Source organism: Aptenodytes patagonicus, chromosome 15 (assembly GCF_965638725.1).
Source record: "Aptenodytes patagonicus chromosome 15, bAptPat1.pri.cur, whole genome shotgun sequence".
NCBI classification, from domain to species: Eukaryota; Metazoa; Chordata; class Aves; order Sphenisciformes; family Spheniscidae; genus Aptenodytes; species Aptenodytes patagonicus.
Genome location: NC_134963.1, coordinates 14,942,726 through 15,086,603, shown reverse-complemented (window position 1 = coordinate 15,086,603; position 143,878 = coordinate 14,942,726). Strand labels below are relative to the sequence as shown.

General features: G+C 42.8%; 4 protein-coding genes and 1 long non-coding RNA gene across 9 annotated transcripts; 2 read left to right on the top strand and 3 right to left on the bottom strand.

The window, feature by feature from the left end:
- Window positions 1-1,178: 1,178 nt before the first annotated feature.
- On the bottom strand, window positions 1,179-53,900 carry FBXW8 (F-box and WD repeat domain containing 8). The gene is made up of 11 exons (XM_076352624.1): window positions 53,595-53,900; window positions 50,539-50,643; window positions 43,578-43,742; window positions 42,890-42,978; window positions 28,949-29,106; window positions 21,007-21,203; window positions 18,723-18,932; window positions 8,398-8,525; window positions 4,580-4,753; window positions 2,751-2,867; window positions 1,179-2,037 (listed from the first exon to the last, which is right to left on the bottom strand). Exons 1-11 carry the CDS (start codon window positions 53,898-53,900, stop codon window positions 1,893-1,895), a joined length of 1,794 nt encoding a protein of 597 aa, XP_076208739.1. The 3' UTR covers window positions 1,179-1,892.
- Window positions 53,901-56,066: 2,166 nt separating this feature from the next.
- On the top strand, window positions 56,067-56,330 carry HRK (harakiri, BCL2 interacting protein). The gene has a single exon (XM_076352832.1). It carries the CDS (start codon window positions 56,067-56,069, stop codon window positions 56,328-56,330), a length of 264 nt encoding a protein of 87 aa, XP_076208947.1.
- A 16,957-nt stretch (window positions 56,331-73,287) lies between these two features.
- Window positions 73,288-104,314, bottom strand: RNFT2 (ring finger protein, transmembrane 2). 4 transcript variants are annotated; one of them, XM_076352995.1, is made up of 11 exons: window positions 104,281-104,314; window positions 103,566-103,746; window positions 100,907-100,965; window positions 97,624-98,102; window positions 96,394-96,470; window positions 94,736-94,836; window positions 91,948-92,101; window positions 81,113-81,262; window positions 76,361-76,426; window positions 75,210-75,311; window positions 73,288-73,482 (listed from the first exon to the last, which is right to left on the bottom strand). In XM_076352995.1, the coding sequence occupies exons 2-11, from the start codon at window positions 103,638-103,640 to the stop codon at window positions 73,348-73,350; spliced, it is 1,398 nt and encodes a 465-aa protein (XP_076209110.1). In that variant the 5' UTR covers window positions 103,641-103,746; window positions 104,281-104,314; the 3' UTR covers window positions 73,288-73,347. The 4 variants fall into 4 exon arrangements, with proteins under 4 accessions (XP_076209110.1, XP_076209109.1, XP_076209111.1 ...); XM_076352994.1 differs by lacking the exon at window positions 104,281-104,314 and adding an exon at window positions 104,110-104,226; XM_076352996.1 differs by lacking the exon at window positions 104,281-104,314 and having other exon boundaries at window positions 100,907-101,399; window positions 103,566-103,612.
- A 307-nt stretch (window positions 104,315-104,621) lies between these two features.
- Window positions 104,622-111,084, top strand: SPRING1 (SREBF pathway regulator in golgi 1). 2 transcript variants are annotated; one of them, XR_012996555.1, is made up of 6 exons: window positions 104,622-104,753; window positions 105,371-105,527; window positions 106,826-106,977; window positions 107,510-107,623; window positions 108,690-108,864; window positions 110,841-111,084. XR_012996555.1 is itself a non-coding variant. In XM_076352992.1 (5 exons), exons 1-5 carry the CDS (start codon window positions 104,643-104,645, stop codon window positions 108,771-108,773), a joined length of 618 nt encoding a protein of 205 aa, XP_076209107.1. In that variant the 5' UTR covers window positions 104,622-104,642; the 3' UTR covers window positions 108,774-111,084. The 2 variants fall into 2 exon arrangements, 1 of the variants encoding a protein (XP_076209107.1); XM_076352992.1 differs by having other exon boundaries at window positions 108,690-111,084.
- Window positions 111,085-112,331: 1,247 nt separating this feature from the next.
- LOC143167511 (uncharacterized) lies at window positions 112,332-114,419 on the bottom strand. Its single transcript, XR_012996556.1, has 3 exons — window positions 114,384-114,419; window positions 113,635-113,784; window positions 112,332-112,422 (listed from the first exon to the last, which is right to left on the bottom strand). It is a non-coding gene; the product is annotated as an uncharacterized LOC143167511 (long non-coding RNA).
- Window positions 114,420-143,878: the final 29,459 nt, after the last annotated feature.

Sequence of the window (143,878 nt, the reverse complement as noted above, 5' to 3'; positions counted from 1 at the left end):
AGTGAGAAGGGGCAGCAGGTCACGCCACAGAGGGGAAGATAACAATGACAGCAGCAGCTCTCTCTTGTTCAGCCACATCAGAAGACACAGGGCTGGAGCAACCCACAAAATCATTTGTGCTACAGAAACTATTATTTATTTGACAGGTTTCAGCTGAGCTATTGTCCGAACTACATATCCGTGACACTTCTTGCTTTTCCAGGAATGAAGGAAGGGAGCTGGCTTCCCAGAAGGGCAGAGGAAGGAGAAGAAAAGGAAAAAAAAAAAAAAAGACCAAGGCTTTATGAAAGAAAATTTATTGGTCAGACAGAATGACTTTGCCCCTTGCACTTCTTCTATCAGTCCATCACGAGGAAAAAGCTAACTGTTAAAAACCAAAAACACATATGTGCAAGTTGGCCTAGGGGTCATGGAAAACCACCCCAAGACAATGAAGAGTTGTGAAATACGTCTGTCTCCAGGCAGGAGGAGGGCAGCACGAAGCTCTCCAGGGGCTGCCTCAGTGACTGGTTAAGGGTTGAGGTGACAGTCCAGCCAGCCCCTCTCCTGCAGGTTCCGGCACATTTCCTGCACCCCTCCCCAGCACTGTACTTTTAAATTGATTCCATTAAGCCAGCAAAAAGGTGTTAAGTTAAAACTTAACCTCAATTTAAACTTAATTTACATGGCTTTGGCTTGCACCAGTAAGTTTACAAGGGCAAGTCACAACCATAAAACAGTTTTAAAACAGTAAAACATACCCATGCAGGACTCTTGTTCACCAAACTGGTTCTACCTATGTCAGTGCAACTTGGGTTTAAGATAAAGCCTTACGCCTCATTTTCACCTGAGGTACCACACCTTACCCTTCAGCCCGGATGCTTCTCCACAGCGTTAGCGCTAATTACCCATGCAGAGGGACTGCGGCCAGTTCACCCCTTCTGTTTCATTACACCAACATGATCAATTCCCAGCTCGGAAGCGAGGACAGTGTCGGAAACCCAAGTCCCAGCCACCTCGGGGAAAACCTGCAGGTGCTGTGGAAGGGCAGGATCCAGCAAAGAACACACCTGACAACTAACCTGAGACATGACAGCCTTTTGTTCCGGTGCATAGGGGTTAGTTCACCCTAAAAGACTTATGAACACAAAACCCACAAACACATGTACATATACAATTAGAAAACATTTAATCCAGAATTTTAGAGACTTAAAAAAATAATTTATTTTAAAATAATTTTGATGCGTGTGGCCTGCTGAGTTTCCAAGCATCCAGCCTGGCCAAGGCCAACCTTCCCCTCCCTCTCTCCATCATACTCCCCTCTCCCAACCACCGTAACCTTTTGTGCATGGTCCTGTTCCTAGACACATTCCGATGCACTCCAAAGAAAAGAAGAATGAGCAGCTCATTACAAGGAAAGACATTTCAAACATGTGGCTCAGCAAGATGCTTTTTCCAAGTCCCTGGTGGTTTTTTTCCCCTCTCAGGATAAGCATAAACTCCTCAACGTGCTCCCAGCCTCCCACCACTTCAGCAGTTTGCCGCTCGGGGCTCTCGCTTCCTGACCATGTCCTCTGCCAAGATGGGATCAGCGGCGTTCTTCCCACAAGCAGCAGGAAGGAACATTTTTGTTTACACTGAAGTGTACTGCTCCCCTTCACTCTTCGGTCTCTCCGTTCCACCACAGTGGACCTTTGAACATTTGCGCAGCAACATATTTTAGTGATACGCTCGAGGGCAGCCATACTCTGTTCCGGTTCATATCCCCAGGTTTTCGGCAAATGCTCAGCCCATTTGATGCGCCTGCAGCCAAGGCCGTCTTTTTGGCGCTTGTCCCATGTGGAGTTCCTTTTTGCCTTTGGCCATGTATTTGGCAGAGGGCAGGGCCACAGACGCCAAGTAAAGTGAGTTACCTAAATGTTATCGTAGGGAACTGCAAGGCCAATGTTGTAGTTGTAACCAGTCACTTCATCGTAGGAAGAGCGGCAAATAGGAAGGACGCTTTCTACAGCCAGCTGGTCCACTGAGAACTCGTAAGCATAAATGATTCCTCGATGCCTGTACAAAACATGACCAGGACACACCACTTTACCTTATTTATATATTTCAACAGGGGAAAACGAAGTTAGAGATTGCCATAAAGGATCAAAATTCGATGCTTCAGAAGCTGAATATAAAACCCCATCCCTTCTGCACTAAGGTTGTCTGTGCAGTTTTAACAGAGAAAACTCCCTCCTGCCTCCTTCCAGGGACCCCACCAAGCCCTGGAAATGAACGGTGAATCATTCACTTTAGCACTGCAGAGACATGACTGTCATCTGCTGAAACACTTCTAATCTGTTCAGGAAGGGGGAAGATAAGTACATTGTAGTTTGATAGTTCAATTAGTCATGCTAACAGCCATCTGAGATGCAAATACCAAAACCTGGAGTTTAAATACCAGTAGTTTTCCTTTAGGAGAAGATATCATTACTAATATTTAGAGCAAGGAAAGGGCTGCATTCCCTGTCCGGCTTCGGTGGCCTTTACATTCCCCTGCTGAAAAAGAAATGTGGGGGTTTTTTTGTGCTCAGAAGTAAATAAAGAGCCAATTCTCAATGGTTTTAAAAGCCTTATCTTTAAACTTTTTCAGTTTTATTTTTTAGATGCTATACCTTCTCTATTACTGCTCTAGATCATGACTCAGGTGCTTAGTGTGCCATTTTAGAATATATAATAAAGCAGATCTTCGCAGTGCCAAAAATCCTACCCTTCAGAGCTGGCTTACTCACTTGCGGTGCGCAGTAAGGTCATCGTCCGTGATGCTGGCGCCTCGGGGAGTTTTCTCATCAGGGATGTTCGCAGTGATGAGGCTATGAGAATTAAACCATACGTGGCGGACTGGATGCCTGAAAAATAACCCACAGCACTGGGTGAGATGCCACCTGCGTTAGACTCCTAAAATCCAAGTGCAGTAAAGAAATCGCTCTGGATTAAACAAGAATTCATTTACATCAGCGCCCTCTGAGCCCCAGAGGCTGGGATTCTGCACCTTTGGCTCTTCTCCTCCTGTCTGGAGCAGATAAACACAGCTTTTATCCCCATCTAGTGGGCTGTTACCAGAACACACGTGGAGGCCAAAAAATATTTTAGACACTTGGCAGCACACAGGCTGCAAGGGATCCGGGCTGCCTGCTTGCTTTGCTGCTTTAAGAACTGCAGCGGCACGCTCCTGGGAAGAGCAGGATGCTTCCCAAAATGAAGGATGGGGACACCCAGGACCCCAACACCCGCAAGCACTGAGCTATGGATGATTTAGAAATGCACTATATGGCACAAGCTAAGAGGTCTGGTCTTCATTCCCTTTCATCTCACTGATGAATAAACTAACCCTGAACCATTGTAACAGCATTTACTGTTCAAGTAGGAGTAACTTATGTTCTCAGATTAAGATGGCTCATCGCCACGACCCTAACGTGTCTCCTGTCATCTCCCTTAGCTTCTGCCCTTGCTTTCCATTCATGACACCGGGCTGTAGGCATGGATAACACCACACACAACTTCTTATCTACGAAGGCCTTTTTGATTGAAGTGATCCCTTCTGATTCCTATATAGATTAAACAATATTTTAAATGTTTAATCTAATGGTTTCACTTTTAGTACACTCCCAAAGCTCAGATCTGCACTGCCTGCCCTCCTTGGCATGCTCATTAGTGCTGCTCCAGGAGACAATCAATGCAATATTGTCGTTAATGCATCAGCCACATCACAATGGGCTTTGTAATTCACAGGGTCAAAAGAGAAGGAGATACCTGCTATTAATCAATGACAACTCCAACTTGAACTTCTCTGACTGTAAATACCTCATCTAGCTCCTCTTTGGGGAAGATGCATTAAAAAAAAAAAAAAAAAAAGAGATCAGGATTTATCTGTTCATTTTAATAAGGGTATCACTCAGACTTACAAGGGGCTAAATCCTTGAGGTCTTCATTCAGACAAAGCTAACTCCCTGGGAATTGTGCCTTGATCAGGAAATCATAATTTGGCTGCCGCAACTAACAGTCTTCTGTCAAGTCCAGGATATTGATCTCTGCTTGTGCTTTCAGTACTGTACTTCTTGTGCTTTCAGCACAAACTGGTATTTTAATATTTAAATGAGTTTAAATACCAGCCTGGCTTTGATCGTTACCGCTAAGGGAATGCATGAATGAGGTGAACAGAAACACAGGTATTGTGTAAGGATACAGCTGATAGAGACAGCCAGAACCAGTCACTCTGAAGACAACAGCTAGGAGTCCAGCATTTTAAATCCAAGGTTCAATAAAGTAAATACTGGTTGGGGATGGGGCAGGGAGAAGACTGGAGCACCGACTGAAGCACTCTTAACTAATGAGTAAAAAAAGCCTATGACTGCTGAAGGGCACACACAGAAACACGCACAAGGCTCCAAGTGAGGAAGCAATCTGTTCCCGAATCACATGAAAACTAAACAGAACTCTCAGAAGCTTTAGACATGGGCATGTTATCATTTTGGTCCTGGATCATCCCATTTGCACATTCCTTCTGTCAGCCAGATCCGATGATCACCCTTGCAATAGGACCCCATGCAGACAAAATTACCTGGCATGCATTTCCCAGAGTTTGGTGCCCATCCGTTGGTCCCACACACAGACCAAGCCCTCTTCTCCTCCACTGACTATCTTCCAGTCATCCATCTGGACCGCAGACACTCCTAACTGGTGGGCATAGAGGGAGCACAAAGATTCGCTTTTGCGGAGATCGAATACCCTGACCCTAAACGAAAGCAAACAAAGAACAGAGATAAAAACAGCTGTGGATCTGCAGCCTGTGGGTTCTGACAGCACAAGTACTTTTGGGGTTATGAAAATATGTCCAGGACAGCCGTAGTCCCACGGCCACTACAGGGCCAGAAATCCAATACGGTTGACACTTTTCACCACTGAATTTTCACTCTGACTTCTATTATCAAAGATTTTTTGAGGCAGGTTTCTCCCACCATACAGGACCTCCCTGTCTCTTTACAAGTCCTAGGTGATATAAAATGTAAGTGAAATTTGGAGAAAGCTCCTCTATCTGTGCCTCCCAAAATGTCAGCAATGCCGTGAGGCATAAAGTACCGTGTTTTGGGCATACTGCTAACACATCCTACCCCTTGGTACCTAACCCACGTCCACTATGGCCGAGGGGTAATATTATTATGAGGATCAAGGAAAGGACTATTATTACAAAGATTTAGGAAGAGACTAAATGCGCGGCAATTCAAAAGACAAGTCAAGGTAATTATAGGTTTATACGCTTGAGTTAATCACCAATATTGAAACAAAGCTATCCACAAGCACCCAGCAATCAGCAACTCTTCTGATTTCAAAAGCACAACTACTGACTGTGGGCAGCTTTTAGGTACATCTGATTTTCAGAAATTATTGGTCACTCAGACAAGGCATTTTGAAGAGAAACGTATCAAAGAGTCAGCTAGAAGCAGAACTGTATAAAAAGACTTTAGGATTTCAACCACTGCAACAAGTCCACAAAACCAGTTAAAGGTAATGGTGTTAAGTTTTAAACCCAGCACATATCACAGACGAGTATGTTTTTTGATCCTTATATGTCAGATTAAGGGATAAAGCAAAGTACATAAGCGAATAAAAAAAAAAACCGCAGCGAGCGAGAACAGAAGTAGAGGGTAAATACTGATCTCAGATTTGAAAAGAAACCAGAGAAAGTTCTTCCCAGCTGATGGCCATCAAGAATGAAACCATCAGGTACACATTAATTCCAGAAAAGGCCAAAACACACTTGTTCCAACACATTAACCGTACTTTATTCCATACTCCTGCTAGGATCCTAATGGTGTTGCAAGTCTTTCCTTTTCCTTTCTCAAATGGGGACTGCATCATACGATTTTACAAATAACACATTTCAGCAACTGAAATAAAAGGCAAGAGAACAGTCCAAAACTCCAGCAGAGCAACATCCATCTGACATGCAGACAAACACGCTGGAACAGAGCGAGGAACACGCTTTGTGTGGCTCTGCAGGCACCCTTAGGAAAACCCCATCACAACAGCTGCTGATGGCGAAAAGGACTTCTTGCTTTCTCCAACTCCAGCAGAGAGAAGCTTTGGCTACATATTAGAGCTATGCTTTGCGTAAGGATGGGGTATTTTGAAAGTGTTCACACCCAGCGCTCTCCTTGTCTTACTGCATGTGTTCCGCATGGCAATCAAAGCTTCTTCTGTTTGGTAAGCACAGTTGGAAACGAAGATCTGATTGTGTCCTGGTTATTTCATTAGCAAGGGCCCAGGTTTCAGGCAGGTGTCCATTCTGGCACACCCTTGGAAGAATTAGAGGCACACTTGAGGTGTTTAGATGTGCTTTAAAAAAAAAAAAAAAAAAAAAAGAAAAGCATTTTGCAAATCCAATGTGATGCTCTAATGCAGAGCTGGCATGGCCCTCCACCTCCTGCCTCAACAGCTGGGCTCAGTGGGAGCACATCAGATTCATCCGAGTTCAACGGAGCTCTAAGGAAGGTGTTCCCGTGACAAGGCTTTGACTCTCCTGTTAGACTCTCTTAGAAGTAAGCTCACTTGCCTTTGGGAGAGCATGGAATGCATGCTTTGATCCACACTTTTCAGCAATGGTATACACTGGACTTGCCATGTATTTGCTTTCCCGATGCTATTCGCCATCTTAGGTTCCACCAAGAAAAAGGCTGCTGGCGTGCAGTGCATCAGCACACGCTCCCTGTTATCAGATCTCTTGCCAGTGTGAGGCGCAGCTAAGTAATCAAATACATCAGCAATGCTTCCGGAGTACTTCTTGATGGAACGAGATTTCATAGGCCCTACCAAAAACATTTCACTTCAACAGGGTGGTCTGTGTTGCTTTTCAAAATCATGGCTCTGAATACAAGCGTAGCATATACTAGTAAAATTGTGAAAGTGCTGTATTTAATTCCAGCGATACACTTCCCCACTGGCCATCAGCAGTTTGAACTCACATGGCAAGGTCCCTATTTAGTACACTTGTTCTGTAACGGGGCTATGGACGTTCAAGCCACATCCCACCTGTGGATGCCCAGCACCTATTAATACCCTTCACGCAGCACCACATGAGGAACTGACCTCTGAGATACACACGGTCTTGTCTCCTGGATGCCAAACTTATTTGCTGAACTATTGATTCTTAACTTCCTGCTATTTTAGCGATGGCCAACCCCTGAACTCAGTCAGTGCTTGAGCTGAAAAACTGAAAAGCTTTCTGGAGGGGAAACGGCACAGACATTTATGCTAGTATAAAGGGAGTAAATTTCAAATCTCACTTAAGGGACATCAACTTTATCTACTCTCCCGTCATCACACAAGAGATCAAAATTGGAGGTAGTTTTACTGGGGTGCTTTGGAAAATCAATTATCTGCTTTTAGAGGAAAAAAACTCCCAAGGATTCAATTACACGTGTCAAACTTCAGATATTTCCTTTATCCTCTTTGCTGAGAAAGTGTGAGGTTTGCTTGCACTGCCTATTCACTGAGAAGGAAAAAAAAAAAAAGCTGTTTGACAAAATAATCATTTTTGCAAGCTGCTACACTGGCGGGACAGAGGTCTGGGATTTGGCAACGGGAAGTATCCGCCTTACAATCTGATACCCACCACCACACCAGACCACCACCTGCAGCCTGATGCCCAGTGCAGAAAGGAGGAGGGAAGGAACAGGGAGCCATTAGAGACTGGCTCCTCGCCATCCCACATCTCCTTTGGTGCACTGGATCAGACCCTGCAAATAACTAGCCAAAAAAAGAAAATCTAAAAATTGGACCCTTCTTTTTAAGCACTTTAATCCTTTCGCACTGACTGTTCCCAGCGCGTCCATTCCTGGCACCAGATATTGTGCTGGGAATATCCTACTCCCCAAGCCAAGGAGTTAAAGAGAAAGCTGCTAATCAGCTAAATAGAAGCTGGAATCTGTTCATATGAAAGTCTCTCTTTTTTTTGTCACCTGAGGGACATCACAGTGTTCCGAAATACACTCTTGACATCATTTGGCAGACGGACCCATGTCATCCTACATGATTCATCCCTTAGGTTATTTTTTTAATATCAGAAAGTGAGCTTTTAAATGCCAAACTAATTTTGCGGGTGGTGGTGGGGAAGTGGAAGATATTCCAAGTGGTCTCGCTGGGCTGTACACCAACTGCGTCCACCAAATGGCTTAAAAAGAAAGTCTTCCCATGGAGCTTTCCGAAACAAAGCAAACTGGCAGCCACATCCAACTATTACCTAATATTTTGTTCCTGAAGTTCATGCAGGCTGCATTTGAAACATTAGAGGAGAAACAAATTCTAGCAGGTCCAGCTGTAGGACAGCAGGACAGGAAGTAAGCTAATTTGAGATGGGTTACAGCTCTCGGTAGTACCTACCTTCTGTCTTTATTGCCTGTAACAACCATGTTTGGAGGACTGCTCTGGAGGTTAACACATGTAAAGTCACCTGTCGAGTTGCCCATCTTCTTCAGACACTGACTTGTTTCCAGATTGTAAAGAAGAATCTGGCAGAAAGAGAACAAACACTGGCTAAACATAGCATGAGCACAGCAACTACCTTTTGCTGCAGCGTAAAGTAGAGCAGAGTTATTGCCATCAGAGATGGTCTGCAGGACTCATTTCTCAATATGCTAATACATAACCAAGATACAGATCTATCCCTATTAAGAAGGGCAACAACACTCTCAGAAATAAGGAAATCAAGTTTCACAATGGAATGCATCAAGAAGCAGGGATGCAAGGCTCTTGCCAACCAGTATCAGACAGGTATAGCTCTCAGGCAGGCAAAGCAAGCCACAGATTTTCTCCAGGTCAAATTTTTAAGGCTTACATGGAAAAGCAAGTAGTTTCTTCATCAATTTTAATATTTGAAGTCAGAGTAGTAAAAGTAAACAGAATCAACATTTAGAAGGTTTAGACAGATGGACTGTGCAAGAAAGATTCAATCAAATACAGCAAAAATTGAAGAGCAGAACGGAACACTGACTCAGCGCTGACAGGCCCTGCCGATAGCTTTTGTACAGATCATGCGGCAGGAACGGATTAAGAGAAATATTACATCTGAAGTGGCAGTTCACATGGGAAAGGAATAAAAAACAACTCTGATTTTAAGCAACATCCAAGATGATTCGACCAGAGACTGGAAGAGAGGTACGAGCTGTTTCCCGTCTGTTCACCCTCCTCTCCTTTGCGCAGCAATCAGTTTAATCACGTTCACCATCTTTCCTGTGGGGCAGGATGAGATTTATCTATTTGGGCCTTTCAATTTAGGAGAGCAAGTATTTTTAGAAACAGAAGAATGTACTGGTCAAAGCCCAGTGGAGCTCAGCACAGTACCTGGTCTTCCATAACTTCATAAACATTATTAAATTTCATGGTGATGCTCCTCTAATTTAAAAGAAGCCTATGACCGTGAAGAGTAACAGTAGTTAAAACATCAGAAAAAACTTACGGCTTCCATGGCAACATCAGCACGGCTATGTCAACGTCACATCAATATTCTTAACTTCTACTTTTCTGATTATATCCACATGCAGCTTAATAAATATTACACTATCTGTACATATTATTTCAACATTTGCCAGAACAGCGAGAGTGATGCTGCCTGGCCTTTTACTTCCTATCTGTGCAATTTTAGTAAGCATCTGAAAGGTCGAATTAAGAGAGCAGGAGGGGATCATTTGGTGATGGATGCCTCTAGGCAACAAAAGTGAAGCTTTAAAAATCTCCAGGGATACTGCAAAGAAAGGCAGAGAATTTGCAGGTTTCCTCCACCTACCATTTCTCCCAACTACAGAGCAGGCATAGTTTTATTCAGACATATTATCAGCTCCCCATTAGAATCAACACATTCATACCCAACTTCCTCAGTTGCTTATAATATTTATAATCTCCCAAGTAGCTCCCTTTCCCAGCCTTGTCTTTGTGAAGCTATCTGCCTCAAATCGCAGCCTTTAGCATGTAATTTTTCATCCTTAAGACCCAAAAAAACCCAAGCTCTGTAAAGCAAGGAAGACTACCTTTGCAGGGAGACTTAGGACATAAAAGTCGCTAAAAAATGAATTTAAACTTCCATACCTACAAAAAAGTTGCTACAAAATGCATGAAAATGTTAGCCTTCTAAGGTAAAGACCAATTTACAGCCTGTTCTCACTTGCAGCACAGCTTCCAACAGCTCACTAACCAAACCCAGAGATAATGGCATTCTGGCAAAGGTACTTTGCACAGTTTTCAGTGCAAAGGAAATTAATATCTGCGCCTGGCAACCAAATTTCTCCTTGGAAAGTTTTGAACAAAAGACAAAGTCAAACTGCTGAATTCAACTTATGAACAATAAACGATCGGGTCAACAGCAACGTATTCCAGCTCCCAGTTGAGCCTCTGAACCAGCCCTTCCCAGCTGTACGTTAAAACTCTGGAGAGGAGAGGGCCAAATGCTGCTTTCTCAAAAGTCCCCTGGGGCTAACACTTAAAGCGAACATCCATAAACTATTAATTTATCTCAACGACCATAGCTCCCATCTATCCTATAAACATATGATACATACTTGAAAATTCAGTTATGGCTATGAAAGACTATAATGAAAAATTGCTTCCACATAGCACTTAAAGATTCCCCTGTTTTACATTGGAGCAAATACTACATATTCTCCTGCTTGCAGTCTAATTTTAGAGCTGTGGCAATCCTCATATGTAGGCAGCACCAGCCAAAAAATTACTTATTTCTCCTCACATAACTTGTAGATGGCCACCAATTTGAAGTGTAATACGGAATCTGTACAAAAATAAAGGTTCAGATCCACAAAACTGGAAGAAAAGCTTTTGCCTTATCATCTTCTCCTAGCCCCTCCAATTCCTTCTCTTCTCACATCAGTCTCAATTCTTTTAAAGATTGTCGGGTTGTTTGTTTGTTTTTTTTAAATTTTATAATGCACATGAGCATTTCTAGCCAATTAGCCCTATCATTGGAAGAAAGATTCTCTTTGTGATTTTCGGTATCCAGGTTTTACCTATCTTTAAATTCAACTTCTGTCTTGAGCAATTTCATGGTCTGCAAATGAAGTTCAAAACCTTATCCTGACAAACTGATAGGTAAAGAAACAAAAAGAACTCAGAATGCTTTTTTAAGTCTGAATAATAATTTCTTGAAGACAGGGGGTTTAAAAGCATACCGATGACAATTTTGAAGTTGCTAGAACACTTCTGATGAGCTCTCCTATAATATCCCAAGGCAACAAGGATTTTCTTTACAAAGGCCAAGGAGAAAGAATGAAAATACCTGGTCAATAGGGACTTGAAATAAGGGTCTGTATGTTAAAGGGCAGATAAAGCATAAGATCTTTAGGAGGTTTATAATCCTATAATGCACACTGCAAAGGGATTACCCTTTTAAAGATATTTATAATCCTATAATGGACACCCAAGACCAGTGACCTAATAGGTACCGAACTGAAGGTAAGTGAACCAAGAGCATTTGGGTGTGAAATGAAGTACCCTGGGATAACACACTAACGAGCATCCCTTCCCCGCAGTGGGACTTGGGGGACACAAGGGAGGAAAAGCATTAAATACCCTGTGCAGATGTATCAGGATCTAACGCACAAAATAAAAAGTGTTACCTATTAACATTGTTCAAATGAAAAAGTCTAAGTTATTGGATAAGAGCCAAGCAATCTCCCAGAATGCTTAATAATTCAAAAAGCCAGAAATAGCCAGAGTACCTTTACCATTATGTTTAGTTAAAGACCACAGAGATTAGAAAACACATTATCCATCTCAGAGGCGATTCTTTCCATGTTACAAGTCCCTTAACGACCTTTACCATCTCTCCCTCTCTCTCTCTCTCTTTTAATAAGGCTGAGCAAATGGGACTTCATTTTATCCGATTGCCACAGACTAGTGGTATTAATTATTCATGCTCGTACTCTCTCTTTTGTTAAGGCAGTGCATTAGACTAATTTCCCTCTTTACTGTGTGAGTTGGGCAAGTCTCAACCTGTGGCCACTGTTCTCAGATAGATGCGCCGAGAAGCTGGCAAATTCATGAGACCAGGCAGAGGAAAAAAGGAAAAGTTACTGTACTTCACAAAACTGCAGAGCAGTGGGTACGGGGAACTCTCTTTAAATGCCGTCCAAGAACTCAAGAAAGAAGACTAAATTAATTCACAAAGAATCAAAGTCTCTGTAGCCAGAATAGCTAAGCTGTGAGCTTTGTTACATCTTGCAGCTAAGTGAGGTCAAGCGTGGTCGATGTACTCTGGTTGAGATACTTCCAAGAAAAACCAAGGAACTGAAGGAAATGCTGTTGATGGAACTCTTCCATGCATGTCCAATACCCCAGCAGGTGTTTTGGGATCCTGTGTTGTTGGAGATGTCTTTTTTGGATGGAACATTAAAACAACAAATCCCCAAGCACTTGTTATCAAAGAGCCTGTGGTACTTTCAACAAGAGCAGGGGTGTTCAACCCACTGTCCTGGCTGAAAGCCAGCAGACAACTGCTTTGTGAAATAGCTAGTTTCCCCTCTGCAATCGCATTTCTGCTTCTTGTCAAAAGTTACCACATCGCGCGGCCAGTAAAAACTGAGCTCTCAGAACTGGGCGAAGCACTCTGTACATACAGTATATTTAGTTCTTATTTAGATGAGGTATTGAACGGAGTATCATGAATATTAGCAAAAAGTATACTGTAAAACCACACTCAAAACCTACATCCTTTTCCTTACTGAATAACACACAGGATACATTAAAGAACCACTTTCTCAGAAAGAACCGTCTAGGATAGAGGTTTCTAACTGTCATTTTAGAGACAGAGGATCAAAATAAAAACAACCGGAGTTGCTCAAAGAGGCAGAGGGACAAGCAGCAAGATTGAGAACAGAATTTGCATTTATTTTCAAATTATGTTTCTCCCCCTTTCCTTCTGCCCATCCCTCTGCCAACCGGAAAAAATGTTGCCTGAATACACACAAATATTGCCAACAAAAGAAAAGCTTGTGAAATTTCAAGTCCACCATGAATAAAAAGGGATCTGGGTTTTGCTCAGGTCAAAACCATACAATTCAAAGGGTATCTACAGAAGCGATAAGGCTATTTCATATGCATTTGCGGCAGAAGTCATCAAATTAAGTACAACATATGGTATACACTGCTGCAAGTTTGAATTTTATTTCTAAAGGGATGTGGAAAAAGAATATTTTCAAAGTTTACAAGCCTCAGGGGCACAGTTTCCCCGTGCAAATGTATTGAATTGCCTACTGTAAATATGGCACATAACACTGCAACAACAACAAAAAAATTTGACTATTAACAAATGCAAGGTCAGCATATTGATACTTGTACACAGAGATAAGTGTTCTGGCTCCATAAATTTAAAGATGAGCTAAGATTTAAAAGGAGCAGCTGAGGGAGATAGGCAGACAATCAGAGAGAAAGAAAAAGAGTAAATCATACACAAAACAGCCAGTAAAAAAAAAAATTTAAAAAGCAGTTAATATACATGAATAATGGATGTTTGATTTAAAAGCAGTTTACTCCAATATGATGTAATTTTTGACAATCAGCCAGAGAGACTATTTTGCAAGCTCTTGCCAGATATAAGTCATTGTGTAAAGCTGGTAACACAACTGTTTCTCCGAGCATGTGGAAAATTGACTTTCATGCCATCCTAAAGGTGACTTTACGCTGGCAAACGAGAACTCTTATTTCGCATGCGCTGAGCTGCACCAAGCAGCCTCAAGCAATGCTTAAAGACCCACACAGAGGACTGCAAAAATAATCGTCTAAGCAGCTTGCATCAAATCCAGCGGCAAAAAAAGCCAGCCATACCACTACCCGGTCCTCCAAATATCTACACCTGCGGTAAAAGTTACACATGAAGCTAAAGACAAGCGTAGTTTGTTTTTTCCCTTTTAAGTTTTCATCTGACTGGAGTTAAAAAGTAAGACTCCAAGCTGGTAGCAAGAAGTAGAGCCAAGCATTGTGCAGGCAGGCAGCACGATTCTGCCAACGCACCTGCAACCCTTGCTGTTCCAGCACTGGACACTACCCGAGCCCGGGCTGCCAGCAGCTGGGACTCTGCCAGCCTTGATGGGCTTGTGATGTGGACAGATGTCTGCTAGGACCTGGAATGAGGTCACCAGCCTCATTTGACTTGTGGCTGAGTACTGATGTAGGAGTTCAGGTACCCAGAGATGAAAGGATATTATGTTTACCCACCGAACCACCCACTCACTGAAAAACAAGCCCTAGCCCAGAAACACATTTTCCCTAACCTAAGGATAGGACGGGGAAAAGGAAGGCAAGGTAGTTCTTAAAAACTGAAAGAATTCTCTTGGTTTCATAGATTATCACCTTGAATACACACGGCACATCCTAGCAGCTATATTTTCCAAACCTGAGTCATTTACCTAAGCAGCTGTGCCAATTTTGAGGTATTCACATTAACGAACAAATAGGAAAAAAAAAGCAGAATGTCATTAACATCAGCCAATACAAAAGGGATTTTTCTCTCTTTTTTTTTTTTTAACTTGCAAAACTATTTCTGGTAATTTACAAATACAGAAAAAACAAGATACATTATTGTTACTTTTCAGCAAGAGAGGGGTTAATTGATACATCGTGCAAAATTTAGGCAAGGAAAACTTCTGGTCTCTCTGCTGGACTGTATTTCTTGCAGTGCGTGACTTATAAAAAGTTACACAGTTCAGACCCTCAGAAAGAGTTCTGTCTCTCCTACATTGTACTAAAGAGCTTATAGAGAAAAAGGTATTTAAAACACCTTTCCTTCAAAGATCTGCTAACGCTCTACAGTCCTACAGCTCCCCAAAGAGAAACGTTTGGGCAAGTCCCATACGTTCAAATTCAGTCACCAGTAAGACCTGCCCTTCTACTGGTATGAAAACAAGAGTTCATAAAGATCAATTTATTGAAAACTGGACTATTTAACAAGGGCCGCGGTGGTTAACGAAACTGAAAAAAGCCCACATTTTTTAAACAAGAAAAATCAAGATAAAAAAATTTGAAGTCTTTGGAACTCCACGAGAACTGGAGACATTACGACACCAGAAAAGACAATGCAAGCTTACCAGTTAACAGAGGAGCATTTTAGTTAAAACAAGGCGCAAGAAAGACGTAACGGCTTATACAAAGCAGCTATGACCTAAATACATCATCCAAGAGAGACTGCAGAGTATGAAATTCAATCTAAAGGATTATTTAAAATTTGTTTTTCACTTTCTATTAGTTCCTAACATCCATTTCAAGTGGTTAATTGTACTGGATACACCCACATTAGCAAGCAGTTGAAGAACTCTGCGGAAACATTAAATACAGGAGCAAAACTAGGCAGTATTTCAATCGCTGATGAGAAGAGTCAGGTGACGTTGAACGCCATTCATCAAGTACAAGCCAATCACTAGCTCAAAACAGATGAAATCGTGACAGCATAACAGACAACTCCCAAGACATCTGTCTCAACATATCTAGCCTTCTGTTTCTAAGTTGGAGGCTGTATCATTACTGTCCTCCCGTCACTCCTCTCTTCCTCATCTACCTGTTCTGAAATAAGGTTCAAGTTCGTGCACAAAGCAACCAAAAACACAGACATACTCTGAACTGCGCCTTACAATGCATGTAACATAAGAAGAGTTCTTCAGCTGCCTGAGTTTAAAAGAAAATTCTCTTGCATGCTATATGAAGTTTCTTTGGTGGAAACCCCCCCCAAATCCTCCCACGTTGATTATCTTCTATCGCCAAGAACTGTTGAATATGTTAAAAAAATTCAACTAAATTTTAAATACAGGAGAAAGTTGGGTGTGTGTCCCCCCCCCCCCAAGAGAATAAAGCACCTATAAATTTCATAGAAATAATCCACAAGCAGGAGAGCGCTCACCTGAAGCTACAGTAGGAGACCAGACTCACTTGACAGCAGACGGTCCATTGAGGGAAGCTTATAAATATACCAACTATGAGAAAAGCTTCAGTCAGATCCTACAATCAGTGAGGTAATTGCATCAGATATCAGATGATGTTAATCCTGGCAGTTATAGTGCTACCTGTTTAAGAGGTTTATATCCTGACATGAAGAGGCCCAAAGCCAGCTGTAGTTTAAATCTGTGGATTTAATTTTACGTACAGTGCTCAAATCCAAAATTCAAACACGTGAATGCCAAGACTTTGTGATGCTGCTGCAGTGTCGAGATCACGGGTCTCCAAACTGCATGACACAAGGTAACGTGTTATTTGCTAGACACCATCCTTCAAGTCTTGTCCACTGGATGTCATGAGCACCACTTGAGTTTAAAAGGGTTAGGGTTTTCTCTGTGGTTCATTATCTGGTCTATATTATTAGCCATGTACGAGCCTAGATGGGAACACAGATCTCAAGGATTTGAAATTTAAGGAAAATAGTACATTCCATGCTGAGTTAATACAGCTGAAATAACCCTTACTAAAGAAACTTCTCTTAGCTTAACATAAAACAAAGAGCTCCAGGAGCACTAAACAGACGAACTTTCAAGAAAGAGCATCATACTTGGGTTGTCTGATGCTTAATGAAGTGAAAGTTGAACTTCTCACAGATGAAGCATTTATATTCTCCCCTCTCCCTTGCACGGATGTCTGTCACCTAACAGTAGGCAAGTCTATGCCACAGATTTGATGTTTTTCTCCTCTCCGACATAAAAGTTCCTACAAAATTTATGCCTCAGATCTCTACTCTGCTGTCAAATTTGGTTAAAATTAGACAAAGATTAAAAAAGAGAGAGGGAAAAAGATGGTTTCCCTAACTATATTTTCATCAGAAAGCAGGTTACTAGGCAGTAGCGTTAGGATTGTGAGCTTACATTAAAGAAAAAAAATATCCCTCAGGAAAAACAAAGAAATCCCCAAACTGAGAAGGTACACAGCTCTCCCACTACAGCAACACAGCCAGCAGCAAACGGGGCTGGAATTCTTCATCATTATGTTTCCGAGACCGAAAGCTCTCCTAAAGACAGATTGTCAACTTGTGACCAGTGTAATCAGCCAATGCGAAGTCCCTTCACGTCCGCGTGAGGCGAATAATTATCATAATAGACATTAGTAATTAATTTCCGGCGTGATGTCAGCTGGTGCGGCAATGCCAAGCGAGCGTCCTTGTCAAACACACCCCAGCCGTCTGGACGACTTCAGTCCCATCTCCCTGATTAGGATGCGCACTGATGCGCTGCTTAATACAATCTGCCATCAAATGCCAAATACTTCAGAACTAAATTAGGAAATATGTCCAGCTTTACAGAGTGACACTCGGGGGCCTAAGTAGATTTCTCTGTTCCTTTACGAGGCACAAAGGTGATCACCGATGTAATGCCCCCGAATGAGGCAATTTTACCTTCTAACCTCCCACCTCTGTAGGGAAAAGAATTGGATTATGACAGCAAAGGAATTAATAAAGACAGCATGGCCTCGCAGCATCTCTCAACCCTAGAGGTATTTATGGTGGCCTCAGCATTTCCCTAGTGAACGTGAATTTTAAGGGGAAATTAGATGCAGCTGGACACATTTATTCCTAACACAGAGGTAGTCCTAAATAAAGCTTTCCTGTTCTAGTCGCTTGCCAAAGAAAACGCTGCATTTGTACACCACAGAGCACAGCTCCTTTCATCTGGTTGCTCACCTCCTGCTTCTTTCTCCACCTGCCTGAAGCACTCTCCTTCCCTCTTTGCTGATAGCCCATCACATGCCTTAAGTATAACCACAAAAAAATGGAATGAAATTAGGGAATGGGAAAGTCAGGCAAGATGCAGGAAAGGGACAGAAACTCTTCTCAAGGCATCTGCAAACAGGTCTTTCCGCAGCCTGGTCCCTGCCCTGGAGTGGGGCCGTGTCCAGGAACAGGCTGCTGCCACTAGCTACCTGGGAATTCAGGTAGGATTCCGAGCCCCGCAAAATACAATTATTTATGCTACCTATTTGGGTCTGCAAGCCCAAGAGAGCCCCTCCTGCAAGCAGAGAAGTTTGAGAATAGCTGCATTAGAAGCATGCCTCAGCCACGAGTCTTCAGCAGGGTTACAAAAACAGTCTGGTTTTGATCTACCCTGCCACTGCTAAGATGTGCTGATAAAAGCAGCAGACTCTGTCACAGGGGGCTTCAAACCTATGATTAGCATTTAGCTTCCTTTAATACAACAGTCACACCATTCTCACCAAATTGGAAGTAACTTAGTTCAAACACTCAAGTGCACAAAAAAAAAAAAAAAAAAAAAGAAAGAAGCATCCTCCTAAGACTGCACATTTGCATGTACAGGCCTTGACACGCTGCTCAGGACGCCCTCATCAGAAAGGCTGAGGGATGTTTTGGCTTTTTGGGGTGAGGTTGTTTACTGGGGTTTTTAGTTTTTTGGGGTTGGGTTTTTTTTTTTTGAGACTAGTTCCCCCTAGAGGACCACTGACGCAGCATACAGCTGAATAAGCTGGGACTCGCTGAGGAGCAGAGATCGCAAAGTCTTTACAGTGAACCCAGTTGGCTGAACAATAATCCCTTACTTCAGCCCACTGGAAGAAAACTAATAGAAGCATCAGATTTTTGCATTAAAAAAATGTCTTCCCTCTATTGTCAAAAGCTGAATAGCAGGGAAGGAAACAGTCAGTAGCATGAACTCTTTTTTCCTTTGTTAATTATGAAGGTATAAAAATCTTACAAATAAAAAAAGCCAATTAAATACCTGGTTGGGCTCATTCAATAACCAGCCAAAGGTTTTGACCCCAAAGGCTGCTTCATGAGCAGACACATCCAGACATGTGACAGGCTGACCATAGACAGAATGGAGAATTTTGCCAGGATCTTCTGCTTTCAGGAGATAGACAATGTCTTCTGCAGCTGCTACTGTGACTGGACTCCCCGTAACATCTGGAACCAGATTAAGGAAGTTGACCTAAAAAGAGCAGACTTTTAATTTTTATTACAGCCACAAATTCTTTTAGATCACTACTGCCACATGCTAAACTGAACAAACTACTGACGTGTCGTTATCGGCTATCTTGAATCATCCCAATTATGGATTAATTTCAGACAAAGTATCAATTTTATTTCTGAACTTTTGCAAGTTTAGCTCCTATGATGAAATCTAGCTCACAGTCTTTAGAATGAGCCCATTTAAAAAACTAATCAGAACACAATACAACAGAACACACCAAAACGTCACATCAAAGAAAGGAGGAAGACTTAATGGACTCGTTGTCCTCGTTTCAGCTGGGATAGAGTTAATTTTCTTCCTAGCAGCTGGTACAGTGCTGTGGTTTGGGTTTAGTATGAGAATAATGTTGATAACACACCGATGGTTTAGTTGTTGCTGGGCAGTGCTTACACTAGTCAAGGACTTTCCAGCTTCCCATGCTCTACCGACTGAGCAGGCTGGAGGTGCACAAGAAGCTGGGAGGGGGCACAGCCAGGACAGCTGACCCCAACTGGCCAAAGGGACATTCCATCCCATGGGACGTCATGCTCAGTACAGAAACTGGGGGAAAGCTGGCCGGGGGGGCCGCTGCTCGGGGCCTGGCTGGGCATCGGTCAGTGCATGGTGAGCAATTGCATCGTGCATCACTTGCTTTGTATATTATTTTATTATTATTATTACTATTTTATTTCAATTATTAAACTGTTCTTATCTCAACCCATGGGTTTTCTCACTTTTACTCTTCCGATTCTCTCCCCCATCCCACCAGGGGGGCTGAAGGGGGGGTGGGGAGTGAGCAAGCGGCTGTGTGGTGCTTAGTTGCCAGCTGGGGTTAAACCACGACACTCGTTCAGATGAAGGACGGAAAGCCGTAAGGTTAAAGCACACAAAGCAAATACCGTGGCTAGAATGTGAATACAGTGCTCCAGAAGAGGCACCACATTCACACAACTAACAGGGAACAGTTGATGCTTACCCTGAAATCATGGCTATATACCCTAAATCAACCGAAAAGTTATCACATGACTCTAGGACAGCCCAAGGATCAGCTCCCCCATCTTCTGTCACAAGACCAGAATGACGTTGCTCTTCCCGTTTCAGTAAATGGTTAAGACATTGCTGAAAAGTCTCACCACGGGAAGGGTTTAAACTCCTTAACAGCACAGCTGATTTCTAACCCAACCGTAGAAGAGAGTGTGGTGTCCTGAGTGTCTTTCACATGTGGCAAACTGACATTTCACAGCAAGCAAGATGCAAGAGTAAAATGGACCCAACTACAATGCAGCGGGTGGTGTTGTTTTAACATTTTTATTGGGAAACCTCTTAAAATAAACAAAATCCCCAAACATTTTAAGTATTGTAAGACTGACTTAGCTTTGAAAGAGGGGATTAGTCAGGAGTGGTTTAAATCACAGCTTCATACCCATTAGCTGCGCAGTAGCTTCTTGCAATAGGAGAGAAGCTGCAAGACTCAATTTATTCCTACGCACTTCCTTCCCCTTTCAAAAAAGTGTTGATAGTCCGAGACATAATAAAACTTCAGAGAATGGGACAGCTTTTGATTTTTAATTAAAATAGTCTCAAAACTTCAGTGACAGAAGGTGCAACCTAAAGAAGCTGCACAACTAGTTACAGCTTCACAAGTGATACTATTAGCTCGGCTGCAATATCCTGCCTCAGAATTAATCAGATAGCGTTGATCTGGAATGAGACCTTGAGTTTTAGCTCCAATTCTACGTGAGAAAACTGATTTACAAAATGAGCCAACTTAGTTTGATGTTGACAAAAAAAAATAATTAAAAACAGCCAACCTCCTGCACCATATGGACTTCTGTTCATTTTCACTTGTAGCTTAAGCCAGCATTTCACCCTCTTCAGTGATGAAAGGCTCGTCCATTAACCTGCTTCAAAATCATAGCCCCTAGCTGATAATGCTGTTATCTACTTCAGGCAACACTCTTGTAAGATTTTTATAAGATCCCTCTTAACCATACCAAAAATAATTAGTGGATCAGGAGCTCCTGGAATGAAGCTGAGTAGCCTGGAGACTCACCAATTTCTGGATTTCAAATGTTTCTGTAGTTTGCCAGAATCCTCTGTCATTAGGGCTTTCCACTTTGACCTCGAAGCCAGATGCCGTCGCTACCGTTGCACCCTCTGAACCAAGAGCTAAAGCCTGTATCCTCTGATTGTGCTGGTAACGATGGATTGGCTCCCGCCCGAACATCAGGCTCCACACACTAACGGTTCCTGTACATGAAAAAAAATAAACACTATGCTTTACCTTAGAACTTAACAAAACTTTAGAAGATCATTAAGATGTAAGCTTATAAGCATTCTATTGGAAAAGGTTAACATACAGAAAAGAGACTACAGGGCAGGAAACCAGAACTCAGGACACTGCATCGCACCACGTAACCGGTTCAGAGGAAACTTTCCAAAATCATGGGCTCTGGCATTAGAGGCTCGTGCTAAGTAATTCCTAATTTTTTTACTTTTAGATAACATTGTTATCTACCTTGAGGAAGACTGCTTGAATTCTCTCACTTTTACACATTTGGAGAAGACGAGACTTAAACAGACACCTACATTTTTATTCTACTATATACTCGCCCTCAATTACCACTAAAAACAGTGAGGAAGAACCCACACTCAAATTTAAGTCACTCTGCTGTACATAGAAAAGTTTTAAAGAAAAGAATCTTAAGCTCTGCACGTAGCAATCAGGCCAGGGATTTTAATACCATTCTTAACAGTTTACAACCAGCAGCAAGGCTCCTAATCCTGATGCTCTGGAAAAACAGAAAATGCAAAAGAGTTCAGTGCTTTCAGAAAGCTAAAGAATACAAACCCCAAAGAACACAGGAGTACAAGTCAAAAGACAATACATTTGCAATCGCATTTTTTCCCGGCATAGATCACCGATACTCTATTTAAAAGCATGGTACATTAAAGCAATAATCTAAATAAGAGCAACCTGAAACAATCGGGAGTGTACTACAGAACAGAAGGGCCAGACGGAATTGGAGACTTCTGGGCCACCTTTGCACTGAATTAATGGAGAAGCAATCTTCAGACGTGATAGACAGGGCTGGAGAAGCCGTCCTTCTACTTGAGCATGGCCATTAATGATGAAATGATTAATGGCAGCTATTCCTTCAAAAGGAGACATAAAAGCTCTGACAGACAGCTGTGGACGGGCACCAATGCCAGTTTGCAAACACTCCTCCCATGTCCCAAAGGAGGTGAAGCAAGAGTGTGGTAATGAAACTGCACATAGTGAAATGGTATCTAAATGAGTTTAAATTGATTTATGTTTGCTTTTGTAAAGATTATTTGGTATCTGGAAAGTGCTACCCATGTGAAATAATGCAGATAATCCTAAAGATCCCTGTCTAATGGCACTCCCACTGAATATTTATATTCCTCGCCATGGGAATGAGTACCATAATGGGGACCATTTTTGTTTTATTAGGGATGCATATTTAAATTAATCTGCTATTTGCCTAAACAATTAGCTGCCTCTGTTTGTTTACACAAAGCCAAAACTGCAATTAGGCTTCCATCAAAAAGATAAGTCCCGACTAAAACTGTCCCGATGGAGTCATAAGGGCTCAGAGCAGAACTTCCCAAAATTACTTCTTAGCATAATGGTAATTATGTTAATTGCTTGAAAGGTAAATAACTGCTGAACTGGTTTTGAAAAACAGAATGCTAGCTCGCATCACACACACTTACGCTTAAAACAAGTTAACAAATACAAATGGACAGCACAGGCTACAATTCCCTCTGCAGCCTGGTCTGCCCCACGCGAAGGCTTCGCAGCGGCACTTTTGTGCCGTCACAGCGAGTCCTCGGCTTGAAACTAAAACAAAGGGAATGGGTGAAGTCTCATCTCCAGGACAGCTGATCTAAACAAGCAAGCAAGCAAACAAACATCAATGATAAAAGACTGTAGTGATACCAGATCACGGATGTTAGAACTGGACTTGTTCATCAGACGATGAGTGTTGCTGCCAAGCTCCTCCGGGTAGGAGTATTTTCAACTTTTTTTTGCAGAACATTTATCCCAATTAAAGACCACTTTTGTGAAGGGGAAAAGGAAGATGATTTGCTTTCAGTGAAGTCTTTTGTTTACACATCTCTGTGATGAGCATGTCATTGTTTTTAAACAGTGTATTAACGTATGAAAAGTCTGCAAAATACAAAAAAATATTCAAGTCAAACAACCCTCTTCTGACAGTGCGAGCAAATTGGGAGACCCAGAATTCAGAGTTCTGCTCTCCAAATTCGGGCAACAAAGCCACTATTATTATTGCACCTCAAACATCACAAAAAGAGAAGACAGCGAAAATGGCTCATGCAACAGTACAATCAGTCCGAGACAGGTACTTTTTTTTTTTTTAACCAGATGTTCAATAGCAAAATCTGTTCAAAATATCTAAAAATTTTATCAGGCAAATACAGTGTGTGCAACACCTGGTGCACAACACAGTGTGAAAACATCCCTGGTAATATCAAGAACACAAGTGACTTGTAAGGTCACAAGTTAACATCTGTTTAATGAAGAAGCACAACATAAGGAGTAAAAAGGAGAGTTGAAAAGGAATGTAAAGAGCAAGAGAAATACTATTTTCTTTCATTAGGATGAACAATTATTTGCTCGCAAAAGGATTGCTTGTCCCCCTTGCTTCTCCCCTCCTCCAAAAGAGTGTACGATTCTGTATGTACATCCTACATCATATCTGTTACTTGCTGCCAAGTCAGAAGCTTCAATCACAGCGTGCAAGGACCGTCTGTGGAAATGCACTGTTGTCAAAACAGGTGTATGCATTCATCCATGACAGCAGAAAAACATTGTCAAGTTTTACACAGAAAAAGCAAACGCTCCACTGTATTTATCAATAGGTAAAGCTATTACTAGGTCTAAAAGTGCTATGCAGAATATTCTGTACTCTGTATTTCACTGCAGAAACAGCAAAAGGTATTTATTAGCATGCAAGCCTTTGCAACAGTCAATCATGTTTGTGTAAGAGCAAAAAAAGCCACTATTACAGTTAAAGTTATTAGTATGGCAACATAAAAAAAATTAGGCATAAGATTTACCAGTGCAGATGAGATCACTACTTTCCATAGTCTATCTTCCTGCCTCCAGCAGTGACCAGTACTTCATTTCCAAAGCAATATCTTTGCTAAGGTGAAGTTAAGGTTGCAAGCATACAGTGTCTTTTTTTTTTTTAATACTGTAATCTTAAAAAGTCATTAAATCAAAATTATAAGCAATACTTTGAGAGCATGCTAAAATCTGCACCACAATTGTGATTATTCCAATTGAACTCTAATAACAACTCCTCAAACTGATTTAGACTTTACAGCTTGCTTACATTTGATCTTAGCTCAAGGAAACGAGTTAAGCGCAAGAAGCTGATGAAGATGGTGTAATTGCTGACACTTGACATTACAATCACTGTACCAGTCTTCTTGTTTATCACTTTGGCCCAGATTGTACAAAGAATTTAGGTTTGTAACTTCTAACCCAATACATTGTTGAAATGTGGCCTGATGAAAGGTCCATTTATTGCAATTCACTCTAGATCGGAAGGTATTTGGAGAAAACATTTAACTATGAGTCTATTGTGCCTTACACAGTACACTGCTGATCCTGACTGTACTCCAATTTTTGTAAGCATCAGCCAGTCTTAACACATCTCTTGCTATGTCAAAGGTGACTGGCTGGAAGCTGTTCTCCATTAACAGTGCCTGTCTCTAGTATATTCCCCTCCTCGCAGCTGAAGCACAAGAGACATCCTCCAAAAGCAGCTGGTTTTACATCTGTTTTCACATAGGCGTCTCTGGTATAAAAGGCAACACTTTCGCCACACACACAAAAAATTACCTGTTTTCATATAAAATACTCTAATCCTGTAACAGGGAAAGGCAGCATAAACACAGAGGCAAAAAATGTTAAATCACATTTGTAAATATTCTACTGGCTGTGTTCGCCAGCGTAATACAGCATGTCACAGCTCTTTCTAAGAGCTAGCCGCAGCAGAGGACAGCTGCCCGCTAGGGCTACCTGCTAACAGCAAACCCCTGGGCTAAGTGGAGGGAGGGCTGTGTTTTGGTGCAGAAGATCTGAGCATAGGCTCAGATCCTAATGACCCATTACATCAGCTCTTCCACGTTAAGACGATAGGGCTAGCAGTTGCTGTCAGCTTTAGAAAAGATGTAGAGCGATCTACATGTGCATTACCTGCAAAAAATAAAAGCAAAGACAGAATTTTGTGTATGCTAGAGCAGGGAATCTGGACATACTCGTGGTCTTCGTGTTCGTTCACTTCAGCTTCTAAACACAGTTGCATGGAAAGGCCAGAAGCTGCTTAATTCACATCAACTACATGACGCTTTTCCTGTTTGTGGGTCGCAGTCTTGCCACTTCCTATCTTGATTTAAACAAAATTCTATTTCACCTTTTGAAAACACTTCTTACATGTAATTTTTTCCTCTAAGCTGGGAACATTAATTTATTTCCTTGTAATTTTCAGATAACATCATGCTCCTATGAAGTACAGACAGTTGACAAAACACACAGGTGGAAATGAGCACCAGGCTGAAGTCTCAAAGCTCTTTATCTTGAATTTTGAGTTTCTCCCAAAAACATTTCTAGTTGGAGGGACCACCAACACACAGCCAACTTGACCCTAGTAGATGCTTGGTGTTTATTAACTAAAATTTTACGTGTTATTTTCACGGCAATGCTGTTTCTCAACTTTCAGCAGGTACAGCAAGCTACTTACCATACTAAACAGCGAGAGACTAGACCTCAGTCATAAGAGTCGTGCCTTTACATTACCATTACCACATCAGTTTCCACCAAATGTTGTCAGGTTTTATCTCCACCGCTCTTCTTACTGAGATTTCCAAGTGACACCATCCCTGTACAGTACTGTCAGAAAAGGCACAGATGAGGAAGTCTGTATTTCGTTCCCAACTTGGGGACTCGAGGGCCAGACTTCCCTGACCGTGATGTGAAATCACACACCATTTACCCAAACCAAGAGTTTCTGCACCCACAGCCACCTGTACGTATCTGATGGGAATAAATATACTACCGCAGACTACATGTGGCTTTCTTCAAAAACTTTTTCCTTTATTCGAGCCAGCCTGTTTCCCTGCTCTTGCCATCTTACAGCATGTCCTGGCGCTTAGGGGAAGACTCCACGCACATTACTCCACTTCTGTCTTTGCAAAGAGGGTATAGAAGGGACAACACCCTCAAGCAGCTTTAAGGGCATCAGAATGGACGAGACAGCAGATTTCCAGTCCCAGAAAGTAGCGCTGCCAAAATTCCCTTCCTGGAGCCTGCCAACAAGCAAGAGAACTTCTGATCCCTGCAGAAACCACCTTCCTTTGCTCCATGTTGCTACTTTGCAACTTGCGAAGTACCACTAACTCCTCCCAACGGGTCTCAAAGCACTACCATCAACAGGGGCAGCGTGGCATCTCCCCACCATGCCTACAGGAGTATGAAGCACAGCATTTAAAAAAAAAAAAAGTACGTTCTCTTGTTGCAGCACATTGTTTTCAAGTCAATCTATGAGACTCCGGAGGGTGGGGGGGGAGGGTGATGGCTAAAGTAGACTGCTGTTTCCCAAAAGCTGTGGCTCACAGCCAAAGTCAGGCAAGCATGGAGCAGATGGAGTCCTGGCAAGGCCTCTACTGTCCCTGCATTAGCAGCATCTGCTCATTACCCAGAACCCTCGCCTGCTTTATCTAATGCTCCAGGAAAAGCATTTTGATTTGATTCATTTCAATTCGGTAACGTGCAACACAATTAGTGGTAAAATCAAACTGGAGGACTGCCAGTGCTGACAATAGGAAACAAGGCAGAAGAAATATGAGGCCAGTGGGTTGGAATTCAAAAATCACAACTGTGGATCAAGTTGCCAAGTCCCGTTGCCCCAGGTGTACATACAGTGCCCCCACTGAGCACTGGCATGGGCGGAGGGAACTTCATTTTCTCCCCATACATTTTTCTCTCATTTACCTCTCCTTGCAGCTTGTTTCTCAGAGGCTGATGCTGTCGGAAACATTCACCAGAAGTCACAATCCAATTTTTCTTTAGTGTCATCACGGAGTTACAATTCACTTTGGATGCAGGCATCCCAGTAAGACAAATCTTTTTCCTTGCTATATTTCATATGCCTTGGGAAGTGTTTGCTACTACCGAACCAGCAAAACAGCGCTGTAAGGCAGGCGCGGCGTGAGCAGAATCTGCCTGTTAGTTCTTCCCTGTGATCGGATGCCAAGGACATCGCTGCGTGAGCTCTGTTGAACTGGGAGAAACTGATGTTATCTGAACGAGTCTGCTAGCCAGGGATTCGACAGAGAAGTCTAGACTCTTTGCCTGACAGCACCACCTCCAACACTAGCAGATGGTTTCTCTGTGTTAGTCAAACTTACAAACAAAGAGAAAAGGGAGCTGGAAAAGTACAACAAAGAACAATCAAACACGTTATCTTCAAAGTCATCCTCCCCAAGCTGAAAATAATTCTCTCCACCAAACTGTAAATACACGTTTTCAGATTCCAGTTAGTAAACATTTCTAAAATCAGTCTTTCTAATTCCCTATTCACATAGAAACTAATCTATTCTGACCAGGCTTCTCAAATCAGAGTAACTGCCATATCACAGAGCCCATTAAAATTTCTACCCAAAAGAATAAAAGATGCCGAGCTTTATGCAAACTAGTTTAGTCACAGCACACACAGGACTGACGACAAGGAATATGACAGAAAAAAAAACCCTAGACAAATTATTAGATTAGTCAGTGGGAGACTAGAAAACAAACAAAAGACCCTCTGCTAGTCATTGTTTGGCACACTGGACAGAGAGCCAACACTTAAAACTATCACTGTGTTATAATTTCCTATGACTCCAGTAAATAATATTAATGAGTATTCTGTAATACCAGACTTGCTGTTGTCAGAAAATGTTGCCCATCAACAATTTTTAGCCACAGAAAACTGTTCTAGCATAAGCCATGCTAGGAAAACAGTTGTTTTCACATATAAAGCATTTAATTTACTTCTAAAATAAAATATATGGATTAGAGATTTTGTTTGGATTACCCATCTTCGGTTTTGTTTCCACATGCAGAAATGCCAGGATCAAAGACAGTATGTGTACAAAGCTCCCTAACTTTAAAAATACTCTTTATTCATACCTGAGGAGAAGTTTTCAAGTGTCAAATCATACGTTTTAAAGAAAGATGATAGGAGTTGAGTTCTGCCTGAGCAACTCAGCCTAGGTTCCCAATCGGCCAGCACTGTCCAAACCTGACTTTTTTAATTGCTGTTCCCACGTCCAGTAGATGTACAGTTGGTCTCTGGCTCTTGTTGCCCATTATATAAACATCTAAGTATATTTAAAACAATGCATATAACCAGGATTTTATTATGGTTTCCATAAATATTAGGTCACAGTTTTTATTTCTCTGTATTAAAGTACATAATAACCCACCGTTGCAAACCAATACTTCAGTTAAGAAAATGTGCATCCATACACTATGCCAAGAGCAAGAGAGGACGCAGATTAATCAGACATGCAAGTTTACCAGTATTCCCATAACAAAGCCTCACAGCACCCCATGGGAGTTTTGGACAGAGGAGAAGGCTGGTGGAAGAATATTTAATATTTTTATAGCAAAACAAGTTATTTGCTTAAGATAGTTTGGCTGGACTACAGCCTGGCACTCAAGCTTTGTGTAGCAGTTCCAGTAGGAATTAAACATCAGTTTTAATGGGTGCTATGTTCCAATGCCTCCTAATGCATTTAGGGTTATTGGCCAACTTTCTCACATAAAAGCAAGTGTGTGCGTGTGTGTGTATATACAGGATTACAGACACACAAAAAGCTGAGCGCAGCTGCTTCATTTTTGTAAAGCCTTTTTTTTTTTTTTTTTTTAAATAGGGAGGAGAGTTGTGGTTACTTACCGTCCTCGTAAGCTGCTACAGCCAGAGAGCTGTTTATCCTCACAAAGGAGACATGTGGCTGAGGGCCAGCATCACCAGGACCGTGCATTGGTTCCAGGATGGGGGCTGTGTAGTCCCAGGTGCGAGTGTCCCACAACCTCACTGCTCCTGATGTATACCTGGAAAAGAAGGCTATTGTTCATCCCAAAACATCTGAAAAGAGGTAGCTGCAGGAGAAGGGAGGAAGAAACAAGAAGTGTCTTAAAGCCCAACACCCTTTACAGCTCCTAGACCGATTCTCCTATTTACACACTCTGTGTACAAGCCCATCAACTTTGCTAATTTTATTCCCATTTACCGAAAGCAGCATCAAGTCTACTAAGGCAGGCAGGTATACTGGAGCTACAAGAACGACATGACCGAGCTACCACAGGTTACCAACTATCGATATTAGCTTTACATATAGAATGCAAGGAGAGCTGGGATCAAGGGAAAAAAGGTAATCAGTAACGAGTCTAAATTACATCATGGCAAAACTTCAAACTGTTTCCTTTCGGTCTTTAAAAATTTGTGATTGTGGTTGTGCCAAGGAAAGGCTGTTTAATCAGAGCATTACGTACATACATACAAGCACGCACATGCATAGACCCATCCAGCTTACTGCTCTTTATAGAAAGAAACTTCCTAATGCCTCATCAACTGATCAGATTTGCCTACATCTCTGAAGACTAATTAATTTATTAAGTGTTGTCTTTAGAATTAAGGCAGTGCTGCCTTCTTTGCAGAAGGCGCTCTTGCTGAAACATCAGAAAAACTATAGTTTAACATCAAACTATAGTTTGCCAATGAGAAAATAAAAAAAAATAGAACTAAACTTCTCGGATAATACTGAATATATCTGAATGAACAAAGGTTGTAACACAGCAAGCAACAGAGAAACCGTTCTGTGCCATCTATGCTGCGGAACACACTATTAAAGAAAAAAAACACTGCAGGCAAAGTAGAGGAGAAGCTCCCTCTATGACTGGTCAAAGAACACAGTTAAGTAGTTATTTGGAACAGTTCAATAATTATTTAAGACAACTTTTGACAGAACTGTGACAATTAACACTGTCAAACAGTCTCAGATGTCTTTCTCTGCCATACCCAAGACTTGGATTCTGTTGGGATAATGAAGGGTGCTTCCTGCTCTGTCAGCTTTGTTGTTATATCCTGACTTTTTGGGGAAAAAATACTTCAAAAGAATGATTCTTATAAGCCTCAAAGGTCTACTGGTTAGAAATCTGGCTGTCCTATGTTTATGAGGAAAATAAGAAAATAGTTATTTACAAAGGAGGTGAAGGAAGGCGCTTAATAAAGGTTTAGAAGATGTTGGGACTTCAACTCAGGTCACCCAGGTCTTTGGGGAGTACCATGCAACGGAACTACAGGTGCTCTGCAGCAGATTACTTCCAACATCTCTGAGTGAAAATGCTCCACTTTATACAACTAATTAAAGTGCCCGAGGGGACGGTGAAATCTGTCAAGCAGAAAGAGATGCACATTAATTCTCTGCACTGAATCGGGAAGAGAGGAGAACTGTGTCCTTGTCACCTGGCTTCCTCTTCAGTGCCTTACACAGCAAGACAGAAGAAAATGAGAGAACAGGGTGGTGGGATAGCACTTCTCCCTTTTCCTCCTTCTGCAAACGAGGCCTAAATCCGTCTTTGAATCTTGCTTTCATTTCCAGTTTACAGCAGCGCTATTTCAAAAGAAGAGCTCAAGAAAGCAGCTTCCCCAAAGCAAAGCTAAACGTTTCATGTTGGACTGAACAAGCAGCCCAGATTAGTCCACAACAAACACCTTCAGTTTACAAAACTGAAAAGCGCTTCTTTCAGGTACATTTTAAAATTTGGAGATAAAACACAATGGGACAGGTAATTGCACAGATCTGTTGCAGTCCCATTCAACAAGACACACACATAACATTTTGGAAGCATTTTAATTTTGACCTGCTTTTTGTTTCCCCTTTATGTCCGGGTTGGTTGGTGTCATGTTTTCAAAACTCTCCTAACTGCAAAGAGTAGCAGATTATTCTCAAGGGGGAAGCTAAAATTCTCTTGTCACTATGTGACCCTGAAAAGTGAGTTTCAAGGGAGACACAAAATACTGGTAAAATTGACAGAACTAAGTGACAGAATATTAATTTTCATTCCCAAATAAGTAAGGAAGAACAGCACCTCCTCCTAGTGCATATGCATCCTCGCTCTCACAGAGTCCAGTCTAGGAATGTAAAAAGAAAGACTAATAGATGGAGAAAAGAGAATGACAGGAACAGAGAAGAGACACAGGGCTGGCTAATTCTGTGAGCACGCTGCTTCTGGTTTTTCTACATAGCACGCAACACAAGTGATCCAGGGCTCAAGACACGCTACCATAAAAAATAACATGGACCACAATCTTGGAATTAAAGATCCAACATCACAGTACCACAATAGGTGCTTTAATTTTTTCTGAGAATTCAGCCAAGTCAAAATTTAGTTTGAACCATTCTTTGTTCTTGAAGATGAACCTGAACCACCTCTACAGCTGAGCTCAAACTGGAACGGAACCACCAAACGTTTCTCACTATCAGTTTGAAACAAATTTGACTCAAATTCCAGTATGTTTGTGCTAGGACCTGTTAAATGCAGGAACTGTCTCTGCTTGGTAGGCTCTGCATCAGACCACCCTGCAGCCTCCTCATCCTCACCCCTCCAGTGACGGATAGGTACATGCTGAAGAGCTTTCACTTCTATACCATGAAGACGTGCTGCTCTCCCACCCCTAGCAAGGACCTGTTGCGCCTCAGGTATGCTCTAGTGGGTTCAGACAGATATGACGGAACAATCCATAAGAGGACCCTGGCCATAGTGCTCATTCCAGTTCTGTCACGACAGAGAACGGGGAGCACTAGATGTGCCAGGAGAACGCTGCAAGCGCCCACCAAACCCTACCTTCACGTGTGTCTGTCCAGAAATCCCACCACTGCACTGCAAGATAGGACAAATGCTTTACGTTCATCAGGAAGAGGAGGGCAGTAAGGCATCTTTGCCCCCATCCCTTCCGTATCCCTCCTACCCCCATTTCTCACTCAGCAACACCACTCGCATCCTTCCCAGTGCGGCGTGACAGCAAATCAGTCCCATGCAGCAAACCTAAAGGATTTGGAGAGATGTTTCAAGACCATGCTGGAAACATTAAGTGGAGGTCTAGGTTTGGGCAGGGAACCAGCATGGGGAAATGGGAGATATAAACCACCTCCTCAGCTGACAACACGCTCCGCTGGCCATCACCACCACATGCCCATTTCCAGCAGACACTGGGCCTGTACCAGAACTGAACTGGAAGAATTTCAAACACAGATGAATCCAATTCTGAACTAAAAAATTTAATGGTTCAACTCCCCGCTTTTAATGCTGTTGTAAAGAGCAACACACTTTCAATTTGTAACCACAACAAAAGGCTTTTAAACTATTAAAGCATTGCGTTGCTATAAAAAAATAAAAAGGCTGCTTTATTGCAGATAATTGGCAAATCTGCTCTATTAATATAGATGGCTGAAGAGAAGAACATGCTGCACTTTACAGAACCTACTTCTAGATAATTTCAATATTTCTATTAATTTCCTACCACAACAACTTTTACACTTCGCCACAAAAATTTCGTTTGGATTACCAGCTACTGAATGAAAGAAACCTAAGTTTAAGTCTTCTGCCCCAGAACAGGCACAGTCCTCCAAACCCATTCAGTTACTGATTCTTCTATCAAGATGGCTACGAAAGGCCCACATAGCTTCTGCTGGAGTGAAAAAAAAAAACCCCACCCAACAAACAAAAACCTTTCTGTTTAATATAACAACTAATACATTCTGTTTGCTATAATACCAACAGCATTCAGCTGCTGCTTTTTTCCCCTGGTGGGTGTAATGAGATGATTATTGCAGTGTCAGGTAAATACTCCAACATCTAATATAAGCCACTTGCGCAAAGAGAAAAAAAAAAAGCCCCAAACCTACAAATTCTGAGTTCTCAAGTTCAAAGAAAAAAAACCCAACACATTAGAGACCATACCTGATTTACTTTATTTAGAAAGGCTGTTCAAAGTCTTGCTGTCCCAAGCACAAGAGTGAACAACAACAAAAAGACTGTCGCTTACAACCCCAAGTTTCCCCCTCTCCAGCCAGCCCCTGCCCTGATGCCTTCCAAGGTGTTTCATCCAGTGCCTGGCTTTCAGCTCTGGGTCTGCGTGCTTCCCTCCCTGTTCACCAGACACAGTCATCCTTCTCTTAGTGTTCAACAGAGACTCTCCACCAAGGTAACTCAGCTTCTTTGATGGACTTACATTTCACTTTGCTCTTGTTCTTCTGAACATTTCAGTGCATACACATGAGAAGTAGCAGCAGGAGAAAGACAAGAGCTGTATTTTTCTAACTACGCTTCTCCCTGACAAGCCAGTTCTGTAATTCTGGACAGATATGTATACCTCTGTAAAAATTAGCCTGCAAATTCAGCTTAAGCTTTACAGATACGCATAAAAAACTTGCTGAAATGGAGCAACAATAGGTGGAATGCATATGGTATACAGAAACTGAAAAAAATTAAATTCATACGGTATCTACAAACATACTATAATAAAAATACCTACTCGCTAATCAAAAGCATTTCAACTACTTTTTATCGGCAGTAATGTCATAAGGAGATGAACAATTTCCTCGTGCCCTCTCACATGAGTGAAAGCAGAAGACTGAAGGATAAGGAGCTGGTGCTTAAAAGCTGCTGATGTCCCACGATGGCTGGGAAGCAGGTGGTGAAGTGCAGAGCACATGTGGGAGGAAGCAGAGATGGAGGCTGGGCACCGCTCTAATGAAGTGGTGCTGAAGAGGCAGATGATTTCATAAGGAGAAAAACATCAGGAAACTGGTCAAAACACAGAATCTCATCTGAAAAAGCTCAACTGTGTTGGATAGCAATAGCCAGAACAAATTTGGGGAAGAGGAGGAGGGGGAGGCTGATCTCTCTCCAGAGCCCCAGATGTCTTTATCGTTGCCTAATGACAATTATACTCAACCAATTAAGACACTGCTATCACAGTTGCATTGTTAGTAAGCCTTTGGCCCTGAGTGTTGATGGCTGTCTAATTAGTGTTTGTGCAAAGTACAACTGCAACTAATATATAAACTGACAAATACACAAAAGAAAAACTGTCAACAGGAACATTTTCAAAACAGTTGAGACTCTACCCATTCAGTCCATGGCAGCAGCAAAGACAAACTGCTTTCCTTCATGGCTTGCTTACTGCTGGCACTGCAGAATTTCACTTCAAACAAGCAGGTCAACTAGACTGTCGCTGGGTTTCTGTTGAAACAGGATGCTGGTGTCAGTCCATTTGGTAGGCTGCCTCAAGTGCACCACTCCAGGGCAAGTCTTACTACACTAAGTTGGTCTGAACACCAAAGACTTTTGATAAGACGCTTCAGAAATCAGTTTACATTTTCCGTATTTTCCCCTAAAGAATTTGTAGCAAGAAAATAAAAAGGAAGGAGAAAGAAAAACCTTTGTTTCACGGTCAGGTTTGATTTCCAGAAGGCAAAGTCTGTTCAGTTTCCAGATACCTGTGGTGATCAACAAAACAAAAAAACCCCAACAACTTTGTTTCAGGCAGTCAGTGACCATCTGTTAATACTCAAAAGATCTTATTATGAAGTCCTTACAATGTCAATGCATTTTATTGAAGTCAGTAGGAATTTTGCTCAAGCAACAATCTCTAGCTATAGCTCTGTTTAAATGGATGCCTGTTGATAAGCAAGTAAAATAATGAGTATTTTGCATTGTCTTGCTGCAACAGGCATCTCAGACCTTTCATCCTTATTCCACCAAAAGCAACTAACCAGTCCTTCATGTGGTTAATTAAGATATCTAGACAGAGACCCCCTCAGTAGGCTTAAGAATGAGGTCCAATTAAACATGCAAACCCAAGTCCAAATGCCTTTGTAAGTTGGTTCACGTTGCTTCTAAGCTTCATCTTCTCTATAAGGCTCAAGTAAGACAGTGGTAATTCATAACGTTCAGCTTCAAAAAACCTCTTCATCAAAACCACCGCAAGTTGGAAGATACCTCAATTGCAACACACAACACTGAAATTCAATGGATTCTATTACCGTCTTTATACTCAACGTGAAGACCCCCAACTTTTCTCTTAAGTGAGGGATAACGGAGAGCTTAGATACATTTACCACAGTGTTAGATGCCTCACAGAGGAAGGCTGGATGAAAGAGGTAAAGGTTCCCAAGCCTTCCTGTGTTCTCATTTACAGTTATTTAGAGACATTGATTTTGCCACTACATATATAACCGACACGTAGCTTGGCTAAGGGATTCCTTAAGCGAAGGAAATGGGAAAAAACAGTCTAGTAGCAATGATGGAGTAAAGAACTACTTTACTTGGCAGAAAGGAATATAAATAGAACACAATGACAAAAAAAAGAAACACAAATGGAACAGAAAAGAGAAAATTTTCTGCTATTACATAGCATGGCAGAAAGCTACACCATCAGATACAAGAAAAAAACAGATGGGGGTAAACCAAAACCAGCATTTGAAACGATCCTAACACTGACAGAAGAATGTGAAGTAGAAAAGTAATGTCCCTGATACCATCCAAACATTATTTTGGGTTGCTTGATATATGAGTGCAGCTATTAAAAAAAGTGACTAACTTGTACCAAAACAGATCTGGAACCACTTTAACATGTAGGAAATACATTCTGAACATCCCTACAGTCAGTTCCCAAATTCTTCTGCCAGGAACTTGACTTTCCAATTCATCGACCCACGTCCATCTATGGACCACACTCACAGAAACTGAGCTGCGGAAAGCTTATACCTTCATTCTTAAGGCTTCATTTAGGAAATTGTAGCTCTAGAAAGCGGGTTAAGCTGCTGGAGATAGCATGCAGTTCTTCTGCAGCTTACCATTGTTATCTGTAACAATTAACATTTCGCGATCCTAAGTATTTCTGCGTGCCTCACTTTCTTATTAATTTTAAGTGCATGCAAATGTCATACCAAGGGAACAGAAACAAGCCAAAGGGTTATATGGTAGGCAAAACATTTTAATGAACACTTACAAAAGTAGAAGTTAGAGAAAGCCAAACTGCCTCTAGTAATTCCTTTTTTAAGGCCAAGAATCTCCCATCATTTACATCAATGTTCCAGTGGTTTGCATCAGCCCAGGTCGATTAATTAAACCAGCTGCTCTGACCAAGGAAACATATTACTGTGGGTACTGCCTAAGGCTACTAACATGGCAGGAGAAAAAAATATTATCTTTTTCAAGAGAATTCAAGAGGAATCATGATGCAATTTGGGAAGGATCTGGTCCATCAGCCCTATTATTTCACGAAGGACAAACACGAGATGCAACAAATAAAACAATGGCTCCAGTTTCAGATACAGGTGAGAAAACACCATTTGAAAATGATGTCAATCGATATGTTTACATGTTGGAAGGAACACAAACTGCAACACACTGCAAACAGCAGAGGGGAAAAGTATCACCTGAACTCTAGGCACTGATGGAAACAGCCCAGAGGCTGGGAGGTTGTGAAAACAGTAAAAATGAAATGTTCAAGAAGTTTACTAGAAAAAGGATGGGTTTGTCTGGCCTCAGTAGAAAACCAGGCTTTACAAGCTCAAAATTAACTACCATGACTTCAGAATACTGAGCATCACTACGCACACTGCACATCTCACTGCAGGAACGTGTTCCTCTGCATCCAGCAAAACCTACAGGTAAACCAATAGCTTAATGGTCAGGCAGGCTGGAAAGCAGCTTTCACAAAGAGTCAGTATCAAGCTTCTACTATTGGTTTCACCTGAAAGGCTCTTTTTCACAAGATGACAGAGAAGCCAACGTGTTTGTCACTTAACACAACCTTACCTAACTCCCGTAGTTTGTCATCCGACCCCTCTGAACTCATGATGTCATCCTGTTTTCAACCCTCCTAAAGGTGACTCACTAGAAAAAAAATAAGGTCTGACACTTATTACTTCTTAATGATGAGAATGAGTGAAGAGAACACAAAGGGTTTGGGGAAGGTTGAAGGAAAAAGGCAAGTATTTTTACCTTCTGCCTTACTGCTTTGTTTTACATCCAGGCTCTCAGTCACTGGGAGGGGAGGGAGAAACCTATCAAAGTTGTGCCATTATACAAGTGAAATTTAAGCAATTAAATAAGGCAGGGGTTTATTCAGGCTGTTTCAGACTTCGGTTTGTTAACTTTTATTCATTTTCATTACTAATTAATATTTTGGTTTCCTCAGGTCTGCACACTGAATTAAGATGCAAGAGCTAATAATAAATACCTTGAGAATAGTCCACAAGCCCTATAGCAAAAAACCCGAAATTAGATGAGAGTTGACATGAAGTTTTAAGAAGTGCAGAAAAGTGTTTTCAAGCCTTTCGGGCTAGTTTCACACATCATTATGAAGCTAAAAAGAGTGGCAAGCCCATTTTTTTAAAAAGTCATTTGCAGGTCACCTTTGAGCATGAGGAAAGCAGAGTGGGAGGTGATCGTAGAGAACAAAGAAATCTACCATATAGTAGCAGCTACTTATATGTCTGTATGTTGCTCACAATGACTTAAACTGAAAGGCCCAAATTGTTTGAAAGTGCTGCAGTGTTTAAACTGTAACTCCCGTAAGACTCCTTCAGAATGAAGACAACTGTATGAAAATTATTTCCGTGCATTTAGTTTCTCAGTATGAGAGAATCAAAACGTATCACTACCTCTAAAACAGATGATTCCTCTGACCACACAGGATATTTAGAAAGTTCTTCTTTTGCTTCTCATTGCCTTTATCAAGCATCACTTGGAGAAATACCATCTGTGCCAGGTATGCTCCACCCTGAAAGGGAAGTGTTAATCTGCAAATTTATTGAGGCACTCAGAGCATATGAATCTCACTAGCCCTAACTCAAGAAAATAAGATCTCTAGGAAAGAAGACAGTACTTACTGAGGGAAGGAGGAAAACCTCTGAAGTTAAAATGTAAAGAGAAGAACCAAGGGCTGATTCCCAGCCGAGCCTGTAAGGGGTGCAGGACTCCACGCAGCATCTGCTAGACTGGTCTCCGTGGCACAGCAGAGGCATGCCCTTAAACCTCCACTTATGCAAGCTCTTAACTAACAGTCTACCACTCCTCCTTCAGTCAAAGAAAACTGAAGAAGGAAAAAGCGTCAGATACCTTTATATTTCTGGGTCTTTGGAAGGGTGGCCTGACTCTGGAGCTCTTGTTTATTTTCATTTGGGAAGCTTTCAGAGCTACAAACAGCAGCAGTAAAGCCACAGTGCCCTTTCCACAAGCATAAAAAAGTTAACACAATGGACAATAAAAGATCACCCTGACTCACAGCAGACTTGGTGTGGTTTTACGGGGCGAGTTGTGAGGTGAGATGATCACCACCAACACAAGGCAAGTTCACCGCACAGTTTCAAGGACAGCCACACGTTAAGTATTTCACACAGAGCCGGTCAGACAGCAGAACAGTCTCACAACATGTTACAGACATGTTACACCACAGGATCCACTGTGTAATGACAACACAGTTCAAACAAGGACCAGATGCGTGCTCCGAGATCGGTATCTCCAGCAGGACCTAACCTCCGACTACAAATGCCCATCAGTGTGGCTGTCAACACTGCCAAGAAAGAAGTAGTACCAACTTTACTGTCTGAGCATGCGCTTGCTTAAAAAAAAAAATGGGAGGGAGAGAGATATTTGTTTAAGATTTTATTAACAGAAGGTGAAGAAATCCAGGCATTCTGTATTAAAACCAAACATACAACTGTATTAGGTACAGTGAACCTAATCATCAGTAGTAATTTATAAAAGCCAAGCGAGCAGACGTATAATCGCTTGAAGTAAACTCTGACTTAAAGAAGAAACTACATTTGAATTGAATATGGAGAGGAGGGAGGACAACACCCCTTTAATGAAGATCCTTCCAGACATGTAACTGTAGAAAGGCTGGTGAATACAACATTGATTGGGAGTGAGGTAACCACAAACACCGCTGTCTCAAATGAAAAGGGATTCAAGGTCTGACCCAAAAAACAAGCATCGTAACCGCTGGGATGAAATTTTAATGATAAACACAAGATGCTCTGCATGCAGGCCAGATTGAATTATCTGATGTCAGCCCGTAAATGCAAGGCGCTCGGAGAAAGAGGAGCTGCTAGCAGCCACCTTCAACTCACAGCTCAGGTTGCACTTAATCAATCCTTGATATTCTGCCATCTTCTGGCTTGAGCTTTGGCAGCAGCGTGGAGAAAATAGAGGATGTACCTGTTTCATGTGCTATTTCTCTAAGGGAGAGCTAACCCTGTGTAGTTTATCTTTGCTTCCTTACACGAAGTTAACAAAGAGATCTGCTCCTGAACCAGTTCAGGCAAACTATGCCTCTATGTATTATACTTGTAGCTGCTGTTTAAGTCACTCTGCCCACAACCTGTACAAATTCCTTTTCAGAAAAATTAAAAAAAAAGCTCTACAGCAACTAAAATAAAAGTTATTCCACTTTCCAGCAGAGTTTGAAGCAGTATAAGGAAGCACGCTAGATCAGGTCTATCACAGCACAGGTTCAAATCAAGTAAGATTTTTCCCGGGCTTGCTCCAAGACCCCAAATACACAACAGCTCCAGCATTTCTGCTGGAGAACCTCTCTCTCCACCCCTTTTTTAATTTTTATAACCATTCTCTGATCTCCCAAGAACCTGAGTTGAACCTCCTGAAACCAGGGAGCAGCTGCTATACACTGCCGCAGTTTCCAGCTATAAAGACGGAGCGTAATGCCTGGCTGGCCTGACCGAGCCGAGCCAGAGCGTTGCAGCTGCTCCCCAAAGTCAGACATCAAAAAACCTGCTAAAAACTGAGTGGCCCTATTTTTCTCCAGTGCAGCAACCTGACTACAGAAGAAAGGTAAATAATGCCACAAGCCACTGCTTAGAAAACCCCAGGAAATGCCACAGCAAAATTAGCTTTAAGATCATCACCAACTTCTCAAGTCTTGCAGAGTCACACATCTGTTGAGCTTTATGTACACGGCAAGTCTAGCTGTAATCTATGATTATTCACATGTAAAGCTAAGCACATAAGTGTTTGCGAAACTGGAGATATAATCATTAAATGTAACAGATAATTGATATTTATACTGAGAAGAAAATTGACTTCTGTTAACCTCAGCTATTAAATTACTTCTTCAGTACTGAAAGAACGCAACAGCTAGCTATTGATCACCAGATTCATTACACTTTTATGACAAATTTGAAAGCACAATGCCATTAAGTACAATACTATAAGCTGGGAAAGAAAAGGGAGGGTTATGTTCAGATTTAAAAAAAACAAAACAAAAAAAACCCCAAAAAACAAACCCAACAAATTCCTCAATCTACCTATCCTAAATACTTTTCAAATGCATATAATGAACAAAGTCTTTCCCTGCACAATCTCCTAATGTCCTTGGAAGTTTTAGTTATAACTTTAAGTCTGTCTTGTTTAATATTTACCATGACATACCATGAGATATTACTGGGGGGCTGTGACAGTGTGCTACTGTCTTGCAGACTTTGATCATCACTGGCAGAACAACAAATTCATCTTCTTTCGGGTAAGAAGATTCACAGAACAGTTTTCTGCTTGCGGCAATTTAAGAGATGCTTTCAGAGAGCTCAAGCTACCAAACCAGAGTGAAGGGCAAGTAGTAAACAACAAAAGAAGTAATATAATTTTTGTGTTCTAATATTGTAAACATTTCATTTACTAACCAGGTAAAGCCCGATTTCCCCATGTTGTTTTATCAAACGTATGCTCACAGCTTCATAAAAAGATACTTCATTACTAAAATTTGTTTTCTTAGTGAAGGGAAATTACTGACAAGTAGTTTGAGTGAAACCCGTAACATCACTTTTCCTAGTGGATGTGCACGTGCAGCTTTTCCCTCAGTGGTCTCTTACCTGCTCACCTATTACCATGAACCTTACAGGAACCTAAATTCTTTAAGAGCACCACCTGCCTTCACCATGCCAATTGAGGCAAACTCACCAAAGGAATCGAGATATTGGAGGAACTGAGGAACCAATATGAAAAGACAGCGTGAAACTGCATAAACCCAACTTCCGTAATACATCAAGCTAAAATATGGACTATTTGAGTTTAATATACGGGATTAATCTCCTTTGTTCATTAATTCTTTAGAAATTAAATTTATTCCGCCTACCTTCTATACACTGCATGTTTGGATATAAACACAACGGAGAAAATGAAGAAAAAGAAGAGCTAGAGGTTTTGGCAGCAGCGTGGAGACAACTGGGGTTTCTGGCTCCCAAAAAAGTACAGGAGGTTTCATTAGATACAGTGGAACAGATACAGTAGTGCAGATCCCTAGCCAAGGCCAGGAAACACACTGCCCAAGCTCAAGGGCACAAAAGAAGTCAGGTTGCTATCCGCAGAGCTGGATGCCAGCTGCAGACCACAGCAGGCTGGGAGCTGCGGTGTCTTATCGGTGGCCCGAGGAAGTCTCAACATCAGGCACGAGTCAACGTTAAGATCTGCGGTACTCCAGCCACACATATTCTTCAAGCCTCTTCCCACGGCCACTGTTGAGGTTAACCGCTGTGTGGCACTGCCCCTCTAGAGGTACACAGCTCTTCAGCAGAAGCATTTTCATTGCTACAACACAACCAATTACAGCAGCAAAAACATCGCGTGAAAAGCGGAGAAAGAGAAGCAAGTCAATGAATGGGATGGCAGAGAGAATAGAAAGGGAGACCACCAAATGCAGAAGCAAAACAAGTGGTAGAGCATCTAGTAAAAAAACCAAAAACAAACCAACAAACCCATCAAAGATTAAAATTCCCCTTTCACTCCTGCCGTCTGCTGGATTAGATTTCTGCTCTCAGTTGTCCAACAGCATTCAAACGCATTTCAACGTACATAGGAGTTATCTACATGCAATGTATTTCAAGGCACCTTTCTTACAACCAATGAGTGAATTTTATAGGGTTGGGTTTTTTTTTTTTATAAATAGCTTTCTCTAATCTCACAATGCATAACCATACCATTAACGTGAAGTGCTACCATAAAACATGGAACTCTGGTATGTTAAGGATAATGTCCTCTGACTGCCCCCAGGATGACATAATTTTTATTTATTCATGTGACTTCTTCTGGAGGGCTACTAATTACTGAACCTGTAAAATTCAAGCAGAATATAGTAAAGCCTTACATCTACTCCCTTTGCAGTCCCTTTTGGAACTGGCAGTCATGGTAACCTCTTCCAAGAGTTTGGGAGGTTGTCAAAATTGTATTTAAGAGTGTAACCCAAATGAATAGCTAACATTAAATCAGGGTCCCGACAAAGCTTTACATTAGGAAAAGAGAAGTTTGAGTTTCTCTGGGTGGTGGGTTTTTTCCCCCCAGATTTTCTTTTAAAAAACAATGGAAAAAAGTAACAGTCCTTCTGAAGTTATCTTGCCACAGCACACAAAAATATCCTTGTGACTAACAGATTTTTATGGAAAAAAAAATAATAATAAAAAGAGCATTTTTCAGTAGATGTGTACAATATTTATTACATTCTGAGTGCTTCCACAGCTAAACAATAGATACAGTTCATCAGAAAGTACTAGTGTCTTTACAGGGACCATATGCACGTGAGATAGCTTTTTGAACAGTATAATAAAAAATTGCACTGCTGAAATGACTCGTAGATAACCATCATTATCAGTCACTTTAAGGACAATCTACCTCACTCACAAAGGAACTGCAGTCAGAAAAATTCATTCTTGTCGCCTCAAACAGATGCTTCTTTTGAATTTGTTAAAAAGCAGTACATGAGAATTCGAACAGTGAAGATTAAATGAGCGTTACACAACCTCATACTCACCCAGCAATAACAACTCCATCGCAAGAATGTACATCACAAAGAATTTTTCCCAGCTCGTATCGCAGCTGGCTCACAGCACCGATGCGGTTCTGCACAGAAAGACAAGACATGGTGTTGGGATTGCAATACATTCGTCGACCAAGTTAATTTGCTGCTTTGTGGAAAACTCCGAGCTTTGCTATTGCTAGTGACAAGTCGCAGTGCGGCTGAGAGAGAAGACCCATCTATTTTATGCTTGCCTCCTGGAATTTTTACAGACAGAAATGAAGGAGAAGAAAGTTATCACTCTTCATTATCATTCATAATATTTAGGTAGAGAAACGACTATCACAACAACAACAAGGTAGCTTTCTTTTAGCCAGGACAGGTAATGAGCAGGGGAAGGAGCCTTCACCTTAAAGGCTGATTCTCACTATCAAGGGATGGTTGAAGTATAAACATCCCTCTCTCACCAAAGTCAACGGAGTAGCACAGCAAGCACAAGGACTCACTCCCAAAAGTAATCGGTCATTGGAATAAAAGGTATTACAGCTAGGGCTAAGTCTCATAAATCCTTCAGCAGCTTTCCCCTTTTAACTGGCAAAAAGAAGCTGCAACACAAAAGACCCAACTTTTCACTACCACTTGCTTGAACCAGGTTCCCATTTTTCTACAGCATCTGGATCCCATTAAAGAAATTCCCTTTTACCTTCCAGTTGGTTTTCAAAGTGCGCTCTCTGGCACGGCAGTCCTTGAGGGCGAGCTTCCAGCAGGAATGATCAGAGATGCTTGTATCTAATAGATATCCTTCCTGTTGGCACAACCGGTACCACAACACTTCATCTTCTGCAAGTACTTTCCATGTCCTGCTGACCTAGAAATCAAATTTTTTTTTATATATATATAGTATAAAGTTATAAGTAAAAATTAGATTTCATATAAAGTTATTTAAATAACATCTGAAATATACACGTATAAAACAATATAGGCCTGCACTGAGACTAAATTCTTATCTAAACAAATGTACTACTGACAGTATGGAAGAAAAACCCACAACCTTTAAGAAAATGTTTGTTTTCTGTGGATTCTTTTGAAAATAACTGAGTTTCTACTCCACTAAAACTCCATGCAACACGGATACCACATTTAGTGGCCACACTGCCAACCTGAAATGTCAGTGTATTAGAAAATTTTGAAGGAAAAAGAAGCACAAAAACAATTAAGACAGCGTTGTAAGTTTAGAGCAAAAATATGAATTTATTTTCATATTTGTAGCTAAGAAAAACCTCTCAGATCACACCACCATATCTCTAAAGTCCCACTGACAATGCCTGATTAGGTGTATGACATTAGTGATTTATAACCTATTGTATTACAGTATGCATAAACAGGAATGAATTATTAAGTTTTTCAAGCAGCCTCAAGTTGCTGTCCATTTCAGAGAGAACAGCTTCATCATAATCAATTGTGGGCTCAGAATTAAAGATTCAAGAGGTAAGAGTCAACGTAAGTAGCATTTGTTCTCTGTAATTCTTAATTTAAAAAAAACCCAGATGTAACCAATGAAAACTGCTACTGGTGAAAGCAGCAATCAATTGTACGCTGTTTCCAAAAGATTAAAAAAAACCCTTCTCAGACTGACATCATTTTTAGCAACTTACAATTAAGCATCTAATGTCTGTTTCAGTCCCAAGGTTACATCAAGAATCTAGGTCTCCCATTGACACAAACTCTCACAGGACCGCATCTTCGTGTTTACTTGCCATTCGTTCCACGTTTACACACAGATACAACATGGCACAGTGGGGAGAAAGACGAACTATTACTTGTTCTCTATTTTATACGATTAATCTCCTTTGTATTTTATCATTATCATGCGCACCTTGCTTCAGACTTCTTAAAACCACAGCTTTCAAATACAACGTATAGCTTCACAAAATTATGTGGCATGAGGAATACTGAAAGCATGAGATCCTTTTGGCTGGTACAGATTTGCAAGAAGTCCCTGCAGAACACAAGCCGTTGGAGCAACAAAGTGGGCAGTGAGGCTTACAGAGAGGTTAGGAAAACAACACCCCCCACCTTAAATAAATCAAGCGATCTCCGAGTTTGTAACGGGCTCTGTAAAATTTTACATGTGATGACTTGGAAGAGCGTGCCTTGGTCTGGCCAAGACTGACTAGTCAGCCCAACCAAAACACCCACAACATCGCAGGGAGAGAGCAGCTAAGGTCCAGAAAGCACCCATTAACATGATCCTGTGTCTTACGGGTCTCCTTGGGTCACAGTAAGTGCAAAAACATCTTACGCACATGGTCCCAAACCTCCTTGCATACTACATAGTCCCCAAACAGCGGGACAGTATGCTCTGCAGTGAACAGCACAGATCTCCCCGTGAAAACTTGATGAAGCTTCTAGCCATCTTGTTTACGTTGTGTTGCCTGTTGGTTTTGCTGTAAAGACACACATACACTACTCTCAAAAACCAACATCCCACTAGGAATCAAGAATTGCATCACAAGACGTCTCTCATGACCCGTTTCTTCCAAGGGGGGGGAAAAAAAAAAATATTTAATATGAGAGAAAAAAGGGGGGTGGACTGAATAACCTGCATATGTTTTTAAGATTTGATACCTACATACAAGAGCAGCTCTCAAAGAGGAATATCCAAGTTCAGCAAAGCTAATATTCTGGTTATTCACCAAAAGACCTCAATTCAAACTAGCAGACATACAGTCCTCTTCCATCATCAGACAAAGAAAACAACCTGGATAGGGCAATCATAACTGCCTTACAAATGACAGAAACAGCACCGAGTCTTCTCTAGCATCATACATCATCCTGTAATAAAAAAGCAGTGCTTAACGCTCCTGTCCCTATAGGGACACACTCAGGAAGTTCAAAAGCAAAAAAAAAAGCAATCCAAATTTCAAACCATTACAGTTTAGAGGGGAATTTGCTCTCAATTTGATTTTAAAGTGATATAAATCCATATATAACTGCTTAAAAAAAAAAAAAAGAGAGAGAGAGAGAGAGAGAGAAAACCACCCAGCTTTTTGCTGACACACACACAAAAAAAGCAGCTGTTCCGTGGGAGTTGAGCATGCCGGCCGAGCCCGGTCGACAGTAACGGCACCTCTGCCCCCCTCCCATAACAGCAGCACGTTTCTGCTGACATTGATGGGACAGGCTAACGCACAAGCAGAAGTAAACAAAGCCAAACTACACCAACTTTTGCCTTGCTTTTAAATAAAAAAAAAAAAAAAAAAGAACACACACACACCCCTTTGGACTTTGCCAAAATAGACAATGTTGCACAGACTTTTCTAGTTTCAAGGTCTTAAAAGCATTTTATAAAGACAGTAAAAAAAAAAAGGGGGGGGGAGGAATACATAAAATTTAGACTGCCTTTTCAACTTTCAGGAGTAAACATTCAAGGGGAATAAAGAGCCTATCCTCTTATGATTTTTTTTTTTTTAATCAAATTACATCGAATCCTGCTGCTTTACAAGCATGAATTTCCAAAGGGTCCCTAACGCAGCCTCTTCTTAATGCACCAAAACTGGCATGACAATCCCTTGTAAAAGCCCCACTGAGCGAGCCTCAGCTGCAAGAAATCTCTAATAAAAGTGTCTCAAGCATTTCACTTTACAGCACCACTGTGAGCTGCCGCATTAAAACCAGCCATTGGCTTGAAGTCAGCTTTATTAGATCTGCTTGACTTAGAGTTTCAGGTGAGGCCCCGAAAGCCAGAGCGTTACAGCTTTATTTATACGCACCCATACATTCTGCTTGTTGGAGAGTAGCTCAGACATGCAAAGCTCTCATTAAACTACGAACATAATTATTTCCAAATCTACGCTACGTAGAAACTCCAACAATGATCCATGACAACATCTTACAGAGTTCTTTATAGATTTAGAGTCCCCAATTTAATTTTGTCTTCAGTGTTCCTATTATCTTTTTACTACGGTTCTCAACTGTTCTCAGCAAAGAAACTTTGGTTTCCCCTGAGCTCCACACAAGAACAGTTTTATACCTTATAGTTCAGCAAGTAATAATGTTCTGAAGGACTTCAAAGGCTTTCGCTGACATAGGTTTTGCTATTTGGTTTTGCCTTTGGGGGATTTATTCTCCCCCCAAAAAAACCCAAACCCAAACCTAAAAAACCCCAACTCTTCCATCAAATCCTAAGTTTCTTCTAATCCTATCTAAATCAACTGGCTCAAATCCTAATGAAGGTTTATTCATCCCTCTCCATCTGATAACTGTCTTTGTTTCATTAGGTTTATTTTCTTCCCTAGACACACACAGACATAGTCAAGGTTCGTTCGCTGAAGCCAGGGGCCTCAATTAGAAATATCTGGACTTTCAATTTAGTACAATACGTAGCGCCAAATAGTATTTAATCCAAAGCCATTCAGATGGAAGCCATACCAGGTGGAAGCTGTTCATCTTACCAATTCGCAGCCATAATGTTATTTTAAGTCTCATCCTGAGCCCAGGATATCCTTACCCATCTGTTTCTCTGCTCTCCCTCTAAACTATGAGGAGGATGGATGATTACTTTTACCCATATACAACCTTGATGCAAAAGTATGCTCAAAAAATACATGAGATTTTCTTTTTTTAAATGTATAACCACTAAAAGCCTAACAGTTTGACAATTCCAGAAGCTCTAGAGACAAGCACCTGAAATTCTTGATTTATGCAAGTCAATTCATTCTTAAATTCCTAGAAACAGTCTCCCTTGTCCTAGATACATACACAATTGTTGCATTGGTAAACATTTCTAAACCATCTCTCAGATGAAAACGCTAACAGTTCAAGGCAATTTCCCAGTGAGCCGTTCAGAAATAAAACTGCCTTCGCATTGCCAAAATTCAGTACATACTGTCGAAAAGTTATTTCACACCACAAAACACAATTTATGCAGTCTCTGGTATTTACTAGAAAGCAGTAACAACTGTAAGTATACGGAGCAGTTCATAGATGAGACACATCACCTTATCACAAAGCTGACAGTTTAAAGGCCAGGTCCTCAGGCCACGAGTGAAGTTAATTGCAGGTATCTGCAGTATCAGCCCCAAATAACACAAGAACTTCAGATGCATTTCAATTTGTCATACTTATGGAGCCCCAAGTGATTGTTCTTCTTTTCCTTCTACACCACGACCAGGAGGAAGGACTGACTGTTCTCAAACCCGCTCATCACAGAAGTCACAAGAGAGTCGCTCATAGCACAGATATTTCTTTCAATGGTCAGAACTGAATCAAAAGGTGCTTATAGGGCTGGCACAAAGCGGAGAGAAAATTTTGCCATTACTCTGGACTGTTCTGCTGACACATTAAGTCCTGGATACCTCTCTCCTTGAATTATAAACATGGGCTATCAACAGGGACTGGTCTGCTGGATGCTACTGAATATTGCACAACTACTGTGAACCCACCAGAGCTCAGGAACTGATGACACCATTAATTTACATGCTGCACATGGCTTTCGTATTTCAAGTGCCATACGGATAGTTTGTGTTTTATAGTACTAATTCCAAAAACCAAAGAAGAGCTGTGGGGAAGAGGGGGAGGGGGAAATATCAGGGTGAAATTAAAGTTCTCCAGAGCAGTCTGTGGTGTGATTAAATCTCAAAGAGGCTCCGCAGTCAGGCTACTTTACTGTTAGTCGGTTACCAATTTGGCATAAAGAACTAAGCAAACAGGTTTTCTCCAAAGGCACTCACATAGTTCACGATGCCAATTCCACTAACTGGCCCAATTTCACTAAAATCCCAAGGCGCCTTAATAAAAAAACCTTTCTATGATAACACCGTAAAGCAGCAGGGCTTTCCATTAACAGAGGAGGGCTTCCCCCCCAAAAAAAACCCAAAATCATCAAGAGAAAAATGAAAATGGTATTCATTTTTATTGCTTTGCTTTTTATTTGAACACTGAAAAAGAAGCCAGTTCTGCACTAAAAGCATTGGATATTCAATTCATTCGGAAAGCCTTGTAAAACACTGGGCATTTGCTCAGCTACCTGTCAGCTGCCACACAGGATCAACTGACTCGGTCTTAGAAGGCGAATGAGAAATGTGGAAAATTTTCTCAGTGTTAAACACATCTTACGAGAACAGGTTCAAGTTAAAAACCAAAGTGAGCGAGAGAGAAATCACATGCAGCCCAAGCGCACAGAAAAGGAGCGGCCCTTCATCAGCCAATCTTTTTACTATGCCAGGAGGTAAACTGATCATGCCTAAGGAAAAAAAAAAGACAGAGAAAGAATAAGCTTAAAGTAATCCACTTCAAAAATGCAATCCTGTTCCATTTCATGGGATGCGGCCTTTACTGATAGTGTATCTCTACCTCAAATGACAGAAACTCGAGCATATCTGAAAGCTTCAGTCTTCTGGACAGCACCAAAAAATAAACCTGAAGAATTTTTTTCCTCTGCAACAGAAGCCCTGCAAGAGGAATTATTTTTCTTCTAACAGTCCTTGTTCCTAAAAGGCATTAGCAAGTCAAAGATTTGCTAACAACCACCTGTAGCTATTTAACACCATGACTTGCTCATACTGAACATTAAAAGCCCAAATTCATTTCAATTCATGTGCCATTTGGATAATACTTGTGTCTTAGTTTACCATCCACAACAAAGCTATACCCTGTCTGTCACTTTTCAATTTTTACATGTTAACATTTCTCTCTCTGACAAACAGTCCACAGCATAGTTCAAGTGTAACACAAAGAATGGTTTTGGTTGGATTTTTGTGAAGTTGCAAGATGTGCTTTGTACGTAAGGGTTCAGTGAACACCAGCCTGAAACACTAAGTAGTGGCCATGGGAGAAGCTGGCAATGAATATCCACAATATTCTGCTCTGCCTCACAGGGTAATCAGCACTTGCCAGTTAAGTTTGCTTTGGAGACTCATTCAGAGAGGAGGTTCATCATTCAATGTGTGAAGAAAGGAGATAAAGAGGCTCAATAGTGTGGGCTGAACAGTCCTAAGTACAGTCAAGCGTGTGTGTGTGTGTGTGTGTGTAAGTCAGTAAAGCTACTTGAAGAGACAGGCAGTTTACAACTACACATAAATTATGGACCACGTCTGAGTACCAACTGGAGAAAGCATTATCTTAAAGCATCACCAAAGAAAAATAAAACCCCTTGGGGGCGGGGGGACGACACACGCGGGAAATCAGTGTTGTTTAAGAATTTGGCTTCACATGAAATCACTACAGACAAAAAGTTACTACTCCAATTTCTATGGTTCAAGTCACACGCTGAAAAGTGGGGGGGAACAGCTTTGTTGCCATGCCCTTAGCGCTGTAAAATGCTGAGTTCTAAACACTGCAGCAAGACACTCACTTGTTTCTAAATACATTCACTTGAATCAAAAGATCTTTGCAAGCATTTATTTTAAATTTGAAGGCTTCACTTATGTCCAAGCCACAAATGTTTTATTTAACTCTACTCAACTGCAAACTATAAATCCAGCTCATTTACTATTACTTTTTCAATATTCAGCTTTGGAAGTGTTTCCAATAAGTAAAAGCACAGTCAGCTGAGCTACGAGGGCTACCACACATCTTCCCTGCATCAAGGTGCCCGACTGTTTCTTGAATACTTCTGCCAATTTTATGTGGTATCAGAGAAGCAAACCGTCAGCAGCACTTACCTGAGCACACCTTCCCAATTCAGTCTTGCCCAGGTACTGAAATATCTTCAATGCCAGTTCATAAGGCAGCTGGATGTCAAAGAAAGGAACCTCATTTATTTCATTCTGAAAAGAAAAAAAAGAAAATAGTTTGTTAGGCTTCTTTAATGCACAGCTAGATAGTAGCAAAAGTTACCATGGTACGAAGAAAGGACGTTGTATCCTCAGTGCCATCACAGTTCCATAAAAAAGGCAGAAGTAATTCTGCCCCTCCGTCCTGTAACGGCACATCAGACAGACCACGCGGGCACAAAGGTACCTGAGCTACTCTTTGTTCTCTCTGGGTTCTATCAGGTAAGGAATATTACATGGCTAAGTGGAGCTAAAAAGCAAATCGAGGAGAACTGTAAGGCTTATCTATAGTCAGATGGCACAGAAAGGCAAGACAAAAGTTCTAGTAAAAAAGTTTCTCTAAGGTTTCAGCATCAAAAAGACCAAACAAGTAAGCACTTGGAAGACATATGCCCACTATTAATTTCACTTACAAGATTTCAAACACAGATGATGGAATAATATTTTGATGTAAAACTGAACAGAGAATACGTTACAGTTTGGTTTTGTCTTTCATCAGTAACATCAATTTCTTTTTAACAGAAAGTGTGTTGAAAGAGTTGCTGCTTCAACTGATTATCACAAAAACATTTCAAAACCAAAGAATCCATCACTTTTCCAAAGAATCCATCACTTTTATCTAACAGCTAAATGCAGCACGTATGTTTTTCCTAGAAGGTTTTTTTGTTTGTTTGTTTGTTTTAACTACACGATTACTAAATCTTCTTCCTGAAGTTACTGCACCAAGATTTGTCCTCTCTCTCATTTGTGCCTGGAGATTCCAATTTTTTTATACTATATAACGTAGAGAGAACAAAGTCAGCCCATTCTGACCATTTCTCTACCACCCATTCTGAAGTTCTGCTCTCTAGTGTTTTTTCCTGGTTTCTGTACCCCCTTCCCAGGTGCTCCCGAACATCTGACCACTCTCCAGCAAACCCCATGCACAAAATCAGCTGCTCAGTATCCCTGCACTGAAACCTATCTCCATTGTTTGCTATCAGAGGGTCAGGCAGACCCCAAATCAGGGTCATCCCCTGCCTCTTACAGCACTTCTCTAGCCCCGACCACTTTTGTTTCTTAGTAGGTCTCTTCTACAACTACTCTGTGCTCATTTAAACCTGGACCCTTTGCAGTACCAATGAAGTAGCAAAAATAGGCAATGCTGGGTTTATTTAAAGTACAGGTACACGGGAAAACCATTGTATAATATGGCTGCGTGGAAGTTTTTAATGCAAATGGTATTCCACATGAGATAAAAGTGTTTAGACAGCACAAAGATGGGCAGTGTTCCCATTAGGCCTTTTCAGCAAGACAGCACCAGTCTATAAACACCGGAACCTCACACTTACTCTAAAGTTACTTAAACTAGACCTGCGGCCAACCTTCCTGCTCCCCTCCCTCCTTGTCCACAATTTTCCTGCACAAACAGCTCCTTTTCCTTTCCTTTCCCCCTCCATGCCGTCTGTATGAGGACCACCGGCTCCACTCCCTGCTGCGGATTTGCAAGAAGTTCGTTTGCTTTCATGTGATTTAAACTGCATCTATTTCCAAAAGGGACGGCAAAAAAAGATACAAAAGGAACTCGGAGAGCACATCTCCGTGGCCACATGCAGACAGACCCCAAGCTGGCCAGATGCGAACCAGCTCAGATCCAGGAGCCGCATAACCACTTTAGAGCAACACGCTGCCCAAACAAATAAGATGAGCCATTCGGCAAGGCTTATTAGCTCTAGGCTTACGAGCTCAGGCACAGCACCACTACGAATATATTGCTTCCAAATTGGAGTTGACTCACATCCAACCAGCAGAACCTGGTCTGTCTGCATGTACCCAAAGATATCATCAGAAGGACAGGCTGCCTGCAGACAAGACCGGTACAGACACAACAGTCAAGACCGACAGCTCTCAAAAAAAAGGGGGGAAAAAAGAAAGAAAAAACAGCTACACTGATTTTTTTTTTTTTTTAAACTAACGTACAAGAGTATTTATAGTCAAACTGTAAGTGCAAGCTCATGAGGAAGCACAAGCAACGGCTCAGACTAATTCCATTCTAATGCAATCTTAACATTAGAGACAGATCCAGGTCTTCCCTTCCTATATCCCAAAAATTCACGCAGCTTGTCTTTAGCACAGCGCTCAGCGCTGCAAACGGAGCGGTAATGTGAAGTCAGCACCAGCCTGTCTAAAAGTCTACTGGAATGAATCCAAAACTCAAATACTACCATCATCCCCTCTGAGACAGATTTGGGCTCCTGTGTGCTAATGGAGCACTAATTCTGTAAATGGATTAATTTGTGCCTTGCAGACAGAAATTTAATCTGTTCCTTTTAATTTTTTTAAGCAAAGAGTAATTAGTCATAGTTAGGTTAGCGAGAAGCAAGAAAATGGGTTTCCCCCCTAGTTTTTCTACGCTGTAAATAAAGTCTCTATTGCATTTAGAGGACTTACCAAAATAACTTTTATCTGCTTCAGAACTGTATTTAAAACTATTTCCAAATTAACTCCTTTATTTAAAGAATTAATACTTGTTTTGTTACTACACTGCTGTGTCACAAGGCAGGATATCCTTAATTACCGCACCTGCATCAAATCGCCTGAATAAGCAACAAAATCTTTTTTAAGAGGATAAAAAATACCATCTCAGAGGAAGAAAAGTGGATTCTGGAGCGTTAAAACCTTGCAAGACAAAACAGATCCAGCAGCCGAGGTTAGAAACAAGCTCACAGGAACCCAAAACTCGGCATCCCCCCTTCTCACCCCACCCCAGCGGCGAGGCGCAGGCGGGCCCCGCTCTCTGCTCCCGCCAGGGCGGCCCCGCCGCGACCCCAGCTACAAACCTCCGCAGCTCCCGCCCGCGCGGACCCCTCCGCGCCTCGCCCCCGGGCTCTACCCCGAGGCAAAGCGCCAGGGCCGCCAGAGGCGGGGCGCCAGCCGAGCGCAGCCCCGGGTCCGCGCAGCCCTACCAGGTCCCGGATGAGCTGCCCCAGCAGGTCGTCGCCGCCGCCTCCGTCGCCTCCGTCCCCCGCGGGCTCCTCGGCGGGGCGGGCGGGCGACGGGCTGTGGCAGGCCAGGGCGGGCGGGGCGCCGCCGTCCAGCAGGCCGCGGGCCAGCGCCAGGTAGCCCGGCTCGCTCGGCTCCGCGCTGCGGTGGCTCTCGGGATCCGCCGCGGGCTCCGCTGCCGCCTCCCGCCGCCGCCGCTTCGCGCCCCCCGCCAGCTCCTCCCGCCAGCGGCGGCGGAACAGCTCCAGCTCCGCCGAACCCTCGGCCATGGCGGCGGGGCCGGGCCCGGCCCGGCCCAGCCTCCCGCCGGCCCTTCCCGGAAACCGCCCCCCGCGCCCGCGCGTTCCGCCGCGCGAAGGTTCCTACTGCCGCCGGGGCGGGCCGCGGCCCGGCTGACGGGGGCCGCCGGCCGCCATTTTGTGGGCCCGAGGTGGCTGCGAGTGCTGGGGCTGCCCGCGCCCGTCGAGCACGCCAGGGGCGAGCTGGAGGCCTAGGGAGGGGCTGGAGGCCTAGGGGCCTGCTGGTCCCACGGCCACGGCCCGGCCTTGGAAAGCTGCTGGCGGCTGAGCAAGGGCCGTGTCCTGTGTGATGCCCTGGGCCCGGGCCCTGCTGGGAAGCCCTCAGCTGCCTCCCTGCCAGGGCCACCCGTGTGGGTGAAGAGCCGCTCTCAGAAAAGCAGAAGAGACACCACTGAGTGGGCCATTGCCTACGGGGGAGGCGCAGAGGGGTGTTGCTCCGCCAGCGGGTGACGGGCCCAGGTCGGCCCATTTCTTCCACCCATTTTGTTGGCCAAGTCTGAACTGGAGCCTGTGGGCAGGGGTGGTCCTGCCTCACACCATGTCCATTACACCTCCTGGGGAAGATGTGCTGCGCTCCTTAGTGCGCCCCGAATCACGCCCGCCTCCTGCAGCTGCCGCAGCCCGAGAGCTGCCGCTTTCGTGGTACTTTGGGGAGGAGATGATGTTCACTCCGCGCCTCTTCAGTATCAACCCACCTTGTTGCTTAAAGGCTGCGTTTCAAACGATGGCTAAACCCAACCGCTGAAACACGGCCACGGAGCTACTGTTGCTTCAGCCAGTCCGGCTGCCCAGAGGAGTGGAAAGGCCACAAGTATTCAAGTCTTCAGCATAACTTCTGTGGAGCGCTCGGGAAAATAAAACAGGTAAGCGATACTTGTCCACTTTTAAGTCAAACAGCTGGTCCCCACTGGGCACTGGTGACCATGCTAATATGCGCGGTCCTTGCTCTCGGCAGCAGCTTGTGCCAATGTACCTCCACCCTCGCGTCCACCTCTGGCTGCTGCCGTTCAGCATCCTCAGCGGACACTTGTTGGTTTTTCTCCTTTGCAGCTTGTTGCTGCCCGTGCGGTTTACAAAACCCAACTTAATGAACATGAACAGGCATTTTGGATTCTAGGAAAAACCTGAACTACCTCACTTTGAGGAGGAATTCCTGTGTGTAGAAACCCCACAAAAGATCTGTTTTCCCTACAAAACAATCATTTCAACTTGGAAGAGGATGTCCCTGGGGTGTGTACGCTGACTGCGGTGAGCCCTGCAAACAGAGGGGCTGCAGAGCAGGAGCTTCCCCTGTAGCGGGATGCAGGGCTGCTCCAGGGAGGGTAGAGGGGTTGGGAGGAAGGCGAGTCCCAGGAGGGTCTCCTTAGATGCCTTTGCAATACCAGGGTGATCTGCTAAGGAGGTTGCAGCAGCCTCCCTGCCAGGCGGAAAAGAAATGGGCCAGTTTGGGGTGATTCCTGGCCCACAGGGAGCTGCAGGGAACCCCCGCTGCCATCCCAGGGCTGAGTCTCCCATCGGGGGGGTCCCAGCCCTATTCCTGCGCACTGACGGCTGGGGGGGCTCCGCATCCCCCTGCGTCAGTGCCTGGGGGCTGTGCATGCCTGCCTCGGCCACCCGAGATGTGATCAGAATCAGTAACGCTTTGGGTGATGAAATCCCCTCCAGCTCTATGTAATCCCCTCACTGCCCCCCTCCATCCCCACACTGTCCCCTCCATCCCCACGCTGCCACTTGCACCCCCACACTGTCCCTCCATCCCACGCTGCCATCTGCACCCCCGCACTGTCACCTGCACCCCCACACTGCCCCTCCACCCCTGCGCTGTCCCATCAAACTCCCACACCATCCCAGATAGCAAAATGTCCCACCACGCAAACGCTGTTCCCTCCATTCCCCCAAGTCCCCCCACCGCCCCTCAATTCCCCCACGGACCCCTCCAGCCCCACGCCGCCCCCCCCACCTCAAACTGCCGCCCCGCTCCCCGCCGTCCCCGTCCCCCCCGCCCGCTCCCCGCGGCCGAGCGCCGCCCCGCGGGGGATGATGTAACCCCCCCGGCCCCCGCCCGCCGCCGCCCCGGCCCGCCCGCCCGCCCGCCCGCACACGCCGCGGCACTCGGCGGCGAGCGGCGGCGCAGCCATGTGCCCCTGCGCGCTGCACGGCGGCCCCCCCGCGCCCTGCCCCTGCAGCCCCGGCCGCGCCGCCCGGCCCTCGGCCGCCGCCCGCCTGGTCGCCGCCCGCCTGCGCCGCCTGGGCGATGAGCTGGAGCAGCGGGCGGCGCGGCGCAAGGCGCGGGGCCGCGGCCCCTCGGCCGGCCGCCGCCTGGCCGCCGTGGTGTGCCTGCTGTGCGCCCTCACGCCCGCGGCCGCGCTGGCCTGGCTGATCCGCAGGAGGAGCCTCTAGGCGAGAAGGGCGCTGGCCGGAGCGGGGAGCAGGCGGGACGCGCAACAGGTCTGCACCGCGCCGGGGGCCGGGGAGGGGGCGAGGCGGTGGCGGGGCCGGGGGCGGCTGGGCGGCCGTCGGGGCTCGGGACGGGACGGGACGGCACTGCGTGGCCCGGCGCGGCAGGGCACGGTACCTCCCGGTGCGGCACGACGGGGCAGGGGTCGGTACAGCACGGTACGCCGCGGCTCGGTGTGCTATGGCCCGGCCCGGCGTGGGGTGGTCCGGCGCGGCAGGGTCCGTCCCGGGGGCCCGGCTCGGTACGGCCCGGGTCCGGCGGGGGGCCCGGCCCGGCGGAGCGCGCTGTCCGCGGTACCCGCCGGCTCGCCGGGCTGCGGCGGCTGATCGCGGCAGCGCACGGAGCCCCGGGCTGCCGGTACCGGCCCTGCCAGGTCGCACCGAGCTGGTCTCTCCCCTCCTTCCCTCTCCCCTCTCCCTTCTCTCCTCTCTCCTCTTCTCCCCCTTTCCCAGGACTCCCCAAACTCCCCCTTTCCCCTTCCCCAAACTTTCACGGCTTCCAGCCATGTGCCTCCCCTCCACCCGGGTCATCCGTGCTCTCGTGGGGCAGTTTCAGCTCCGTGCCTGCACTAAGTGAGCCTGTGGCCCCTCTGGGCCAGCGACAGCAGCAGCAGCACAGGGCGGCTCGGAGCAGGTCCCGCATCACCCCAGCTGCTGGCCCTGGGAGGTGGAGGATGCTTGCCCCGCACACCCGTGCCTGCCAAGCCTCCTGCCCTCTTGTGAGTGGAGGAACTTCCTCTGTGTCCTGCCATCCCCTGGTGGGCTTTAGACCCATGGGTGCGGTGGGGCACCCATCGCTAAGGTCCTTGGGTGGTGAGATGTCCCCGCAGGACTGTCCAGCAGGGCAGCCTGGGACTTTGGCTGGCTGTGCCTGGCTCTGTGTTTTGGATAATGCCTTGCCCAGTGCCGGAGGCTTTCCCCAAGGAGGGTCCCAAGCCACCAGCCAGGAAAAAGCGTCCAAGCCCAGTTACTGCTGGTTCCTAGAGCCCCCACTGTGCTCCAGAGCCACCGAGCAAACCAGCAGCAGGGAAATGGGACATACCTGGTCCTGTAACCCTCGTTGTCATCCTGGTGACACATCCTGGGCTGGTGGGGACAGCTCTGCACCCTCAGCCCTGGGAGCACGCTGGGATACTGAGTGTACATGGGGTCACCTCAGGGGTTTTGGGTGCTCTGAAGTGCTCTTTGGGACATGGATTTCTCCCCACAGACATGAGGAGCAAGGGCTCCTATTTTGGGTGCTTTAAATTAGATCTGTGAATGTCCCCCAATATCTGTCCATGTTCAGGAAAGTCCTTAAGTGCATGTCTAACTTTCAGTATGCACTCATACCCCACCAGCTCGGATAGGGTTTAGACAAGAGCTTAAAGTCAGTTGAAAAATGCCACCAATACTGGGCTGACTTTGTACAATTTCAGCTTAACTGGGCTGTTTGCAACTCTTGGGCCAGACCTTGGCTGTCGGGAATCAGGTCTTACATTGCAAAATGTCTTGCATGCTTTTTAGGTGCATGAAATACCATTAAATACATACGTATAGTGTGGTGAAAACGTATGGTCATCGAGAGAGTTTAAAAATAAGGTTTTCGAGCAGGTATGTGTGTTTGCACTGCGCGCGGGCGCGCGGGTGTGTGTATGCACTGGTGTATGGGGGGGCATTGTTGTCATCTGTCTGAGCCACAACTGCTGCCTCTGTCAGGAGGTTCAGCTGGTTACCTTTGGAAAGCTTTCTTTGAAAACAAAACCAGAACAAAACTGGGTTTTTTGATGAATCAAAGCCTCAATTTCTATAGAATCATCCGGGATGGTGTCTGCAGAGCTGTGCCCAGCAAAGCCCTCGGAGAGCGTCAGTGGTGTGGGGCAGGGGTTACAGATGTGGGACTGTGGTCAGGAGCAGAGCTTAGAGATCTTCTTTCCCTTCCCGTCAGTTTGTGGCAAGTTTGATTCTAGTGTCTGGAAGCAAACCCACCCGTCTGACTTGCTTGCCTCTCTGAGCTCAAAAAAAGTTGAAATCCAAGGGGGACTGCAGTGATTTCCCTTATCTAGTGTCTCAGGTGTCCTTTTCTTTCTAACAAGCCTGGGGAAATTCCTCCCTGCTCGGTCTGGGACTTCATCCCATGTAGAGAAGGTGGCAGGTGAGAAGGGCTGTCAGAGCCTGCTCGCTGGCCCCGTGGATCCATGCACACACTCAGCCCAGACTTCCTGGCAATCCCACGAGGCCAAAGCTGTTTGGATTTTTAATTTCTGTGAAGGTTTGCATAGCTTTGGTTAGGCAGATACTATTTTTTTTCCCCAATCTCTTCTGCTGTTGACTCTGTGGAGCCCTCACCCCCATCTGGCTTTCTGCACTTCAGGTCCAACAATAACCAGTTGCTTATAAATTGCTTTGATAAAGACACTATGGAAAAGCAAAGCATTATCCTCAACACGGCCGAGGCGAGCTCCTTTAGCATGCACAGACCTTCCTCGCAGCTTCAAAGGCTGCTGCAGACAGGATGTGCTGAGCTGCCTCCAAATGCTCTGGGGCTTCGTGGACACAAATACAAATGTAAGTCTCTGCAAAGAAGATCCTTGTGTGTGATGTGAAGCAGTTTCAGGGATGAAGAGGCCAGATGTGGGAGAATAACAAGCTAGTAACAGTCTCCTGGTTGCCCCTGTGCACAGCGGAATGACCTGTCTGACTCCTGGCAAGCTTCGAAGGCACAAGTGACCAAGCTGCTGATGAAAACACAATGCAACCCCAGAATAATTAAATCTATCATCTGCACCTCAGTTTCTGGGTTATTTTTGCCATTAAGAATCTTTTCTATTCTTCCTGAATAGTAATTTGCTTACACCACTGGAGGTATCTGATTATCTGCACTATCTCAGAGCCCAAGTGATAGTGCAGTGAGCTGGGTTAGACTTAGAGATGTGGTAAGACAGTAGTGTTTATTAACTCAGCAGAGTATTTCTGAACAAAAAATGTATTTTTCTGCCATCCTCAGAGACACTCTGCACTGATAATATTGTTCTGCAATGACATGGAAAGTCCAGGCTCTGAGCACTTGTGATCTTGGGATTTCATGGAACAGCTGAGGAGAGTAACCTGTACACTTAATAAATGCGCTGCAAAGTCAGCATTTGTCTTGTGATCTAGTGGTCGCAGAAGGGAGACGGAAGTTAGAGGAAAAGGCCAGTTTCAGCTTGGCTTACTCCTTGAGTTCCTTTCCTGCTTTTTCAAGTGGTAATAGCGTTTTGCATTGGCTGCCGTGAGTGTACGTACTGTTTCCGAGGAAGGAGGTTGGTAGTTGTTCCCTCGGGTCCTTGTGGCTTTACACAACCGTGCAGCTCCGGGAATAACCCTGTGTACCGGGGAACTTCTCCTGCTCTCGCAGCCCCCGGGTGATGCTAGTGAAAGCAGGATTAGGGCCACCGCATGTGACCAACTTCTTGTATCTGTGGACCATGCTTGGGATTTGCGGATGAATACTTTGCAAATGGCAGTTTTATAATATATAATCTGACATCACCTTGAAATATCCAGCCAGGGCATGAAGTATAGTTGTCATGTGCCAGTTTGGCATACAATGTCACTTGTATTTTGCTCTATTAGTTCAGAAGTGGCAGTGTATTAAAATCAAACCCTACTTGTGCCTGCCAGCTTCACCAGCCTGGTTCTGTGCCCACTGTGTTGCCAGTAATTCCCCCCACTGTTTGCTGCGAGGTTCACACAGAGCCACTCTGTCCAAAGTCTCAGTACAGTTAATTATCTGTATTAAAATTGGGTTGATAAGATTTCTGGAGATGTCACACTGAGCTGTGCAGGAGTGCAAAGAAAATTAAGGACCAGAGGCAGTACAGCTAGCGCAGGACTAAGCCGACTAGCTCAGCAGTGAGCTGCAGTTTTGCACGAGGACAAACATTCTGCTTGTTGCACCCCGTATGCATCCCTGACACAAAGAGGCAAGCGCTGTTGTTTATCCTCCTGGATAACTAAGGAAGAAGGAGCCTGCTCTTCCTAGCAGCAAGCATCGTGCTCAAAAATGCCAAAGGTCCCCGCCACCCTTGCCCCAACTTCACAGTTGAATTGCACAAGGAAAGCCTTCAACATTAACTTTCATGATAAACAAGCAGCAGTTTTCAAAAATAAACAGCGGTCCAGAAATGCCTCTCCGCAGGTGGACTATGGCCAAGCAGGCCACTTCTGTGCGGAAAGACTGGAGCCCCAACATGTCTCGTTACCCTGTCTGGATTCCTTGATCTTCCTGTGCTAAGATCTCCCTGACACACCGTTCTTCCAAGTTCTTCCCTAGTAGTTCTACTCTTCTTTCGTCTTACCTCTCAAACCCCCTCCTAATTGTTTTTTGGTCTTCCAAGTTACCCTTCCGTCCCCCACAGAGATGATAATGAAGTGTGAGTATACGTGGATGCAGGCTGCTTGGGAATTTGACAGGGCTCTTGCCCAGCCCTTGTTTTCTCGTTAACCTGCTGCTGCGTGAGGAAGGAAGCGAGAGCGCCTCGTTTTGTCCCTGCCTCAAGCTTTCCCTTTGCAATCCAAGCCCTTGAATATTTTTTTTCCTTTAAATATATCAATAACTGTTATTTTGTTTATTAGGAGTGGAACATGTGCCAACTGAATTGCCTGTGTAATCCATTTAAATCAAGAAGTTACATGCTGACACCTTAGCTGTGAGCAGAACTCCTTTTGCCAACTGCTTTAGGGGACATGATTCTCCTATGGCTTTATGCAGGTGGTACCCAAGCATGGCTTTGCATCCCGTCTCTGAATAAAGATTAGTCAAAGAAATGCTGCGATGAGGCTCAGGACCCCCTACCCAAGTCATTTCATGCCCATCCGACTCGGCATCCCAGAGAAGAGTAGCTTTCTTTTTTTGGTAAACACCAGCTTAGCAAGCTGTGTGAATAAACTGTAGGATTTAAGGCTGGAGAGCTCAAAGTAATTGAGGAGTCGAGATGCCTGTATCTATTAAAAGCAATGGGACATGCCGAGGCTGGCTGAGATGGTCTTGCAAATATCAGCCAAGATGATTTGTCGTCTCACAACCTTATTGCTTAATAGGTGCGATGAATAAGAGCAACTTTCTGAGCAGAATCTGCGTCTCCCTAAATGACCAGGAAGAGAGGGATACGTCACCAAAGGGAATGTTGGTTCCCATGAAAAATTTCAAAGCAAGTCATTTTTTTCTTTATCACTTCAATCCATATTTTCAATAGACACCACATTTTTCATATAGGAAGTCAGCTATAATTCCTTTTCTTTATAAGTAAATGCAAAATTTTGATAGTAGTGGACAATCCCCCCCCCCAAGTTTCAACACTATACGAATGACATGTAAAATAAACAATTTTTCAGCAGCTCTGCAGAGGGGATACGCTGGCACTCTTTCCGACTTACTATCCACCCCAGTATTACAAATGGGATGTAGTTTGGCTTTCCTCAGCCTTTTTCAAGCCTGAAGTACCAAATTTTGATCTATCTGCTGAGTGCCTATTGTGGGAAATTTGGAGTAACTCCACTGAAGTCAATTGGGTTGCCCTGGATTTACAGTGCTGTAAATGAGATCAGAATTTGGCTCAAAGTATATTCCATTAATGAGTCAGATACTGGCAATGCAGCCAATATGCACCCAGAAATGGCTTTAACACAGCCTAGGATATTCAAAATTGTTTTATTGAAAGATGGGCTGAACGCCAGGATTCTGGGGTTCTCTTTTATTCTTTCCATGAAATTCACCTTTATGCAGAAGGCCAGCACGAGGCTGATGCAAAACTTAAGAGCCATTTAAGCTCTTACAATAGGGCTTGTGAGCTGCATGAGTGTTGTGCTGAGTTCTTTGCCTGCCCCAGAGCAGATTTATCACTCGGAGTTCAAGACGCTCTAGGATTTATCAACTTTTACAGGTTTTTATAGATTTTCTATATGTTAAGTGACACAGAGAGACAGTTTGTAAAATATAATGACACCAAGGATGATCTGTTGCAGGCCGTAGATGGCACAGTAGGACAAGGGTTCATAGCTGGCAATTGGAAGTGCTACTACAGGAGAAATAATAAATAAGGATTAAATGGTTTTGCTTTGGAGGAAATCCTTTAATCAACTCCTGAAGTCTTTATTCCAGTGTAACTTGAGTAAATATCTCACCTCTTTGAGTGTGAGCAACCGCATCACAGGCTCTTCCTCCGTATCGCCAGCCCCGTTTCTCAGTAGTACCCTCCAGTCAGCTCAGGCTGTGCCCTGCTTTCCCACCCCGACGGTGCTGATGGGGTTAATTCTGAAGACCTCTCCATAAAGACATCTTGTGTGAGAAGCGCAGGTGCCCAGAATCTCCTCCTTGTGACCTTTCACAAGTCTAGAGCAAGCCGTGGTGCCTGTCTGTGCTCAGCGTTGGCCTAGACCTGTGGGTGCAGTCGTGCAAGCGCAGGCTGAGATCCCAGGCGGCCTGTGTGGGAGCGCAGGGCTGCAGGAGGGGCCGTCTCCCATGCATGCAGGCCGGGAGGCTGAACGGGGGACGCATTTCAACCTCTGGGCTGTTTATTGACGGTCTGTGCTCTGTTGGCTGTTTTTGTGTAGCCAGTATTATCATGTTCATACTTTCTCAAGTAGTGAACACCTTTCCTATTTACCTTCTGCCAAAAAAGCTAAGTAGCTTTGCAAAAAACCCCTTAAAATACCTCCAGGACTTCCAGAGAGCGGGTGTGTATGTGGAAGTCTGTGTGCATGCAGATACAGGAGCCATAGAAACTGTGTGGCTAGCTGGTAGCCTTGATCACAGCAAGACAAATGAAAACGTGCTTCAGGTCTAGATGATTCATTCTGGCTTTAGTCCTTCAAGCTATTTTCACTGTTGCTTCAGATTTCTCGAAACTGGAAAGCGAGACTGTAAACTGAGGGAGGGAGAGGTTGTAATTGCCACATCCTGTGCGCAGCAGCAGCTGGAGCAGCTGACAGTAACTGGGATAAAGCAGATACGCTTAAATCTTATGAGGCTGAACTGGAGACTAGTTCTAGGTTACTCAGTCCATCGCAGCGCCAGAATTTGCCCGCTTCCCTCACAGTGGAGGTTTCAGTTCATCTCAGAGGCAGCGCCACTGAATCGTGATAACCTTCCTGCTGGCATAAACAGGGTAGTACTACAGAAGGAAAGGAGTGATTGTGGGTTTACATCAGATCAGAATCTGCCCCAAAGCTGTTTGCCAGCCCTAATTACACTCTGACTTCATAGCCGATGCAGTTGCATAGTCAGCTACTCCCCCCCTCCTTTCTCCCACCCGGGTGAAATCACCTCATCCAGAGGGCCAGCAGAGATTTCTCCACTGAGGTTTTTATAAGATCACTCATTGTCACAGTCTCTGCGAGCTAGACAACACAGTCTGAAAGATGGGATCTGCCCCAGCCAACGCTGGTATCAACAAGCCTAGGTATAAATGCGGGAAATGGGAATTTCAGAGTAGATGCCCCTTGGGCACCTCTCCTGCTAATTTGCACTTAGATAGGTGCCTTTCTCTGAGCACTTTATTAATTAAGGCTTGCAGCCCGCCTATGAGGCAAATAAGTTATTACTGCCCTCATTTTACAGCAGCAACTGAAAGAAGTGGTTTGCCCAAGGCCACAAATCTAATCAGTGGCAGAACCAGGAATGAGTGAGTTCTTCCAGTCTCCTGTGATACTCCTGCACCCCATTGCCTACCTGTAACAAAATTAATGGCTTCCCTAAAAGTTAGCGTTTTTGTTAACGTGATGTAAATGAAGATGGAGCACCCGAAAGAACGAGCCTTGCAAAATGAGAGCTCACCAGAAATCCTGCAGTAGCACAGGGATAAAGGCGTAATCTCTTGTGTTGAACCACAAAACCAGCATCCCCATAAATTATATACCTCTTCTTGTCAGTAAATTTAGCAGGAGGGTTCAAGCATAAATTTAAAAGAAGCTTTTATTGTAACCGATGCATCAATATAATTAAACCCAAACACAATTCTTTTGCTTTCTTAGGCTGGAGAAAACCCTGTGCCCTTGGAGAAAATTGTTTCCCCTTTTCCTACAGGGAATCCAGAGCCTGAGCAGCAGCTGTGAAGAGTGGAGATAAAGAAAGAAGTGGAAGATGTTGGAAGTGCTTTGGGCAACGTGAAGAAGGATTTGCACGGAAGGAGCTGTTCAAGGGCCCAGCAGCAAAACAGAGACACATACATGCTTATATATAGAAGAATGTAAACCCTCCTGTATGCATACGTTAAAACGTGCATGCCTTGTTGAGAACGTAAGCAACGTTCCTTGTAGATGATGGTGGTCTGAGCATTCATGCTCCTGCAGTCTGAGTCAAAAGATTAGTGATGTCCTTGCTGTAATGCTAGCATTTTCTCCACTGCACCTCGTTTATGGCAACGTAAACGTTCCTTTCAGTGCAGCAGGATGAAAAATAATCTCTACATCCAGAGTTAAGTAATATCTTGAGAGACCAAACTTGCTGCAAAATGGGCATGTCCTAGCCGTGGTGGTGGGGAACAGGTGCTTAGCAGCTTGGACAACAGACAGTTTGTGTGTGTATATATTAAGCGCTATAGCACCAGGTGAGATAAGCTTTTCTTATGACTTTAGTTTCTCTGGTGCTACATTTAATATTTGTCTGGGGCTAAACTGCCTCTTTGTGGTGCTACAGTTTCCCCAAGAGGATGTTCTGAAACATGGGACAAGGAGAAATCTATTTTGGTTATTAATATTTATACACAAGATAGCAAAAAAAAATACTTGTTGAGAAGGTGCTATTTTTTTCTTTCTTTCAATCTCTGCATAAATTAAGACAAAACAAATAATCTAGCCCAGAACTTTATAAAACTAATTTTCCTTGGGGCAGTTCTTTTTCTTTTGGCGGTTCGGAGCTTGGGAAGCAGCATTCACCGAGGTGGCAAAGACACACCAGCTCTTTTCACTGCAGTGTGCATGTCAAAGCCTGCTAGTGCAGAGTCTCCTGCAGTCCCGGAGCTGGGTGTTCTCATGGATGGTGATTTAAGCAGTCTCAAATCCTGTGAACCAGGGAAGAGCTGGTTGGTTTCTAGACCAATCAATAGGCTAGGGGATACCAGGAGAACTTCTCCTTGGAAGTCAAAGGGCTTTTTTCAGTCTAGTACTGAGTGCTTTTTTTCTTGCAGCCAAAACTACCTGTCACATTCAGGATACCTTCCAGATGCTATTTACAGTAATTGTTATGCACAGTTTTTTAGAAACGTTTTTCCCAGCTTCAGATATTTGCACCAGAAAATTGTTCCTCTCATGGCAGGGGGGGATTTTCAAAGGCATAAAGGAACGTTAAGAGCCCGATTTCCAAAGGAAGTTTGGCTCCTTGTCTTTTAAATACTTCCTAACCCTCGCCCAGTCAAGGAACAAGCTGGGTGGTCACTGTGTCCCAGTCAGACCTTGCATTTTTCACTACTGCAGGAGAAATGTTTCTAAGCAATCTAAAAGCTGAATTCTCCCTTTATCAAATATTCACCAATGTGTTTTGGGCCCCTGCACACATATCCATGGGTGTTATTGATCCAAGTCAATTCACAAACAGCAGAAAGGGCTATGCTGAAAGAGCAAATTGTTCCTAATGAGTAACCTTGCCCTACTTTATATTATGTGCGGTGTTGGGAGGGATCGTGTAGCTAAGTGTAGTTTGTCTGTGGATAGAGTTTGGATGGCCTCAGAACCACAGGGACCGATAAAACATTTTCCTACCATTTTTGGCCTGATGTTTAGTAACACTCGGCATCCTGTACTCCTTCCCGACTCAGTCTCCTACTGAGATAAGTAAGAATTCTTCTAGCAAAAGGAGGAGCCTCAGCTGATTTCAGCAGTGTTGCAAGTGCTGGATTAGTGACTGCTGGATCGGACATAGTCCTAAAAATACAACTGTCTGCAAATTACTCAAACGAGGAAGTGAAATTGTGCGTACGGTATTGCACGAGTCAAATTTGAACAGAAAATAATTGATCGGGAAGACTGGATGCGTCACTTTGCTATACAGGCCACGCAGCCCGCAGGAGGTCTTCCCTCCACCCCTACACAATCTGCCCTCACCCTGTGTGTGTACCCCACGTACACGGAGGCAGCCTTGTGACAACCCATCCGGCGTAGGAGCTGGCTTACATTTCTCAGTGCAAGAGAGAGGGCTCTCCCACATATTCCTCGCCTGTAACAATTATTAGCTCCCGAGTTCTGAATGTTTAAGAAACTTCTCACCCAGAATATGCATTATTCCGTTTTCCCTTCCATCTTCTGTGCGTACGGTTTGCACTGCCATTGGTTTTCCTGCCGCACTGGCTATTTGGGTCTGCAGCCTTGAGACTTCTTGTAGCATTTTTCCCAAAGAGGCAATTCCCCTGAAACAGCACAGCAAAGGAAAACGAAAGAAAGTTCTGTCCTTACCATAGCGTCCTCACCTTGGGAAAGCCTCTTGAATCAGTGATCAACCTCAGTAGCAAAGTGATTGGCTAATCTCCCTCAGTCCTACCCCGCCGTGGACAGGCTTTTCTGTAAAAAACCCAAAACCCCAGAAGTCCCAGGGGAGCGGTATCCTCCTTGGTGGTTCCTAATAGTCAGCAAAAATGTCAGAAGACACGTGCTGCCCGTTGTTACTCTCATGAAACAGCAACCAAATGCTATGGTGCTTCCCAGGTGTAAACGAGAGCAGGTCCGGTACCCAAATCCTGCTTTAATCCTGATTTGCTTCACTTTTGTAGTTCTAAATTGGACGTTTAGTGTGAACCGAGGGTTAAGTTTTAGAGACTTTCATCTACTAGTTGCTGGGTCAAGCAAGCTTTGCTAGAGAAACAGCTTACCAGCACTTTATAGCCAGCATTCCCTGTACATAAATCGAATCATTTACTAGAGGGTATGTATTTGTCAAAGCCTTACATTTTCTGGTATAATTGCTATTCTTGAATGCCTCCATTTTTTGACAAGGGGTGTTTTTATCCTTTTTAAAATACCTGATTTAACCCTGGTTGATGTTTGTATTGGAAAAGAAAGCATGCTGTATACTCCCCTAGTGCTGTTCTTACTGTATTGCAACAGCTGTGTGAGATGGTGGGGGGTTTCTGTACCGTACTAACGGGTGGGAAACCAGCACAGTTCCTCTCTCTTGCTCCTTTTTTTTTTTTCTTTTTTCTTTTTTTTTTTTACAGCAGCCAAGAAGTCATTGATTTTGATTAGCTTCGCAGTTGCGCCTCCATGAAGACCGGGGAGTGCTCTCTAAATGAAAAAAAAAAGACCTCATCTTAGGTTTCAGCAGACGGTGCGTGTGCAAGCCAGAGGAGGAGGTTATGAGATCATAGTCTATATAGAACGCCGCATAATGTGGCTGTGAGGAAAGTCTTTATTAATTTTTAAAGCAGCACTCCACCAAGATAGCTCCCATCACATATTGGAACTTCACATTTCAAGTTAAAAAAGCAGTCTAGTGTGGACTACTAATCAGCTTCTCTCCCCCTGCCTGTTAAAATAAGTCCTTTGGCCAAATTAATTCTAGGATAGCACCGCTGTCTGGTTGCAGATGGCTGGGTTACACCCAAGACAGAATTTAGCCCATTAATTCCAGATTCCTTCCTCTTCTCTCTTAGAATTATTTTCAGTAGGTAAAAAAATATGGAATGGGACCAGTGCTACCTCCTATATTGTACAGGAACAGCAATGCCTCCTGTGTCACACACTTTCATGTGCCCAGGAGAGGCATCACCCAATAAAAACATACAGCAAACCACCAAAATCAATGAGTTGTCAGTGATGAGGAGTGAGAAACCCATCATACCTCTGCTTTAGAGCATGTAGGCATGCAGAAATCACCCTAATTTAGCTAAGCCCATTACTAAAGCAATTTACTTAAATCAGAAACACTTGTTAAATCAGTTTAATCTGATTTGTGAGTTTGCTTTGTTTCCACATCATACTAAGATTACAAGGGCCTTACCTCCACTGCAAACGCAGAAGCAGTACCTTCTAATGACACTGATTACAAACGGATTTGGTTAAACCGGTGCAGTTTCTATGTCCACGTGCACCTTGGAAGTGGGTGCTTTTCCCTGCTGCCTCGTAAGACGAAACAGTTTTGTTCAATACTGCTCTCACTGTAGTCCTCACAGGTTCAGCAGGCAGAGGAGAGTCTCACTTTGGCGGGGGGCAATGGAGGATGGGGAAGCAAAACTGAAGGAGATCTTTCCCTTCTAAAAACTGCACTACCATGTACAAAATGGTTCGTGATGAGGACAGAATAGTACTTCTACCTCAATATTTAATTTCCTACAAATGGTTTTAAAACATATGTCCATGATCTTGACAGAAGTCTTGAGAGATATATATATATATAACAAACTACCTGTGGCCCCAAATTAAATCCTGGACCCACATTTTTTGTCCGTGTCAAAACCTCCTGGCTATATTCTACCTCCATGACAGGTGAACAGTATCTTCACAACTTTTCTAGGGGCAAATTTGCTTAAAGCAAATTTGATTTTGAATCCAAGCTTCAAAATTAGCCGCATTCTTGTAGAACAATTTGCAAGGCACAGCTTGCTGTATGCTGAGCTGAACTTGTTCATCTCTCTTAGTACAAGAGGTTAGGAGACACAGTCACGTTAATTCGAAATCCAAAAGCCTGGGGAAGTCTAAATAAGATGGGACTTGATCTTCCTTAGGAAAACACTAGTGTATCAGCTAGGCTGAAGGGAGGAGAGGAACCCTCGCATGCTGCTCCGACCTTGGTCTTCTAATTCTGTCCCGGTCCGACTGTGCAAGCCCTTTCTGTTCGGAAGGCTGTCTTTGCTCATATGTCCCTGTCCCCAGCGTAAGACACTTCTGTGCTTCTTCCCTCTGCCAATCCTACTGGCTTGAATCACGCGCCAGCTGTGTAACGAGAACCTCTATCAGCATACACCCCAAACGCACTCCCAAACGCAGGTCTTCCAAACAGCTCTGCCCGTAGCAGTTGTGGGAAAAAGCTGTCTCTTCCAGTCAAAGCTGCAGCATTTCCATTCCCCATCTGCAAGAGAAATTTAAAACTACAAAACAAGTGAATATTTTTTTCTGACAATATTTATTTGAATACAAGGGTGAATTTTCATGTAACTCCGATCAGACTTCTTCAGTGTTCACTCTGCATGAATACTTGAGTACTTGTTCACAAGTTTTTTAGTATTTACAGAAAGTGACTTTGGAGCTTGACAAATATTCACTGAAAGCATCTGGGTACTGAACTGCCATTATTAGTTACATCCATTATTAGTTACAGATGCCACCTAAGGAGAGAGCAAAACCAACTACTATGGGATTTAGTTTTCACGGGTATTCACAGCATAACCTTTCCAATCAATTTGAAGACCACAGTTTATCACAAGAAAAAATCTTCCCGTCATCTTTAGTCCTTAGGACATTGGCAAATTTTCCAGTCTGCTCCCTGATGCATTGCTAACAGAATAAACCAGATGAAATGCAGTGAATACACAATTCCTTGCACATTACTGATTTAGTACTATTTGGATGCAAACTCTTGCAGAGTCACTGTGCAAGTTTCCACCCTCACCAAAGCAAGAGCGAAGCATATGCTCACTGCTGATACGAGTTCCTGAAGGCTCCTGTTTATGGTTGGATGTGGCTTCTCTCTTTTGTAAAAGGAATTTCATATGCTGAGACTCTTTGTACATATTTATAATGACTTTATTAAAAAAAAGAAAAACAACTGTTCAATGGCGAAAAAAGGCTCCGGCTTTTATTTCCTCTCTGAAATTTGAGCGGATAATTTCTTTCCACATCCCTAACTGTTTTCCCATGGAAATCAACAGAAGTTTCTCATCAGTTGTCACTAGAACTGAAGTTTCCCCAGTATGTCTTCTGGTCCAAATGTCACGTTCTAGGAGAGGGTGCCTCACAAAACCACCACCCTAACTTACCCGCGGAGGGAGGGTTTGACAGACTGCTAACGGCACAGGGCTGTTTCTTCCACAGCATCCAGGCCAGAAGAATAGGGACTGAAGGATGTTGTTTTAATTTAACAGCTATGTAACAGTGGCCTGTAGTAAATTCTTTAACCTCGCAGGAATTAAGCCGATCTTTGTTATGCTTCCAGTAGAATAAATATCCACAGCATAAAATTTCACCTTCTATTCAGCACTAATTAATTTTAGCAGAGAAGTGGAGCACTGGATGGCCCACCGAATCTCGGGCACCCATGCCCTCTCAGGTGCAGGCTCTTCCCATAATGAAGCCCTGGCACCCAGATCTCAGTGCTGCATTTTGTCACTGAGGTATCCATTTGAACAGCAACAGAAGCCTTCTGTCTCAAAGGCTACCCAAACAGCAACTCGCCTGGATTTCTGTTGAGACAAAGGAGAATTGCAATGGGTTACCTGCACACAGGTGTCGGATACCTCTGAGCACACCACCAGAGGAGCCAGGCTTCTGTACCGGGACCAGAATGCTGCCTTATAGTGAGGGAAAGCAAAAATCCAGAAGGGATCACTGAGATGAAGCAAAAGAAAAACGAATCATTAGAAGTCCTTTAGAAAATCTTGGTGCTGGTGCAGGGGTTCTTACATGGGTACCAAAACCATCCGAGGTACGTGGCAATTCTTCCGCTGTGTGCTGGTATGAAGTCTTAACTGTGTGATCTTCTTGAGCCCTTGGGCTGTAGCAGTGGTTCAAGTATATGATGATGATGATAGTCCCCTCTCTTACACTGACAACTGGGAAAGGTCATTCAATAAAGCAAAAAAAAAGTAAAGAAAAAGGACGATAAGAATGGCAAAAAATGTTCCCTGTTCTTTCCCCTTGATTACCTTCCTTCCTTATCACCAAATAAAAAATAGTAATTCTGAAACAGCGTATCAAGTGCTATCTGTAGTTTTAGGCTCAGATTGACCTTTTCATACACTTCTCCAAATACATTTTCCAGGAGCATTTAGGAAAAAAAATCAGAATTAGAAATGGCTTTTCAAACATTTTGAAAGCAGATACCACCAACCCTTTAATTAATTGGCATTGCACTGAAAACAGACGCTGAAACCTTTCATAAATGGCCTGCCCACAGAATTGGTAATTTTCCCTGTTCCTGGTGAATATACCAGACTATTGTACATAACAACATTTTTATGCCCACTGAAAACCTTGCTTCCTTCCTTACTGAACTCTCTTCCCCCATCCCAAAACGGCTATTCCCACTGGAGATAGCCACTGGATTCCTTGGCTTAGCTCTCCACTTTCATGGGATCCATTTGACAAGAATCAAATCACTTTGTTTTGGAAAGTAAAGCTTTTCCTCCTCTACTTCCCTGTATCTCTCAAGCCAGATTTGGACTATCTTCCCTGCTCAGGCTCTGCTTCTCATCATTTCTCCTCTAGCCATACCGAATTATTATTTCCAAAGAAATGTTGAGCCTTAATCCTGTTACCATTAGCTCCTGTTTGCTTTAATTCTTCTCCCTGTGGAGTTTCACAGCAGGAGGGGAAGGCGGCAGTCAGTACATACACACAGGCTCATTTCCCCCAGGTACAGTTCTTCCTGATTATCCACTCAAGTGGGATTGTAACCTTACGGCCATTTCCATAGTAATGAGCATGGAAGATGCCACAATTGCCTAATGAGGCACTTTCTCTGGGTGTGCAGTGAAAAGCAGAGGTTGTTCAGGGAAAGAGAAAGCTCCAGCAAACAAACAGCAACTCCATTTGCATGCAAGTGCCACTGCAGCACCCTCAGCAGAGATGGAAATTGCAGCAATATAAAGTATGTTAATTCTCCTGTTAACAATACAAGGTATCTCCTCGAAGAGCTTTTTCTGAAGCGGAGGTGTTACAAGCCACCATCACAGGTGGATTATCCAGCTTGCATATAAACCAGGCTGGCTCCTGAAGCAATGCAGCTGCTTCTGTATAATTCTGCCTTCAAGCTAGTAAGTCTCACTAAATCCCGTCTCTCCAGGGGGCCCCGCATCCTGATGCCCCAGCATTTCTGGTATCAACAGCAGCACATGGGCTCAGTGCTGCGGGAGCATGTTTTTTCTGGTTTTGGACCCAGGCAGGTTCTGGATGCTCAGTGGCGCTGGTTTTTAAAGGCAGTAAGCCTTGCCTCAAGTGGCTCCACTGAGGGGCATATTGCAAAGACACCTGAATTTGTGAGATGCTCCTGGTTAGGACCTTAACTTTTCACCTAGACAAATCAAACCTGACTTTAATCTCTCCCTGCCTCCCACTGTTCTCCCCATATACTAGGAAATCAGAAAGCCTGATCATGAAAATTTAGAGGAAAAACATTCCCAAGAAAAGCAAGTGTCATTTCCAGCTTCACTAGCATAGTCTTTCCCAAGTTCCTTGAGATTTCATTAAGATGACAACACGTGCAATTTGTGGAATCAGTTGCAAAAACACAGCTGCTGGGAAATGACGTTTCTCCAACCCCAAATAAACTTTGGGCACGTGGTTCTGAAGCACCGTTTTGGAAGAGTTCTCAAAGGTAATACAACAGCAACAGCGTAATTCTATGAAGTTACGGATTCAGGGAAGCTAAGGCCATTTAATGTGAAAAATCCCACCAGTGGTTTGAGCCAGAGGAGGACAGCTTGTTTCCAGTATACCAGGTTATACACATGCAATTCACAGTACGCTTGTCTTATACACGCAATATTTATCTATACTAAAAGGACAGAAAAAAAGGAAACATCCCAGGCAGTTTATAACCATGTAAATTCAAGAAAAAATCTCGGCTGTAGCTTAGCCATGGAGTTTGCCATAACATAAAACACATCTTTCTTGCCTTTGAGGACAAAGTTTCTGGCTAGTAACAATTGTTGTTCTGTTGGCTCCTGGAGAAACAGAGCTGGAAGAAAGACGAAGACAACAAATCCACAGGCAACTAAATAGGGGCACGGGATCACCAGGTTTTCCAGCTTTTTCTTCTCTCTGCACATGTTATTCCATTTGTCAGTACGTATTGGTTTTAATACACCTGGAAATGAGCAGAGGTGGTGCCATCTTTCCAGCAACGCAGAGTTTCTACTGTGACAGAACGACAAAGAGGACAGGTTTTCTCCCTGTCAAACCAGAGGCAGAGGCATTCTTCACAAAACACATGCTGTGGAGACAAAAGGGCATCATCACAATGAGAGCAGGAGGTCCAGTCTTGTCACTAAGTGTGCACACTCAATAGGACAGTGATGGGAGCAAGTAACGATTCAAGTTCAGGTGGACAGTGCAGCTGAGTAGCAGTGCTCACATGACATGAAAAATAAATCCCAGCATTACTGGTACACCAGTTTGCCAAAGCTCTGTTTCTTAATATAGCAATAGAAAGAAACATTAAAAAGGCCTACGACATTTGGGCTAACAAAGTTGAGAGGGTTTCCTGTACCCTGTTTCCATCCTCAATTCCCTGGGCTATTTTACAAGTCTTTACTTTGCTCAAACAACCCTCTTTCTTCCCCCTAGTCCTTATTGCATTTGTTTTTCTTCTGCTTACACCACCCAGTCCCAGCCAGTAGCTCCGCGGTCCCCATTTCCCTTTCTCTATAAATGGCAGTTTTCACCCCTTATCTTCTTCTCTCATTTCTACACTGAGTCACAACAGGATTCTCCCTCCAGACTGCCTTGGGTACTAACAGAGATCAGGAGGGACGGCTGTCCAGCACACAACCCCATCTACCCCAGACTGGAAGAGCAGGAATAGGGCAAGAAGGGAGTATTAGAAGCTGTAAGAAGCTGAGACCTCCTCAACACGTGTGGAGTCAGCAGAAATGTTACTCGTCAAAATCTCCACTCTGATAAGCATATACAAAGATGGCTTCTCTGGGGCTTACAGCTTGATAACATCTGCACAGATGTTCACAGGAATAGTAAGAGGCACTTTTGATGCACAGGTGACCTGCTTGCTTTAATCTGATAACCCTGTTACGAAGCATGGGAATGTTAAAGCTCTTCAGGAAAAGGCTCTTGAGCTTCATTTTGATATCACGAGAGAGCGTATTTCCCACCAATTCCATTCCCAGAAATGGCTGAATCATTCTGCCTAAGGTTTTCCTGCATGCACCCACACATCAGCCAGAGACAGCCTCCAGGATGCAGAATTTCAACTCCAACAGACAAAGCTTGACTGAGTTATATGCAACTGAAGAGAAAATCTTGGGGAAGCATCACCAGTCTTGCCACGAGGCAATGCCTTCAGCTGGCCTCTGATATATTAACAGAACCCATGGCAGCGTGGTGTGTTCGAAGGGTTTTACCAGCACCAGATTAGGACTACTGCATTACTCAGAGCATGCCGTTCTTAAGCTCTAGGTTTTGCCAGTGTTTATCAAATGAGAAACAAAACAATTCCCAGGTGCTGGCAGCGGTGACCAACTTCTATATGCAGAACTACTTTTATTCCTGGCCAGGTGTTCAGAGGCCAGACCATGATTACCTGGTGCTGCACCAGTCTTCATGCATCCTATCAGGCTCATTCTGGATCTGTGCCCCTCTCATAGCACTTGCTTGTAATTCAGTTGGCGTATTGACTAGCCAGTCTCCCCAAGGGTCAGATAAAAATGTCTTGCATTCTAGATCCAAGGTTTGCACTGCCAACTGGCAGTCCCTGGACTACAAGGCTGGTCTTTTCCATCTCAATGATCAGCCCCTAAAGAGTGGCTCAGCTATCATGAATCACTGGCTATCCGGAAGAGGGCAATAAATATCCACTAGGACCTAGATCAAGACCCAGCAAATGATGTTAGAAGTACTCAGGCTAACTGTGCCTCTCCCCAGCTGAAGAAGTTAACCAAATGAATGCCAATGGGGGAACCTGATGTGGGAAGCTTGGGGTCTTACCTGGCACATAAGGATCAAAGGTTCCCTGAATTCTGCTTGGCAAATGGCACAGATGTCACCTGCCTCACTGCACTGCTGGCTGGTAGCACGAACTCCATAGGTCTGTTAGGGAGAGATGGAAAAAATCCGAATGTCAAAGGGTTTGAAGATAATCTGGTTTGTGGCTAAGCATATATATAAGACACTGTTTTTCACCCCCAGATTCCCTGCATGACCTGGGAAGGACACCAGTGTTGTGTCACTGTGTATAGGGAAGAGAGATTTGGGCACCAGCACACAGAACACAGGGAGTCTGGAGCTCTGTGTTCTCTGTTTTGTTTTCCCCTCAAGCTGACTCCATCTTTTAGTGCCTCCACTTGTGGAGCAATGATAATGAAATTTAATGAGCTCAACAGGGAGCTGAAAGGATTAATTCAGCATCATTTGCAGAGGTGTTTAGATAGCGGGAGGTATTATTATTAGCAAGTTAGACAATAGAAGAAAGAATAACAGCAGCAGCACCCACAGGCTTCCCACTTTTCTTTTTAAATATGTGGAAGGTAAATGTTGCTTCTCCTGTTGTAACAGTAATAGGGGAAATGGAAACATGCTGAGGAAAAATGACCGGCCCAAGCCCACAGAATAAGCAAGGCAAGCTCTAACAAACTTCCATGATGTTATGTTCCTTTCCTCTACAGTCTTTGATTTTACCATTTTAAAATATAAGTCACAGTATTTCACTGCAACAGATCTAAATATCAGTACTGCATAATGCTATGCCTGGGATAATTTCTGTGCACTGTAGGATCTCTTTTAATGTCACTGCACATCAGGCGCTACATACTTCTATTTAAAGTCTTTCTCACACTCTGCACTAACAAAATTTTGTCAGCTTCTTGCAGTTTTGGCCTCAATGGATTAATCCATATTACACAGGGCTTCCAATCAGACAAAACAGGCCAGACTAGCAACAATGTCTTACCACAGCTGGGACAGGGCAGGTATCAGAAAAGGTTCCTAACATCCCTGACAAGAGATACCAACTTATCCAGCCGTGGGACAACAAATTATTTTATTCTATGATCCTGATACACTGAGCAATTTTCAACTTCATCATTCAATGGTAACAAGGTTCCACCTATGAAACTGGTCTAATGCATATGACTACTTACCTGTGGGGTGCAAAGGACCTTCAGTGCCTTCCGGACACTTCCCACACGACCACAGATGTCAAAAGACTGCAATAAAGACATTCCATTTTAGACACTTTTCACAAAATGTGTGTGCGTGCGTGCGCATGTGTGTGTACAGTCCAGAAGCTCAGGAAACAGTTTCTCCAAAGGGATACTTGGAGGGAACAAAGATCCTAAGTAACAATGGTGCCAAAAAAGATTTCATGGTGATCATGAAATATGTAATAAATGTGAATTGACAGTGGAGAAGAGTAGCCAAAAAAGCTCTGGTAACAATGGACTGCAAATCAGGGGCTTTACAGGACAGAAAGAGGAGCAGACAGCAGGGAGTTGTGGTAGGGTAAATTGCCCAGCCCCACTAAGTAGGAAAGGGCTAAAATGGACCCATTTCCACCCTGAGAACTGAGTACCTGAGAAGCCCAGAAGTGAGGTTAGAAAACACTGCGGCTAGCTTGCGAGAGAGGGAAGGAAGGGCAGCCTTTTCACATGGAAGAGGCAGAAAACGGCTTTCCTCAGTCTCTGGGGAAAAGGGGGATTTCCAGGGCTGTGCGGCTCTGCCACACAGCTTGACACTTCAGGGCCCAGATGATATTATGAAAGAAGGAGTGGGAATTGCCTGTCCTGCTGCAGAGAGTGATTTAGCGGAGTGCAGTGATTAAATGCTACCAAGAGAAGAACGGCCTGAGGAATGAGAAGCAGGACTGAGGCTGAGTTGCTCCCATCCGCCTAAAGAGTGAGAAACTTCAAATGCCAGGAAGGGAGTGGGTTTCCAGCACCTCAGTGCTTTGCAGACACCCAAAGATGGCCAACAGCAGGGGCAACGCTAGGTCCTTTTCTTCCCCCCTCCCTCCATTGCCCAGCAAACATGATGTAACTGCATCTGGAGAGCAGCGCTCGTTCTGGGCTCCTCATTAAAGACTAAAAGCAGTTCAGAGAAGGGCAGAAAATGAGCCTGCAGAAAATGATTTCTGAAAAGAGACTAAAAGACATAAATATTTACAGCTTGGCTGAGCAGTACAAAAGTGTGGGGAAAAGATGATAAACTGCCTACAAATATCAAGGGGCTGAGCAAAAAAGGAGACACTCAGCATTCTTAAAGTGAAAACACGGTACTACTAATAAAAGGGAAAACAGCTTGAAAACCTAATCTGGTATGCCAGCTTCATCTTCCCTATCTGCTGGCAGAACACAGGGAAAAAGACACTATGAACTAGACAAGATATGAAGAAATGACAGTGCAAAGAACAGCCCTACATTAGTTGGGAGAAGGGCCAGATGACCTAACAGGACCTTTCCATTTCTAACCTGTCTGAGTGAGAAGCGGCTAGGAGGGCAGGGGAAGATGTGATGCAGAATATGTAGAGCTGTAGTGGACTAGTGGTACAAAGGCACCAGAATGCCTGGAGTTGGCTATTTTTTTTTTGGGTTAGCATGATTAAGTGGGCTCACTGCAGGGAATGCCAATGAGATCATCGTGCAATAGATGTGGAATCAAATGAAGGCACCAATAATGCTTCCAGTCAGCACGTAAAAAGGCTCCCAGGGTCCTTCCAGTAATGCTTCCAGTCAGCAACTAGCACTTGAGGCTGCCGAGTACTACAGACTTTTTCTCTTCTAACAAGGATAGGGATCAGCTCTTTTCCACAGTCCAATTCACAGCTTTTTCTGGTTGCTTTGCTTGTAGCGTGACTTCTAATGCCTTTGCTCTGGCATGTGTCCTCTTCTCCCAGTCCATTTCCCCCCTTCAATTTTTTTTCCTCTGGAGTTTCCTGTACCCCCAAAAGACGCATGTTTCAGTAGTCTAACATCCATTTATCACCCCATGCACTGAAATCTACGTTGCATCAGTCATCTTTCTAGCAATATGATTGCAACAACTGGGTTCACAGACAGTGAGTGCTTCTGTTCAGGATAGGGAAAAAATAAGACCTGGATGCCCTTACTGATGAACATCTGGAATTTCTTTGCCAAAATCAGAGGTTCATGTTTACACAGTCCAGACAGAGACACCAAGACAGCTCCCATCAGCTGCACTATATATAACCTTCTGAAGGTCGAGCCTGCCCTTTGTGTAGGGAAAGGGGATGCGGCCCTAGCTGAGCCCTGGATTTTTGCCAGGAGCACAGAAGGTCTGAGTGCCAAATTGGCTTCTGTGGTTTTTCTAATGTGGTTTGTGGCTTTGCTAATGTGGACTCCTTTGGGTATATTTTCAGTGTCTCAGGCAAGGAATTAGACCTGCAACTCTTGTGATTGTAAATGGGATGCACACACCTAGTATTTCATGATCTGTATTGGAAGTGTGCTCCCACTTTTCTTTCACTTCCAAGCAAAGTCTCTAGCGTGCAGAGGTCTAATCCTAACCTGGACAGATCTGTGGTACTAAGTTGTTGCCACACAATGACCTGGGACATGTTCCTGGACCTATCACCCTTCAGCTGGCCTATCCATCCGTTTACACCTCTAATGAACTATATGAATTAAAGGAAGAAACATGCATGTTAAAGGCATAGGCTGTAGCCAAGGCACTTTCACACAAGCGTGCCCCACAGTCCTCATCCTAAGTTACAGTCAAGGCCAGTAAATAGCAGTCCTTCTCTCCTCATGGAGCTTCTAAATAACAGATCGGCAGAACTTTTCAAAATGAGGTTGCCTTTCCAATCTAGATTATCACAACACCACCTATAAAGGCTTCATAGTAGAGAAACATCAAGCTAGCCCATAAAGAACTGCTTGCACCTATATGTTAGGGCCCTGAGTGCATTAATAGGCCCTCATGGCCCTGAGGAGCCTCACCTGGGGTCTCCACCCACAATCCCTGCCCATGGGCCCAGGAGCTCTATTTAAGCTCAGCCCTGGAGGCCCCAGTTCATGTTTGAGCTGTGCTGTGCAAATGCTAGTTTCTAGCTCAGCTGTAGCCATGCCTGTGCTTAGCTATAGATCCTGCTGATCTGGGCACCCCAGCACATGGAGTGACTTCCCACCCTGACCTTGAGCCTGTCTCATCACTATGACTATGCCCTGCAATTGTTGGACTGTGTCTGACCCTGGCTGCCTTCACCAGACCTGATCCTGACCTGTGGATTTATACTCTGGCTTTATCTTGGACCTGCCTCACCACCTGAAGATCTTGACTCTTTGAACCTGGCTATCATCTCCAGGCCTGCCCTGCTTGTCTTGTTTGGGTGCCATGGGGCTGGGCCCTGGCTGGTGAGGCCCTTGCCCTGCCAGCTGTGTTTTTATGCTTGGCTCCCCTTTCTCCAAGGAGTAGGTGGCTCCCACTGCTTCTTCACGCTATAATGACTTCTCCAGATGTAAGAAATGGCATGTAGAACTGCAGGTAAGCATCCCTTCTCCAGGTGTTGAGTAACTTTTGCAAGAAGGGACACCACAAAGGTCATGTGAAATCTGTCCTTGTAATTGTGATCTGACCTCACAAGCCAGAAGGGCATGGAAGGGTTGGATACTGTTGTCTAGAGTGGATCCAGACAATGATATCTTTGAAAGGGACAACAATCCTTTCCCACAGCACAGAGTCAAGAGCAGGAAACATAGAGCTGGGAAAATGGATGGGTGTGCAGGGAACTACACTAGTCTCATGTGTCTTCTATTCTGGCACTGTTTGCTCTGTTTCTGGCTTGATCACAGACCTGCCGTGACCAAGTCACTTCACTTCCTGTGACTTCCTCTGCCTATCTTGCCTACAAAAACTGTAAATCCCTTGACAGCAGGGGTTGAATTGCCCCATTCCTATACAACATATAGCTGCAACTGCAGCCACATCTCATGTAAGAGCTATAGTATGCTTTCATATTGCTCAGCAATCCATTAGCCCATTTGAGCTGTGTTCGGCTCAGATATATTCTGTCTTCTCTGTTCTTCAGCCTGCTTCTGCAAAGCTGTAGCCCCTTTCTCCTAGGCAGAGACAAGCATCAGGGCTGCAGCAAGCTTGACTCACTTGACCTTTCTTAGAGGGATGGATAACAGGGGTGTATCATTGTTTGCTTCAGCTACTGCTCTGTCCCTAGGCAGGGTTCAATACAAACAATTAGAAATACAACTATTTCTAGACCTCAGACTTGGGACTCTTCTAAATAAGTTGCACCTATTCATTTACAATTGTACAGGCAGACTTTGTGCTCTTAACATTCTTATTTTTGAGGAAGCATTAATTACTCTTGTCTATCACTGAGATCCTGGACTTGTATCAGCCAGACTAGGACCTAGAATGGGGCCAGAACTACCTGTTTTATCTAGGCAGGACTTGGGTGACCCTCCTCCTCCCTGCTGCATTCAGTACTATGAGTGACAGAGTACCTGCCCTGAAAGACAGAGGAAGGCTTAGAGAGAAACCTTTAACTGTAACCTTCCTTTCAGTGTTGCATTTAGAAGCCTGGAGACGGCTAACTTCTCTTCCAGTACTAGTTCTCCAAGATTCCCCTCCCATTCTCCTCTAGCCTTTATAGAAAGGTATTAGAAAGCAGCAATGACTTCATCAGCCTGATGCAACACTACACGAGCAGTCACAGATCTTCCTCGAGCTCACCAATGCCCACATACTGGTGAAGCAAAATGCTTTTGGCAACTAAAGCACATGGTGTCCCCAGCTGCTGCAGCTTCCCTTCCTGGGTAGTGATAGCAACAATCAAAAGGTGTATTTGTTCCCCTCAGCTGTGCTTCTTTCTCTGCTCTTGTTACAGCTCCCAGAGTGGTTATTAATGTGGTGGTACTTGCCTTGCAGAGGCTATACAGGATGATCAGGATCCCACCTAGGAAGTAGCTGCTGGATGGATCATCTCCCATGATGTATTTATACCATAGCTGGATGGGGACAAGAGAGCGGAACAGCTGGCTCAGCTCCTCAATAACCAGATAAAACTTTCCCTGTAAAAACAAACAAGTGATACATGATTACTATCAGGAAGTCAAAAGAAGAGCACTTAACAGGTCCAGGGCTTGAAGCTTATAGGACTTGTGTTTGCCTTCTACCTAGGCACTCTGTTAAATGGTACAAAGACCAGTAATCGTGAGATGCAGCTTTCTTTGCAGCCATTTAACTCGGTGCCTAGAAAGGATAACTATCACTTCATTGTTTCTTAGTGTTCCTCTTGCTCTGTCATTTATCTAGCTATTCTACACTTTTGAATCTTAAACTTTTAGCGCAGGTTATGGATATACACCTTGTTGCATATCTGTGCAATGCTACAGAACGCTAGCAGCAGAGGTTAAGACTTACAGGGATGAATATGATGTAAATTGTAGATACTATTAATAATGAGAAAAGGAATGCAAGGCAAGTCTCTTTGATCCTATACTCCCTTCTGAAGGTACAGAGATTTAAATGTAAGGTGACATCGGTCTTCCTGACAACTTTCTAGATCACCCCAAAGAATCAAATTAATTAACTTATTTGCTAGCATCCTTCCCCTTCCACCCAGGTGTGTGTTGGATCTTGTACAGTACACAGATAAAAAGACTGGCTCTGAAAAAAAACCTGAAGGCATTTTAAACTCAGATACCAAATCTTCCTGAGACCCTTAAGGAAGAAAAGGAGGGGAGGGCGGAAGCATGCTGGTTGAAACACTTCCCTCACAAAAGAGGTTTAAAGAATGGGCAACATCCTTTGTAAACCTTCACCAAAGCTGTCCTTGCCATTCTGGTGTATAGTCCAATTAGAAAGCTTTCCTTCCTTGAAGGACACCTGCAAGGTAACATAAACTCCCTCCTGGCTTACTACAACCATGAGGTGCAACAACTGAAATGGATTTTTCTTACCACATAATTTCTATTTTAAAGCACCTAAGACTAGGGCTAAGAAGCTGGCTAAATAAGGCTATCTAATTTAAGGCCCCCCAGTCTTAATGAGGACCTGTTTATGTTCTGCCCCACGCTGTTTAAAAGGGAGAACTGGTGACAGGGCAGTAGGTCAGGGCAAGCTGTGAGCCCAGAACTATGCTTAATCTGCAATGACATTATCTGGACTGAAAGATTTGTTTTTGACATGTCAAAATTCTTTTATTCGATAAGATCACGGAGAAGGGGAAATTCCCCTGGAGTCTTGCTGTGTTGTCCCAGTTAGCTTTGTCATCAGTGATGTCATCACAGGTCAATCATTAATTGGTGAGATTTGGAGTGGGGATTAAGTTCTCCGCAGTCCACGAGGCTAGCAGCAGCTAGCGCCCTTCCCTAGAGTCTCGGAGATGAGATCACTCGGCAGGCCATCCTGCTGTACCGAACAAATCGAATCCTTCAGAGAGCTCTGGCATTCTCATGATCTCATATCCCCCCTGGGACAAGGAGTGAGGTCACACCAGCGGTTGCTAACGGACCTGGGCTGCTTTCTTCCTCTCCCCCCATCCCCTCCTCCTTGTTAATCCCAGGTGGCATCACATAGCAAAAATGTAACAGCAACAATCTGGGGTCCTAAATGCAAGCAATTTATTAAATTAGCACAGAGGTCTCTATCCAGCCTCATGCTTCAATACAATCATCGTTTATTTCAGGAGCCCCTGTGACAGAGGGTCGCAGTCTGCTAATGACTACGCTGTCACTTCCTTCTCTTCACAGAGGCAGTTCTCCACCTCCCCCTCCTCAGCCAGCTCTGATGAAAGCTACCAGCAAGCTAAAGGCAGCAAACTGTTTGCTTTCTCTGACTTGTTCCTCCCACCAGGCTCTCACTCATCATTTTTTATTTAGCCTTGCTTCCCTAGCAGGCTGGGCTGGGACAGGTCACTGCTTACTTTCTCATTGCATCAGATGGAACTTCTGGATTCAGCATTTGGGGCATCAAAGCTGAAGTTCTTCTACAACAGAAGTTTTTGAGGCACTAAACACTAGAGCCCGCAGCAAGACGTAAGGAAAGATGGGTCACAGGCAGCCCTAGAGGTCCAGACAAGCTGCAGAATTGGAAGTGGCAGAGCGTGCTCTAAAGCGAACATGCAGCAAGCAACAAATTTCAATTTTCTAACCACAAAACCTCCACCCTTTACAAAGCTTTCATAATGCCTTTAATGCAGATCTTCAGTTTTAACGGTAACTGCAGGGTATTAGGGTTTCTTAACTGCACTCTTGTGAGGGTGTTAACAAGTATCTAGCTGCTAAGTTTTAAATGGATGCATCTCTCCATTCAGCCTATGAACACCACCCATTTGACCATTTGAGAGGCCTGTTGATAAGCTTAGAGTGATTACAGCTAGGAGGAGAGAAGCAATACAAGGACAGTTGAGCATCATTTAGAAGAGAACTAGTGCTACAGTAAATGCTTACAGAAATGTAAGTCTTGTCAGGCATCTCAGTCCAACACACGAGCCCTTTTTTAAACTAGGAAAAGTGCCTAGAAAATCAGAATTAATTCTACAAAGGGCTGCAGCAGAAGTGGAGTCTTCCTTCTGAGCCAGAAGCTTAGAAAACAAGGGTTGTTCCCTATAATTTCAGCAGCAAAATTCTGATAGCAGTAACTCATTGCAGGTGGCACCCATCACTTGTAAGCACACTCAGTATACCTTTCTGTCTCCTGCTTTTCAGTTTTGTTATATCTTGGCTATCTAGGTTGAAGTTTTCAAGGCCAAATCTTTGTCTCCAGCTGGATTTTTGTCTGAAAACTTCAGCTAAAGTATTTCAGCTACTTCTCATCAAGATTAGGAAGAACTGTTATGTTAAGCACGAATACAATTATTTCTCCTGTGCATCTGACTTGGCACAACAGCTTGAAATAAGGCAAGGCCTGCCTGTGTTAGGTGACTTTTCCTATTTCATAAAAATCTTTGTAAGTCTGGGAATCTTCTCTTGAACACACTCTATAGAGATTGAACAGCTCTCTGAGATCAGCAAAAGCTATTTTTGGTGATGCTGTGGGCCAGCCCCAATGCATGACTGGACTGTGCAGGAGCCAGCCCTCCAGAGCAAGCATATCACCTTGCTGGGCTGCGAGATTAAATAAGATACTACCTGAAATTACAGCTCCTGGTTAGGGTAGAGTCAGATACCAGAAAAGAGTCTCTGCTCTGCTCTCATCAAGCCCTCGCAACAGTTGCAGTTAAGCCTGACTAAAACGTAAGTAGTACAGTGCTTACCCTGCTTCCTCCGTAGGGTCAGTTACTGTAAAAGCTGACTGTGTACTACTACTGTTACCAAACACTTCATTAGCACAAGTGGCAGAGGACTGTGCTGTGGATCTAATTATAGCAACTCTGCTGATGAGCCTTGTGATACCACATGGTGAAATTTGGATTCCTTTTTTTTTTTTTCCAGAATGCTTTGTTAAAAACTAAGTCAATGACTCAAGTATAACCCTCTGTTTTCCTCTACCTCCTTCACCACATAAAGACCATTTTTATACTTTAAATCAAGCACTTATTTTGGAAGAACAGATTTCAGGATTTTCATACAATTGCAATTTTCTTTCTGTACATGCAGTATTATACAGTCTGTAACAATGTGAACACATACTATTTTTTCACAGAGGGTTAGCGGTACTCATTAAGCATGTGACTTTAGTATTTTGTTATACCCTCATTACTCGATGGCAGATCTGCATCCTATCACTTCATGCTATTTGAGCTTTGCTCAGAGGAGAAAATTACTAAAATTTATTCAGTTGTTTTATGACATCACCACTACAGTAAAAGACTTAAAAAAAAAAAAAAAAAAAAAACACCAAACCAACCAACAAACCAAACAAAAAAAAAAACCCAACCAAAACAAAACCCAAAAACCCCAAAAACCAAACTCAACTTATTTTCACATTGCTGGCTGACGTAAGGGACAGCTATTCTCTGCATTTTCTAAATGAAAACTTGAGACACAAAGACTAAGGTTAAGGTAAGGTTGTTTTGGTGTCCAAGCTGAGATGTCTGGGATTAGACTTTTTATAAAGCACTTAATTTTATAGATCACATTACCATTAAAAGCTAAACCACTGACTTCAGTTTGCAGCTGTACATGGCTTTTCTAGAATCACATAGGAATTATTTGGCAAAGAAAAGGATGGAATTTAATTCTCCAGTGTAGCATTCAACTTTAGCTTGTAGACCATTCTTCTTCCAATGGTGTCTTTGTTCTCTATGCACCTTCCAGTTTCTACAACAGCTTCTTTCAATACCTCACCTTGCTTCATCCGTGGGGCACAGTATACACTGGTGATGGATGGAAGAAGTCTTACAGAAAAATAACATGGAATCACATAATTAAAAATTGAACCACAATGTAGACACACCAAGGGGGGCAAATTACAGCTGCAGAAGCAATGCTAATTCCCACATAGCCTAACTGAGCATTAACTTTGTAGTCTCTTTTGACATAAGGCTTTGCATAAGTGTGCATGTGTGCCTCCACAGAAGGAAACAGAAAGGCATGCTAAGGTTTTACACAGCGGAATTAAAATGGGATGTCAGAGAAGTGAGAGAAGTTGCAATGAGGCAACTGTAAGTTGTGATTAGCACTCAAGGGAAGTTCCAAGTCTCACTTGTTCTGTTGCCAGCAGCATTAGGACATATTCTGAAACAGGAAGATGCTAGAAAAAACTTTTGAGACCTGCTGGCAATTTGGATCAGGGGAGAGCAGGCTCTGCTGAGATTTCAGGTTGTATTGCCAATATAAGAAAGTGTTGGGTGGGAGCAGTAAACAGGATTGTGGCACAGAAGATGCTGGTGAAAATCCATGCAAGACTAATGAGGAGTAATTCCAAGGTGGGACTAGAGGGGAAAATGAGATTTTTTAGTTAGTGCACAGCACTTCTGAAAGTCACATCTTGGATATCTTAAGCTGGAAAGTTAAACTTGGAAGGCACCTAAGAGCCATGATTCCTTTAAAAAATTTAGTAGCAGTGACTTTCAAAGTGTGTTAAGGAGAGGGACAGAAAAGAGTCCCAGTTCCTCAGTACCTAGTCTTACGCTTTAGCGAGTCTTTTTCTTTCATAAGTAATAAATCCCACACTTCTGGCTCTGGGACACCACATCTGTCCCAGGCTGCAATAGCAGCAAAAACCTTTGCAGAACCATCACGTAGTTCCTGTGGCTCCAGAGGATCAAAGCTCAGACTGTTGTCCAGGAAGAGTGAATCTATTTCTGAGTGAGTTCCCCAAATAGCATCCAAGATCATCAAGGAGAGGGTAATGAGGGGATAGGCTGTCACCTATCTGGAAACACCACTTTAGCCACACTATTAGAGGAGACTAGGATTAACTTGCATATTGCACAATACAAGAGAGCACAGACAAGGAACAGGAAGATCTTTACCCAGATATTTTTTTGTAATACATCATCTATGTGCCTGCTCCCAGTGCTTGTTTTAATGCTTCCATATTTTTTTGATCAGCATCTAGGAGACTCAAATGCTCCAAGAGACCCTGTTTTTCTCAGGACGAAAAAAAATGTACACAAACTTCATGTTAAATGATTGATAAATATCTGGTCCCATGATGAAAGAGAGGCTGCAGGGACATTAGAAGGCCTGCTGCCATCACAATTAATACAAGTTCCCTCTGGCACCTTCTCTCCTAGTGTGAGCCTTCTGGAAGAGGCTGTGGCCTAGAGAAAGTGCTTTGGCAGCAGCAAACTGCTCCAGCTTGCCTTCTTTCCCTGATGCAGAAGGATGGACTTCGTTCTATGTCATGGGTTGTTCTACATGAATGCCTCGTGCAAGAAGAGCTTGCTGCTCAAGGAGCATAAAACTTCTGCACGTGCAAGTAATTTGTGCAACTAGTCATGTGATGGAGGAAGGGTCAGTCTGCCCAGTGAGAAAGGCTGGGCACCGGGATTTTGGACCATGGCATCCCATGGAGCTGAGCTCTGACACAGGAGGGAGGCAGGTTGCAGAACAATTCTAATCATTATAAGGTAAGTGCTCATTTTCCTTACAATAAGTGTTTAATTATACATGGCTGTGCACAGAGACACAAACAGGTGGTGAGGTGATAACCAAAGCAACTGTGGACATGCTTGTGCTCCATTAGAACACAGAAGAGCACTGGGGCTACTCAAAATCAAGTCTTCCTAGCTTCAGACTCACAGAATACACAGTTGTCACAGATCAGCTGACACTGTAATACATTGCCTTAAGATAGTTTGCTTCAGCTGAATGATCCAAATCATACTCCTTCATGCAAAAGACATTCTGATATTTCTTTCGTGTCCAAGGGGCAGCTTCAGAAGGAATATGGAAAGCTTCATGTGCCAGTTTACATGGCAGAGCTGTAACCAACTATGCTAGGAAACACGGTATGCACCTGAAAAAGGTATCTGGTCCAAAGTCCAAGTGCAAAACTGTGTAAAGAACGGCGGCCACATACAGGCCAAGTTTTCTCCAACCAGATTTGATGAGATGGTGATTTAAAAAGAAAAAAAAAAAGGGGGCACTAAAAATACCAACCAACCAAAAAACCCCACATGCAAATATTTTCAAAGATACAGTGAGGAGTCCACAGTGCTAGTGTGGACTAGTATTTGTACACTTGCCCCTGACACGGTTTGAACAGCATAAAGAAAAACTTCACATGAGTAATGCCAGTCTTGCCACAAAAAACTAATTTGCAATGTCTAGATCCAGCTTTCAAACAAAACTGACAAGTATTTATTCAACAGTAATTTCATACTATGTTTTCAACAAACAAATGTTAATGTTTTCCTTTTGAATTTTCAGTCTTCTGGAAATGCAGCCCCTTGTAACTTGGCTGCACATCTGTACTGAGCATGAAAAGAAAATTCTTACTTAGGGCCTTTCTTATATACCAGCCATTAAGACCATTGGAAAAAACTGTGTCCTTGGTATCTTTCTCCCCTACAGAGATGGGGGATATATATAAAAAAGAACCTGGGATACCAGTTTCTTACAGTTCTTTTGGTTTGGTTTTCTTTCTCCCCCCTCCCCCCCAAGCTTCACTCCATTCTCCAGGATATCAGCTTAGATTGCTGACAACAGCATGAGGAGGGGATGGAAGACTTGCAGGCACCTGGGATTTCCTAAACGAAATCTTTGGCAACTGTGTCTTTTTATTATTTATTTCCTTATTTTTAATTCCACCCCCCTCAAGCTGTCATTCCTTAGCAGTGAAAATGAAAAGCTGCCATTTATGTGTGTACAACAATGGAGGCCTCTGCAGGCCACATGGCTCCTGCGGTTTAATTTACTTTAATTCATTTTACATTGAACCAAATGATCTTATTTGCCTTTTTTAATGGAGAGCCTTCAGCATGCAGGGTGGGAGCCAAGCCCCCCTTCCAAAGAAATTATGAGCCCAGCTGCTATTAAAACTTGTACTCAGCTTGATGTGCCCATCACAGCTCATAGGGGAGGAAGGGACATCTTTAGCCACAGGTATGCTCCTTCTCCCACAAACTCCCGCTGATTGCAGAGGTGCAAGATTGGAGTCTGATCTTGGGGTTACCTTCCATTTTCTGCTTTTCTCCCCTATTCGCAAGCTCTTCATTCCCTGCCTTCCAGCCTGATTGTAGTCTCACAGCCTCTCTTGGCACCTCTGTTTTGCAGGCTGGTTTGGAACCTGCGAAAGTCTGGGATTATTTTGTCAAATTTTCAATCTTCCCTCATTCTTTGGAGGGGTTGCTTGCAGAGATATTCAATTTCTGAGGTATTCAAGCTTGGAGAACTCTTGCTAGTTGTATCTCCATAATATAGCAGTCCTCATGCTTCACGCTTCAAGCACTCATCATGTTTACTGTTCTCTGTATTCAGATTGCAAAGACAAACCTCTTTTTCTGCCTTTCAATTTTAGTTTGGCTTTTCTCAGTTATTAAAGCATGAATTGATACTATAAATCCAAGATGGTTCTTGATGTCATCTTAAACCAAATGCTGCCCTTCCTGTGATGGGGCCATACTAGGAATATATGACCCAGGTACCTTAGACTGGGAGAACTGAGTGCTCTAGCCCAAATTTTTCATGTGTTCACTGTCAAAATGAAAAGATGCATCTGAGGTAAGCAGAGTGTAGTACTAGTCACTATTTTCATTAGTGATCTTGATGGAACAAAGTAGGCTTATCAAATGTGCTGTTGACACTAAACTGGGAAAGGCTGTAAACACACTGGAAAGAAGGATTATAATTCAAACTCATCTTGACAGACTGGAGAAATGGTCTGGAAAACAGGGGGGACTGAAGACAGTCCAGAAGAGAATAATAAGAGCTGGAATGAATGACCTCTGAGAAAAGACTCAAAAAATTGGTGGTGTTCAGTCTACAGAGAAGACTGAGGGGAGATATAAAGAATTTGATGTGTAAAAGAAAAAGAAAAGAATCTGATCTTGCTCCAATCACAATGGATATGGAGAGGTAAGCGACTTAAGAGAAGGACGTTCAGAAGAGATGCCTCATACTAGAAAGGCTATGCAAGCATCAGTGAAAACCACATAGTACTCAGAGAAGACTAGAATCTCAAGGAACAGCATGAAAAGCCAGACTAGCTTTGCAAGTGCCTTTGAACTTCCAAAATGAGGAAAATCTGAAGGGCCTGCTCAGAGGTTGAGCACAGAATGATCAAAGTCCCTAATATGCCATCCATGGGCAAGTTTTATCATCTACTACTGACCGCCAGCAAGAAGGTACTGCAAGGAAGCTCAAGATTATATACCTCTGTCCCATTCACAGCTGTGCTGAACTCTATCCCTGGCAGTGCAGCAATCTCCACTTCAGGCCCTGTATTATGGGGAGCTAGAGGCTGCTGTTCTGCCTAGTTTTATTGGCAGAAGAATTCTCAGTATATATATATCTTGAAAAAATGTTCTAGCTCTACTCTGTGAATTTAATTTATATTTCTCCAGCAGCTTGCTACCTGCTACCATTACGTGACAGCCATCCAGAAGCTCATAAACTACAAGCTAGGCTTCAAGCAGAAACACTACTACAAGCATATGGGGAGGAAGAGAATAACTTTATTTCTGGCAAGTATTAAGATAGCAAATAACCTGATAAGAATTTGGTCAAAGTTCATGTGCCTAAAGTGCAATAGAACCGTTCTAACTCAGAAAAAGCTTACATTTAAAAAAACTCATCTGAAAAATAAGATGTGTAGCATTGAGCTGGCCTGTAGAAGAAAGCTGGGTCATCAGGCTCAGGGAAAGAGCTCAGCTATGTGGTTACCAATTACAATTTCTATGGCATCCTGGGGTTCTCTTGGAGCTCTCCCATCCCAGTTTGATCTTGCTTAATTTGTTACACCAGATCTCATCCCTGGTTGGCTTAATGGATGCAGTGTAGAGAGGGGGATAAAAATACATCCAGATCCATAGTGGTAGGTAACAGCAGTCTCAGATGTCAAGGGACAGTGAGACCATCAACAACATCCTAAGACAAAAAGGGACTTAAAAAAAGTGAGAAATATTGCTATCCAGAAAAAGGTATTAAAAATGAAGCATCTGTGCTCTGAGTCATTATAGGCCCTTGACAGATGTGATCTTACCAGCCTCCCACTGTAGCTGCAAATAAAGACCCCTTCTCTTTCTTCTCTCCCGACAAGGATTAATGAGTACTTGGGATAGCTCTCAGACAAGCAAGCAAAGGCTGTGAACCTTTTCCAACACTGCAATTTATCTTGGGAAGACTATTCACATCACTTTTCCCTCCCTCCCCAGGCTGGATTATGCTCTGACCTAACACATTAATCTCCCAAAATAAAATAATAATAATAGAAGAAGGAAAAAAAGAGCTGGACAATTGCCAGAAATAAATTAATAACCATCTCGAATAGCCCTGCTGTGCAGGAACAAACTGCTCAACTCCCCTGCCACCCATGCCATTTGTAAGCAAAACTATTCCCAGTTTAGATATCCTCTTAAGTGCCCTGCCTGAGACTTTCAGCGATTAATGATAATATCGTACATCTATATAGTGCCTTTCACCCCAACAGCTGCCAGAAAGTTTCTTTACCAAATGCAAATAATACACATTGCTACATGTGCCACTGAAATGTAGACACTACTAAGTGGAGGAAGGGGCAGCATGACAGATCTGTAAGAGTAAAAAAATTCTGAAAAGGTATTTCAAGAGAGAGAATGTAGTGAGAAAGTTTCAAAAGTTAGGCCTTGTGTACATATGATTTTATAAACATTTAAGTATGTTAACCATTTAGTTAAAATATTTCTTTGCCCATGGTTAGAACTGGCGCTGTCTTTTGTGGCATCAGTAGCTTCAATTTAATACTGTTACTTCTTTGACCCAAGTGGAAAGCCAAAGAGACAAGTACTTGCAATTTCTTTCCATTAAATGAAGAGATTTGTGCTTCAGAAATATCTATTTACAGAGATTACTCTGAAAACAAGACTTAGAACAAAGTCAACCAGAAAATCAGTTATGTTGCTGCTAGTACCTCTTCCTTCTCAAGCAATGCTTACCTCTCTCCCTCTCTGGACTTTAATTACTTGCTGGCATTACCAAACCCTTGCTCAGGTCTGCAGTGGCTCAAAACCCAAAACTCACTACCCAGGTGACTTTCTGCCAAAGTTTTATCAGAGATTTTATTATTTTTATTCTTCCACACATTTCATGCTGCAAACATGTTGTAAAGGTATCAGATTATCAAAGACAAACATCCATATATCAAGAAGAAAAGAGACTCTAACCTTTGACTTGACAGCTAGGATGATCTTAGGCAGGGCAACAATTAGGCATTTCAATGCAATGGTGAGGTACTTCAGTACGAAGTCTGCTATCCCCACAATCCACATCAGGTCGAAGAAGTCCAGCCTCTCAAGGTTGGGTTTCAGAAATATAAGGCTGAAAGGCATGACAACAAGGCTCAAATACCAATGAGGAGAACCTCACTTAAGCTTCTTGATACCAGCTGTATCCACTGCTGGCCAGAGAAAGCCTAGAAATTCCACTGAACTTCAGTGAAGTTCTCAAGGGCAATAGGAATAAGACATGCAAATTAGTCCCATGGTTCCTCTGGGCTTCTTGACTTTGTCCATTCTTGCCCATTTCTACTGAGGTCAGCAGGTTTGCCCACTATCAGAAAACAGGACCCAAATATGTACAAAATCTGTTCTGGAAGATTGCAATCTCCATAACCTGCAATCCACACTGTAAAAGAGCCTTTGGTCTAAGGACAGTGCCTTTAGTACACAGGCTTGCTCTGTCAGATCTGATTGTAAAAGCTTATCCTTTGAAGTGCAAGTCATCAGTAGTCATGATTCTTTGGGGAAGTCATGGCCAAGTCAAGACCACTGTGTCTTGCTCCTCTGAGGCTGGCTTGCCACAGGTAGAACTACTGCAGGGGCAGCAGTCTCTAAAGCTACTTGTGCATGTGAAACAAACTAGTGACAAAGGAAGCACTGTATTAGACATGGCAGAAAGGTCAGAACTTCAGGTGTGTCATGCTCTGACAGTGGCTTGCCACTGTTTGAAGCAGACCAAGAGCTGGGCTGTGTTAATCAGCAACTCTTACCTGAACCAAAGATCCAAAAAGGATCTTTGTTATTGACTGGGCTGAACATTTGCTCTTTAAAGAAGGGGAGTCCAGGACAGCAGAACTTCACATAGCAATGGGCAGGAGCTACTGACCTGAGCAGCAATGAGGACTGGACCCTACTCACACTGAAAAAAACAGGATTCCTCTTCAGGATATTTACCTACTAAAGCCTCATGGTAGAAAGCAAAAACTTAACATAAAAAAACCGCAAAAGTAAAATAACCAACCCAGAATGAAAAGCCTGAACGTGAATTTAAAATACTCACAACATTGGCACAGCACAACAGGTAAAAATACACCCTAAAAACAGAAACAGAATCAGAGACTTTACTACTATTCATGCACTAGAAACAAGCAAAAAGTAAATAAATCAGGAAATGAAAATAAGCCAGAAAGGAACAAAACAGAAACAGCTATTTCTAATTTCACAGGCCTGCCTCGTGAATAGTCACAGGTCCCCACACAGCAAGCAATAGGTACACTAGCCCAAGCATGACGCAGCAAGCACCACCACAACACTCGCAGGAATAGGGCTTTTCAGTGAAGCTGTTGCCCAGTCTGTTCACTGTTAATAAATCACACCCTGAACAGTTGTAGGATGGCCCCAATTTGCTGAAACCCTTTTATTTTAGATGATCTACCCTTTATTTTAAACTGGTCCCATTCATGCTTTTAACCTTAACTTTCTTCTTAGAGACGCACTGTTTCCCTGTGGTGCAAACAAATTTCTTCTTAATGCTTCACACCTTTATGCCATACCTGTTTCTTTTCTTCCACTCCCTCCCACAAGCCCTATATAGAGTATCCCATGGCTTGCCATCTCTCATTTGGACACCCCCCCACAAGTCTTCTCATCTCTCCGCCTTTCTAGAAGCATTTACATACACAGCTTTCCAATGATCAAACCCAAATACATTAGGGGCAATTCCAAAGGATAGCAGGGTTGCGGGCAGACCTTGACTCTTCCACTGCATAGACAGTATTGGTGGGAAGAAGCAGGGAAGCAATGAAATAAATGACAGAAAAAACATACCCAAGAGCTATCTAGCCATTACCCAACTGATGCATGTTACACACATTGTATTTTCAGTCTGAAGTTCTAAGTCCCCTTCAGTGGGACAAATAAAATTTTCATTGGGAAGATAATTCATACGGTTTTAGCTACTAATATCAAAACTACTTTCTTAAGTAACTAGGTTCCATATTGCTCCCTTTCTTCCTACTTACTCTACTAGGACCCCCTTGCTTAAGTTCTTTATTAAGTATCTTTGCTTCCTGTCATTTAATCCCTGCTTTACAATAAGCAGGGGTAGTACTGAGCCAAATCCATGGGTACTAACTGTTCTGTATTTGAGAACCACTTTAGTCAGAATTTGAAAGTGGAGGCTATCTTGATTACCCCAGACCCAAATGCCTCCAAGCCCCGAGGACACTGAAGTAAAACACTACTATTTCATCTCCAGTTTATCTCCTGTAATAGACTCAAAGCTTGATAGACTGAAGAGAACAGAAAACATTACAGGAAGAGGAAAATCAGTGGGTCAATTTCTTATCTGCTTCCAACACCTGCTCTTTATGTTCAGTCACAGTGGTCAAAATGGAAATTCGCAAGTCCCACTATAAAAAAGTATCCACCCTGCTTTGATACCTAAGAAAATTGCAAGTGTGTGTGTTTCAAGCAGCAACACTGTAGTCTATCATCACACCCTGGCCCATTTAGACCCTGGTTATGTCATTTATTGGTAGGAGCATAGTCCACTGGCAGAAACGACGCACACGTTCTTTTCCTCCATTGAAAGGTATTACAAAGATGTAACAAAGACAGCAGATACCTTAAGTATGCACACTTCCTCCCAAAGTGTGGGGAAAAGTGGGCTTCCCTCTTTCCTCCCTGGCAATTATCACCTGCTTCCATCATGTACAATGTAAATTTTGCCCACCTGTTGTACAGCTGCTGAGAGCTGAATGTGTAAAGCAAGTACAAGGTGTTTCCAGTGAGAAAGGCCAGGATCCAGAAGACAACCAACACTGATCTCTTCTCCTGAGCAAGAAAAAGAAGCAGAGAAGATAAATTCAAAGTCTCAAGGGTTGCGCTGAGCCTTCAACTGCTGAGAAATGCAAGACTAACCCAGGGGACACAATATGCAACTAAGTGTTCAGTAATTAGTTTATTTACATAGTACTAAGGCTCAGAAATAGGCTGCTAGGTAAAGACATATATAAACACAAGCAGAAATGGCTCTCACTCACTTAACCTTTTCAAATAAAGCAACTTCAGAGAAATTAATGGAAATACACTGGTGAAAATGACAGCCTTAGTTGCAGAACACAATTTTCAAAGTTGGGATCTTGGGACATCTAAATTCTCCCGATATATAAAATGCCCTTCGACAAGCAGGTTAAAAAAAACAGTCAGTTCCATATATTGTACTATAATTCTGAGCTGCCACCTGTCTGGAATGACACTTCATGAAAAGGGTGTTTTACAAATAGATCCAGTCACAAGAAGGCTTAGCTAAATCAAATACAACATAACCCATCACTACATGCAGCAGATATGAATGTTATCTGAATGCATGGAGGTTCTAGAACACGCATTTTTGATTGAAGACATAATTAAAGGTCAAAAGAAGTACAAATTTTGCATTTCAAAAGACAAGGAACGTTATAGACAGAAGCTGGATGGCAGAAGACCTTGTCCTGGGTCTTGGCCCAGTGTAATTTTGGAGAGTAAATTTTACTCCTGGGAGGAAAAAAAACCCCAGCATTTTTCTTGTGAGCTGATTTATTAAAAAAATAGCTCTTTACAGCTATTCAACAGCCAGGGATGTTAGGTTGAGATTTAAAGCAGGCGGATTAATGGGCACACTGCTGGAAAGACAGAGGTGCAAAGTGCAAGGCAACAGCAATCTATTACATGATTGTGCAATTTATCTGTTCGTTCAGCATTGTATCACATTTATTCCACTGCTGCTGGTAGATCTAAGTATACACTTGTGCCACCCATGTCATTTTTACAAAAAAGCAATTCTAGTCTTGTGCTTTTAGTGCTGTTGAAGAATTCTGCTGACACTGAAGATCATAAGACCTAAAAAGATCTGCTGGTTTCTTTATATTCTAAGCATATTATCAACAGAGCATTATAAAGATACCAACAAGCAATACATCTACAAAATCCTTCAGCTGAACATCTCAAAACATTATCTAAACGCTAATAAATTAAATCTCATCATTAACTAGTGAAATAGGTTTCAGCACCTCTGCTGTACATAATGGGGAAAGGCGCAGAGAAGCGCTTGAAGATGCACTGCCAGTCAGTGGCAGAACCAGAAGCAGATTACAATATCCCTGACTTCTCCTCTCTTCGTTTTACTATGCCACACTTTCACAAAAAAGCAGGATGGGAACTGTGGGAGAGCATCAATGGGAAGAAGTAGGAAGAGGAAGTGAGGATTACAGCACGATACTCTTATTCTGACAGATCTGTATCCATATAACGGCATTCACCCCTACGTTGCAAAAGAAGGTTCAACACAGACATTGTTTTGTATACAAAGAGCAATGTTGCTTGGAAACATGAGTAAGATCCTGTACTCACCTTCAGAGCAACCTGTTCTCGGAGTGTTGAGTTGGCATATGCGAATGTGCTGGCCATACCAATGCACACAGCAATCCCTGCAGGGAAAGACACTGTCAAAGTATGTAAGGCTGGGCAGGAGGATCTTCAGTCCTAAGCCATTTGATGTCAGCATCTCAAGCTTAGAAAAAAATTTACTGGGTGATATTCTGGATGCACTGGGAATTAAAATATATAGGTGACTAAAACAGGGCAGTCTGGACTTGTATAAAGTTCAAATTCAAGCTAAATGAAAATGAAGCTACTGCAGTGAGCACTTGCCACCCAGCCCAATACAATGTCCTTGCCAGCCAGCCCTGTCTTAACGTCAGGTTCTGTGCTGAAGGAGAACAGAAGTGCTGCAAGTTGTGGCTGCATTGTGCAAACAGAACTCAGATAGGTGACAGTATTACAATAGCAGTTCAGCAGCTCATGGAGGACAGGGCACACTATCAAAACCATACAGGATACCAGCTCCAAAAAGCAAGATGTTGCCGACATGAATCAATACCTGTTTTGGGGAATACTGCCAGAGCTGTAAGTGGACTAAACTCAAGCATTATTGGCTTCCCTGGGATAATAATCTCAGCATACTAGTCCCAGAATGAGTAAGGATCCACATACAATTTTATAGTAAGAGGAGGATTAGATGAATAGATTTTACATGACCACTGAGGGGCTGAAAAACTCAGGTACCATTAAAGAAACCTGGATAGACATATTTTTTAGGGAACTCTGAAGATAGGACTGCAATGTGTAACTGCTGATGCTGTTTGGCTTGATTTCACAGCTACCATCCTCCTAGCTATACAACTGTCTCATCCCTCTGAGCCCCTCTGTGCTACACAGAGGCCTTTGCTAATCACGAATGTAAGCTCTCCCCATCTCTCCTAGAGAGAGGTCTGAGGGAGAAGCCTTGGAAACATCCTTAGCCCCTACAGGAATGTCAAGGAGAGATTAGGAAAAGGTACAGAACTGATCTCCCACAGGTCAGGACAGGAAACAGATGGGACTGACACAGATGAAAACAGCTTGGACTGAAAGTAGGATGAATTTATCAAATGCATTATCCCATGCATTTGAATACGTCCCCTTCGTGCTAGACTACCTCTGGACACCGTCATGTGGATAAATGTATCAGACACCACAGCATGATAAAGCTTCCTAACCGCCCTCTAATACACTTACAATCCAAAAAGGATAGATGCTTACCAAGCTTATGCTGGAAACAAACTTTAGCCAGAAGGATCAAGATGAAGGGAAGTCCCTTCTGCAGCCAACTGATCACAGCTTTTAACTCTGAAAGAGCTGGGGCTGGAGTTCCAGCTTGTTCGTCACTGCCTTCCTCAGCATGCCCGTGGCGGTCCCCTCCTGCCATGTGCAGTAGAGATGAACCCCGGTGATGGCCATGGTGGAAATGATGGGACGATTGCCGGTGGTGAAATGGGGCTCCTTCCGTACGACTGGTCCCTTCCTCCCTTGGGGCTGGCATCTGAATGAATACTTCCCCACCTCCTGCTGAAGAGCCCAGAACCAAACCTGACTGGAACGGCGTGGCTGTGATGGTGCCCGATGGGATACCTGCCAGGCCTGAGAACAGCTGTTGTGGTGAGGAAGCTTCAGCCTTCAGACTTTCAAAAACTCCACTTTCATCCACGCTGGTTTCGGAACTGACTGTTTGGCTCCGGTTTCTGCAGTGGACAGAGATTAGAGAAAAGTGATTAAACAAAAACGAGTGCCACAGAACTTCTCAGTCCTTTAGCCCAATCCTGACTGTAGTCATTTAAGAGTTCCTCACACACTATCAGAATACGTAGGTCTCCAGATGACAGATGTTTTTCACTCTATTTGCTGTTGGAAAGTCACAGTTGCAGAACTAGAGGCCAATAATCAGACTCCTAAGATAAGATCAGAGTAATTCTAAAGAACTGATCAAAATGCACCAGTTCCTTCATCTAAGGAACAGAGTTCCCAAACAGCCCCTTCACTTTTGGAGAAACCAAAGAAATAACCCATCCAATACCAAATTCAACATCTTCTATAATGATTTTAATATTTAAAGAAAAACATACAAAAAACCATGTAACTTTACACAGTGCAACCAAGACAGGTCATATTATATACAACCAAATTAATCAAGCTAACTCAAAGAAATCACCTACCCCCAAAATCTTCTGTCTTTATTTAGGGATGATTGCTACTTGCCTACTGATGAATAACACAAAGAGACAGAGTCAACAGGGGAAGAGAAGCGTTGAGAGCTTCTTGTGTGTCCCTGACCCAACAAATATTATAAGTGAAGGATGTGCTCATGGGTCAAGAGAAATTGTTTTATTTTTATATTCTTGGCAAATTGGACATGGGTGTACCCAAATTACTGGGCACTGGGCATAATTACATCTGGCACTGATTCTTTCCTGAGCTTGTTGGATTATAGCCAGATTCCAAAAAGAAAGTCTTAAATATCTTCATCCTAATACCAAAAGAAAATATGCTTTCTTTGCCTGAACTCAGTACTGTGGTACTGAAATGAATACATGTAAAGTTTAGATGACAGGGAACAATACAGGTAACAACTAGAACAATCATGAGGCAGTAAATGCTTGGCAGACAGCAAATACCTCTCTAACTTGCAAAAGGAGAGTAAAGAATAAATAAAGCTCAGCAAGAGGCAAAGCCCACAAATAAGGCATGTTACAGAGTCTCTCTCCATTTTAATCCTTGGAGATCTCTAACTTTAGAAATAGTGGTCACAAGCTGAGACAGCACATGCAGGCACATACAGGGCCCTTAACCCTCTCTCTCCCATGGGTTCAAAAGCCTCCCCAGGCATCTTACAAGGCACAGAACACTGCCTTTCATCTCACTCTGGAGATAGCTTCAAACCTCTCAGGGCATACCTTCCCACTAAGTAAACTCCTAATAAGGCTTTTTATAGCTACGCCCCATTCCCAATGTCTCTCCACAGGCTCCAGCAAGGAATCAAGTCAACAAGATATTGCACACCTCTTCTTGGTTCAAAATATTCATCAACCAGATCCTGGATTTTACACCTAACATTACAATTCAGGGATGTATACACAAGACAGGGACATAATGTGACAGTACTTATGTCTGGAACATAACAAACAAATTGGGTGGAACCCAGTGTTACAGATAAAGACACAAGTATTGTTTGGAACAATACTACCAGGACACATGACTGCTTTCAGCAGGAAGGAGTTAATCAGGGACATATTTAAAAACATATAAACAAGGATGGAATTGTGAGTCTGCTGAAGTTAACAGAAGTGAAGACCAGCAGCAACAGCATTTCATTCTACAGCTAGAAAACCTTCAGCCTATGTTACTGACAACATGTATTACCCTGTTAAAAAACAGAAGCATTTATAAAAACCAATTGACATTACTCTGTTTATCTTTTGCACTCAATAATAGACACCTATTCTGAATACATTTTAACCACTCAAACAGATCCCAAAGTGCCTTACAAGTTTGTACAGACTCAAGAGAGCTCTACATTGCAGATGAGAGGATCCATACGGCACCCTACGTGCCTCTCAAGCCCCAGGCTTGCCTACTGATATAAAACGCACAGACTGCACTGAGGCTTGGGCAGCATCACGCAGAAAAAGTTGAAGATGGCTTTCTTTTCCCCTGAAATTAAGAATGGTACCATGCTAGTAGTGGTCATGACATCAAGCTTCACCTCTATCTGCAAATCCACTAAGAAATACTTAGTGACTGCTTGTGATCACAATCTTTCACTTACAATCTCAGCTCAGCCAGAGCAATGAAATTTGTTAGTTCCATCTTTGTCTTAGAGTAATTAGATTAGTTTCTTCTTTAGAAAAAAAAAAGAGTCAAGCTCTAACCCTGGGAAAGCACAAGGGAATATTTAGTACCAGAACAACAACAGTGGCAAGCATCCCTTGCTGATGTTATAATTACAGAAGTGAATTAGAGGTATTCTACTTCTAAATATCCACATACATGAAGCTAGATACAGATTCTGGGATGATGTGAAGGATCATCCAAAATCTTTATAAAATACTAAGTCATAGTAGTTGGGAGCTTCAGACCAGCAGACTTTAAAACATCTTAATAACAAGTATAAATAGCCTCTGTTCATACAGATTGATCCTTTCAGATTGATAGCACTTGGGATCCCCACAGGACTGTGCCATGAGTCGCTCTTCTAGAGCTCCAAAACGTCCTGCCTGTGCTAAGCCAACTGTCTCCATATGTGCCATACTGGATCATGAAACCTGAAACACTGTAGTTGGTAGCAGTCAATAACTGACATGAAAGAGAAAAGTAAATCTGTCTCTAAACTCTCTGAACTCAAGCAGAAAGCCTGGCCACACTACAGGCACAGGAAGTATATGCCTTTCTCACTTTTGACCTTTCATCTTCTAAAACACACCATACACTTAAATCAGAACATTCCCCTCTGGAGAGGAAAATGGAGGAAAAAAGAAGGAAAAAGATTTACCTTTCAGGAGGAACGTTGTCAGTGTTGCTGCTATGCCGTCTCTGCATTTTCCTCAAAACCTTAAAACACAACACGCTCAACATTAACGTTGCAGGTCAACAATTCCCAGTGTGACTACTAACAAAGGCCCACAGACTCAGAGGGTTGTGAAACCCGTTCAGCTAGTGACATGGCTGGCATAAATCATTTGCTTCTCTGAAAGAGCACCTCAAGCTTGCATTTGTTTCTTCGTACACTTGCAAAGAAACAACTTTCAACTGGCAAATGGAAGCACACATACACAGGTCTCCAAGCAGGGCAGGAACTAGTCAGATCCCCTTTTGCAGCATGTGGCAGTCACAAGGAGTGTACAGCTGTGTGAAGACATGTTCTGATAAAGAACTTGAGGACAACTAACAGAGTAGCTCTCGATGTGACATGTGAATCAACATACACTTTCTGGAAATGAAATCCCTTCTTCTTCTTCTGAAGAAACTTGCTTTGTAAAGCAAAACTGAGAGGGAGGAAAAAAAGAAAATGTATAAACATTTTTTATTAAAAAATACGATCAGGTCATCACAGTATTCTTTTAAATATGCAACCCATTCCTTTTAAACCACAAAAATGCCATTAGCAAACTCTGCACAATGGTCATAAATAATATGCACATATGCAAAAGATCACGTGTTCCTGCTCCACTCATTCTGGAATTGTCAGCATAAATAAAGTAAGGTCTGGAGGGGAAAATGAAAAGGCACTGAAATTGTATAAACTTCAGGAACTTTTTCTAGAACAAGGAGAGAAGTTCTTTATTTAGTTATTTAAATCTCTGCTTTCAAGTGTCTAATTTTAAGGGAACAACCTCAAACACACTACAATTTTTAAAAATAAAGTTAATTCAAAAGCAAAGAAGAACACAGAATCATCATCATCATCATCATCATCATCATCAAGGCACAGCAGAGTACCTGGCAAACAGTCTTACACTGCTTAATGTTATATTAGTTGTATAAAACCTGGGGAATGGGCTATTTTTGCAAGTGATTTGCAAGTGATTTAGAGAGACATCCTTTAAATATTGAAGTCTGATCCTACTCAGCCCTAGACTATGATAGCTACTGAATAAAATGTAAAAGGCTCTAAATACTTTTGAATATCAAAAGTTGTAACATTATTTATAACATTTCATACTGCATGAATATATGTAAATAAATGTGTAGCCCCATATCTGTATTCTTAAAGGCACAATGGCTCTGAGAACGTTTCCTAGCTGTCTGTAAGCAGAGGTATGGAAGCTGAGAAGTAGAAAATATGGAATATTTATTTTTTCCCCTATATTTTCACCTTTTCATTCATATTCTTTACTTTCAGTGACCCACTAGCCCAGGGCAAAATTGCATCAAATTCAAATTTTATCCCTTAATAAAGCCCAAATCATGCAGTTCACAGTGCAGAAACAGACAGTTGTGTTTACCACATACACCTGCAGTAAAAGCACATGTAGTTTGCCCAGCCCTGAAGATAAGTTACAAAACAGTGAAAGAAGAAAGGGTAGAAAAAAAAATGTTAACATTTACAAAAAAGAGAAAGGCTCTTGGTTTGTAACATCCAGTCTTGAAGAACCCCATCAAGTGGGTTGAACTGAGACAACACTGGATTTGAGTCATCACTGACAGAGAACACGGACGTTTTAATATGAGATGCCAACTTTGGACATCCCTTTGACAGTTTATATAAATAAAATTTGGCATAATCATATACGGCAGGAAAAACACAGCTTTTAACACATTTTATGGAGAGGATGCAGGAAGCCATCATGAGTACCAGAAATCTAATTCTAACCAAAGTTTTCTGATACCCTAAGTTACCAACACTCTCTTAATTACAAATTTTGATCTTGTAACTCCTAGCAGTTTTTTAATCTCTAGCTATACGTTTCAATTTTTGTTGTGTTTTCCGGGCCAAAATTCATTTTATAAGGATCTGTAAGTTTTATACAGTAAAAAATACATATTAAAGTGGTGTTTTTTTCAGATTTTTTAAAGCTGCATTTGTAGAAACAACACTCAGTACTCCAGGAATCTTTTATGCTTTCCCTGCAGTAAATGTTATTTAATCCTAACCTGACAGTCTCTCTGTCAACTTAATATGTAATATTATCCGCTTTTTAACCAAAACAGTAATTCAGGTATGATGAAAAGGCCAAGACAGGCTGAGCCATGCAGGCAGAGCTGTCCTACCTGTGAACAACTTTGGGGTCACTGCTTATAAAGAAATCCGTCCATCTTCCCATGCTACAAGCTGAGAGCTAGAGTCAGTGTGGAGATAACTCTGAAACTTGGAAGATCCTTCACTCTCTTCTACACCATGACAAGTCTACTAGATTGTAATGTGAGGTGAAATCACGTTCCAAAATGACATGCAGCTCTATGGGGGGGACACTTTTTCTTTTGGCATCAGCCATGAAGGGCACAGTGACATGAATGCTAAGTACTGAAGATGCAGGACTTCATGAGATGTAATCATTTGTTCTGCCCAGAGTCCTAGAGATTTAAGATCATTCTATCTGAATTTAAATGGACTTTGTTCCAAAAGGCACTCCGTTTCAATACTGATTGGTCCTGCCTTTTCCGGATTAGGGGTTTTCATCTTGCAACACTTGGACATCTTTTAACAGTACCTGAACAACAGGTTTAACCAGAGGTGCAAGGTGCCACGGTGGAAGAGAGGGAAGCTCAAGAGGGTGCAGACACATGGAGTCCTTCAGATAATCCAAGATGGTCCAAATTTCAAACTCATCACAGGTCCTCCAAGCTGGATGATTGTAAGGCACCTGGATCACAGTGCTCAAGCAGGCGCATCTGTAAGAAGCACATGCATAGAGTCATTTTCACCATAGCACAGCGAGTTTGACCTCTCGATCTCCTTGGGAAAGACAGAGAGGAGCAGGAACCCTTGCTGCTTCAACCCCTGCATGCGTGCATGGTCCAACAGGGCCGTTTTCCTCTGGGATTGGCACCTGCAGCCCTGCTCACTGCACAGGCACTCCCTGGGCGCCTGCTGGGCTGTACTCTGCCTTCGTTGTGTATACACACACACACACGTGTGTTTGTGTGTAATAAATAAATATATACATAAATGTATTTATATATACACGCACATATATACAACTATATATCTATAAATACAGTTATATACATACACACATATATATGTATACACACAGAGACATAGGTGAGGCCTTTTTTTTCCAGTTAGGTCGGGGAAGGAGATTCCCGCTGGAGTACGTGGCTAGATGCCCCAGCGGGGGCGGGAGCAAGCTGGGTAGAGGGAACAGCAAGCCCGGCCCGGCCCGGCCCAGCCCAGCCCAGGAGGCCGCGGCCCCCCGTACCTACCCGTGCGGGCCGCGGTGACGGGCACCGCCCTCGCCCTGCGCGGCCGCACCCCCTCAGCGCACGCACATCCGCGGCTTCCGCCTCCTCCGCCCCGCGGCCGGCGGAAGCGCTTGGGCCGCGCTCCCGGGGAGGGAGGCAGGCCGGGCGCGGTGGCAGCGCCTGGGGCAGCCGCGCCGAGGCTCTCCGCCGGGCGCAGCCCGCGCTCGCTCTCTCCGCCCCTCTCTCCGCCGGAGCCGGTGATGCCGGTCCCGGATCAGCCCTGCCCCCACCGTTCCTCTCCCTCCCTGCGGCGGGCGAGCGCGGCGGCGGGGGGCTGAGGGCCCAGCCCGCGGCCCCGGGGCCGGGCCGCCCGCCGCGCCGCCATGGTGCCCTGGGGAGCGGTGCTGTGGCGGCGGCTGCTGAGGAAGCGCTGGGTCCTCGGTGTCGTCTTCGGGCTCTCCCTCGTCTACTTCCTCACCAGCACCTTCAAGCAGGTCAGTGCCCGCCCCGGAGCCCCCGTCCCGCTGGCGGGACATGCGGTCCCGGTCCCAGCACACTGGGAGGCGGACTAAAAAAAAAAATCCCTCATCCCGGGGTAACTTTTGTTCGTCAAGTGCTGTTGCTGAGCTCCTGGGACATGCTGCCGTAAGAATTACATCATAATTATTAAATAAAGGCAGGAGTTAAAAAAAGTCATGTCTGATACTGTATTTGACAGCAATAGTGTTTTGAACCAAAACTGGAAAAAAAAAAATCTCGAAGACACGTGATTATTCTGTTGTAATATCTCTTGTGAACTGTAATTCCACTAGTAAAGAACTTATAAAAGAGAAGTATGTGTACCTATGGCTATTTAATATGATATATGCTACTTTTGTGGTTGTAAGTAACTGAGTTCGGCTGTGTTAGCTGATCCTGTGGTGAACTTGCATAGCCCCATTTCACTGGATTACGCTGCTTTCACGCGGCGTATAGCAAAAAGTAAGCTACTGCAGGTAGTATGTTGCTTACTCCATTGACGCTTAGGCATTTTTAATAGTGGGAAAAGCATGTGGATGGGAATGGCAGAAGGAACTTTTATGTTTGGTTGCATTGCTGTCTTTCCTTGCAGGAAGAAAGGACAGTAAGAGATCGGAATCTCCTCCAAGTGCAAGAGCATGAGCAGCCGATCATGTGGAAGGTGAAGTTCAGTTCGGGAAACAGCAGTCAGCTGAGTAACCAGTGCAGGAATTCTGTGCAGGGGAAGCTCCTCATTACAGATGAACTGGGTATACTTGATACTAAGAATTTATTCTGCGTATTGCAGTGTTGAATGCTGCTTTGCCTGTCTGATTGTTGATGGCGCTTCCAAGTAACAACTGCTCCCTAGTGAGGCATTCTTACTGCAGAACCTCAGCTGTTGGCATTTTATCCTCAGACTGGATTGATTTTGCTGTGGCTGCAGACACTGCTGATCTGGTTCTGTGCACAGCAGGCTTGGGTGCAGCTGGACTCGGCTCAGGCACGGTACCTTATGAGTGTGGCTGTACTGTTTCCAGGACCACCTTAGATTCAAAGAACTCTAGTTACCTTTGCACAGAACTCAAACGTTGAGTCCTGCTCAATTTTAGTGTGGTTGCTTGCAGAGCTCTTTGTATCTCCCTGCAGTGTATTCCTGCTGTCGGGTATGTTAGGGAGAGTAATCAGGGAAACCTGATTGGCCTTGTATAGAGGCAGCTCAGGACTGGTATAATTAGTGCTTGGTCACAGTTAACAAGCTCATCTGACCCTTGTAAACCCAAGGATATCTCTTGCAGGTTCTCAAATTAACCACTTGTTTTAAGTGTATGGAGCCTTTCCTGCCATGCACACATGCTTCCCCAGCGTGCTTGTTGCTCAGGCACTGGACCTTTCTTGACCAGAAATCAAGGCTGTAGAAAAACCACCACATCTTCTGTGATTTGCATCAATATTAAATGTAGCACTGCCTGAATTATGCTTGCTGCTGATTCACTAAGGTCTCTAAAATCACGGATATCTTTCACAGTCTAACACTGTGGTAGTACAGTTTCCGTAAGGACAAACCCTGTGGTTCTATACCATTAAGGATTCCTCTCAACAGTGAATATTATAGCTATCCTGTGTGGATAAATCTAAGTCTCTTCATGTTGATCTATAAAGAGAGTTATCCAGACATAGACCAGTTGAAAGAACGTATGTCATAGTTTTCTCCGGTACAGTCATCACCAATCACTTTTCCCCTTCCAATCACAACAATGAATTATGCCAAAAAGAAATCATAACTTAAATATTCTGCATTTAAAGACTCGTACTGTATATACAGCATATTAGAGTAGGTACATAATAGTTGTACAGATAACACCAGGTTGTAGTAAAACTCAGCTCTGTGTCCAAGTGTAATTTCAAAGAATTGGTAGTTAGGACTTCAGGCAAATTGAGGGGGATCATAATGCACTAAACGATAAATAAGCCTGTTCTTAAGTAATGTGATTCTTACTATAGCTTTTCTATAGAACGTACAAAAGAGTACATCTTGCCAGTTGTTCCTACTGTTTTTGTTTTTCAGGCTACATCTGTGAGAGGAAGGACCTACTGGTAAATGGCTGTTGTAATGTCAACGTGCCCAGTACAAAGCTGTACAGCTGTGACAGCTGCCTTCCCAATGGCTGCTGCAGTGTGTACGAGTACTGTGTTTCCTGTTGCCTGCAGCCCAGCAAGGTGCATAGACTTTCTCCTGCTTTTCAGGTGTTCTCAGCTGCTCAGGTTCCTCTGTGGCTTAAAGTGCTTGTTTGTGAGGAGCTTTTCCCTTAGAGGGGACAGTTCCTTTTCTTGGAAGGATGAGGAAAGCCTGCAAGGATTGTATGGCAAGCTATAAATAAAACTTTAAAAAAATTCATCCTTCCCACCTTTGAGAGGAAATACTGGGAGCCTTGCAAAATGTTTCAGCTTCAGGGGAATTACATTTGCTGAAGGGAAATGATTGCAGAAAAGCTACTCCAGCCCGTATCAGTTTTGCAATTAGCACTTCGCTGTATTCTGTTAGCTTCTCTAGATTCTCCTCCTACTGCTGGGGTTCTGTGATGTGTTAACCTTTCAGTGCTTGCTAGAAATTCTAAGTGGAGTTGCTTACTATTCCTCTGATACTTGAGCTGTGTAGGTTAAGGTGGGCTTTGATTACTCCTTGTTGAAGTACGGTGTTTGTGTTTGTTTTTTTTTTTTGTTTTGTCGTCTCTTTTGCTAACCACTTTAGCAACATCTTCTGGAACGTTTCTTGAACCGGGCAGCTATTGCTTTCCAAAACCTCTTCATGGCAGTGGAAGATCGCTTTGAGTTGTGTCTGGCAAAATGTAGGACTTCATCACAGGTAAGACACAAGTACATGTCCAGGGCTCAAAAATGGAAAAATACCCAAAAAGTGCCCTTGGAAAATGGGGCTTGGTCCTATGAATGGCTGATCTTTTGTGCTTGCATGCACGCAGGCATTTTCATAAATGCTGAAGCTATGGCTGAGAGCTAATCTGAAAGCAATCCTCCGATTTGTAAGGTGAAATAGTAACATCGGCAGTAAATGAAGGGCAAAGTGCATATTTAGAGCAGGATGAGTTGTACACTCTCTTTAGAAAAGAGGTACGTAACTAAAAAGAGACTAGCTGAGTTCAATGACCGGTGAAGATCTCTGATGAGCTCTGGGGAAGATCTCGTAAGGATGAGAACAGTGAGAGTTGTTCCCGGTAGCTTCAGAATGCTATTTACTTTACGGTACATTTTTATACTTACCATATGCTGACAATCATCTGCATAGTAACTCAAAAAGTATGTTGTAATTTTTTTTCACCTTGGAACAGAGGTGAACTTCTGTTACCCATGTGATTTTATTGTAAGTTTTGGTCTAAGCAAGCATTGGCCCTCTTAGAAAATGCTGTTGGGAGATGTCATGCAGCTTGAGTATTTAATATAGCAATAGGGATGGACTGCAAACAAAGGACATAGTTCCAAATGTCTCCAAAGTTGTTGTTTGTTTTCCCCCCCCCCCATAGTATCTGAACTCTAGCTTTATCAAGAAAAATGCACATATCTCAAGTAGCAACTTTATTATGCCTTGCTTGCTTAGGACATTTGACGATATTCCCGAAGCATATATAATGTTTTGGGGTGTTTTTTTTTTTTTTTGAATATTGAATCTGTTCCCACCTACTTGGGTAGTCTCCTGAAAAGGAGGGTCTGGGTATGGTTTGACATTAAAGTGCTATAATATAGCAACTGTCTTTTATATGTTGGGAGTGCAGTGTTGTTTGACTCCAGATGATATTCTAATGTGTAGAAGAATTTGGGAATTTTTTGCATACGTATAAATGTTCTGGGTTTTGGCCCTCAGTGAAGGGATGTATTGTTTCAATATGTGTTAAAGCTTCTCCTCCTCTTCCTGACAGAGTGTACAGCATGAAAACACCTATAGAGATCCAATTGCAAAATACTGCTATGGTGAATATCCCCCAGAGCTTCTGCCTGTTTGAAAGCTGCATGATCTAAGCAACAAAGGGAAGGAACTGGAGACTAGAATCCAAAAGAGCAAGACAACAGCTGCTGCTTTACAGGACCCTCAGTGTAAATGGCTTATGTTGTTTCTGGGGACAAACCCAGAGGTGTACAGTGTAAGCAAGGGACTTAAGTTCTCCGGGATTGAATCTTGCTTTCTTCAGTTTGTTATGCACCTGCTTTAGAGTACGAGGTACTAGTACTGTACTAGAGTACTAGTACATTCTTTGAATACTTCCTCTAAATTTTAGGATGCACGGAGTCGATCTAGGCTGTAAAACATCATAGGAAAAATACCTAATGTAGCTTTGGAGCTGCACGTGGAGGTTCAATTGTGTCTCTGCAGTCCAGAGACTTTCCAGAGTGACAGTAATAATTGGAGGACTTTTGCTTTTTAGAGGGTAAAGCATGCCTGGTTGTGCTTCTCTCTCTGGAGCACTTCTTGACATGCATGGTGTACACTACATATGTAATTATGAATTATTTATTCATTTTATATGGATTACTAGCTGAAAGTACTGATGCTTTGCATAGGTAGTTGTTGATGCCTTTCAGTCACTGTTTTGTTACGTCAGGTAGAAAGGATATTTTAGATCCTGACTAAAATTGGTTGGTTTTTTTTCCTCCTTAGTCTAAAGGAATTGTATTGGGATTTGTCACTATAGTGCTTACGTTCCTCTTAGTGAGTTTAAAGCATTTAGAACTCCAATGGAGTTGTTATTCTGTCAAAGTCCCATAGCATGAGAGAAGAGCAGGGATCTGCCTAGGATGGGATGTTTATTGTCTGTAAACACTTTCCTTGTTACTCTGCAACAGTTTCCTCGAAGAGGAGTCTTAGTCTTTTAAACAGCTCTCTGCTAGTCCACTTTCTGACAGGGAGCACTGAAGATTTGTTTGCTTGAACTTGTTCAGGCCTTGGTAATTCAAATGTACTTCACTCCTGGTTGTGCAGGAGGCAAAAGGGTGGAGTTGTTCTAGGATTTCAGTTTAATGATGTCCTTGTGCATGAAGTAATTAGAATGTCAGAACATAGTGCAGGGCCTCCTCTGAGGACAACTGTGTTGCATGAGTTCAGTTAAACGGTCATGATGTTTTTGATTTGCTGTTTGACCTACTTGCTACTCTGGAATTTTAGTCTGATCAGAATGGCACTAGAACAGGGTTGGTTCTCCCACAATTTCTCCTAACTCTCTAAAGTTGCAATTTAAACTGTCTCCCTCTTAAGGCCACTCAACACAGAAAAGATGGATAGAGAACCTGTAAAATGCTGACTAAATTTGTGCTCCCCTTGCAAGTCACTGGGCAAAGTCCAAGCGCTAGATGAAATTGGGCTGTTCTTTTCTATATGCAGCGCCTCATTTCTCTTGTTTTTACACCATCCATCTCCTCCATGATTTTGACTTTGTGTATGCTTATTTAAACTGATACTTCCTATTCCCTGACTGAAATAAAACAATCTACAGAGGCTTTAAAAAAAACCCAACAAACAAACAACCCAAGCACAGTGGTGGAGTATCCTGGTGCAAAAGATCTGTAGAATGCTATTGCAATTACATATGATATAAACAAGTAGTGTTATCAGCCATCTGATAAAATCCACTTGCATTGTTTTCATTGTTCTTTCCCAGAAGTCATCAAGTGAGATAATGGTTCTGTCAGCAGATTCTCTTGAAAATCTTGTTTCTCCAAAAGCTTAAAAGCTTTAGCGATAGCAGTTTATCCAGCGGAAAATCTGTCTCCCCTTTGCTGCCATCCTATGGCAACTTGCTGCAGCAGATGTGATACAGTGTGAAGATGCAGTGTGAAAGGCTGTCTTCAGAGGGTAGCAGAGGTTACTTCTCTTTTCAGTGTTAAACAGATTCTTCACCCCTGTTCCAGCACTTCATAACGGTTTTCCCCAGGGAAGGCCATCAGGTTGGTCTGTTACACCATTCCTGCTGAGATGTATTCTAGCACTTCATGTTTTTGCACCACGACTGCTGATATCAAGACACTGATGGCTTACTCTTGCTTTCTTTTTCAACTTGGTATTAATTCTTTATCAGGTGATACCACCGCTTGAAGCAGTAATTGTAAGAAATCATAAGAACAAACCTAATTCAGACAACGTTAGTGGGAATTCCTGGCCCCCTTCTCTTCTAGAAAAACAGGATGTGATCAGAAGTGCATTGTGACCATTGTCCATTCAATGGGACAGAAATGGCATCCTCCCTCCCTGGTTGTTGAGCTGTTCAACTAGTGTCTATACTATATGTTAAATCATTAAAAACTTATCTGTGTTCCAAAATACTGCCTGTTGTCATGTCTTTCCTTGAACTACAAGGCAACTGTACCAAAATGTAAACTTGAAGAATGCAGCGGAGCAGAGAGGGATACTAACTTGAATATGTGTAATAAAGGCAAGCGAGTAGAGGCAGACAGGAAATCTATTTCGTTTCAATCCAAGAAAAGAGCATGCTTCTCTCAGTGGTGCACAGAAAGATCTGGTCCTTGGCAAAAGTGGATTGAGCAGGGAAAGGAATGCAAATAATTGCTTCATGTTGTGAAGATATGATGAGAAATGTCAAATCTGTGCTTCCTGGTAACACTTCTGTGTGGTTTAAGTGATGTTCATCCCTCTTGCAAAAAAGCTTGGTGACTCTGTGGTTGTCAGTGGCTGTCTGACATCTCCTTTCTGTTTGTCAGCTAAGAGACTCAGGTTGTTGACTTGTGTTTGGCAGCAGATTTAGTGAGAGCCCTTGATGGAACGACTAGCTCTGCTTATCTGCACTGAGGTCAATGCTGGGGATAATTGAATGGGTTGTGTACTCCTTGATTTCTGTAGTTTACAGGAATATTAATGCTAGTGAAAAATGGTACCAGCTGACATCTAATGAGGAACCAGGTATAGTATTTGGCTGTACCAATTTGGAAAGAGTAATCTGTGGCAGAAGGGCAAAGCAGTAACTGCCATCTTAGCTGAATTTAAACTTGAGCCATTGGCCTTGAAAGAACCTGCTGTACTGCTCCCTTGGGATGGTACATGGAGAATTGGATAAAAATTCTTATTGTGATGGGCTGGAGTTCTGAAAAGGCAAAAGCAAACTTCAGGCTTGAGGCCAGCAGTTGATGAGTTGGGATCATGGTTTCTGCATTCTCAGAATCTCACTCACTGCAGTGGCAATTCTCTCTATATCCTGTAAGTGTTCAGGCTTTAATCACTTGGAGAACTTTCTAACAAACCATGTTAGTAGTCAATTTTGGAATATAAAGCACTAAGCACAGCAAATTCTAAGCATGAGTCTTTGTTCTGATATGCGCTTTTAAAAAGCAAACACTGTATTGACTTCCCTCGTCATGTAGCTGCACAGGCTCGAGCTTTAGGATTTGTTCTGTCTTGTTCTAGTCACTTAAACTGCAAACACACTAGTTCTTTAACCTAGCACCATAATGTGATATTTGTTCTTCAGTTCTTCTAGTCAAGGAGAGGTGGGGGAGGAGGTGAAAAGGAATTTGCTAACTCAGCAAGTTCCACAAAAGATGGAGTTCAGCAAATTATTGGTGCTTTAATAAGTCCTCTGCATTTCTTCACAACCAGAGGCAAACAACTAACTATAGGCAGACGGGGAAAAATGCCAACTTCAAAACCTGCAGGGAAGATGGGAAAGTACTTAGTTCTTCATTTTTGAGCCATATCTAATTAAACAGGCAGTCCTATCTAATATTTTTGTCAAATAAGGTCTGACTTGTAGCAACGTGCATATTGTCTACATGTTTTCCATTTTTGAGGCAGTCATATGGCCACAGATTTTTCTTAGAAATCACGGTTCTTAGTAGATTAGAAGTATAGGTCTTAAGCAAGAATTCTCAGGATGCTTTCAGATTGAAGCATGTTTGTTGCTGTGGTCTGCTGTTTCGCCTGTGGTGAAATAAGACAAAGTTGCAGAGTAGAGAAAAGAAAGAAATTAATTCTGGCTGAAAAGCTTGCCTTGTAGAAGCTTTTCTAGTATGTATTTCAATTAAGGGGATAGAAGACCACAAGCTATAGTTGCAAATGGAATGGGAGGCAGGTGTTAGTTCACCTCTGAGATTACAATTAATTTGTTTCTACTATTAATGGTTGAAATGAGGATTAGCACCTGATTTCTTGCCAGTTTAATGGAAGCTTCCAATAAAATCCAGCTCTCACTTATCCAGTGTATTTTCTGTCTCTCTGCATGCACCTACAGAGTAAGGCACGCTAATAAGAATCATATGTCAATTGTCTGCATTCTGTTCCTGTCCTGCACAAAATTTGTTTAGATTTTAAACTCCTCAGAGCAAAAAGACAACTCTACATTTGTAGTTCCTATGACTTCTGACCATGGCCTCACCTGGAGCCTTTAATGTACCTATTCATATGAATAATACCTGTCTTACACACACGCACACAAAAATAAATCACTATTTGAAGAAGTTGGTTAAGGTTGAGTGTAAGTCACAGGTGCCCAGCCACACCAGCATCCTAAGCTACTGACATTGTCATATGCATAAAAATGCTTCTATCAGCTCTGTAAGATGACACTGGGTATGCTGTATCCACATCTTCAAACTGAAGAATGTAGACTATTTGCAAACTACAGTTGCAGAGCTGCTTAATGATAAAAGTTGTGCTATGTGAGGAAATAAACATGTTCATGCATGGATGAACAGGGTCCTAATTTATCTAAATCGCTGATGCCTTAAAAGTACACATTAAATTAAAAAATCCCCATCCTCTGTAGTAGCAAATGCATACAAAAGTATGAGTGAGCAAATGTAATGTACCTCTTCTGATGTCTTTTAATCTGCTCAACTTCTTGTGTCAGCCTACAAGCTTACTTGTAGTAGCATGTCTCAACCGGTGTAACAGCGAGGATCAGCCAGCAGAGGTTACCACAGCATTTGGATAAAAGCTGGTCTCCTCCCCGTGGAGTCAGGCTGGCAGATGGCCCTTAGACCTGAATTTCACTGAGCAAAAGGCAGGCAAACCTACAAGTACAGAACACGAATCATTACATTGCTCCAGGAAAACGTGTGGAGCGTCTGTCTGGAATTACTCCTGTACCTTTGGCTTGGCCACCCAAACCCACAAAATAAACTTACCTGTGAGGGCTGCCTGGGTTTTCAACCTGTTGGGCAGTCATGGGTGCTAATGTGGGAAAATAGCCACGGTACCGGGGCAACCTGATAGACAACTGTTGTACTAAAACAATAATTATAAAAAAAACCCTGACCCTCACGGCAGGGGGAGAAATTGGAGAGATTTGCCCAACTGCTGCTGCGTGCTGGTCTGTCATGGTGGTTCTCCTCACGCCGCAGGGGAGCTGCGCTCTGACAACGCAGTGAAAAAGGCTCCTCCCTCCGAGTCAGGGCCCGGAGGTGTGAAGGGAAGGCTTTGCGGTCGAGGCCGGGGCTTCTGCAGGGTTGAGGAGGGCTGGCGCCAGGGCGCAGGGTGACCCCCCCCCCCCGCTGCCTCCCCGTTCGGCCCCGTTTCCCGCTTTTTTCCTCTCACACTACCACCCCCCCATTAGCTGCCCGGCCTGGGGCGAGGGGAACCCTGAGCTGAGGCCGCCGCTGTGGTAACGAACCGGGCCCCGGGACGAGGCTCTCGGACAGGACGGGGCGTCGTGGCTCTCAGACCGGTCTCCTGCCGTTCACGGGGCTCCATAACCGTGTTCGGACCGCGACCTTCGGCTGGAGCGTCCTCTCCCGCGCTGCGCGGCGGTGCCGCCCGGTGGCTCCTCGGCGGCGGCTCCGACAGAGAAAGAGGAGGTGAGGCAGCGTCTCGGCAGTTGAGGTCTCACGGCGAGGCGCGTCGGCGCTGCCCTAACGCGTGTCGACGCCGAGATGCTGCTTTGTTTCAGCAGTAGTTTTGTTTACATTCGCTTAGAAGCTTCCCCTGACTGACTACGGCTGAACGAGCCTGCTGTGGGGTTGCTTTTTTTTTTTTTTTTTTGTTGAAACAAACATGCACAAGGCCGGATTTTAACGTGTCAATAAGCCTTAACCTCGCTGCTGCCCTGTTGTGTTCCTTGTACTTGGGGGACTGTGGCCGCTTGCTGTGTGGGGCAGCGGTCACAGCCGCCTCCGCGCCCTGTGGGACAGCAGAGCGGTTCAGCCCCTCAGAGCCCTGTTTTCCTCCTCCTTTTCCCCAGCCTCTCACCGCAGAGCGCTGTGGTTCTGCCTTTTAACCTCCTGCCACCCCTAAACCTGCTTTCATTTTTCTTCTCTCAGCTCACTGACTGGTCTGGTTTCTCTTTTTTTTTCTCCTTTTTCTCCTTTCCTCTCCTCAGGCCCCTGTATCTTTTTTCCCTTCCCCTGCTTTGCCTTGGATCTGTCTCAGCTGTAGTTACTGAAGGTTGAAATAGGGTAGTGGAAATTCTCCCTCCTAGAGGAAATGTTGCTTTTCGAAGTAGGGAGAGGTAGTGTAGCAATCCCCCGTGCTTTTGAGATAAGAGGGCATCTCTCTACTCTTTTTTCCCCTTCTCAATTTCTCTTCACCCCCACTTTAATCTGGTGCTAGCTGTAGCTTTCCAGTGTCTCAGTCCACCTTTGCTTTGAGTATTTATGCAAAATTTCATACTGTCATGGTTGCAGTGTGTGTTAAAAGGCATACCCATCCAAAGTTTCAGGAGAGAAAACTAGTGTTTCTCGGCACCTGTGCTGTCAGCTGGGCTGGGAAGCAGAGTATGAGTTTTCCCACTTACATTGTGTTTGTCCCTAAGAACTCAGATCTTGGACCTGGATCCTACTAGGCAAATGCATCTCAAATAGATGGGTTTTGCTTTGATAAACATACATTTACTTTTTCAGCAACAAGAGTTCTAAATCTATTTGAAAGTTACTGAAAACCTCTAGCTTGCCGAAGAAAGCATTTGTCCGAATTACGATATCCTAGCTTGCTGCCAACAGCAGATGAGGCTTGCTTGCAGGAGAAATATGACTTATGAAAAAGAAAGGTGTGCATGCTATCTGATGTCAATCTTTCATTGTGAAAAGCTTATATTTAGAATTTGTTGTAATGCTAAAATAGCACCAGCATCAGTTAAACTATTTTTTTTTTGAGTGGTTACTTAAAATTTTGTTATTATCTCAAAATGAGCTCAGATGAGTTGCGCTTATGAACCTTCATCTCACTGTATGGAAGCCCGGCCCTATGCTGAAAAGTAATTCTAAAAAAATATATAAACAATGATGTCCTCCTTTGCTTAGTGACGCCTGGGAAGACTAGCTCTCAGTGTTCTACGTGCTTTTATGCTGTCCTGCTAGTTTATAAATTCAGGCTGGGTTCTGTCTGTATCGTGCATATTCCTATTTATAAAAGCTTTGCAGTTGGAAGTGAGATGATTTACTGGTGATACATGAACCCAAACAGTGGTGTTGAATGCTGAGAGTTCTAATTCTTAAGTGGTCAGCAATCACAAGCCAGGTCCACTCCTAACACCATAATAAATTTAAAAATAGGTGAGAGCAGTGCTTGTTTACCATCTGAAGATGGCCTAATGAAGTTTCAGTTTTGAGTTCCTCTCTGCAACTGTAGAGGTTTCATTTTTCTTTCTTGTGTAAAAACTGAGGTTTCTATGTGGCCACCTTACTCCAGCAGCTGCAACTGGGAAAAAAGCAACAAATACTATGAGACCCATGAAAACATTGTGGGAGCTGGCGACTGGCAGCTGTTACTTCTGCAAAATGAGTGAAATAAAAATCAGACTTCACCCTATATGGACTTAGTTGCTTCTGCATGTAAAATGGAAACTCATTCAGAGTTTTTTTAGTACACAAGTAATACTCAGCTACAGAAGACCTGTTAAGGAGCTGTAATTTTTATAAAGTCATTTTTTCTGATCCTGAGTCCTACAACTAAAAAAATGGTGGTGTGGTGGAATTCCTTTGGAATTTATTAAGTGCTGTAAGTTGGGTAAAGACTGAGAGCTTTGGACCTCATCAGGATTCTCCCTGGCTTCCTACCAGCTGGCTTTCAGGTAGGTTCCATATAAAGAGCTGATATATTCTGTCCTCAAAACCAGAGTTTGCAGTGGAAATGCTGTAAGGGACCAGGCTATGAAAACAAATTAAGCTATCTATTTGTGAGTATCAGTGAAACATTTTGTGATGTTACACTATATGCACTTGTCACAGTCCTGCCACATCAAGGTTAGAGTGAGAAGGTGACTAGCTGGCAGTCACTTAATCAAACGGAGATGTTGATTTCTCAGGTAACCCAGGCAGGGTGAGGCTTGCATGCTCCGTTGCTTTTAACAGCCAGATAATGAATATGCTTTCCAGAATTCGTGTTTCTCATAGTGGAAGCAGCAGCTGCATGTGATCTGTGTTGCTGTCAAAGGAAAGTGAGATGTAGTTAATTCAGGTCTACACAACAAAGACATATTGATCAGGGCTCTTCTTGCTATGGTTGGATATCTACAATAACAATGACTAGGACAATGCAGCAAGCCAGGATGGCAAAACCAAATATGCTTTGTCTTAATTCGAAAAGTGAGAGGGCTTACCACCTAGCTTCGCTGCTAAGCATCAGCAGTTTCAGAGCAATTCTGCTCCAGTCTTCAAAGGGTCAGTAAGATACTGAAATCAAGTGAAAAGGGCACATCTTGTTCATGTCATTATAAATACACTTCATTTGTAGCTATAAGGTTAAAATCATGGATTCAGTACAAACAGCTTGCAATGGATCAGTTCCATGTGATTTTAAAAAACCCTATGTTTATGGAATCTGGACAAAGTTATACTGAGCTGCTTACGGAGGTACTGAATGTTGCAGGAATTGTATGGAGTGGATGTATACATTATGTTTCCTCTGTTCCTTCTCTACTAGTAGTACTTGGATGTGGATGATTATGAGCTATATTTTTAGTAGAGTATTGCAGTGTATTTTTTTAGTGCAAAGCTAAAAATCCTTGTATACTGGTTTTGTAATAAAAAATGTAATTATTATTTTTATTTCTTGCAGAGGTACCCAACTCATTGTCTGTCTTCCCACTTTCTCTTCCTGTCAGTTTCCCTTAATAGCTGTGTCTGCTTTTCTTTTGTTCATGTGTTGTGCAGAAGAAAAATGGGCACTAACAGGTTTGCTAATTACTATAAAATTCTTCCCAGCCTTCTTCTGTTCAGATCATTCTATTAGCTAAAGTAATGGAGTGCAATGGCATGATGGCTCTCACACTTTTCATTATATAAGGTCTTTCTGGTGCAATATATTACAGGGATTGTCTTCAGGGGCAGGCTATTGTCACCAATAGCTTTTGATTTTCTACATCTGCTGTTTTCTTTTATCTCTTTTTTCCTACTGTGTTGATCCTCCTTATCTTTCCTAAATGACTTTTAAGGGCACAGGACTGTTAGCCTCCTGCTTCCTCAGTTTTTGCTAGGAAGTAGCAAAGCTGAGTATTGGCGTGCTCAGTATCTTGCCACACAGTCCTCTGACCAGTGTCAGTACATCCACATCAGTTCAACAGTTCCTGTCAGTTTTAAGCTTTACTACTATACCTAAAGGCAAGGTCTTTACCCTTACTGCATCATTTTGCTACTGACACTTATTTTTCCTTACTTATCAGTATTGTCAATGTCATCTTCTTCAGCAGTATTTACGGCAGCAGACTTTTGTCTCATCACTCTAATTATATTAGCTCCAGTGATTGTACTTTCACCTCATTACTGAAATAAAGTTAACATTAATGAGAGTCATGCAGCTAAACCTCTGCTCACCTCTCTGGAAACTTATTCTAATGATGAAAAGGAGATGCATGTGGATCTATTTAAAAGCAAGCTAGCTTTTTTCCCCACCCCCACCTAGCTACCTACCAAATTCAGTGTTAAATAAAGTCTTTTGTTATTAAGAGCTGATGATGCAAAAGAATCCAAATACATTACACAGCATTAACAAGGACAAATGATGCTGGTTAAACACTGATCTATGTACTGGTCTGCTACAGAGTTCCTTTATGACCCAAATTTCTGTGTTGCTGCTGCTTCTGGAAAGGGTTTCTCATATCTGACTCTCACAATAAGTTAGCCATAAGGCACTTGGAGATCCTAGGGGGTATACTAGGAAAGTTCAAGATACTATCAAGTGTAACAGTAATTGCACCTATAAATGAGATGAAGCATTGAGAGAGAGGTGGAAATTGTTTATAGAAGACACAGCAAGGCTTTGAGCTGAAAGAAGAAATATAATTTAGATAAGCAAAGTTAATGAGATAAAACAAATGTACATGATGCATGCACCGAGCAAAGGGGCTCACGAGATCTTTCACTGATCAGAATTTGGATTTACAGTAAAAGCAGTCATTTTGCTACTGGTCACTGCTAGGGAAGCCATATCAGTAGAGGTGGTTTGTTTGTGGGCTTTTGTTTGTTTGTTAGTGAAAGGTGAGAGAATAAGAATTCTCTTTTTATTAAATCTTTTTACAAGTAGCTACCATGACGTCGCCTCAGTCCTGTCCAAGGCCACTGTCTGCTGTAGCAGCACAGGTTAACTAGAAAGACAGTAATATTGACCAAAAGGAATACATCCTCTGAACAACCTTATTGTTTGATGTTTTCCTTAGGTGTTACCTCTTCATGTATGAAACTAGACTGAGCGTGGTGTAGTTTAAGAGGTCCAAAATGATTCTTGCTAAAAACTTGCATATATTTTAAAGAGCTTTTATATAAAAAAAATGTTCACCCCACACAATGTTGTGAGCAAACCAACCTCCTTTGTGTTCAAAAATACAAAGATATGGCTTACTAAAAAATACCACCGGCCTGTACAGTGTAAGTGGAATGTTTTAGACCGTAAGTGTTCTAAAATGCTTGCTTTAGGCTTTCAAAGAAAAAAGTAATCCAAGAATTGCCAAAGCATGGTTGACTCAGAATAGGGAGTGAAATATTACTGTAATGATAATCATGTTTTGACCTATTTCAGATTACCGGGTGGAGAAGTATTTTCTCCCTTGTGCAGGTTTGTGATTTTGACCACAAAGTTCACAAGGAAGAATATGTAGACTTGTCACCAAAAGAGAAGCTTTCTAATAGGAAGACTGTTTAAGTTAGCCTTTTCAAATGTCAAAATCCTAAACTAAATAGATAAAGTTGGATAAAGGTAACCCTTTACAAAGGTTGGTGAAATAACATTATCGCCCTTTGGCAGAGGGAGAAATTGAAACACAGTGTTTAGGAGACATCAGTCTTGTCAGATGATGCAGCAGGAGCGGGCTGGGGCATAGCGTCTAAAACTGGCCCCTGGATTGCTGTCCTGCTCTGCCTTCTGGAGATTTCTGCCTTCTCTTTCTGAGATTGCTGCTGTTGTGCCTGAAGATAGCACTGACTCATGTCTATAGTCACAAACTGAGTATGTCGCGTTGAAATGTGCCTTATGAAATAATTCCTATTGAGAGATTTTTACAAGACTTTATTCTAAAGCAGCTTTTGTTATAGATGCAGACAAAATGAAATATTCTCTATATGAGCAACGTGAATGAAATAATTTTCAGCTCATGTTTCGTGGTCATTCCTACTGCTCCTGCAAGCACTCTGTTTCAAAAATAGTCTCCATCAGCTGCAGTTTGTTCTTTTCCCTTTATGTGCACATCCCCCTCTTCCCCCACCTGCTTCCCAGCTTGGCTTTTCCTCATCTTGGTGCCCAGGAAATGCCAGTGTCTAGTTGAATGAGCTCTGCTATAAATCAAAGTGTCATCACTTAGCTGGTAGAAGTGATTTAATTAATGCGTCACGCCATCCCCAGAGCCTCTCCCCACCTGACTGCTAATCAACCTTCATCAGCAGGAGGAAAATGTAGCCCTTCTTAGAACTATACAGGAGAGACTGAAGGAAAGACAGTTAATTGCAGCTGCAGAGATCAGCCTTGTCACTTGTCTCTAATCTGTTGTCTGCTTCTTGAAATACTGCTGTCCTGGTCTCTTACAAGCCATGCTTACCTCTGTTCATACAGAAATTATCTAGTATCGTATCACCTTCTGTCAGAAAATGTATTTGGCGGATGACATATTTAAAAGCATCCTATTGTGCATATGAGTACTGTAGCAACTTCTACAGCCTGAGTACTCTTTTAGCTGGAATGAACAGTTTATACATAAACACTTTCTGTGCGCTGTGGATGCACTTCATAGGTGGTACTGTGCAGTTAACACTGCAGATCACTGAGCCAAAAATGGTCGTGCCAGCATGGAATTACAGGGCAGATGTTGTTAGCAAGTGGTACCCTTTGTCAGCTGCTGAATAAATAGTTGATGATTATATCTTGGGTATATATGTGTCAAAATGCTAATTTCTGCGTAAGCCAGAGCACTTGTCCATTTCAGTTTGGTGGCTTCCACCACTTAGGGCAGGATCTGTGGTAATGGGAGTCTCAGCCTCCATCTATTGGATAACATGAGCATAAGAAAAGTTTAGGGAGTGTCATACTTGTGACTATTCATAGTTATATAGGCAATCAAGATAAATATGGAAATTAGCACTTGTGGGAAGCAGTGTTTTTTCTGGTAGCTAGAGTAGAAAACTGGGAGTCAGGATTCCTGCTTTCTAGGTTCGACCACTCCCAAGTTGCCAGATGACCATGAGAAAGACACTCAGCTAGTTTTTTTTCTGTGTTTGCCCCAACTATAATGTCTGCTAGAGAAGGACATGTACTTATGATAGGACACACTCTGCTCTCTTTGTATAACCAGTTCTACTGAAGCAGATGGGCCTGCACTGCCTTCTGTGGAGGTCAATGAGACTCATCAGTAAGATGAACAGCAGTGCACCCAGAGCTGCTTTAAGGTCCACAGGCCATTGGGATGGCAGAAGTGCAATAATGATAATTTCAGCCTTAATACTGAAAGTATTAGGGAGTACCTCTCTGCTTTTGGAGCCTAAGATGGTGTCTCAGTGTGGCTTTTGGGTGAGCTTCAGAGGGCAGTGGGAGAAGAACTTGGCTTCTTCTAACTTGGTTTCTTCTAACCCTACTAATTCTCAGTGTGGGCTAAAACCTGCCACAATCTGCAGGATGTGTGAGCTGGGCCACAACGGGTCACTTCCAATATCCCACACCACCTTATGATGGTGCCACATGGCCTGTATCAAGCACACTCAGCCTTTAATCCTTCCTGGGAGGCCCTGCCACACAGTCAGCCAAACACACTGCTTCATCCTGTTCCTCAACCTGTCTTGTGACAAACGATACAGATGAGTCAGCTACAAGCTCTGTGCAATGACACTAATTTAGTTCTATCTCTGTCGTCGTGTGTTGCACGAGACGGGTGCCCTGAGCCACAGCCTCAAGGTTGGGTGCTCTGCAATCTGACCAGGGTAATTACCATTATGGTTAAGCAGCTGTTTCCTTTGTAAGTCCATAATTTTGAGGGTTCATTACATGGATATAAAAGTCCTCTCCAGGCAGAGATTTGGCAGACAAAGCCCAGCCAGGGAGCTGTTTAATCATTTGTTAGTTTGTTTATTTTTGCATCTGTTGGGCAATTCTTTTGGTATTTTGTATACAAGGCAGTAAAAGATACAACTGCAGTCATTTTCAGTTGCTTACCATTAAGGTATTAATTGATCTTTATTTTGCTATTCGTCACTTATGATTTATTTGAAGAAATAAATGTATATTACTATATTAAAAGTGTTTACTATGCCGTATTGAAATAGCAGCTTTTTCTGACACTTCACTGATTTCCTTGTTTAATCAGTGTGCTTCGTTTTACTTAATTCCTACAAACTCTGCTGCTCTGCGATTGCTTATTGCTGGTTCTGTTTTACACTAGGGTACTCTGTAGAGTAGTAGACAAAGACGGTGTTCACTGCACAGCTTTGCTGCTATTTTTATTCTTTCCTCAGCTTTTTTTGACAGAACTGAAAATCTGGAACCAAGCTGCGTAAATCTCTATCTTTTTGGTGATTTAAATTGAGAAGAACTTTTAAGGTAGTGGAATTACAGTAATTCCATCCCAGTGCAACTAGTAACAGAGTTTGTGCCTATTGAGGAATTATTTTTTAGGAAATGCTGTTGAATATAACATCTGTAAATTTGATCTCTGAAGGGAACTGTGTCCTCAGGCTTTCTAAAATTCCACAACATCCCTTATTTCTACTGTTTAAATCACACCTGAGCTAATTTAAAAGCAAGATGCGCTGATACCCATAGCAACCAATGCCAAATAAAACTGTCTTCCTTTGTAGGATTTTGCTTAGGGCACAAGACTGAATAGCTGGCCTTGTTGTAAGGATTATGCTGCAGGTGACTGAATGGAGCCATTCTTCAGCGGATAGTTGGGTACTAGTGAATCTTGGTGCTGGCAAGATGTTGAGCTTATAAATGCTACACCTGTGTTTTTTTCCTCTTAAGAAGCCTTGACAGTATCTGATGACTTAAATCTGAGTTGTCATCTGGCCAGTTTTCATCTTGCATTGAAAAATATTTTAATGAACTCCTTCACAGAGGGGAAAGGACCTGTGAGTATGTTTTCGTCTCACACTTCTAGTTCATTTTAGCACTCTAACAGTTCTGTCTGTGCACTGAGCAGGTCACAGAATCAGGAGATATATATTGCATTAACTGTGCCACCCTCTAACTAGGAGTGTCATCTTTTGTGAGCCTGGACAACGTCATAAGGAAAGATTGTACTTTCTGTCCAAGTGCTAGGTGCTGAGAAGAGGAAAAGTTAGTAATTCTTGTACATCGTTGCCCTCACTGCCTTTAGAGGGGAACAGTGTGACCAGACTTGTGTGACCAGAAGATAGCGTGCGAAGGAGTGCAGAGCTGTGGGTATGCGTGCCTCAGCCTTCTGTGTGCCGTCAGACCTCTTCAGCTGTGTCTGGTCCTCCTCTGCTAACACCTCGTGAAAATTGGCTGTTACATGGGAGAGCAAAGCTTGTGTTTTTAGAACAGACAGACCAAAATTCTGTTATTGCTATCATGACAAATACAGTGTTAACCAGGAAGTTCGTAAGGACTTACCAATCCATTTGTTTTATGTAAAAATGTCTCATCAAAAGCTTTCTATCCTTTTCTTCCCAAGAAAATTGCTTTTTGCTGAAATGAAAATGCTAAAAGAAAAAGTCAGTTTTGGTTTTAAGAATATTAATTTCTGGGGGAAAAAATGGTAGCCAGACGTTTCCATTTTGATTTAACTAGAAACGTAAACCTTTAGAATATTTGGGGTTTTTTTTCTTAAAATTTTTACATGATACAATTTTTTTTTAACTTACTCTGAATAAAAAACAAACAGAAAAGAATAAGTCCTTGTAAAAGAAAAAACCTCAGATGAATGGATAATGTGCAGTTGACAGAGGATTGAATTGGGAGCCTGGTGAGAAAGCTACCTTTTCTGTGGGGAATGGAGGAGAAGAGGACTGTCATTTCTGAAGGTATCAGAAATGCAGGTTTTTATTCTCTTCTGTGTTCTGCCTCTCATTCTCATTTTTGTGTGTGTATTAAGTGGCTCTTGCTGAGCTCTGCATTGAGATGTGTCATTGTGATAAATCACTTTTACTGGAGATTATATTTTTCCTCCAAATGAAGCTGCCAGCAAGACACATTTTAACAGTTGCAAGTGACTGCAACATTTTCTGTCACCTTTTCTTCCCCTCCCCCCTCCCCCCCCCCCCAATACTATTCAATAAATTCTGACTAAATTCTGTTGAGGACCATGTTTTCTAATGGGAGGGAAAAAATAACAGAGGTGGCAATTAACAGCTGTCAGCACTAGTCAAGGATTTTTATACATGTAAGTAAATCTATTTTTCTCCTGCCTTGCTTATACTTGAGGAGTCCTAGCCTGCTTATAGTATTATCCAATGAAGCTCTCCAAGATCTCTGTGAAACAGGGAACCATACAAAAGTTAAATGAGATGCCCAGGATCAAATATCAGATCCGTAGCATGGCTGTAAAGAATCATCATCAGGCGTTTGCTCTCACTGTGTGAACCCACATCATCAAGTTCAAGCACCTGATGTCAAGGTCATACAGTGTCTTCAGTAAATTTACTAACTTCTTTTAGCAAACAGTTGTGCCATTTTGTCATCATTCCAGAATTGGAAAGCTGTTAGAGAACCTTATCTGTCTGATGGTTAGGGAACCTTTTCCTAATTTCTCTCTAAATCTATTCCTGACTGGTTCCCACTTATCTGTTGTTATGCTGATGTTGTCACTGTTCTTACCCCCTAAAAAAAAATCAAAATTAATATAGGAAATAGCATATCATATTTGTAGGAAGAAAGGAGTAAAATAACTTCACTACAATAAAAATCAATTCTAGATTTTTGTTATTTTTAAAGTGCTAGCAGCTGGGAGACAGGGTATCTGGAAAATGTTGACCATAACATTTTCTTGAAAAGTCTTATCAGGGTCATTAAAAGCACTACTAAATTTGTTTTGGTTTTGACAAATTGTTAATTGGTTTTGACGTTTTTGAGAAAATAATTTGATGAACTTCAGAGGTGCCAGTTTAAATGCAGTCTGAGTCACAAATACTAGGTTTTACGCTCTGAGAGCTTTTTGGTGTGCCTGACAGTCACTTGGTATGTTAGAGTTTTATTCCCCAGGAAATAGCTGGTCGAATCCCAGCTGGAACCTTAAGGCTAATCAAAGACGTGGGAATTCATTCTTCATAGATATGTAAAGTAAATCATCATCTCCTTGCAAAGGTGGCCAGTTACTCAAGTATAAGATGAAGTCACTCGGTTGGTGGAATGAATGGTGTTACTGCTCAGGCTACGCAAGCAATATGGGCAAATGGGACAAGTTTTCCAGTCTCCCCAGCTGGTCCCTCTCTCTCAGGACTTCTCTGCTTGTTGGTCTGCTTTGGTTTCTTTGCTCTAAAATTTCTGAACTCCCATTTTTTTTTTCCCTCTCCATTTTTTCCTTTCAGATGAATTCCACATCATTTTGCTCTTGAATTCCATTTCTAGAAAGTGGTTGTGAGTGAAAAATCTGTGATCTCATATTCCTATGTGAAAGTCAAACAGTTTCAGAGTTTATTTAGTACTTCATTGTATACTCCCTTCCTTTTAAACTTTACATTGCTGCTGGATACTCAACAGCCACCTTGATTTATGATTTTTTTGTGGGTTTTTGTCTTTTTTTCTGGAAAACACCAACATTACAATAGGTCCCATAGAAACTTCTTTTCTGCATGTGACCTGGACAGACATGCCCTTCTATTTTCCTAGTTGAATCTCTCATCTTTCAAAAGTGAATTTCTTTAGAAAAGGAGGTAGAAATAGGCTGGATTTTCAAAGCTAATTTCCAGATGTTAAATGCCAAATCTCAAATGCCAGACCCCTTCTTTTGTCAACATCCTATGAAAGTCAGTCATATCCTAGAAAAATACTGATTATAAGCTTAGCGTCTTTGATAACTACTAAGACAACTGTAGCAAAGATAAGATAGGCACGTTATGTAGTCCCACAATAATGAAGAGTGCAGCTTGGTCATGGAGGAGAGCCCTGTTCCTCTGTGGTTACTTGATAAACACTTTTAATTATCAGCATTGTCATTTGCATAATGGAATTGTACAGCTGGCCACATGCAGTGAGTGGAGTTACCACATGCTCTGTCAGTACTCATGCACAGGAAGAATTGGTGGAAGAATGCTAGCTCTGAGCAGGGGGAAGTAAAAAATTGCGTATCACAAATGTAGGGACTGCCTGCATAGGAGGAAGGGGTTAACTGTGCTAGATTATGGAACTCCTCGGCAGCTTGAGCAGTACTAAGAAAGGCAGCAGTTTGCTGGCCTGTATCAAGAACCACTTTCTGTTGGTTGCAGGAAGCTACTTTAGGGTAAACTGTCTTTTTTGTCATGGTTCAAAGCTGTAAGTCTAGGGAATGGCTTTTTGACAGAGATCCAAGCATCTTAATGTAATGGTCAGCCACACTTTGATATCCTGTGGTTTTGGCTTTGGCTTCTGCTTGACTATAGCATAGATGAGTAGACACTGCATTTCATATTCTCATGTACCAGCGTACACTGAAATAAGAGCAGGCTGTGAGAAAAGATGGATGAGTGCTTTACCTTGAAGGCTATAAACACAGCTGCGTAGATCAGCAGATGGCAGACTACTGCTAGCGATGGGCCACAAACAAGATGAACTGTTCCTCTTCCCCGTACTGTTCCAGATGGGAGGCCTCCAAAGGGAAAATGGAATATGCTCGTTTTGCAGTGGTCTCTCCAATTCTGCCTTCCGTACACTTGGTTTGTGCTTCCCTTCTGGGGGACGCTTTTTCCCTAGTGAGACATGATTCAAGATGAGCACAGCCAGCCTCGTTTATAGTATATACTGGTTTATGACTCTCTTTGACCTTGTAACAGATATAACCCTACTCTTTAAGCTATCACCAATCTTAAATGTAGAATGAGATTTAATAAATACCATAATTTCTGACACTTGATAGAGTTACAAGTGAAGCTTTTGGACTGCAGAGCCATGATCAGTGAATGACATTAATTTTGATGCACTCCTCCTCTCTGAATCTGCTCCATCTGGGGCAGTTGGAGCTTGGCTGCCAGTGCAGTAAGAGTAAACAGGATTGCATCTTTCAGAATGACATGGTATTTGGTGTAAATAAGTTTTGATTTTGTCCCATTGCTGAGGTAGTTAACTCTGTCCATCAGCAAAACCTGTACCTTAGATGGTGCTCTTCTGTGTGAGTGGGCGGTTGTAGAGTACCTGTGCATGGGGCAGCATTGGCAGTTTAGGATGATGGAGTATAAGAGAAATAAATTGATTTTTTGGTTATAAAAATTGACCGTTTACTTGTGTCTTTATGGCATCAGGTATCAAGAGTTTCCCGGCGGGAATCTCTTTCTTAGTGATGTGAAGAAAGAGAAGTGGAGTATTGTCTGTCAGCATGTGCTAACCTCTGCCATCAACAGACCAAGAGTGCTCTGTGAAACACCTCGGTAATATCCTGTTAGTGGTGTGCTAGTAACGTAATGGGTTTCTGGCTGAGGGCTCACAGGTATGAATCATGAACTCTGAGAAAGGATTTGGGAAGTCGGTCATCTCAACAACAAATCCCTTTCCCAAAAAGCTGCTGTTATTTTCCAGATACAACATTTTTATAGAACTATCAGAGCATTCTACAGAAAAATTTTTCCTCTCTTGCACATGAAATATTAGGAATTGGGTTTTGGTTTACATTTTTTCTCCACTTCCCAAGTGCTTAGTAAATGAAACAAGCAGCAGAGGATGAATATACTCATCAATCATCTTTTGTTTGTATATGCTAGTCAAGACGTAAAAATCCTCTTGGAGGGAAAGGGGAAAAGCTCTGGAGGCTTTCCTTTATGTTACTTCAAAAGTGAATACTTCCAGTTAAAGCCCAAACCCCCGTAAAGTAACTTTGTCAACTGGCTGCATGGTGGCATAAAATGAAGAGAGACTGCCAGTCTGGAAGGTTGTCTCTTCCACAGTCAATTAGGTCCATAATTCTGACTTCCCTGCATGGTCTGACCCCAGCAGACGTTCAGTTCAGGGCTCCCTTACAAGCTTCAGAGGGAACGCTAAGCAGCCACTGAGAGTCGTTTAGAGTTTTCGTGTCACATAAGCAATTGCAAACATCCTATTTCTAACCATAGCCAATGAAGGTGCTCTGATGTAAGAATGCTACAGCAGACCACTCAATATATTATTTCCCATAGAAAATTTCCTGCTAATTCTCCCTTGTTAGATAAAACCCTCAGTATTTCAGGGTTTTCTTTTTCTTGAATGATTTCCAAGTTTGACCAACAGTATTTTTGTGTGAACACATCTTCAGGTGACCTCTTGGAGCCACAACCTCACAAATACTGAGGAGGACTCTGTAATGTGAATTTACATGTTATGTAGAATCTTCACTGTTTTGACACAAAGATAACACCTATATGATAGCCCTTAGAACAGGACGCTAAATGTGTGGTTTCAACGCAAAATGCAGTATTGAGGAAAATAGTTGTTGGGAATGACTGCATCTTGCAGTGAAACAAAAATAATAATTGAGCATTCTAGGGTTCACTGTTGAGATTATCATCTTAAATTTATTAATGACCTGGAAAAAATGGATCATAAGCTTTCAAAATTTGTGGATAAAAGCTATGGAGCTTGTAATGTCCATGCAAAGATAAGTAAATCACTGGGACAATCATTATTACAGTAGATGAAATTTCATTTGGCTACGTGTCAAGTACTATATGCAGGCAAAAATAATCTAGGCATTTTCTATGTAGTATGCTGATGGACTTCAAGCTTCCCATATCCTCTAAGGAAATAGTTAGCAGGCCATGTAAATATTTAATTAAAAAATACGTCTACCCAATGAGCAGAAATTGTAACAAAACAGTTAGGAAACCTAGGAGCACTGTACGTGGGACAGCGTGAAAGAGAGCAGGTGGATACTCTATTGCCACATCAAGTGTTCATTTTCATCTTCTGTGACCTATGGTTTCCCATAAGTCTGGGATTTGTCTCTGTCTTACTCAACCTGTATATTAGAGTATTATTGCTCTGGCTACTATCTTGTCTTTTACATTACCAGTGCTTTTGGCACCTGAATAGCTATAAATGCCACAAAAATGTAAGTTGCAAGTGGGCAAAAGGATGTATCACAACAAATGGAGGTTTGACACGTGCATTTGTGACCTTCAGTTCCTGCCTTGTGTATAAAAAGCATCCATTTATGTACTGACACAGCATCTCACTGCCTCGCTATGTTGATTTCCCAGGTTGACTCGCAGAGCTCAGGGTCTCTTCTTCATATTCAGCATGGCTTATGTGATGCCCAGTGACTAAGGCATAATCTTTATGGGATCACAGAATCTCACTGTCCCAGTGGCATACAGCTGTTGGAGTTATATAGGAAAACAAGCTTTTCCAGGAGCTGGGGAAAAACAGATTTGTTCCTGGTGAGGAGATGACTCTCAACTTTCAGTTTTCTAGAACACAGTAAAAAACTGGTTTGTATTGCTCAATTTGTCATTAGTTGCTCATCCACACTGTCACATCCACACTTGCTTTTCTCTTTTCCCCTTATATGCTGCTGAAACCCTGGCATTTTAGCCTTTTAGGGACATGAGAATTGCACAAGACGCAACCCTAGATCAGTTAACACTGCATTAAATACAAGCTTGCATCATACTAGATGTTCTGTAGACAGTTTGTATAAAACTTCTGGTGAGCACAGACATGTCCTTTCATTTATATAACAACTTCCTTTTTTTCTGTAGTGTTATTCTTAGGTTGCTTTGTCATGGATGATTAAATAAATGTATTTGTATACCAATATCACAAACCACTAAAGCTTCATAACTAGTGATCTACATCTTGTGAATAAGTATTAAGCAAAGCTCTCAAAACTGTAAAAGAGTTTGTGGCTTCCTCATTTCCATTAGTTTGTGCCACCCTGGCTTAAAGCAGTCTGTCTTTTTTAGTAGTATCTCAGATGAGCAGCAAAAACAGGAGCCCCAGGGTAACAGGCACTGAGCTATACTAAAGTTGTAAGCATGGGAAGGGCTCAAATCACCAAACAGCTATGACCTATGCCATCTAGAGAAGCAAACTCTCTCAAATATTGCCAGGCCTCTCTAGCACTTCTTAGTGCTAGTGTTCTTCAAAGAACAGAAGAAATGCACGTTTTTCTATGATCACTTGGAAGATGATCTGTAATGACTACCTTAAGTCACAAAAAGGAACCCGTGAGAAGCGACTGGCATGTGCCTAAAGATATTACTATACCTATTGAGGAGTGGATGGTGGAAAGAAAAGTAAAGGATATGGATGCATTTTAATATTGACTCATCTTGCAAAGATAAAGGTGACATCAGAAGATCAGGAAAGAGTGTGAAACCGGGGCACACATTCTTATCGCTAAACTTGCATTGCAATAAGCATGGCAGTAGTAGTCCTATAAATTCAGGCTCACTATTTGTTATAAACCCATACCTTAGCACTTACAAAGACAATTCTTCAAACAGTGAGATTCAGAAATACTTAGAAAAACTAGCATGCAAGACATGTAAAACCTGCCAGTGTTGCCCAAGCATACTGGACAATATCCCTTCAAAGCATTGAGCTAGCTGATGATGGCGTAACACAGTGCATAACAGCAAGGGTGAGGCGTTCCTAGGGCAAAGGCTGCTCCAAAGGTATATAGCTATTCTTAACAAAAACTGAGCTTGCTTTGCAATGCCCGCAGCTTGACCATTCATTTGCAGGACCCAGAAATATAATATAAAATAGGATTAGTTTTAATTTCTGTAAACAAGCTAACTTTGGAAAGGTAATTGAGGGTCTTGGCTTGAAGTTTTATAGCTGCTCTTCACCTAAAAGCAAATGAGCTACTTATAGCCAGCCAGATCTGGTTTAGGGATCTGGAGAAACCTATAGCTACAGGCTTACTGATTTTGGGGAAAATCCCAAATGAGTTCATAGCTGTAGGTGTTCCTGCTCAGGCCATGGCTGATGGCAGGGGATCATCTGAAAGTTTCCTACCAGCTGGCAGTCTGAAGCTGAAACAGCTCCTCTGTTGAGCAGCCAGCTGACTGCAGCCAGAAAGGAGGGCTCTCTTGCTAGCGTGAGAAGTAGCACGTTGTGGAATGAGATCTGCTCTCATTATCAATTAGCATTTGGGATACTCAGACCATTAGTCCCTGCAAACAGCTGGAGCTTCTAGTTAAAAAGTCTTCCTCCAGAAATCCCTATCCAGCCACTGTGGAAGAATTTATACTGCTTAAGTGTGTTTATTATGAACCTGAGGCTTAGCTTACTAAGCAATCTCCCCCTCCCCTGTTCACCCAGCAGGCAAGCACATAGTTTCCCCATACGGAATCTTACACCAGTTAATCCAGTGTCCCGGGTTATTTTATGCTGCTTGAGTGCTCTTAGCTTTACTGAACGTGTCTATACCATTTTAAGTGTCTGCATAGTACGGAGGCTAAATTCCAAAAGCTATTTTGCTGTGCCTGCTGCAAATGCTTGGATATGTTCCAAGTCCTAGTCTGGCATTTAAAAGGGATTTTCCAGGATGTTACAATTCACCCAGCGCTATAACTGTGCCAATCCAAAAGCTTTGCTGCCTTCAAAGATACACTACTGCATGTAGTAGAAGTGTGTTCCAAGGCACACAAAGCATTAAAAAGACCAGCTCAGCCAATGGCTTTATTGGCATAGACATTAAACTATCCAGAAATGCTTTCTTTAAGCCACTTTCAGGCTGTGTGAACTATTCGAAGTTTCAGTGCTGCTGTGTGTATAGAAGTTTATGTGACAAAGCATGTTCTTGTGTCTGCTCCTGCATGCATGTGGCCTGCCTGGAGAATTTTACACAAAGGAGGAATGTCCACTTCCTTTTTTCCCCAGTAAGTCACAGCATCCAAACTCAAACATACAGATCCTCCCTACAATCTCAATGCTTCCATGGAAGAGAGGGGCACAGACAATGTGGCATTACAGGGAGCAGAGCTCTTTGAGCAAAGAGTGAGTCTGTTTAGTATAAAAAAGGAAAAGTGGGGTGTCCATTGCGGCAGTGGCATGACATTGTTAAAAACTAAATTACTAAATGTTTAAAAAAAGGGTGAGGGGGAGAAAATATATTTAGCAATTAATAATTTAAGTAGTCCTGCCCTAGACTGAGTGCTTTACTGTGTCTAATTTGAACTGAACCATTTGTACTGAACAGATTGACCCTATCTACATATAGTACAAAACTCTGCCAAAAGTGAAGTAAAATAGTTACCTTTGAAAAGCTTAAACAAAACAAACCAGAGTAATTCTGCAAAATGGCACATATATTTTAAACTGCATTGTTGCAGCCACTGCAAATTTAACATTGTTCAGATGAAGTTGCCTTTTACTGATTCTCAAGGTCCCAATGCTGGCACTTTGTTACGAATCTAAACTACAAGCCTTTCTGGAAAGACATGCTTTAGCCAAGCACAAGTTACTGGGATCAAATATATAAGGTAAGTGGCTGAAACATAACTGTCTGATTTTAAAAGTTCAGCTAAAGCTACTTAAAGGTATATACCGGCCTTAAACTCCATGAATTTTGGTGAGACTGAATGTTTTAAACATGAGAGGCTATGTATATAAGTACCTGCGTGAATACAGTTTCCAGCTTGACAGTCGGGGGGTGAGTTTGCCTGGCTAGCTGAGTGGTTACCTAAACTGAAGGTTCGGGTCCCAGCTACTACAGTTATTTGGGAATGCTGAAGGTGGCTGCAGAGACCAAACCTCATGCTCCGTTTAGATGGCACAGCTCTGGCTTACAGGAGGCTGCAGTCCATCCTGAGCTCATTTGCTGTTGCGTTACTGGTTATATAATGTTAAGCTACAAGTGTTCCATGTCCTAATAAGAACAGCAACATGGAGAACAGTAGTTTGTCAGGACAGACGAGCCAGTTCTCTAGGATATAATTAAGTGCTGACAAGCTCAGACATAAGACACATTTAATAAATTAGTTATAGTACCTGAGTAAGAAGGGTGAACTCTGCCGCAAAGGCAATTATACAGAATTTCAGCCTTGGGACCGCTTCCACGCATTCATGTGTGTTGGGAAATCACATATAAATTCTGTGTGTCTTTAGCAAAACTGAGAAATTATTAACATAATATTAACATAAACAGATATAAATTTTTAAGTCCAAATGAAATCTAGGAAGATTGTTGCAATAGCACCTGTTTTTGACAGGGTTGTCAGTCTTCTGGCTTTAGAAGCAAAGCAGCAAGTATGAAAATGCTCTTAATCTGCTCCTATATAAAACAACTGGACTTTTAATTACTGATGTTTAAAAAACTCAGCAATCTGCTATTAAAAAACTACCAGACCTGGGTTTCACAAGATTGCTTCTTCAGAGGTGATAAACATTCTGGCTGTATTCAAGTGGTTTTCAAGCCCTGCAATCACCACAGGAGCTATTTTAAAAGTTATATTTGCTTGTTTCCCATTTTTCCATTTGCTTTTATTTTAATTCTTTCTTTGTTTTTCATCCCTTCTGGCCACATTCAACTTACCTTTAGCATATCTGTGTGTTTATGTTGGAGGATAATTTTACTCATACAAGCAAGACAAGTTATTGGATTTTTATATCTTCTGTTTTAAAACCCATTTCATTGAGGGTGGAGAGGAGTGGGAAGGGCCCTAAAAGAGCTGCTGACCCTTAAAGAAGAGTTATCATTTCACTAGCAATAACCCGCAACTTGTGTCCTGACAGGAATTGCCTGCTATGCTTCAAATAATGAGGAACATTGTTTTATTTGCTTTCATATAAGCTGCTGAACAGCTAAGATACCAAATAATATATTTTTTCTTGTTATACAAGGTCTGGAGCTATTTCCCCTATTGGCTTGCACTGTAGTTTAGCTCGGCTTATTGACGTTAAAGTAAGGAAGCTATGTAAAAGGTAGAGGATCAAAAGACCTGAAAGAACGAGAACAGAAGATATGTCAAGAATAGCAGTATTTCTTGTTTGATGGTGTCACTGAAATGCACCAATGTCTGGGGGAAAGAAGGTGACAGTGGAACTAGCATGCTATGAGTATTATCCACGGGCAGAATCTTAACCAAGAATCTGGGGCAAATGGCTATTCAACATTAAATGTACTGTTGGATCATCAGTATCAGAGCAGATGGGGCTTTACCTTTTCAAATCTCAGGCAAATAATATATAAGCTAAGCAAAAGTGTAAGTGGCAGAGAAGATTAAAGATGGAGAAAGACAATATCAAATACAAAGCGCTTATTTGTAAACCTGAGCAGTGCACAATTTGACTGAGAAAAAACAATGATGTAATCAAAATTAAATGGAGTCCAGGACATTATTAGAATTAACATCTCCATTGATTAAATGAGTTGCTGACAGCAGCAGCAGTGTTGCTGGGCTATCAGTCTTGCACTCTTGTTTGACATTTTAAAAGAAAATGATGAATGTCACCAAGTGTTTTGCCATTATTTGTATGATGTAAGAGAGTTTGCTTGATGGATTTCAGATCTCCTAGTTTAGTGGGATCCTGAGCACATCAAAATATTTACCGCTTATCTTACTTGGAGGCAAGTTTAATTTGTTTCTTCTGCTGTGGTTCCAAAAGCAAGGGCTTGTCTACTTACACCTTGAACTAAATTAACAAAAATCTGTTTTGATTTATTCTGACAGTTATTTTAATGCAAGTCTGTGCGTACATATCTCCTTTGGCTGTAGTATCTTAAAACTGACTTAATCCCAGTTAGTGTGTAGATGAGCTTTAATTGCCATCTTCCACAGTGCTTTTCTAATGCTACATGTTTTTCATACATTTTGAAGGCAGTGCAGCTGGACACTTGGCTATAGCTTGCCTTTCGGGAAGTGATCTTCTGTTTTGTTTCTGGCACAATGATGATGCTTCTGGTGCCAAAGAGGAGGCAGCGGCAGCTCTGCTGCATCCTGGCAGAGGTGCAGGGCACAGATTTTTAGTGACCTCTTGTGGAATCGAATAATTGCGGTGGAGCTGATCCAGTCATACAAGGGCACACTCCATCCCCCTTGGTCCTGGCTCTTCTAAGCTGTTCTAAAACCTCTTGAAAAGAAAATATTCAGCTGAAAGTGAAGGTAGGTACACTACCGCTAATTTGGCCAGGTTTACCACGCTTCCAGTATGGCAAATACCCTGTGATCCTTAACAATTAGAAGAAATTAGGATTTACTGAAGTTGGTACTGACAGCAACAACTCAGTTTGGGAGTGCCTTAGTATCCTTAGGGGAGTCCGTCGAAGAATACCTGCTTAGCTGCTGGGAAATGACAGCATCCTCACAGATGTCAGTATGCTGCAAAAAGTCTCTGGAGTATGCTTCATACTCACTTTCCATTATATATCAATGTCGCTTGCGTTCTGTGTCTGCAGAATGATGAGAGGCTTGTCCTAATTGCTGCTGCTTTTCCAAGCTCAGGTGGAGGGTCTGATCATGGGATTCGTGAGAAGTAGGAAAATGGGTTTCAACACGAGGCAAGTCCTTAGGTTGGCAGTTTTCAGTGCATGTAAATATCACCTGTCTAATGGAAGTCAGAGGCATGATAAACAAACAGAAATTACAGCCTCATGTACATATATTCCCCAAAGACTAAAGACTGATTTGAAGTTAGAGCCTGTGCCCCACTGACCACTCAAGCACTGGGTCACTGCTTCCTCTCGCTTGTAATCTTGTCTACAGCCTTCTTACCTGTACCTAATTCTTCTGCTCTTGCATTCTTGCCCATTAGAGGCCCATCTTTAAAATCCTCCTTCCCAGACATGACTTTCTGCCAGAGACAGTCATTAACCAAAGGTTAAGAAGACTCAGGCCACCCTTCCCTCAGTCTCCCTTCTTCCTGCTAAGTAGCTGTCACAGAAATATTCTTCTGACAGAGGTGCTCTGTGTGAGGCTCCTTCTGCAGCCTGCCAACCCCAGTCCACGCAGTCCTGTCAGAAAAGCGGGACTCACAACAGCCGAGTGACAAGTGTACAGCCCCTCTTTTTGCCCAAGGCTGAGGATGTGGTGGTATTATTGCTAATGCTTTTAACAGCTTCGCCTTGCTTAGGCCACAAGCTGCTGTTTTGTCCAGAGACCTCAAAAGCCACAGGGGAAGCAAAAATGTATTTCCAAAGAGAGGAACATTGCATCACTAGAGGGCATCCCACACCTCATCACAGCCACAGCCAGCAGCAAATCCCAGGGTGGCGGAGGGGCAGGCAAGCAGGGTCCCTCAACTCCATTCTGCTCCCTGGGCTTTGTCTGCGTGCAGGTTTAGTGTATGTAAAACTGATTGAATAAGGGTGTGATTTTCCTTATAAAACAGTAATACATGTATCCAGTCTGTACTGTAAATGCTATTGTACTGGTACTGAGGTATTACAGACTGTTTCTGTAGTATAAATCTTTGGTATTATACCAATACAAATAGATCTGTGTACATGTACACATGCATAGGTGGGTAGGAATTTTACCATTTTAACTAGACTAGAATAAATAAAGCAATATAATATTTGGTATGTACAAAAGACTACACAAAATAGAAGCATCCAGATCAGCAGGGGTTTTCTCCCCTGCTTTTATTCAGTTTACTAAGACTTGAAAGACTGGAATTTGTAAGTCAAGGAGAACCCCTTTCTGATTCCAGCTTTCTGTGAAAGAAGTCAGGTACACACTGCCAGCATCCTGACCGCAGAGGTCTCAAGCACTGTGGCAAAGAACATAGCGAAATGTTCTAAGTGGAACGCTTAAAAAAAAAAAAAAAACAACCACCAAAAATAGATACCAGTAATGCAGCAAGAGAGAAGGGGGAGGGTGAAGACAGCTTCATTCTACAAATGTCTTTGTTGAGACAGTAACTGGATACAGAAATCCAAGTCACAGTGGGATTCTGAGAGTGCACATCTGCCTCCCAGCCCTTGTGTTTCCCAGAGCAGTGGTGGTTAGCTGAGATCTTTAGAAGGTGGTTATATGTGTCTGCCTCTGAAGGCAGATTTTGAGGTCCACTTTTGGGTGCCCAAAAGATAATGAATGTAACATCTGTTCACTGATATTGAGCAGATTACCCTCCAATATGGACCTGTTTCCATACCTCACTGTTCTCCTAGAAGAGAGATGCTAAATTAACTTTTACCACATAATTTTGCTAAGACCTGCTCCACAAAGAAGCAGTGTACAGCTCTGGCTCCAGTGAGACAGCCAGGTGGGGCCCACTGGCCGTGGCTTCTCAGTGAAAGAATTGTAAGAATAGAAGATCTTCAGCAGAAATTCATGAAACAACACACTTTACGTGTCCTGAGGCCCACGTAAAACCTGGAGCAAAGACCATGAGCTGATCTTAGACTGGAATCTGTTAGTTGAGTAACCTGCCTGTGGGAAACCATTGATGCTGATATCTTGGGCTCTCCAGAATTTCTTTGCTGTAAATCCCTGCAAAGTCTAATTCTTTTCTTTCCTACCACGTAACTGTGTTATCATGCCAAGGCTTCTCTTAAGTAAAAGTTTCCTTTTAACAAAATTTAGCCAAACAGCAAGGCCATTTTCCAGTAGTCATATATGGATATCTATGTCACATCAAAGGTCTCCATTAGAGAAAAAATTGCAACAGGCAAACACGTTTTCATATGAGGCTTCACACAGGTTTGGTTCTCACGTGAAGACTCACCACAACCATATTTGCTTTCTTTCTTTTCTGTCTTCGCCATCTTTACATCAGGGTTAAAGGACTGTACTGAAGGAATCTAGAGAACTTGTTGCTTTCTCATCCTGTTAATTGACTCCATATCCATTGTGTACCCTCTCCGTTTGTACTCTGTTCCTCTGGGCTTCTCTGTAGCATCTCCTAGTCACAAATAGGGGCCAGGTCCACCTTTGTATAGCTGAGCATTGAGGTTTTCCAGTCTTGGAATCTATTGCTTTTGCATCCTCTGGTATGCTGTTCTCCAGATCATATAGATCAACTCCATTTATTTCAAGACCCACAGCAAGCCTTAGCAAAGGCAAAGGCTGGAGCTCTGTGGCAGTTCTTGGCAGGAAGCTCTTTGCATAAAGCCTATTAGGGCAGCGACAGCTGAGCTTCCCCCTTAACAACTTGCAGAAGCAGATTGGAACAAATTGTTCTTGCGGTTTGGTGTTTTGTTTTTTTTAAATACGTATTTTAAGAGTAAAGTTTAGTGCATGCACACACACACTCACTACTGAATTATTTTAAAGTAGGAACAGGAAAAAACAGGTGAAAATAGAGGTCAAAGAGATGCTAAAGAAGGGACACCTATCTTTCTGTTCTGTTTGGTGGTTTTGAATGTGAGGAAGAGCAGGCAGTGCCCAGATTCAGAAAAATCAGTGTACTTTTTTAATCCAGTGTTAAAGGCCCAAGGTCCAAGAGTGATTCTGGAAGATTTTAAACATGCAAAGGGGAGCCAAGTGCTCATGTAGTCTTTTCAACTCAGTAGGATTTGAGTTCTTTTAACTCTCACTTGTGCCTCTGAAATTCTCCTTCTCCATGTTTGTAGCAAGCAATAAAATTCTAAGAAAAGCTTTGGGGACTCACAGGGATTATTAGACAAGGATGCTTCTGAAGCAGCACTGGCACTACACAAGGCATCCTGTCACATGTCTGTGCCTATCCCCCGGTTAATAGAAATATGTGTAAATCTGAATCCTGAGATGCAGGTATATCCTGCATTCATAGATATTTTCTCTTTAATGATACAATTATTGTTGTTTACCTTGCTAAATACTTCCCTGCTTTACAGATATGGAAACTGATAGGCAAAAATTAAGTGGTTCCTTAAAAGATTTCTTGGATATAAAGGTAGATGAATCATTTGCACAAGCCAGAGCTCAGGCATGCTATATATATATATGCTATATGTCTCGGAAAGTGTTACATTTCATAGATTGCATGTGTCAGTGGTGAGATTTCTTGCTTCTATAACAATTTAAAATTGCAGGTAAGTGTATTCAGACTCTGGCTTTCTAGCAAGTTGCCTGCATAGTCCTGTTCACGTGAATGGAGAGATCACGGCAGTAAATGTGGAAGGCATTTGAAACAAGGCCTTGTGTAAATGATTGTATAAGCCAGCATGTCCCATTAGGACCAAAAAATCCAGAGAATGACATATTCTGATGTAGTGGCTAAGGGCTTTGGAGAAGTTAACTGCTTCCATGCTAGGATGGTGGAAGGCCATATCCAGTGAATGTATTATAATGAACATAGCAACAAGCAGTATAGGATAATAAACACATTCTGCTGTCCAGACACTTTGCATACACAGTGCATCAAAAGGGTTAAATATAGTTGTTCTCAACAGTGTTTGGCCTGGCTGAGGATTAGAGCTTATTTTAGCTGTTCTTCCTAAACATAGCAAAGGTCACCAGGGAACAGGCTTTGTTGCTGAGTCTTATTGGCCTTGTTCCTTGTAGGGGTTTTGCAGGAGGACAGGATTGTCTCACTTACAAGGATAATAGATGACAAGCCTGGTGCTGATTAACCTCATTTTAATTGATAATTAATTTTAAACCCTATTTACTTTCCCTGGAACAGCTGAGACTTCAAGGGAATCACAACAGAGGTGAACAAGAACTGAAATCTTCCCCAAGGAAATGATACAGACGGGAAGGAGAAAAGGCGAAGATAGATGCGTATTCAGATTGTCAGTTTGGATCTTGATTAGATTTATTGCTTATGAAAATGGAGGCCTCTCACCTTTTGCTGACTATTACACATGCTTCCTCTGCTAAGGCATCCCAGTCTTGTTCTGCAAAGACCACTACACTCCAAATTCTGGGTCCTTCCTTAGCCCTGCCTGCCAGTTAGCCTTCTTTTTGCTTTATTAGAACTCCTTTTGCCTCATTTCTGAGCCTGGAAAATTGGTGGAGTAGCCTGCTGGCCATCTGGGAGCATGAATACTCCTTTTCTACTTGAAATATATGTGATACTCCATAGTTTTACAGTAGTAAAAGCTTGAGAATGTGTGTAAAAGGTCATTTTTATTCACAGCCCAACTCTTTGCACATTTGGGACTTAGTTCTGCAAATCAGAGCCTTCCAGGATTAACAGCTGCATTAAGTTTCCTAGCAGTGCATTCCTGCAGGAGCTTTCCTATCATAGTTAAAATCTATTGAAAGCCATAATGACTGCAATAAGTCGTCTGCCCTTCTACAGCACAGTCTAGAAGAGGGATCTCAAATCATTTTACAAACATTAAGGAGTTAATTCTTTAAACGCCTTTGATATGCATGTCATCCTTATGGTACAGGCTGATAAACTGGAAGTCTGAGTAATTTATTCAGGGTCACATAACATCTACAGCAGAGGCAGCAACTCCTCCTGATGCTAGGAACTGCTCTAAACTTATTTCCACGACAATGTGACAACATGAGCCACATTCTAAATTACCTTTTATATCAAGATTGCAGTTCATCCCTCTGTAGTAGTTATGGCATTGCAGAATCTCCACTCAGTGGAATTACTAACTCCATTTCACTTGGTTATGTTTGTAGCCTGGTTATTCAGTACCTTCATACTACATCATAGGGCCTTTTAAAATAATGGAGATAATCTAGTCTGAATTTACATAATCTCATTTGATCATTAAGTATAATCAAGGTCTATTCTCACAGTATCATTCTGAGATATTTGCACCCGTTGAATATGAAATGCCACCTGTGACATCTCCCCCTGCCTTTACTGATCAGAGTACCTCTCATTCAGCTAACAGGAAAAAAAAAGCTTTTCTGAGTCCTGACCTCAGTTCCCAGAGTGACTGAGGTCTTACACTCGGCAGTCCTAGAAGAAAGATTCCTTGGGGCAGCTTCGTACTATATTGGCATTAGAGCAAGAAGGTTAGAAAACATAGCTCCTATTTAATCAGATGGAATTAGAAATGCTTTGCTAAAGGGCATCTGACACTGCAGACAATTTAACCCTTTATAACTAATATCAGCTGATCCCACTTCTACCTTTCTTGTTTTAATAATGATTGAACATTCATCCTAATGGATGCTTCTCTTTTGAAAATTAACAGTTTGCATTTCATTATCTATATCTTGATAGATAGATAGATAGATAGTTAGCATTATAGATTCCAGGTTTGTTTCAGTGACTACAGATCAGCTTCACTTCATTTACAGGTTAAAAAAAAAAAAAATAAATCCCTAGGTGCTGTCCTAGGGATTCAAAATGGAATCTGAAAGTCAAGGTGGGTTCCCTCTGGCTCCTTCATCACTAGCAACAATAAACGCTCTGCCAGTCATTCCTTCTATTATAGAATATTCCTAGTCCCTTGCCAAATTAGGCATAGACCCCATCTCTTAGGGCAAGTTTTTGAAGTTGCACAGGCTGCTTGCAGAACTGCCCATTGCCAACAGTTTTTCTGAATGGGTCCTACCAAGAGGAAAATTGTTTGAAAACAATTTCAAACCGTGGCCACGGTTTTAAGGGCCATTTTGAAGTTCTTGCCTTCATTAACTGCTTTGCTCTTTTTTGCCCAGTAACACATTCAGACCGTGGATGTCAGCAAAATACTGGCAGCTTATGGGAGGAACATAGTATGATGAAACACGAGCTAGCACTCCTGATTACGTGTTCCAGCGTCAACATTGCGAGTCTCTTCCATCTGTCACACATTATAAAATGGGGATATTTTTCTGCTGTCAGTTCTTATGGTAAAGCTCAGTGTTTGTTTATAGAGGACACTGGGATACGTGCACAAACGGAATGTGGAAATTCTATTAATGAAAGCAATTTAGTTTTAATAGCTGCTGTGTGAGTGCTGGATCTGCTCAAGCAGAGACAAGTTATTAAAGGTGATAGTACAATGATGATTAGAGCAAGCCCCTGGCTACAGTCTTTCCCACATTTAAAGTCATTTCAAGCATCAGGATCCTACTGCTACAACTGGCAGCACAGGTGGCTTACCTGCTTACATACGCACATGTAGGACTTCCCCAAGCTAGATGTTCCATGTGTTTTTTTGATAATGCTTTCTTACCTTCCTTTCCCCCCTGCCCCTTTGCACTGGAAAGAGGAAGATATTTCCCTTTTGATTTCTTCCTAAAGCCTGCTATGTATTTTTAGCTGCTCAGGATGTCTCCAAATAACACACTGACTGAACTTGCATTGTCAGCCTTCCCTGTAAACCCCCTCCTGGGAGGTTTATGGCTCACTCTCTACAGCTTTGCTGATACAGCGTGTAATGTTTATACCTGCAATCAAGCATTGGCTGAGCTGAAGCCCAATGCTGGCAGCTTCTTTCTTTCTCCCTCTGCCCCCCACTTCCCTTGCAACTCCGCTCCGGTGATACTGGATTGATGTAGTACATACAGTGGTGATTGCCTATGTAAAAGTAAAAAAAAAAAAGGGCATTAGTCAATAGCCAGAAAAACTTGTATGTGCTCTGCCCAGCAAGAATGAGATGGACTCAGGTCTATATTTCTTTTTCTAGATGATTTATAATGCCTTCCTCCCCTGCACTGCTGTTTTCCAAGCCAATTCATGGATTTTGAGATATACCAGATAAGAGGTTCATCTACAGTTTATAAACTGTTTTTCTTTTAAACAGAACACAAAGGTTAGTTTCATTTTTTGGGTACTTAACAGATCTTTTCCCCAAAGTATCTAGTGGCCTGCAGTTGTCTCAGAACTGCTCAACAGAATTTTTACCAACCCACAAAACTACCTTGCACTTGACAGGCAAAAAGAGTGCCTTTGAAACAGGGGCCTCATCTAGATGGGAAAGTGAGGCTGATTCAATTGGAGTAGAATTTTAAACTAGCTTTACTTAAGCATTCACAATGCAGACAACTTTATTTCAATTTAAGAGGGTCTTACTCTTGTTTAGCTTTGGTTTACTGTGTATTCCCAGTCCACGTTAGCTAAACCAAAATAAACATATCTTACAGACTTTTGCCAGCATTTGACTAAATGGGTTTGAAGTCACCCTTTACTTAAATCAGCGCAGCTGTGGGTGAAAATAAGGCCAAATGCATTCAGTTATCTTGAAGACAGTGCCAACAAAATGCATGAAGAAAGGCATCGTGCACATTTTTCATGATTAATGTATCTGCAAGTTCTCAGTTACTAGCACAGACATGCAAGTGAAGTTGAGTTTCGGGTGTCATGGAATTAAGGATGTCATTGTTGTGTGCATTTCTATTTATTTTAATAGTCTCCCTGAAGTACATACTGCTTTATATGGATGATGTTGGGTCACAGTTTGTCTATGTTCAGTATAAACAGGAAGTTGTGGTTGCCATGCAGCTGTACATTCAGGTCTTTGGGAGTCTTCTCTCAGCTATATTAAAAGAAAATGCGAGAAGGAGTGCATCTAAGAATTCAGGTTCTGCTGACAGGTGAATCTTGTGATGCTTTGAGTATGGGTTTTGACTTGAAGACGTGCTTCAGGTCTATATGAACCTTGCAAGATCTCAAGAATCTCTTCTGACAAATGCTGTGATCCCACCAAGAACCGCTCTGCAAGTGTCTCACTAGGCATAAGGAGATTTCCCGCCTATCGATGGAGTTCACTATGTAGTTAAAAAGCTACTCCAAACTGAGCTAAGTTTGTTCATTTATCCTTGAGGATTCTTGCTTAATTAAAATGGGCCTGAGGGAAGTACGACT

Excerpts from the sequence above, each read along its gene's own strand:
- FBXW8 (XM_076352624.1), bottom strand. The coding sequence starts at position 53,900 with ATGGCCGAGGGTTCGGCGGAGCTGGAGCTGTTCCGCCGCCGCTGGCGG. Across the intron at positions 43,743-50,538 it reads AATTGGGAAGGTGTGCTCAG|GTCAGCAGGACATGGAAAGT; the intron begins GTAAGTGCTGCT and ends TTTGATTTCTAG. Across the intron at positions 2,868-4,579 it reads CTCTGGGAAATGCATGCCAG|GCATCCAGTCCGCCACGTAT; the intron begins GTAATTTTGTCT and ends GTTATTTTTCAG.
- HRK (XM_076352832.1), top strand. The coding sequence starts at position 56,067 with ATGTGCCCCTGCGCGCTGCACGGCGGCCCCCCCGCGCCCTGCCCCTGC.
- RNFT2 (XM_076352994.1), bottom strand. Across the intron at positions 94,837-96,393 it reads GAGAACAGGTTGCTCTGAAG|GAGAAGAGATCAGTGTTGGT; the intron begins GTGAGTACAGGA and ends TTTCTTGCTCAG. Across the intron at positions 76,427-81,112 it reads TCCTGTATAGCCTCTGCAAG|TCTTTTGACATCTGTGGTCG; the intron begins GCAAGTACCACC and ends TCTTTATTGCAG.
- SPRING1 (XM_076352992.1), top strand. The coding sequence starts at position 104,643 with ATGGTGCCCTGGGGAGCGGTGCTGTGGCGGCGGCTGCTGAGGAAGCGC. Across the intron at positions 104,754-105,370 it reads TCACCAGCACCTTCAAGCAG|GAAGAAAGGACAGTAAGAGA; the intron begins GTCAGTGCCCGC and ends CTTTCCTTGCAG. Across the intron at positions 107,624-108,689 it reads AATGTAGGACTTCATCACAG|AGTGTACAGCATGAAAACAC; the intron begins GTAAGACACAAG and ends TCTTCCTGACAG.